This window comes from Pinus tabuliformis, chromosome X (genome assembly GCF_031772625.1).
Source record: "Pinus tabuliformis cultivar Carrire ecotype Pingquan chromosome X, CPIR1, whole genome shotgun sequence".
Classification (NCBI taxonomy): Eukaryota; Viridiplantae; Streptophyta; class Pinopsida; order Pinales; family Pinaceae; genus Pinus; species Pinus tabuliformis.
In genome coordinates, this window is record NC_142308.1 from 658354251 (window position 1) to 658498429 (window position 144179).

Genomic DNA, 144179 nt, shown 5'->3' on the forward strand with positions numbered 1-144179 from the left:
ATGAGTCCATTTGAGGCTTTCTATGGGCAGCGTTGTAATACTCATATCATTTGGAGTGATCTAGTGAACAGGGTATTGGTTGGATTGGATATGTTGGTAGAGATGGAGCAGGAGATGCAAGTTATTAAAATGAATTTAAAGGCAACAAGGGACAAGCAGAAGAGCTATGTGAATCAACATAGACCATTTAAGGAGTTTCAAGTTGGGGAGCATGTGTACTTTCACATCAAGCCCAAGAGGATCTCCTTGAGGATTGGGTCATGTGCCAAGTTGGCACCTCAGTATTGTGGGCATTTTGAGATCCTTAAGAGGATTGGACTATTGGCCTACATAGTTTCTTTGCCACCATTAGTCAAATTCCATAATGTTTTCCATGTTTCATTGCTTAAGAGATATGTATAGGATTTTGATCATATGATTGATTGGTTTGTATTTCAAGTGGAACTAGAGGGAGAGTTCCAATCAAAGCCACAATGTATATTGCAGTGGAAACAGTTCATGCTTTGGAACCGAGAAATAGTGCAAGGAAAAGTGCAGTGGAAGCACTTTGGGCCAGATGAAGCTACATGGGATATGGTTAATTAGATGCGGGCCTTATATCCTTCTTTATTTCTTAATTGAAGCAAATGATTTTTTGGTTATCCTTCTTTATATATACTGAGGATAGTGCTCCCCCAAGGGGGAGGGGTTTGTAACAACCCTGGGTTGATTTTCCATATAATTGGAAAGAAATTATAAATGGAAAAATAATACCAAGATCATGAGACATGTATTCCAAGCTAAATGGAGGGAGAAACATTAAAGTGGGTATAACTTGTAGTTAATTAAAGGATATGGAAATTGGCATTGCATTGGAAAAAGGCAAAAGGCTATAAATGGCAGTTTAATATAATAAATAAAGGAAAATAGGAGAAAAGGAAGATGAAGAGACAAGAATATGCATGAAAGGGAAATTAGAGAGAAAATAAAGGAAAATGAAAGTAAAAAGGAAAAGGAAAGGAAGAGACATCTGACATCAATGATAAAATGGAATTTGAGAAACAATTGACAGCTTTTAATCAGTTTCATAAATCGTACTCCAAGAGAGAGAACAATCAAGGGAGCAAGCAAGAAAAGAAAAAGCAAAGGAAGGCAAGGGAGTGCAAGGAGAAGATTGGAAAAGAAGCTATAGTAGGAAGATTTTGAAATTAACATGTTGCATCTGTGATTTCCTTGTTGGTATTTGAATTCATGGTGCATGCATTTGGTTTACATGATTATTTTGATGTCATTGGCATGGGATTTTCCTAGATTGGAAGTGGTTACGAACTTACCTTACCATTTTGTTACACTAAAAAAATGTCACCATGACTATTTACAGTTAGTATGGCTCAATCAACAGTCATGCTACCCTCTTAGGCAAGTCTTATGCCTCTGCTCTCCATGTCAAACTCCAAAAAAGAGAGAAAGTCTTGTATAAATGTATTTATCTCTGGGGACGCAGGTTCTCTCAACCTTACCTGCGGGGACGCTCTCAATGTTCACAAAAGCTGCGTCCAAAGACGCTCTGTATGTAAAAGGACAGGTGCGTCCCCCTGTAAAGGTTAGAATGCGCAAGTTTCATCTTTAAAAAGTTACTTGTGGTCATTTCTAGAGCATTCTAGAAGGTTGTTCGACGTGTATTGGGCGCCTCCAGATGGTTCATGCACTCCTATCAAAGAGGAACTTATCCCATCAATAAGGGAGCTATCCCACCCAAAGAGGGGATTATCCCATTGATGGTGGACCTGATTAACCTCCTCTTGAGCACTATAAATACAGGCATTGGGCCAGAAGGAGGAGAGGTTGAAGCTATACATTTTCTAAGGGTAAATGCTGCAGGAATTAGGACTCCCATTTAGAAGCTTGTGAGGAGAGATTGCCATCTTTGCTTGTTCTATTTGGAAGTGGGTGTGCTTTGTCAAAGTAAAGGAGAACTCTTGACGGACCCTGGGAAGGACTTGCACAACACCAAGGCTCAGGTTGTATTTGTTCTTTTTGTTACCTATTAATGCAAATGAGTCCATTCTTCTCAATAACTTGTTGTTTATGAGTTATTTCATGTGCTCCTTGGTCTACATGTTGAATATGCTTTGTTTTATGTTATAATCAGGTGCTATTTAATTGTTTGACTGTTGGTGATTACAGGTTTTGGAGAAAAGGAGGAGCTCATCCAGATCAACAAAGCTTGGACTTCTACAACAGCGTTTGGACAAAGGTAAGAACAAAACACTTGATATCTCATATCATAATGCATGTTTAGAGAAGGATAGATCTTGTTTGTCTTGTTTGTCACTAGAGAGTCTTAGGCTCCTAGGGAGGTTGGTTGTGTCCGCACAATCGACTCTTTCCACCTAACAAATTGGCGACTCCACTGGGGAATCCATTAATGTGAAAAGTCTTTTCCTTTGTATGAACTTTGCTCTGCGAAAATTAGTTTATTTTTCTGGTTTTTGGCTCTGTGACTTTGTCTTTGGGTGGGTTAGCTTAGAGTTAGAATCCTTTTAGTTTTTCTTGAGTTTTTCAGTAGGACGCACCCTCTGAGTGCTGCACAGTGCGTCCCTGGACGCACTATTGCTGTATGCACAGAGCGGGCCCGCACCTGTTCTAACGGGTCGCCTGCGTCCCCCTGCTAAAAGTTGAGAAAACTCCATTTTTTGCTTTTTTACTCTTAGATTTTGTTTTTTCTTAGTTTTTACTGCCCAGATTCATTAGTCCCTTGTCAAAGATCTTCACCTGAACTTGTTTCTATAGCATTGAGTGTTTTAGTGGATTTCATAGAAGTTTAAGCCCTAGGGTTTGATTTTTGAGTAGGTCTTGTAGTGACTTTGGCGGTAGAAGTTGTCAAGCCTTAGATCTCTCTGGTTTTGTCAACATTCTTAGAAGTCAGACCTGTCATAAAGTCTACCTGTGTGAGCAACTTACCATTGAGTTGTCTCGTTGGCGAATTTCGAAGTGCTTGTTGATTAAGTCTTGAATTCCATTTTACAAAAAGAACAAAAAGATTTGAGTTTTGTTTTGACTAGTCTTTTGATTCTGCATTAGCTAGTCCTTGATTTGATTTTGATCAAGTAAAACAACCTAGAATCATCTTTGTGAGCTTTTGCCTTGTTAGGTTTGTTTAGAGTAATTTCTCTTTTGATTTGCTTGTGAGTCAAGTTTTCAAAGTTTTTGTAGCTTTTGAGATTGTTTTGTGTTAAGATAGGTTTATATGCTTTATTAAAAAGAGAAAATACAAAAATATCTCCTTTGAAAAGTTTTGTTTCAAGTAGCTTTGAAAGTTTTGAAAGAAAAAGAGTTTTTCGTGCAAGTAAAGAGTAGTCATGTTTGTGTGCTTGAAAAGAAAAAGAGAATTGTTTCTTTGATTGTCTTTTCTAAGGAAGTTGTTTTCTCTAAAATTTGCATTCTCTCAACTCTCTTAGTTAAGAATTTCATTGAAAAAGCAAAGTAGCGTAAATCATCTTAGGTGCATCTTTGTAGTGGTTGGAGTCGAGTCTACACACCATTGGTTTCACTTCCACTACCTTGTGACTTTAAAGAACAACCATAAAAGTAACGCTTAAAGTAAAATCGAAATAGTAACTTTTATTTACTAGGGCTCTGAAGCACCAATTTAGATCAGGCTAGTGTCTTGGAGTAGGTGAGTAATTAACTCTCCAAGACAACAAAACCAAACAAGTAGCTTATCTTGTGATAGATTAAATCCAATTGTCTCATTTGTACTCTGGGAAAGCTCCTCTTAAAGGAGAAGCACGAGCTCGTGTCCGAACCAGTGAGGGGATCATTCCCCCAGACACGCACGTATTACAAACGGTAAACCTCGGATTAACCATTGTCGAGGAGCCAGGGGTCACTTGTCGGTAAACCTTGGATTATTGTCAAGGAGCCGGCAAGGGGATTGAGCTTGCTACTCTGCCCTTGCGTGCTGTCGGAGTTTAGACTGTTCCCCCAGGTGCATTTGTTGCGGTTGGTAACCTTAGTGGCCATTATCTTTAGGATTCTACCGAGGTGACGGTGGAGGGAAGGTCCCACTGTACCTGGAGCAGACGTCGGTTATACTCACTTGGATTTTCTGGGGGGTTCACTTCACTCGAGACGGTTAAAGTGGAGGAACTTGGTCCAGTCTATTCATTAAGCAGGTTGTCGGGGTAACTGTTCCACCCGCCATTTCTGTACTGAATCCAGCGAGGTTGGGCTTCATCACCAACTAGCGCTTTTGGTCCGGAAGACTACTGTTTGTGTTTGGTTTGACGCCCTAGATTCTTTAGGCGTGTGATTCAAATTTGTTTGGTTCTTTAGAGGCTTTAGGTGGTTTGATTTGAAATTTTATTTTGTTTTCGTGTGTAGTAGTTAAAAGTTTTTAGCTGTGGCGGAATTACCGAGACAGTCCCGTAGACTTCGGGGCAAGTCTCCTGAGATTGTTACCGGAATAGATTTGTTAAGAAAACTCCGTAAATCGCGGGGTGAATCTCCTGAAGATATTCCAGGTCAGTACGAAGGGTTAAAGGTCCTTGTAACTCCTCCTAGTGACAGTAGAGTAGGTTCACCTGAAGAAGGAGAATCTTCCTTGGTAGTCCATCCAGATTACCAAAGTTTAGAGACAGGTTATAATCCCGAAGCTGTTTCAGTTTCTGAACTTATTGGTAGTTTTTCGTCTGCTAGTGATACAGGCGAAGAACCTGAAATATCTAAACCTGTTACTCCAACTTCTAGTGTTCCAGATTCACCGAGAATAGAAAGAATTATCACCGAAAATCTTCCTACTGGTTTGATTGCTATAGAAGAACTTGCTCCAGAGGAGGATATAGGTGTCTCTAACCTTGAAGGTCAACTTACTATTGATCTAAGGGAGCGTGAATCCATCTTTTACAGTCCTCCTAGAAGTACTACTTGGTACCTTTCGTTAACCAATTATTTAGACAACTCAGGGGTAGGTTTTTCTACACCTCGTACTCCTTTTCCACCTGGAGGTATTTATACTCCTGTAAATATGTCTGGTCAGTCGTCCGTGTTTACTCAAAGTCCTGAATCTTTCTTACACGGCGGTCCTTCTGTCCCCACTGGGTATCAATCTCTTTCTGGTACCTTTGCGGGAGCATCTCCTCAACCCGTTGATCATGGGTTATTAATTGGAAACAGTGGTAATGTACCATTGGGTGTAGGAGACATTTACATGATGTTAGGTTCAGTTCCCGTTTCTCAACCTCAAGGTGGCCAATTACCACCTGGGGGGCAACCTCAAGGTACACAAATCGTGTCTGGGGGGCAACCTCAAAGTCAGTATGTACCTATGGTGCAATACGTGCCTCAAGGTCAACCCCAGCCTCAATATGTACCCCAGGGTCAACCTCAGTATCAATATCAACCTCAAGGATGGCAACCTCAAGGATGGCAACCTCAAGGGTATCAACCCCAAGGTTATCAACCTCAAGGGTACCAACCTCAAGGTCAAGGTCAACCCCAGTATCAGTATTTACCTCAAGGTTATCAACCTCAAGGTCAATACTCGAGTCAAGGTTATCAACCGCCTCAAGGTCAGTCATATGTTCCAAGTATGGGAACTGCACCTTACAATTATCAATCCTACCCTCAATCCGGTTATGGATCTCAGTATCCTCAACCTGTTACGGGTCAATACCCTGGAATGTTAGTGTGGGATCCATCACAGGGTCAACAGGTGTTGCAGCCAAGTATACAGATGGTTCCTCAAGCTGGACAACCCGTAGTTTCTGGTCCAACCCAGCAACCGCAACCTGTCCAGTCAAATGTTCAAACTTCTGTAACTTCGGTAGTTACTCAGCCGCCAATTGCACCTAGTACTCCATCTCAAACGGCTGCTGCAACTACCGCTACATCTACCATACTTACTTCTGGAGTATCGACGGCCCCAGTTTCTACTGTCCCTGTTACCACACCTCAGACATCTTTACCGTTGTCTGGATCTACGATTCAAACCACGGTCCAGATGCCTGTAGGTCAGCCTGGTATAAGTACGGTTGTCACTACTCAACCTCAATTTGTTCAACCTCCATACCAGGGACAGTACCAACATGGGCAAGCTGTCCAACAACCGGTTTACCAGTATCAACCGTATCCTGGGTACACTTATCAACAACCTCAACAACCCCAGTACGGTCCGGTTAATCCTGGTTTTCCAGGAGGATATAATATCCCAAATGCGACTCCTGTTCCTAGTTATCCTGGATATCCTCCTCCTGGGGCTGGTATTGTGACCCAGAGTTTTAGAGATCCTAACCGGCAGTTACCGTTTATCACAACTTTGGATTTACCAGACTTGACGCGCCTAACGAACGATCCAATTCAATATCTTCAGTTCTGGCCGCCAATGCCAAACAAGTTGCCCAGTGATATACCCAAGTTTGAAGGTAAGTCTGGAGAGGATCTGTCCAATCACGTGATGACTTACCACCTCTGGTGTGCTTCAAATTCTATCTCGGATGATTCGATCCGCTTACGTCTTTTCCAGCGTACACTCATTGGTCTCGCGGCCAAGTGGTACATTGAGTTACCACGGGCCTCTTTTTACAACTTTAGCCAGTTAGCTACCTCGTTCTTAACTCACTTTCAGTTGCCGGTCAGATACGATAACGGCACGGAGTTATTAACTTCACTAAAACAATCGACGTCCACGTATATTTCTGATCACATTCATGAGTGGAGACGTCGAAGAAGGCTAGTGAAAGTTTTTATCCCGGACCAAATCTTAGCTGAATGGTTTGTCAAATCATTATTACCGAAGATTACTGAAGATGTAGCTAAGGCCGGAGTAGTTACTGAGGAGCAAGTCATTGCTCAGGCACAATACCTTGACTTAGTTTACACTCAGTCGGGTACGTTACACGAGAAGATTCTGGATCTTCCAAAGTCGAATCAAATCGCTGCTGCTCCTTCGGGATCTCATGCCGCTGATGGTATGATTGGTATCGTGAATACAAAGAGCAAGAAGAAGTCTTCCAAGGCTTCAACTACTCCAATTATCACTTTGCCTGATTCTCCGACAGGAGAGTCTTCTCCTGAACTTACCGCCGATATTCACGCTGTAGAGTCATCTACGGCCAAATCAAAAAACGGTGGAAAGAAGAAAGGAAAGAAGAAGGCTAAAGCAGACAAGGCTCCGAAGGAGAAAACAGAAAAGTCGGAAACCAATGACGAAAAGCGCAAACCTCGATATCCTTGTCTTATTTGTGAAGAGGATCATTTTACGAGAGATTGCCCTCATCGAGCCGAGGTTGTGAAAATAGTCAAAGGTTCTCCCACTCCTGCTGTGTTAAAAAATCCATTTCCGGAGCAGGAGAATAAGATGATAGGTTCTTCTTCGAATGCCAGTGAAGAACCCATTTTGATGATGTCTCATGTGAGGATTGCGACTCGATCGCAAGATTATGGTAGTAAGAATCCTGTTGATGGTAAGGAAGCAGAATCTTCTCATTCTAATCCATCAACCTCAGCTCCTGGTTCCGATCCACTACAGATCGAAAAACCTAACCCGGACTTAGTAATTAAACCGCCCGCCAAGGGTGTACTTCGAAGGTCTGCTTTCAATCCACATGCGAGAGCGGCCCAGAATTACAACATTGTTGAGGACTTAGCTGTTTCACCCTCAGCAATGTCGGCGTTAGAAGTGCTGCAATCATGCCCAGCACAACGAAAATTGCTTTTGTCGGCTATCAGAGCTGTTGATGTTCAGGATCCGAATCTAATGATCTTCAATCTAGAAAATAGTACACCGCGTCTCCCCCATCAAATGGCTTTCCAAATTCCAGTGATAGTCAAAAACAGGCCTATTCATCGGACTGTGATTGATGAGGGAGCTTCTACGTGTATTATGTCGATTCAATGTTGGAGATCCCTTGGTTCTCCTTCGTTGAACCAATCCCCCACCATCCTTAAGGCCTTTGATGGCCGTGGGTTCCGTCCGTTTGGTATTCTACAAGAATTGCCTATAGGGGTAGAAGGTAAAACCGTTAGTCTGGATGTGGAAGTGGTTGATGCCCCTCTAGACTACAACCTTCTTTTGGGTCGAAGTTGGTCATATGCTATGACAGCGGTCGTTTCATCGGTCTTCAGAATAATCAAGTTTCCACATAACGGTAAGATCGTGACTATTGATCAGCTGACATACTTTTCATCCGACCCAGCCTCTTCAGAGAGTATCCAGCATGTCGGTAAGACGACAATCCCTTATAGGGACGTTGGTGTAGGTTTAGTTAAAGATTCTGGTTTACTGGGAACTTTTCCTCTCCCTCCACTCAACGTAGATCCTTCGTTTGCAACAATTCATATGATTACATCAGAAAACATTATTTATGATGATCCTTGGTTCGTCCCATCTGACTCTGAGGTAGACTCATTCGGTAATGCTATGCCCTTGAGTCCATATGAAATTGCTTATGAAGCTCTCATGTCTTTTACCGACTTTCATTCGACCGAGCTCGACCAAATGAATGTGGTCGGTGAAGAGTCACTTTTCACCTCACCCTTAGAACGGATAGCGTTTCCCGAAGTCGTGTCATCTGACGAACAACTTCGCGAAATCCTAAGTGTAGACGATCTACCATGGGAGGATCTCCATCACAGATCTTCGTTTTTACCTAAGGATGATGCTTTTGAAAATGATTTTTCATCTATCTTTACCGCTGAATATGTCAAAGACGCTCAGGATCCAACGAAACATTCTGATTCAGAGTTGAATTTAGGGAATATTTCTCGTACTATTCCCATTGATATTTCAGTGAAGCCCGGAATTGAGGAAAACATTCATATAGGTGCCGCATGTACAGAAGAAGAAATCCAAACTTACAAGGCCCTATTCCAAGAATTCCGCGATGTGTTTGCCTGGTCTTACGAGGAAATGCCGGGAATCGATCCTGCCATTGTTGTTCATGAAATAAAGACCTACCCGGATGCTAAACCCGTCCGGCAACGGTTGCGTCAGATTCACCCTCGAAAAGCGGCTGCGATTAAAGCAGAAGTCGAAAAGCTGTTGAAAGCAGGTTTCATATATCCGATCCCGTTAACGGATTGGGTATCGAATATTGTTCCGGTCAACAAGAAACAAGGAACAATAAGAATCTGTATCGACTATAGGGATATAAATCGAGCTTGTCCAAAAGACAACTATCCTACGCCTTATATCGATCAAATTATTGATGATTGTGCCGGAAGTGAAATGTTTTCCTTTATGGATGGTTTTTCGGGCTACAATCAAATCAATATTCTACCTGCCGACCAACCAAAAACGGCATTCATTTGTCCATGGGGTACATTTGCTTATTGCAAATTACCTTTTGGGCTTAAGAATGCCGGGGCCACTTTTCAACGGGCAATGTCTTATGCATTTCATGACATCAAGCACATTGTGCAACCGTATCTCGATGATTTGCCTGCTCATTCTTTACATCGAGCTGATCACCTTGTCCACCTACGAGCAATCTTTATGAGGTGTAGGCATTATCGAATTCGGTTGAATCCCCACAAGTGTGTTTTCTGTATAGAAACAGGTCGATTGCTGGGATTTGTTGTTTCAAAAGCCGGCATTCGCGTCGATCCCTCGAAAGTCGAGGCTATCATCAACTTGCCTCCTCCTTCGAGTTTGCGCCAACTCCAAAGTTTGCAAGGGAAAGCGAACTTTTTACGCCGATTCATCCCAAACTACGCCGAGGTCACTAAAGGTTTTACACGGTTGTTGAAACAGAACGCACAATTCTTTTGGGACGAGATTGCTCAACAATCTTTTGATGCACTTAAACACGCGTTGACCCATGCACCGTTGTTGCATCCTCCCAACTACAACCAGGATTACTTCTTATACCTCGCAGCTTCGCATTCCACCATTGGAATGGTGTTAGTTCAAGAAGATGAATTCGGAGCGGAACATGTGATATATTATCTTAGTCGGACCTTAAATCCCACTGAGTTAAAATATTCGCATGTGGAGAAATTGGCCCTGGCAGCCGTTCAAGCTGTCCAGCGTTTCTGTCACTACATTCTTCTCCGTAAAACTACAGTTATTTCGGATTGCAACCCTATGATTTATATTTTGACAAAACAACTGCTAGGGGGCAAGTACTCTAAATGGATTGTTATCCTGCAAGAGTTCGACTTGGAGTTCGAGAAGTCCAAGTCTAAGAAATCCTTAGTTTTTGCGGAATTGATGTGTGATTTCCCGAGTGCTGACACAGAGACTGTGGCAGAAGAGTCCATTCCGGACGAATCTTTGTTTCTTATCAGTACTGTAGATCCTTGGTACGGGGATATAATCATCTATCTCCAGACCCAAACCTTTTGGCCTGAAGCTTCCAAAGCAGAACGTCGAAAAATTCGGTTTCAATCCCAGCAATACAAAATTATTGGAGATACACTTTATCGCCGGGGGGCAGACTTAGTTTTTCGACGTTGTTTAACTCACGAAGAGGCTGAGAAGGTTTTGAATGATTGTCACTCTGGAGCATGTGGCGGTCATATGTCTGGGTATGCCACCGCCCAGAAGGTGTTGCGCGCTGGCTATTTCTGGCCGTCTATGTTTAAAGATTGTATCATTGCCGTCAGGAAGTGCCACAACTGTCAAGTGTTTGATCGCAAGATGCGCGCTCCACCTGCTCCTCTCCACCCTATAATTGCCGTTGGTCCATTCGCCAAATGGGGTATCGACTTTATTACTTGTAACCCTCACTCGGCCGGGGGGCATGCGTATATCATCCTCGCGGTTGATTATTTTACTAAATGGGCCGAGGCGATGCCTACATTCGACGTAAGCGGCAAAACAGCTGCAGTTTTCGTATTCAATCATATCATAACTAGGTTTGGTGTCCCACAAGCAATCATTACTGACCATGGGAGCCATTTTCGAAACATCATGATGACTGAGCTTACAAGCCAGCTTGGTTTGCGCCACGATAGCTCTACTCCTTATTATCCGCAAGCCAACGGTTTGGTTGAGTCTATCAACAAAGTTCTGGTTATCATGATTCGACGAACCATTGGTGTTCATCGGTCAAATTGGCACAACATGTTATTTTCAGCGCTATGGGCATACCGAACTTCAGTGAAAAATTCAACAGGGTTCACTCCTTTCCAGCTAGTTTATGGCTTGGAAGCTGTGTTACCCATTGAATGCGAAATCCCATCACTTCAAATGGCTGTCGAATTACTTCCAGCTACTTCCGAAGAGGAGAAACGTTTATTGTACTTAGCTAAATTAGATGAGACTCGACGTGACGCTACATTGGCAATCGAGACTCACGCGAAACGAATGAAAGCTCAGTATGATAGAAATGTAACCCCTCGAAGTTTTTCGGAGGGAGACCTAGTGCTATTATATGATCAAGCTAACGATAAGCTAGGTGCTGGAAAATTCGTTCCTATGTGGCATGGACCCTACATTGTAAAGCGAAAGCTAGCAAAAGGGGCTTATGAGCTGGTTGATTTTGATGGGGACTCTTTGGGTAAACCCAGAAATGGACTTTACCTAAAGAGGTATTATGCTTAGATGGTGGGTATGGAGAAATTTTTAGATAGGATAGATTTTCTTTCTAGCTAGCGTGTTTGTTAGTTTAGTCAGTGTGCTTAGCTTAGAGAGTGTGTTTTTCGTCGTTATTCTGGCTTATCTTGGTTTTACTCTTGATATTGCAGATGTCGACGCCTCTCCAAACATACATTGGATTTGCTGATGATGCTTGTCGTAGTACACGGAATATCTCTTCCGCAGCTTGGGTTATCTATTCGCCCTCTGACGAGTTAGTTTCTATGCATGGGGTAAGCCTCGGTCAAACAACGAACAACATTGCAGAATACAGTGCAGTGGTTGAATTATTATCCGAATCTATTTCATTTGGAATTCGACGTTTGATAGTGAGGTTAGATTCTGAACTTGTTGTATTACAGCTTAATAGAGTTTATGCCATTAGAAATCCTGTGTTATTAAGGTTGTTTTTGAGAGTGTGTCTCTTGGAACGTGAATTTGATTACATTGAATATCAGCATATTCCAAGGTCTTTAAATACATTAGCAGATGCAATTGCTTCTCGAATGTTGGACAGACATTTACGATAATCATGCAGGTAAATTTAAAAACATTTCATCACATATGTTAAACAAGATAAGCCGGTAATAGTGATATATATATATAGATAGGAGTGTGTCAAAAAATATACATCGTCTTCGATCATAGGTTGAAAAACACCTTATGATCGGCAAAAATGATAAAGTACAAAAAGCCAAAAATGTCATATGTGTCTACAAAAGTGACTAGTCAATCACTGGTGGTGCTCCCTATACGACACCACTGCACGGGCTACCTTACGCAAAAATCTCCTAAACGGTCCAGGGACTGCGACTACAAAGCGCTGAAGCCTGATAGGAATGTCATCCATAGTAGTCTCAGGCATATCTGCCGTCAGACGCTCTAGATCATGCTCCAACTCAGCTAGTACTTCTGCAGCCGCGTCCTGTGGGGCCGGTACCGGTGCAACTGGGTGTCTTTTCTCAAAAGGCCGGAGGTTGGCTGGGCGCTGTGGACCAACATCTGCATTTTGAAAATTTTTACTGTCAGTTTTGAGACGATATATATAAAAACAAAAAAAATACATAATTTAAAAACTTGTGAAAAATAAAGTACCTCTGTCATCCCATTGTTCTCCCTGTGGAAGAACCATGTCCGGATCATGTCGAAAATCTACTCCGGCGTACGGAAAGTCCTGGATCGAGAAAACCTGGTCCTCCAACCAGTGAAAGTAACTATCAGAAAATCGAACAACTGCCGCGCCCTCGTCAGGATGCCGGGCGATCACCGCAACCCATCGTACCAGCTTTGGCTCCCGAGGACCCAAGATATCAATAGTGAGTTGCTGAGGGATCAGCATCGGAACTCTCTCTAAGGCAAAGCTCACGACTAAAGGCCCATATCCAAAAGTTTTCAGTCGTCCGTTCTTTGCCTTAGTCAGTTGGCTCTTCACATTAGCCGACACAGCATCACACCAGTTGAAAATGGTGCCTTGGTAACAGTCAATTGCCATCCGCATTTGGGACCCAGAAGCAATGTGTAAAGCGGTTGCGCCGCAAATTCTGGTAACCGTGAACGCTATAACTTTGAGCTCACGCAGAGAGATGTGTTTGATCTCCACGCCTTTCGAATGGTGTGCACCAATCTTCCCGGAGACTAACAAGGGATTGGCCACCCGGCCTAGTCCCGGCTAGATTGAGTTGCTCGCCTCTGTTTGGCAAGCCAGTGAGAAAGTATACATCCGAGGGCTCTATCTCGAGCTGGTGCCCTCCTATGTAAAAGCATTGCTCTTGAACGTTCCATCTCTCAACCAGCCATTCTAAGAATCTTACCTGAGCCCTCATGCCCGGTATAGCCCAGTATTTGTATAACCCGCATGCTTTTAGGGCATCCAGGGAAGGTTGGTGTTCTATTGCAGCTTCATCAACCTCTTCGTGCTCTCTTTCTCTCCAATCCAACATGGTGAGTGTCCTACACACCAAGAAATAATGATTAGAATTAATTTGGGGAAATTTGAATGGTTATTTGTGAGGATTGGGGTTTCAAATTCCGCGTTCCACGGAGGACGCACCCCGCGTTTGGAACACAGGGCGTCGGGACGCAGCTGGCCTGAAGGTGGGCTGCGTCCCCCGACCATTTTCCTGTATAGGAAAAAGTCGGGGGACGCAGATCACCCGAAGAGCACCTGCGTCCACCGAGGAGCGCATTTTGAAACCTAAACCCTCCCAAAAAACAAAACTAAAACCTAAAAAACAATTTTAATCGGATAGAAATGAAGAGTGGGATGTTGTAAAATACCTGGAAGAGACGGCGTTCGATTCTGACGGTCGGATTTTCCGCAGCGACCACGGGAAGTTTCTTGCCCAAAAGCCCTTTGTTCAACCTCAACAGTAAAATGGTAAAAATGACATGGTAAAAAGTCTTTTTATAGGTTTTTTGGATGAATTTGTTCATTTTTCACCCGGAAAAGATGTTTTTCGATGTATTTTTGCCTATCTTAAACAGGTATGAGTAATGTGTTGCTTTTGTGCAGGACAAAGGGATTTGGAAGGAAAATTGTCATTTTTCACGAACCAAAATATCAGAGTCATCTTTTAAGCCCTTTTCTGACTCCTAAAATATGAAAAGATTGCCGAGCGTTTCTTTTACACTCGTTAAAATGGAATTAAAAGACGGTCCCCTTATAGCTCTTTTCTGACCGTAAAATCAGGAAAAGATTGCCGGGTTTTTGTCGTTTCAAACTCGATACGGAAATAAAACGACGTGTCCTTGATCGCTTTTTACTTTTCAGGTCAGTGGCACTAATTATGAAAGTACTCCTTGGTCGCAAGATCAAGCGGTTCCCCCAGGTATTATTTTATACTTTTTCGGGCTTGAGGGACACAAATCTACGAAAAAGTTCAACTTGGAGTCTTCTTAAGTTTTTCAGACTCTCTAAAATTGAAAAACACCGAGTTTCTCCTATACTGGGTTCGTTAAACATTTCACAGTAAAGGACCTGTTCAATTACAAACAGGAACGAACCACTCCTTCCTAGGGTTCGAATCAAAACTAGGTTGGACTCATCCGAAGGATGAGCTTATAATCAAGCATATGTTATCCTCCTCAAGCTTGTTAAAAATAAAGAGGTACTTGCCAGAAATGGTGGGGGAAAAGAGAGAAGAATGAACCTATTTGTTATCTTTTGTCTCAAAAGAAACTTTATTACCACTCTTGAACACGACACTTTTCATTCACCTGGGTTGGGAAATCTTTTACCTCACAGTTGATCAAACCACTTTGAAAGTCTTTAACCAGGTTCCGGGGATTAACTTTGAGTTATTCGTCACCAAGCCATCTGTCGTGTCGTTATGTGTTCAAGAGGTCTGCAAGCAAAACTTTCATCTGCAAAATACTTGTCATCCATTTGACCATCCCTGAGTCAGTCCTTACAGTAACATTTCTTCAACTTGAACAATGATTTCGTGTTGCGGGCTTGCCTGCAACGGGTCGCTTTCTATCGACATCAGCACATTATCTAGAGAGATGACTTAGAAATCGTCAGTACCTTGAAGTCTGCATGCATCAATGGCAGGTTTCTCGCCTTTGACGTCAGTTTACATCAATGACTTTCGATCGAAGGATTCCGTGAAATGTTCGACATCAACTCATTCATTCACATCTCATGGATTGTACTGGGTACTTTGAGAACCATTGACATTACTGGTGGTCTCTCTCACGCTTGTTAACAGTTTACATCATCGACTGGTAATCAAGTGGTTTCTACCATGTTCGACATCAACTCATTTATTCGCATGGCTAGAATCGTACCAATTCGGGAAGTAGAAATGAAGACCCTGGATCTAGTTTCCACCATCCAGGCTGCGAGGAGTTTTGTATTCATTATCTAAGTAGACTAATCATAAACAGATGGCTGCGTCCATACTGTGTCTACAAAAGTCTATGATTGTGATGTACTGCAAGATCATTCCTGTATCAGAGTAGTTAGTCTGTTAGTTAAAATTTTGATCTGAGTATGGGAATGCCTACCTCAGTGATGATATAATCTTATACATGTATTTTGTGTTGAAAATTGCAGGTTCTGACCAGGCTCTCCACGGGATAATCCTTGAAATGATAAAGCACTTCACCCTTCCTAGATATTACAAACCCTAATCTATTCCAGGCTTCGCACTTTAGGGGGCAATCTGTTACACTAAAAAAATGTCACCATGACTATTTACAGTTAGTATGGCTCAATCAACAGTCATGCTACCCTCTTAGGCAAGTCTTATGCCTCTGCTCTCCATGTCAAACTCCAAAAAAGAGAGAAAGTCTTGTATAAATGTATTTATCTCTGGGGACGCAGGTTCTCTCAACCTTACCTGCGGGGACGCTCTCAATGTTCACAAAAGCTGCGTCCAAAGACGCTCTGTATGTAAAGGGACAGGTGCGTCCCCCTGTAAAGGTTAGAATGCGCAAGTTTCATCTTTAAAAAGTTACTTGTGGTCATTTCTAGAGCATTCTAGAAGGTTGTTCGACGTGTATTGGGTGCCTCCAGATGGTTCATGCACTCCTATCAAAGAGGAACTTATCCCATCAATAAGGGAGCTATCCCACCCAAAGAGGGGATTATCCCATTGATGGTGGACCTGATTAACCTCCTCTTGAGCACTATAAATACAGGCATTGGGCCAGAAGGAGGAGAGGTTGAAGCTATACATTTTCTAAGGGTAAATGCTGCAGGAATTAGGACTCCCATTTAGAAGCTTGTGAGGAGAGATTGCCATCTTTGCTTGTTCTATTTGGAAGTGGGTGTGCTTTGTCAAAGTAAAGGAGAACTCTTGACGGACCCTGGGAAGGACTTGCACAACACCAAGGCTCAGGTTGTATTTGTTCTTTTTGTTACCTATTAATGCAAATGAGTCCATTCTTCTCAATAACTTGTTGTTTATGAGTTATTTCATGTGCTCCTTGGTCTACATGTTGAATATGCTTTGTTTTATGTTATAATCAGGTGCTATTTAATTGTTTGACTGTTGGTGATTACAGGTTTTGGAGAAAAGGAGGAGCTCATCCAGATCAACAAAGCTTGGACTTCTACAACAGCGTTTGGACAAAGGTAAGAACAAAACACTTGATATCTCATATCATAATGCATGTTTAGAGAAGGATAGATCTTGTTTGTCTTGTTTGTCACTAGAGAGTCTTAGGCTCCTAGGGAGGTTGGTTGTGTCCGCACAATCGACTCTTTTCGCCTGACACATTTCCTAGATAGCCATGGTGTGATGGGATTCATTATTGGTTGAGCTTTGGATTGCCAAAATATTTTGGACCTGGGTGATGTGGTATTACGAAAATCCCAAGTGTTGGTGGAGGATATGGTTTTCTTTGAGAAGACCTTAACATGTGGGTGGATGTTGGCTTTTTGGGGCCTGACCCAAGTTCAGAGTTGATTTAGGCAAACAAATCCTGGTACTACTAGCCCTTTCGGCAACAGTCTGTGGAGCGCGGAGTAAGGTCTCACCCGAAGTAGTATGGGAGGGTGCTAGAACCAGGTTTCCGCACCCAAGAGATGTCTGATGAATTCAAGTGGTTCACGGTTTGACCCTACGCGTAAGTTGCTACACGCATCTTCCTGTACCTCGCAGCTTGATATACTGCCTTCATGCATCCCTACAGAGGGGCTAAATTTCATGTTCTACGTTAATTAACTTAGCCTACTTGAGTGCTTTAAGTATACTTAACAATATAAAACATTCATACAGGGGTGTGCAGTAAATAAACAATATATTTGTAAATTATATCAAACATGCATTAACCCAAGAACAGATACACATAATTATAATAAAACTTCTCTTTATTAATTCCTTCCTCGGTTACAGACTCAACTCTGCCTGCGCACTCAGCTGTAGGGGCCCGCGCACTCAGCTGCAGACTACTAGGCCTCTGCGCACTCAGCTGCAGAGCCTTCTCCTACTCTACGACCCAAAGACACACTTTATCCTCATGACTCAACCACTTAGAGTTGTTATTCTTCTCTACTTCTCTCCCCCTTTACACTTAGAGCCTCACTCTATCTGTACAATCCCATGGTCCATGGACCTTGAGTAGGTCTATCCAGCCATTACAAAATTAGGACAGACAACCCTGTGACTCTATCATACTTTTCGCGCTTCGTGCCCGCAATTCACGGAGCTTTACCAAAAAATTCACTCAAGGCATGGGCTTTGAGCCCCACAACATGCCTTGGGGGGATTCCATGCCCAACAGGCCCCCAACACAAACATCGTGACTTGCCCTCGAGTCACTTTGTCGGCGCAGCAATCTTTGAGCAGAGTCCCTCCAACTGTTCTCAAACTGCATAGAGGTCGGCAACGCACTGAACTGTTGCTCCTTGGATTTGCTACATATGTTGTTCTGAGGCCTCTATGTCTGAACTGCTTCTCTGCATCTGTGTCAGTATCCCTTACATTTTTTTATAGTCCTGCACCTTTGTCCGGATCCTTGGAGCGCGAAGACTGTGCTTCCGCTGGTTAGTCAGATAGCCGGGCCACCCATGTAGGGCTTCAAGAAGCTACCATTCACTTTGCCTAGGAAGGGTTCTCCATTTAGTTTGACTAGCTAAACTGCGCCTCCATCTGTGACCTCCTTAACCATGTATGGTCCTAGCCAATGTAATTTGAACTTTCCAAAAATAAATTCAAACTTACTGTCATACAACAACACTAGGTCATTTACCTTAAAGGTGTGCAACTTAATATGGTGATCATGCCAAGCCTTTTCACACTGCTTTTGTACTTGCTAATGAAAACCTGCTAGGAACCGTTCCTCCTCAAGTTCTTCCAATTGCGCGAGCCTTTATTCCATAGTTTCATAGTCCATCATACCTGTGAGCACTGCTATGCGTAGACTAGGTACAATATATTCCATTGGCATGACAGCTTCCACACCATAAACTAACTTGAAAGGTGTTTGTCCCGTCAGTTTCTTGCACGTTTTCCTATAAGCCCATAGTACTGTAGGTATGTGCAAGTCCCAATTGCTTCGTTGCGTGTTGCACACTTTAGTTAGCGCAGTCTCCAGTATTTTGTTGAATGCTTCTACTATCCCATTGGCTTGTGGGTGACATGCTTCTACCTGGAACTCTTCTGTGAGTGTGTTGATGGTTTCATTCAGGAAATGTGTACCGTGATCACTCATTAAGATTTTTGGACAACCAAATTGAGTCAACACTTGTTCAAACAAAAACTTCGCAGTCGTGGCGGTCGTGCAGTCTTTGACCAGCTGTGCTTCCGCCCAGCGCATCAGGTACTCCGTCGCGGTGATCATGTATCACGCACCCATTTTTCCCTAGGGTTTGATAGGTCCCACAAAGTAAATTACCCACTTTTTCAAGGGATGTAGCTTCATTTTTGGATTCAAAGGCATTTCATCCCTTCGCAATGGTGTACTGGTCCTTTGACATATATCACAAGCCTTACAGTGTGCTTTTGAATCCTAATGACGGGTTGGCCACCACAACCCTGCATAGAGAATCTTTTGTGTGGTTTCTCATCCTGCATAGTGTCCTCCTACAATGTCCCCAGGTGCTTCCACGAGGATCTGACTTTGTTAAAATTCAGGTACGTACCTTCGCAATATCTCATCATTTCCCATTTTGTATAGGTGCCCCGCGATGACAGAAAAATCAACCCCATGCACCACCAATTCCTTCTTCTATTGGATAGAGTATTCCTTCGGTGTAGTCCCTATTGTCAAAAAGTGGATTATATCTTCGAAGTTTCCATCTGCGACGCGCACAACAAAGAGTTGTGCGTTAGGTAATCCTTCCTTCAAACTAGTAGGTTCCTCACCCGTCTCAATATGCGACAAGTGATCCAATCCTGTGTTCAAGTGTCCAGGTTTTACCACGACCTCAAAGTCATATTCTTGGAACAATAAGAGCCACTTACAGATGCGCCCCCCCAACACAAGTTTATTGACCAAGTACTTTAGCGCGAAATGGACTGTGTACATCTTGAAATGCCCTCCTAGCAAATAGTGTCGTTATTTTTGGAGTGCATATACCATAGCCAATCCCTCGCGCTCGGTTGTGGAATAGTTCTTTTCGGCTTTGGAAAATCTATGACTTGCAAACACGATAGGGTGATCCAAGCCCTCTCTTCCCTCTTGTGTGAGCACTGCTCCCAGCACAATACACGACACATTAACATGGACATGAAACTCCACATCCCATTTTGGGAAGACGAGGATTGGAGTGGAGGCTAATTTCCCCTTTAGGACATCCAGGCTCTTCATGCAATCATCATTCCAGCAAAATGTGACATCCTTTTTCAATAGTTTCTCCATCGGCACGGTGATTTGGGCATAGCTTTTGATGAACTTACTATACTACCCTGTGTGTCCCAAGGTAATGCACAACTGTTTAACACTTCGTGGTGCTTCCAAATTTAGAATTACTGCAATCTTTGCGGGGTCTACCATTAGTCCCTATTTGTAGACCACATGTCCCAGTAGGTTCCCAACGGGAATGAGGAACGTGCACTTATTAAGTTTCAACGCAATATGGTGTCATTGGCAAGTATCCAGCATCAAGCGTAAGATTCCTACATGGTGCTTAAGCAATCCAAAGAAAGTCCAATCATCCAGATAGACCTCCAGGAGTTTGTGGATATATTCTTTGAAGGTGGCAACAACAATGCTCGAAAAGATGGTTGGCTTGTTTTTTAACCCAAATGGCATGACGGTGTATTGAAAGTAGTCCCAATCAGTAGCGAGTGTGGTCTTGCTCCTGTCTTCCGGCTTTGGTGGTACCCTGAGAACCCATCAGTGAAATAATATGCTTCTTTCCCGCCAACATTTTCTAATACTTCATCTATGAACGGGGTCGGGAATGGATCGTGTACATAGGTGTCATTCAACTTCCTGAGGTCCACGCATATTCTTATCTTGCCCTTCTTCTTTTTCTCCTGTACTACCATAGGGCTCACCCAGTCGGATTCTTCCACCGACTCAATAATTCCGTCTGTGAGCATTTTTTCTAGTTCTACGTGGACCTTTTCCTTGTACTTCAGATTCAAGCAATAAGGCCTCTGCTTAACTGTATTCGCGTCATGTTTTAGGGTGATTTTCATCATCCCTAAATCGCCAAGGATCCCCTTTAAGTCTGTTATCTTGGTCGGGAATAAGTCTTGGTACTTGTGGAGTAAATCAACAACCTTATCCACCGTGGCATCATCCCAATAGTCACCAAGAATTGCATACTTCGGTTCAGACTTCGTCCCAATGTTTACCTGCTTCATTTTTAGCGGCACGGTGATGTCAGGATCTTCAATCAATGGTCCTTGAACCTCGTGATAGCCTTCACTTTCTGGAATGTTAATTTTCCATGGATCCTCATCATCCTCCTCAATATTTACATTGTAACACTCCACCGTGTAGCTCAGCTGGGTCACCCATTCCGGCTGAAGCACTTCCATTGGCTTCCGGGGTATTTTGAAGATAGTTGCTTTTACTGCTTGTAGCGCATCATCAACAGTATCCCACCAACAATCCTCAAATGTGAAGGTTAACAAGAATCCTTCATGCAAGATATCCCATTCGCTCGTGCCATGGCAGAGCTCTATCTCAGTATACCAATTCATGGGTATGATATCCAGGGTATGACAGAACATATGCACCCACTCAGGTTGTGTCTCTTCCCATAGACCTTGGTCCATTTTGCGAGGTGTGCACGTGGATCATCCCATCTGTCATATTTGTCTATTAGCCACATCTGAGGCATCCCAAACCGCATGCGCATCATCCTTCTGCATTCGCGCCAGTTCTCAAAATTTTGTTGGTGCGTACCCCACCACCTTGCAGGCGTAGCGCGCAGTACCCATTTCAAAGCATCGAACCACTATTGTTTCGGTACTTCTCTTTCAAATTTGTTTAGGAAATCATCCACCTTGGTTAATCCATAACACAGAGGTAGATCTCTTACCTCTATTGCCACGCAACGCAATGACCTTGTCATCATGCTGCAATTGAGCATGCTTACCTCGTGTAACCAGTTCTTCCATCGTTCTATCTCCTCGTCTGAATCTGAGGTTCAGGAGCTTTTGGGCTCCCATGAAATCCTGCCATCCATTGTTGGATTCACCCAGTCCTGCTCCTACGTGGTTATCTTGTAGATACAGTCCATATCGTCATCGCTCTCGTAGTCGAGCACCGGCTCCGTGTAGCGCAATCCTTCCATGGGGTCTAAAGGTACCACTACGGGCAATGACTTTTTCTCAAAAATCATCTTACAATTCTTTAGATTTATCACTCCATTCATGTCAGGGGCCCAATCTATTCCCAGTAGTGCGGGATAGGGATTTTTGTCATCAAAAATCTCTATTACTTTGAAATCTGCAAGCACGCTCGCACCTTCGATATCTATCGTTATTCCTTGCAATCTTCCCATAGGTAGGATCTTTTGCTGGTTCGCCATTTGCAGTTGAATAGGGGACCATTGCAACACAGGCCTGCCCATGTGCTCCCATGTCTGTTTTGGCAGGACGTTCGCCTCTAATCCTAGAACTAAAATAACTTGATCCATTTCATATTCCCTGATTTGCACAGTCGATCTCATCTCTCTTCCTATTCATGTTGTGTGCTTTCCGAGCTTCCAGACTACATGTAGTTCTCTTGGCATGGTCCCAGCACATCTAGTTATGTGTTCTTGCAGCCACTTCACAACCTTGCTGTCGCGCAATAGCTTCATGCATGTCTCTAGAAAGCTAGTGAGCATTGATGGGTCCATTTTTGGTTCTAGTTTGTCTTTACTACCTAAAGTGGAGACCTCCGCGAAGCTCTTCTTAGCTTCCATGAATGTCTCCTTAGCGCGCTCCAAATCAAATTTTGGTTCCTTTACTAGAGCCTTGCAAACCTAGGCACTCTCTTCAGGCTGCTTGCCTTTGTCATCTCTTGTCATGATACCACTTTGGAGCATGATATTTACATTCGGGTCTTCCTCGCACGGCTCCAACCTTATCATTTGCAGGTTCTGAGTCGGGGGAGGTTGGAGTGTTCCTTTACACGCAACCTCACTATCAGCGTGGGACAGTCCTGTGTCTCATGATCAAATTGGGTACAATATAATCATGATGGTCTCGTCGGATTTGTACAATTGCGGGCATAATGCCCTGGTCCTTCGCAATTGTAACAGATCAGCTGTCCCCAACCTCTTCCTGGTCCCATTCCACCTCGACCTCATTCGTGCCCCTGAAATCTAGTGCGTGCCATCCCTGCATTTTGATCGAGGGCTCACGTTTCAGTCTGATCTCTATAGGTAGGAGTCTGATCCATCATCAGTTCATAACTTCTATAGGTACGCTCATTGTGGCCTATTGACCTACAAAAATTACAGAACAACTACTGGGAAGTCTATGTATACTTCTGTAATACATGGCAGTTATTTGTAGCATGCTTCCCTCCTATCTGACAAATCGCACACCATAATGCAGGCACAGCACTCGGTCCTACTTGTACCTCTTGTCTGGATGGCATTGGTCCTCCTCCTGCCTGGTAGTTTGTGAAGACTGGACAATGGTCCTTGTCATGTCCCTGGCCCTTGCATTTTATGCACCATACCTCCTCGCGTACTTTCAGGCGAGCTATCTTGTCTTGTTACAAACTTGGCATCTCAAGACACAAGTTTTTCAACTATGCATGGATTTGTTGAACTCCCAGGTTAGGATCTTGTATCAGGGTTTCATGCAATCTCCTAGCAATCTCCAAGGCCTCGGCCTAAGTGGCTAGCTTCTGCTGTGACAACGCATTCCTTAGATGCGGCGTTAGCGATGCTACAAACCATACGCGGTGTTTCCCATCCTTTAAGGTCATGTTGGCTTCACGAATCATGCACTTCAGTCTTTGATCTAGCTCCCAGAGGGTCTCACCTAGAAGCATCGCGATTTCCTTAAATCCAATAATCGACTGTGTCTCTGATTTTGGCCTGCTAAATTCCCTGTTTAGCGCAGCTTTGATATCCGCGATCCTTGCGTTTGGATTGTCATTGGAATGCTTAATGTACCATGTCAATGCACAATCCTGCAAAGTGCTAACCAGTGTTTCTTTCTTTATATTGTCAGCTGTGACTCCCTGGGCTTCCCATACAGCCCTTACCACGAACCAAAACTGGTCTGGATCTTCATTCCCTACTCCTTTGAAAACCAAAAACTTTATTGTGCTCACCATATTGAACTGTGGTGGTGGCTGAGGAGTTGTGGGAGAAGACAAGGGTGAATATGGTGAAACTGGTGGTGGTGTAGGTGGGGGTGGTATGCACGGAATTCGCTGCTTTATCAAACTGATCGTGCTTCTTGGTGAAACCTTCATGAGCTCTTCATCGCTTTCTCATGGAGGTGAGATCAAGGGGCTAGTTTCTAGTTCTGCGCTACCTTTGTTTCTGTAGATCCTCCCAATTCGTGTAGCCCCAAACATCAATTTATTCGCATAACCCACTTTTCACACAGTAGAATTTTAATCCAAGTGTTCAAAGATTTAATGTACTTACCTCGTGGTCCTTTGAGGAAGCGTCGTTTTGCCTCGCTATAGCTTATTGAAGTATCTACCGCGAACTCAGTGATAAATCCTCCTATAATTCTATTGATCCAATGGTCCACAGTGCATGTGATCTTATCTTCTGATGCTTACAGTCTGCACACCAACTCTGGAGTCCACCCAATAGGCTTGTCGAGCCTACACCTTCCTTGACTGTCTACTAGCTTTGCGATCCACTCATACAACTCATAAGGGAAGGATGTAAAGAAAACTTTGTGGATTTCCTTATATAAGTACCAATCTAACCACTCTTCCTTCAATAATCGCGGATTCTTATTTTCCTGCGCCACGAACTCATGAATCTTCCTTTCCAACTACTCTTCAATTCCTTTCTTTGTTGGATTCCAGTGATATGACATCAGACATCTCTTATGCAGATCCCAATCCTGGTAACGGAACCATTTGTTGGCTTGTTGGGGCTTGACCCAGGTTCAGAGTTGATTTAGCCAAACATTCCATGGAGCGTGGACTAAGGTCTCACCCGAAGTAGTCTGGGAGGGTGCTAGAACCAAGCTTCCACACCCTAGAGATGTCTGATGAGTTCAAGTGGTCCGCGGTTTGACCTTGCGAGCAAGTTGCTATGCGCACCTTCCCATACCTTGCAGCCTAATATACTGCCTTTGTGCAGCCCTACCGAGGGGCTGAACATCGCGCTTTGCATTATTACCCAAGACCTCAATGGTATTCCAACGTTAGTTAATTAACTTAGCCTACTTGAGTGCTTTAAGTATACTTAACAATATAAACCATTCATATAGGTGCGCATAGTAAATAAACAGTATATTTGCAAATTATATCAAGCATGCATTAACCCACGAACAAATACATAGAATTATGATAAAACTTCTCTTTATTAATTCCTTCCTCAGTTACAAACTCGACTCTAACCTATGCACTCAGCTGCATGGGTCCGCACACTCAGCTACAGAGCCTTCTCCTACTCTACGACTCAAAGACACACTTTACCCTTGTGACTCAACCACTTAGACTTGTTATTCTTCTCTACTTCTCTCCCCCTTTACACTTAGAGCCTCACCCTATTTATACAATCATATGGTCCGCAGACCATGGGTAGGTCTATCTAGTCGACATTACATTCCAAAACTAGGGTGGAAAACCCTGTGACTCTATCATAATTTTCGCACTTCGTGCCCGTAATTCGCGGAGCTTTACCACAAAATTCGGTCAAAGCTTGGGCTTTGAGCCCCAAAACATGCCTTGGGGGGATTCCATGCCCAATAGTGGAGATAGGAAAATTCCTCTAGGTATGATGAAGAAATTCTGAGGCATCCAAGCTTGTGTTGGTTTGGTGATTTCTGGACCAATTTAGGTGAAATCACTGCGGTTGAGGGTTGAGGTGGTTTACCCTCTGGAAGCCCTAGTTGGTTTTGTTTTGGTTTATCCCATGATATCCCACATTCATGCTTGGAATATGGTACGGGGGTCATTAGCTGAAAGAGAGATTTGGTTTAGCCCAATCTATGGTCAAGTGGTACATGGAAGTCACTGACTTGGTTGGATTTATGTATATGTTATTATATGTTATTTCTTATTGAGATCAATAAGCACAAGCATTGCTTATTGTGTTGATTTTAAGACTGGTTTGTCATGGCTTCATTCTGGTTAAATGTTGGCTATAGGCACTGTTAAATGATGTGCTCTTGTTATGGATCTTGCTCATGGTTGATGATTCATTGAATGGTTATATGAAAGTATCAGCTAACAATTGTTTGATGTAACTAGCTTGAGAGGGCAATGAGCCTTCTTGATGATTCTCTGGTGAAATGAATGAGACAATGATCATATATGCATTCATGACATGTAGCTACTATGTTTACCATATGTTTTTCTAAACGTGTATCATGTGTTTAAATATTTGAGCCTAAGTATAGGTTATGTATACTTGTGTTTGTTACAAACTTGATTCTAGAAAGTTATGGGAAGTTCTAGGCAGTGGCCTTTAGGCTAGCCCTGAAAATGTGGCACTAATTTCATAGTCGCAGTCTCTTAACTGATAAATCTCGGTTGTATCCGCATGGAGGAAGGCTTGTGCGTGCATGTGGGTCCTATTGGCCACATGCATAGCTTGGCATGCATGCAGTTGGGTTGTTAAGTCAAGGAAAAAGATAGTTCCAACTTAGGGTAAGATCATCATTGGATGTCTTCTGACATCTGGGTGGTCTGGTGTCCTTAGGAAGTTGTGGTAAGTTTATGGTTAGTAGACCCCACTTCCATAACTAGATCTTAGATGTTGGGTCATGTCATAGTAACTCTCAGCTCATGTTTACCCTAGAGAGCTTGTAAAAGTAGGTAAATGTGGGGTGGGGTGTTACAAATGGTATTATATTACATGCATACTTTGTACAACTTAATTAGCTCTTTACATAGGTGGTTATAAGAAATTCTATTCAACATGAATACTTCAACCTTTTTTCTCCATTCCTGTAGTCAAAAGAATATCAAAACTCAGTTTAGAATGTTCCAAAATTCAAGTATTTGTGCATTACAAGAGATCATGCCTCAACCTGATTCAACAATAACTCTGTCATTAATCATTCTTCAACATTCTCAAGGGTTACTATATTTTCCAGTAATTACCATAATTCTTGTAACAATCAATTCAAGGTTCATTTTATACTTTGAAATTTGTTTCCAATGACCTATTCAATAATCAACATTCAATGTTTAAATTAGTTCAAACAATTCTATTTAAAATTCCATTCAGATCAGTTTCTATAAGAACACAGGTATTTAGTTCCATATCCAATGACAACAAAAGAATTTTTGTTCCATACTTTTAATGAAAAACATTATTTTCAGTAGAATTATATCCAACATGTACAAGACTTAGAATTGAGGATATAACATCTACATCTTCCTAATCAAAAATCAATAATGTGATGACTGGTGAAATTTGTGACTCCGCTTAAGAATCAAGGTCCAAGTATAGGTAATTGAGGTCAATTATTTTTTAGTCTATTCTTTTTATCAAGCATTTGAGTGTTTGCATTATAGTGTTGGAATTGATGTCAACGAGCACTTAGCATTGTTGTCTTGTGTTTATGTCAACCTGGATTGTATCTCACTCATTTTTATTGGTAGAAAAGTTGTAGGAGGATGCACAAGTACCTAACAAGGTGGAATTTTATGTTGATGGTTTAATGCTTGCAGAAAACATGTTTGGAGGCTTTGTCATGATTATTATAGGCTTGTCATGGGTTCATATAGGTTCTACAGGTTCAGGAGATGCTTGAAGAAGTAGACAGACAAGTTCTAGAAGTCTTAAAGTTGAGAATATGGCAGAAAGAAGGCTTGGAAAGGGTATTGCAGGTAACATGATCATAACCTGTGTTATAACACTGGTTAATAGTGTTATGGGGTGTGTTATAATGCACTTGAAAGGAGAACCTGCATTACACTTTGTAGGTAATTTTTCCCAGATTTTGTGCACACTTAAGTCATTTCCAGGGGAACTTCCTATGGTAATTACACTTGGTAATTGGTTAAAGAGACCAGGAAGTCTTCTAGAAGATGGTTAAAGTTGTATAGATATATCATTTAATGAATATCATGGACGAGAAATGTTCAAGTAGGAGAAATGTTCAAAATATTGAACCAAATCATGAGTGTATGAACAGAGTTGTTTGAGCTCGGTACTCATTGGTAATTATTGCCTTAATCATTCCAGGAAACTATATATTTGATATTTCTATGAGGATTTATGGATATTTGTGTTATTGGTTGAGTGAATGTGAGAGAGGAGAAGTGTGTGCAGGTTGTAAGAGACATTATGTAGAAATTTTGAAGTTGTTTGTAGGAGTTGCATAAGGTAACAGAAGCATGTTTGAGTTAGCATTTTGGGCAGAGAGGAAGGAGATGGAGAAAAGGGAGTTTTAAAGATATATCTTGTGTATTTTGTTGTTGCGGATGTATTTATAAAATTTTCATATGCATCATTTGTCTTGATCAGATTTATCATATTACAGAGGTCCATTGATATGTTGTTGTTCAGTTGTGTAGTTCTCCTTGGAGTCCAGTTTGAAAATGAATGAAAGTGTGGCTCTGAGAGTTTGAGGAGGTTGTGGCCTTCATTCAGTAGTGGTTGAACAAGATAGGGGTGGTGGCTCCTTATTGGTGATGGCCAGTAAAACATTATATTGGGAGTGGTATCTCCATCTAGTGGTGATTGGATAGTCCAGTGATGGTTGGGGGAGGCTTATTGGGAGTGGTGGCTTCTAGTAGGTGGTGTCCTGCAAAGTCATGTGAGTAGATACTTCATAGCTGGTGGTGTCCAGCAATACCATCAAAGGGGTAGTGGATCCTTGCTAGTGGTGGCTAGCTAAAAGATGTAAAATATTTGTTTCATATAATAATAAGAGAACGAGAAGAAATACAACAACAGCGGGTGGTTTTTGTCATTATTGTTTTATGTGTGTGATTATTGTTGTGGTTATGTGTTATATTATGATTCCCTATTCTCTCTTTGTATGTTTTAGATTATAAATGTTTAAAGGTTAATTTATTGGTGAAAATTATATAAGTTCCATCACTACTGATTCACACCCCCCCCCCAATAGTGGTCTACATTTCTAACATCGAGAAACATTCAAGATAACTTTCAATGATCTATTTACATTCGTATTACATTTCTATTATTTCCTCTACTACTTACCTTCTAGATTGCATACCCATACTCAAAATTCCATCTACCGATATCACTTCTTTACATCATGAACATGTATTTAACAATTGATCATCACCTATTATAGCCAATTACATTTCCATTAATATCTTATCACAAATACCTGAAATAATTAATTTATATAAAAGTGAATTATACCCATGGGTGACTCAAAAATAGACCACACTTTCAATATAATCCTCACAGTTATTTTGATTCCTCACATGACTCAAAATAGGTCTCCTAGATTTCCATGTTACCCCATTTCCATAATTGTATTTCATCTTGCAGCTTTATACCCAAATCCCTAACTAACAATGTCAATAGGAAAGAAAAAAGTGCTTAGTAAATCCTCCACACTATTGATATCAAATTATGGGTAAGGCATATATCCAAAAACTTACATCAACAAGAACTTGGTAAATTTTATTTTTTACAGGCATGTTTTTTTTAGGATATTAGACAATTTATGTTCTTTTCAAAATTCCAAGTGTATATCAATATTGTTACAAGAGTATTCACAAAAGGATTTAATGAAACTAGTGTTTAGGTAAGTGACTTGATATTTGAAATTTCGTAGACTTCACGTTCCATTGTCATTGATTTTCTCCAAAACAATTAGAAGTGCTTAAAATAACCAATGAATAAAAGAAATGACTTTGACACAATCCATGTGCCCATCAAATCAAAGCCCTAATTGAGCCAAAGAAGTACCCTAAAGCTCCAATAAGCAGTATGTTTTGTTTTCAATGATTTGTTGGTCATAAGTGTCATAGAACACTAAGGATGTTGTTCCCCCAAGGGGGAGGGGTTTGTAACAGGCCTGGTTTGACTTTCCATATAATTGGAAGGACATTATAAAGGAAAAAATAAGACCAAGATCATGGGACACGTATTCCAATATAAATTGAGGGAGAAACATTAAAGTGGGTATCACTTGTGGTTAATTAATGGGTATGGAAATTGGCATTGGCATTGGCAAAAGGCAATAAATGGAAATTTAATATAAAAATAAAGGAAAATAGGAGAAAAGTAAGATGAAGAGACAAGAATATGCATGCAAGTGAAATCAAAGAGAAAATAAAGGAAAATGAAAGAAAAAATGAAAAGGAAAGCAAGAGACATCAAACATCAATTATAAAATGGAATTTGAGAAACAGTTGACAGCTTTTGATTAGTTTCATAAATCATACTCCAAGAGAGAGAGAAAAAGCAAGGGAGCAAGCAAGAAAAGGAAAGCAAAGGAGTGCAAGGAGAAGATTATAATAGGAGCTACAACAGAAAGATTTTGCAGGTAACAGGTTGCCAATGTGATTTCCTTGTTGGGATTTGAATGCATGGTGCATCAATTTGGTTTACATGATTATTTTGTTGTCATTGACATGGGATTTGCTTGGATTGACAGTGGTTATATCCTTTCCTTGTCATTCCCTGGATAGACATGGTGTTATGGGGTTCATTCTTGGTTAAGCTTTGGATTGTCAAAATATTTCAGATCTAGGTGAGGTGGTCTCAGGAAAATCCCAAGGGTTGTGGGTGGAGATGATTTTCTCCTAGAAACCCTTAACAAGTGGGTGGAGAAAATAAAATTCCTCTGGTTATGGTGATTAAATTCTTAGGCATCCAAGCTTGTGTTGGTTTGGTGATTTATGGATCAATTTATGTGAAATCATTGTGGTTGAGGGTTGAGGTGGTTTAGCTTCTTGAATCCCTGGTTGGTTCTGTTTTGGTTTATCCTATGAGATCCCACATTCATGCTTGGAATATGGCATGGGGTTGATTGGCTAAAAGAGATATTTGGTTCAGCCAAATCTATGGTGAGGTGGTACATGTAAGTCCCTAACTTGGTTTTCTTTATGCATATTTTATTATATGTTATTTCTCATTGAGACCAATGAGCACAAGTATTGGTTATTGTGTTGATTTTATGACCGGTTTGTCATGACTTCATTTTGGTTAAATGTTGGTTATAGGCATGGTTAAATGATGTGCTCTTGTTATGGATCTTTCTCATGCTTGATGATTCATTGAATGGTTATACGAATATATGAGCTAACAAGTGTTTGATGCAGCTAGCTTGAGAGAGTTGTGAGCCTTCTTGATGATTCTCTGGTGAAATGAATGAAACAATGATTAGATATACATTCATGACCTGTATCTATAATGTTTACCATATGTTTTTCTAAATGTTTATCTTGTGTTTTTCAAGTTTGGGCAATGTTTGAGCCTAAGTATAGGTTACGTATGCTTTTTTTTGTTTTAGACTTGATTCTAGAAAGTTCTTGGCAGTGGCATGTAGGATATGTTATAGACATTTTTGGGCACTGCAACCCCAATAATAAATGTCCATAAACCAAGGGCTCTCAAGTCCCTAAAATTGTTGTTCCAACCCCTAAAAGAACAAGGTCAGCTGATTACATCATCTCCCAGAAGTTCTCCATGAAAAACTACTCAGAACTGGGCAAAACTGGACCATCTCACCTGCTCCATGGTCAAAGTGCGCTGCATCCCACCTAAATGCACACGAGAGGTGCGATGCATAACGAAAATCCCTTCTATGGGGTGCGATGGGTGAGAGTGGACAAATGGCAAGGTCAATCTACGAGGTGGATGATCATGGAATCTTCTAGAAACTTCTCCTGTGACACTTGCCTCTCAGAATCGCCCAAGGATGAGTACGAGATCAATGAGATCTCCAAGTGGAATCAAGAACTATCAAAGAGAAGACACTAATCAAAAACCTAGAGCTGACTCACACCTTTGCAAATATCTATATATAGATCTCTCATCCCAGAGATCCAGAGGTTGGAGACTGGAATTTTGTATCTTGTAAGGAAGTGCTGTTGGTTTCTTGGTGTAACATCAAAGTGTTGGGTGATCTAAGCTTTTCATGAGGTGAAGAAGGGCTTTCTTGCTGATAGGATGACACTGGGTCAGAATAATTGGTTGTAATCCTCTTTGCTATTCTTGATTATTAATAAGGCTATTCAAGTTTTCCTCCACATTCTTGTATGATTGATGATATATGCATTTGTGTGGTCAATATATATCTGGTCCTATATTGTTTATGATAGTAGATCTCTGTTCTTGGATAGTGTTATGTTGCTTTGATTCTACAGGTACTCTTTGAAGCTAGGTAAACAAGGAAGCAAGTGGCAAAGGTCTATCAGAAGGGAGAGGAATCAAGCAAGGAACCAAGCGCAAGACAGAGGTTGGTCTCCTTCTTTCCCCTCTTATTTACTTCTCATAAAGGAAAAAGAAAGTGGTTTTAGTTTGTTTGTTTCTAAGGTAGCTACCAGCCTCAGTGGGACTAGCAGCTCTGCATAGACACTAGATTTCCTGATAACAAAATGGTGACTCCACTGAGGAGCAAATAGATTGTTTGTTTGTCTATATTTGTTTGCTTTATAAACTTACAGACGGAGCCTGAAGTCAAGCCAGCTAGCCTTCGAACTGCATTTGCTATGCAAGTGCAAAGTAGATCAATGTTGCTTCAGTCTATCTCCGGGTTTTGTTTATGAATTGAACAATCGATTTACAAGCTCTCTAATTTCCCTTGTGGTGGCTCTATTCACCTCCTTAGATCTACCCCTGTGATTTATTTACTGATTACAACTTGCTCTGCCTAAATCCCTAAACTGAGCTGCTAACTGTGACCCGAAACCTAGTTGAAGTCTCTTCCCTGGACCATCGCACTGTCTCTTTTTTGGAATCTGGATGCATCGCACTTCCCGTGTGTAGTAGGTGCGCTGCATCTCACTTTCCCTATGTTACAGGTGCGCTGATCAGACAAGACCTCTTCTGCTCTTAGATTTTGGTTTCTGTGTTCACTCTTTTCGGCTCTATTCAGGAGTTTTGCTGTCTGTAGTCAGTATACCTCTGTTGGAACCCCCTTCCTTACCATTATTCCACCTCCATTGTGCAAAGAACTATAAATGTTTTTATGTATTTTGAGCCATTTTCAGTTCTCTTTTACAAAGCGGTAGCGTAATTGAACTGTCGTTTCTTGATTTGGAAGTGTTGCAAGTGTCGTTTTCAGTCATAGAAGAGAATCCGATTGTTCTTGATAGTCAATTATACTGTTACTCTTTTATTTGATTTGAATTAGTATTTTTTCAAGTGTCAAAAGCAAGTTTTCAATTCCAAATCGCAAAGTGTTGTCATTGTCTTCATTTTGTCTTGAAAAGAAACTTATTAGTAAAGTCGCTTTGAAAATAATTCAGATTTGCGCTTAGCTTTCTTTTTATCATTCACACATTAAGAAGGCTGAAAACAAATACTTGCATGTGCATTTGCATTTAGACTGTTTTTTGGTTTGATTTAGGACAGTGCATATAGTGTGTGCTCTCTGCTCTATGTTGAAAGAATATCATCTCTCTTTCCTTAGTAGCTAGGATTTGCATTGCAAAAAGAAGATTAAACGATTGTTTATCATCTTAGATTGCATTTTAGGAATTGTATATCTACATCACGCGGTGAACCTGAAAGGCAAATTTCTTAAGAAAGATCAACTGTAAAATAAATTTAATGAATCTAAAAATGCTTTGGAACCTAATGCACAACATTTAGAAGTCTAGGGTAGAGACGTATTCCGGCGTCATAAAGCCTGGTAACTGTTGTTTTCATTGCTGGTTGGGTGATTCCTCCACTTTGAGACGATAAGTGCCAGTATGGACTTGTGCTCCCACGTATCGTCGAGTATATATTGGGAGACCACAATAGGCTTTATCCTTTATCCATAGGAAGTCGTGTCTGCCGCCCTATCGATTGCAATGCACTGAACACAGCATTCGGGAAGATTGACTGCCGTACTGTAAAAAGTATTCTGCAGTTTTGTGATTGGTTTGGTAATCCCTCTGTCTAGATTTCCAGAGCAGTCTCTTTCGTTCCTTTTCAGACTCCTTAAAGGAAAAGGTCCATCTGAGCACTTTTCACTTCAAGCTCATTAAAAATCGAAGGCGACTAGAGTCATCTTTTGTTTTTTCTCAACTCTTAAAAATTGAAAAAGCAAGTTGTGTCAAAGCGTCTAAAATTAATTTAATTCAGAAACATATTTCCCCTTGATTTTTAGTTGATCGAGAAATCCACAATCGTGGAATAAAGTCAATTGAAACCCCGTCGTTCACGGAGACTTACGAGTCAACCATCTTTGTCTCCAGAATCAAAACTGTTACGGATAAAGCGAACTCGTTTAACCGGTTCCAAATCCCCTGGTAAAGTTAGAACAAGTGTTCCAACACCATCGGAAACTCTGGTTACTCCAACCATTTCTGGTATCCCTACCTTTACAGAAGAAGTTCCGCAGCCACCAAAGGACAGTAGAGCTGATCCTAGTGTGAAGGTAAACACTTGTATTACTGAACCAGCTCCATCTACAGCTAATTCAGAAGGTGTTATTCCCCAAACATCTGTCGCTACATATTCTATACCTTCTTCGGCACCAAAAATATTTTATGGACCTGACTGTCTTCCTCTTCCACCTGGTCTAATTGCTATAGAAGAGATTGTGGAGGATCCTCCATCTAGTACTCCATCGCAATTTGGAGTTGGGATCACTCTATAACCTTCTTCATCAAAAATTAGTCTACCGTTATTGGAAGCTCCTGTAGAATCGCTAGGAAATATTTTGGATAGACTATAAATGTTTGAACAACCGTCGACATCTAGGACTATGTCATTCGACACAGCAATGGCAGAACTTCCTGCTGTCACTCCAACAATGTTCGCCAGCATACCATCTATCCCAACTAGCTCTCAAGCGCTAGATGGGGCCCACTCAGGGGCTATTTCGACAGTATGGTCCGTTCCCATTTGTTCATCAGGAATAATATTCGGGAACTCTTATGTTGATTCTCAGCAAATTGATTCCTCACGGTGTCAATTTGGGCAATCCGGGCCTCAAGGACAAACAATTCCTTTGAGTACTGGATTACCGCCATATGGGGGGCAATATACCCTTTCATTGTCTCCTCTGGGAGGACAACCATACGAGATTTCACAAAAAAATTAAGGTTATGCTGGAATTACATCTAGTGGTTGGGTGCCAATACTGCCTCAACAACCAAAAGTTGTATACTCAATGCAACAATGTTTACCTATGTCAAATATACCAACTACACTGGCTATTGTGACAGTGTCGCAGGTACAAGCATTGCCTGTTGTATGCCAACCTCAGGTTTCTCAGGTTTTAATGCAACAGCCCCTTCTCCCTGCAACTCAACCACAATTGCCAACTAGTGGAATGACACAGGCCCAAACGGGTACAATTACCCCTCATCTTGGTCAAACGGCCAGTATTGGACAACAGCACATGGCTTCACAACCATGGCTGGTGCAATATCAACAACCAAAATTCCAACAAGTATACCAAGGATCTGAGCAACAAATCTTTGCAAATAATGGGCAGCCGTATATTCAAAATGGTCAAAATCAACCATTCTACAATGGTTATGCCCATTAACCTTACCAAAGTTACCATCATCAAATGCATTATGCTGGTATGCAAATACCAACTCCTCAGGCAATTCCATCTTATCCTGGGTATGCTTCGCCAAACCTGAATCAAAAGTTACCCTTCATGGTGACTTTAGAGTTTCCAGATCTAAATCGGCTAACGAACGATCCAATTTCTTACGCCCCTTGGTGGCCAGCGATTCCGCATAAACTTCTATCAGATATTCCTAAATTTAATGGGAATCCGGGTGAAGACCCGTCGAATCATGTGATGACATTTCAACTGTGGTGTTCATCAAACACCCTAAATGATGATTCGATTAGGCTTCGCCTTTTTCAAAGGACGTTAATTGGTCCGGTAGCGAAATGGTATATCGAATTACCTAGAGCTTCGTTTGATAACTTCAGTGCCCTAGCCACAACCTTTTTAAGCCATTTTCAGTTACCCATAAGGTACGAAATAGGAACAAAACTTCTTACCAATTTCAAGAAAACAACGCCCACTCACATATCTGATCATATTCATGAGTGGCGACGTCATCGTAGAATGGTAAAAACTTATGTTCCTGATCAGCTTTTAGCTGAATGGTTTATTAAGTCATTATTACCTTCCATTACAGAAGATGTGGCAAAGGGAGGAGTCGTCACTGAAGAGAAAGTTATTGCTCGTGCGCAATATTTAGAATTGATTTATACTCAGTCTGGCACGCTCTACGATAAAATCCCTGACGCTCCCAGGCCAGAATTTTCCGTTCCTCCCCCTCCTAAATCGAACAATGACTCTCATGTCGGCGATGGCATGATTGGTACGACAAACATGAAATCGACAAAGGCTACATCTAAAAAGGCCCGTAAGATTTCTAGTCAAAATGAAAAAGAAGAACTTCTCGCCTCAGAAGTAAATGTCGTCTCAACTAACAAAGGCAAAGAAACCAAGCAACCAGGAGGCAAGAAGAAAAACAAAGGGAAGAAAAAGAAACAGGAGGAATCATCACCTGATAAATCTTCTGCAAACCCTTCTAGAGACAAGAAACCAAATCGTCCATGTCTTATATGTGATGAGGATCATTGGACAAGAGATTGTCCATATAAAGCTGAGCTTAGAAAATTCTTCAAGAATTCGAAAACCTCGGCGGTATTAACTGATCCGTTTCCAAATCCAGGAACAAATCTGGTTGCCAGTGACAATGATTCCCCGTCCCAAGTGCTGATGTTATCGGTTTTGAAACAGCAGAATGATGCTTTGATAACGACAAGGAATAAAGATTACGGGAATCCACAGCTGTCGAGCAACAAGGATAAAGATCAACCTAGTAGTTCAAAAATAACTTCAACAGAAGTTGCGCTGCCCATCATTCCAGAGCTAACAATAAAACCGCCAAAGGGAGTAGTACACAAGTCGACATTTAATCCTCGTGCCAGAGCAGCACAACATTATAATATAGTGGAAGATTTGGCCCAATCGCCATCCGCTATGTCAACACTTGAGGTACTGCAAAATTGCCCCTCCCAAAAGTAGGCTTTATTATCAGCAATAGGTGGGATTGACCCAAAGGATTCTAATCTTGTGTCCTTTAATCACAAAGGATATGATCCTCAGTTACCAGCTCAACTATCTTTCCTCATTCAAGTGAAATCCCTCAACAAAACTGTTCATTGAACAATTATTGATGAGGGGGCATCTACATGTATTATGTCGATGAGTTGCTGGAAAACTTTAGGATCTCCAACCTTGTCGCGATCTTCGACGACATTAAAAGCATTTGATGGATGATCATACACTCCATACGGGATTTTAAGTAACTTGCAAGTTGAACTGGGGGGCAAAAAAGTAGAAATTGATGTTGAAGTAATCGACGGAAACCTAGATTACAACATCCTACTGGGAAGGCCCTGGATTTATGCTATGGCTGCAGTTGTGTCGACATACTTCAGAATTGCATTTCCCTTTCAAGGAGGAATTACAATCGTCGACCAACAAAAATTTCTCCCCAACAGTTCACAAGTTATGGGAAGCATTCCAATGATCCATGGAAGCAATCATTCGCTTCAAAATATCAGAGTAGGCCTCCTAAAAGACCCTGCCTTAATGGGTACTTTTTCCCTACCGCCTCCGAGTAATCTGGCGGAAGTGACCACAGTGGAAACCTGCAATATGAGATCTTCTATATCTAATGGATTCAGAAGATTCCTGAACATTTTGACAGCATGGATCATCGCCATTTTAGAAATATTGTAGCAATCAATTTTCTTGGCCTGGGGGGCAGACCCAAATCAACGCTCATCGAGTGTTTTGATAGATAGGTCTAAGGAATATGGTACCTCTTCAGATCCTTGGTCGCATGTACGTTCTACAGACAAAGGAATCATTCAGTCAATGATGATAGGAGAGGCACCATGGGAAAATCACCACCATCGTTCCCGTCTTCTAAATTACCACAAAGATTATTCCAGCAACCTTAATCATCCTTCAGTTTTTTATTTTCTATCAAATACTGTAAATACGGTGGATATCGAGGATGGTTCTTATCTCGTGTCGACCTCGTTTAAAAATGAAACAAGGAGTCAGGAGGATAGTTATTTTACTTTTTTGGATTTAAGACACCTGTGGTTTAAATCTTCTGACTTAGTTACCGGAGAATCCACAGTAAAAACCATTTTTCGTCAACGTTTCAAATCCCAACTGGGATCCATCATCAGGACTTCATGAATGCTTGATAGAAGAAGAGCTTAATTGAGGGATTAAATAGTAGAGAGGAGATTAGGTTTTGGGTTGAGATGAATGTCGGTCGACATTCATCTCAACCCAAAACCTAATCTCCTCTCTACTATTTAATCCCTCAATTAAGCTCTTCTTCTATCAAGCATTCATGAAGTCCTGATGATGGATCCCAGTTGGGATTTGAAACGTTGACAAAAAATGGTTTTTACTATGGATTCTCCGGTAACTAAGTCAGAAGTTATTTTACTGTGTCAACCTCATTAAAAAATGAAACGACTCCCTTTCCAAATCAAGTCTTTGATTACGATCTCGTAAAATCAAAGTCGAGTCTTTCAAAGATCTCGAAGGTAAACCTTCATTCCAACCACTGAGATGAATACAATGAAGCTTGGGGGGCATGCACCTCGATTTGCATTATTATGTCAGGGGCATGCAAACTTATCATGAGCAGTGTTACCGCAGGGTTAAAGCTCGTTAAAAAATAAACCCGCCTCGAGCAGTTTTAACGTGGAATTCAAGCTCGTTAAAAAATAAACATAAGAAATGAGCAAATGTTCCCCCAGAGTTTAATCTCATTAAAAAATGAACCAATTTCCGGTAAATAACCATCGTGAATGCATTATCATCAGCGTTTTAAGCCTTGGTCGTGTTCTCATCATCACCTCCACTCTGTATTGGCTGATCATTCACCTCCATTTGATTGTTTACCCTTTTTGAGGAACTGCTATGAAGGGTGATCCTGTTAGCCATCCTTATGACACTGCCGTGATTGGAAAATTCCAAACCTTACCTGGAATTAGCGGCTACCCAAATTTATCACTCGTTCCTCAAAAAATGAGTCTCCTTTAAGCTCTTTTCAACTAACTCGTAAAATATGAAAAGATTGCCGAGTAATTGGCCTCTCCAGCTTGTTAAAGTGACTGGAAGTGCTATCCCTCCTTTAGATTTTAATCTTTTTGGACTTGAGGGATTATTACACAGAAAGATCAAGCGCTTGTTTTGTTCGGCTCGTTAAAAGTACCGAAAATTCATCCCTTTTGTATTGTTTTATACTTTTTCGGACTCAAGGGATTATATGACGAAAAAGGATTATTGGAGTTTTCTTTATGTCCCTTTTCAGACTCTCTAAAATTGAAAAGGACCGAGTTATCTTTGTCGTTAAACTTGTTAAAACCGAATAGCAACAAACTTGTCCATACAGACAAGAACGAGTTTCACTATCGCTAGGCTCGTTAAAACATAGCGATGGGTTTTCCCGAAGGGCAAGTTATAGAACAAGCATATGTTATCCTCCTCAAGCTTGAAACAAATAAAGAGGTACTGGTCAGCAATGACTGGGGAAAATTTGGGAAGAAAACTTGAAGAAACTTTATTGGTAGCAAGTCGCTCTTGAACATGACACTTTCACTCCGCATCCGAGTTGGGTTGGGTTGTTCCGTTCACTGGTCATATCACCATGGGTCCATCACACCATCCATATTTGGGGTTAACGCTACCAATCTATCATGTCAGTGTCACCGATATGTTCAAGAGAATTCGCTCAGAGAATTCACCTGTGTCTCATCCACTGCAATACACTTACGCTCCATCCTTTCATGACCGCCACCCTGAACCTTATGTCGTCAGATCGTTTTCACCTCCATTAAAATCATTTGCTCCGTTCCGTGTCATTGATGTGGGATTCACTAAGGCCCTCCTATGACAGATCGCTTCTTGTCGACATCAGCTCATTATCCAGGAAGTCGATCTAGGAACAACCCTTTCAGTACTTTGAAGCTTGCATGCTTCAATGGCAAGTTTCTCACTTTTGGAGACAGGTTTACATCAATGGCCTTTGACCGAAAGATTTTGCGTGGTGTTCGACACCAAGTCCCTTATTCACACCACGTGAATTGTACTGTAGTACCTTGAGGGTCATCATCATTATCGGTGATTCCTCTCATGCCTATTAACAGCTTACATCATTGGCTGGTAATCAGGTGATGTCTTTCCATGTTCGACTCCAAAACATCTCTCACATGGATCGACTTGTACTTTGAGTGAAGATCGAACGAGATTGAAGACCCCGAATCTAGTTTCATCCATCCGGGTTGCGATATATATTCAGGAAAATAAAGACATCAAATGTACATCATTACTGCACAGATAATCATCCAATCCAAGGGATGATGGCTCTACCAGAATCATCAATCTGCACCCAGACGATTGTCTGTCTTATGTACATGAAAATGAATTTATAAAGCTGAGCATGGGAATGCCCGCCTCAGCTAGATCATGAAAATATTATGAAGATAATGTATTGTATTGTATCTTATTACAGGTCGCCTTCGAGCTTGAAAAAACTTCGGATCCTCATGATAAAGCATTTCACCTGACATCAAAAGATTAACGACCTCATGCTTTACGGGGCAACTGTTATAGACATTTTTGGGCACTGCAACCCCAATCATAAATTTCCATAAACCAATGGCTCTTAAGTCCCTAAAAGTGTTGTTCCAACCCCTAAAAGAACAAGGTTAGCTGATTACATCATCTCCCAGAATTTCTCCATGAAAAACTACTCAGAACTGGGCAAAACTAGACCATCTCACCTGCTCCATGGTCAAAGTGCACTGCATCCCACCTAAATGCACACAGGAGGTGCGATGCATACTTAAAATCCCTTCTATGGGGTGCGATGGGCGAGAGTGGACAAATGGCAGGGTCAATCTGCGAGGTGGATGATCATGGAATCTTCCAGAAACTTCTCCTGTGACACTTGCCTCTCAGAATCGCCCAAGGATGAGTAAGAGATCAATGAGATCTCCAAGTGGAATCAAGAACTATCAGAGAGAAGACACTAATCAAAAACCCAAATCTGACTCACACCTCTATAAATATCTATATATAGATCTCTCATCCCAGAGATCCGAAGGTTGGAGGCTGGAATTTTGTATCTTGTAAGGAAGTGTTGTTGGTTTCTTGGTGTAACATCATAGTGTTGGGTGATCTAAGCTTTTCATGAGGTGAAGAAGGGCTTTCTTGCTGAGAGGATGACGCTAGGTCAGAACAATTGGTTGTAATCCTCTTTGTTATTCTTGATTATTAATAAAGCTATTCAAGTTTCCCTCCACATTCTTGTATGATTAATGATATATGCATTTGTGTGGTCAATATATATCTGGTCCTATATTGTTTATGATAGTAGATCTTTGTTCTTGGATAGTGTTATGCTGCTTTGATTCTACAGGTACTCTTTGAAGCTGGGTAAACGAGGAAGCAAGTGGCAAAGGTCTATCAGAAGGGAGAGGAATCAAGCAAGGAACCAAGCGCAAGACGGAGGTTGATCTCCTTCTTTCCCCTCTTATTTACTTCTCATAAAGGAAAACGAAAGTGGTTTTAGTTTGTTTGTTTCTAAGGTAGCTACCAGCCTTAGTGGGACTAGCAGCTCTGCATAGACACTAGATTTCTCGATAACAGGATAGCCCTAAAAATGTGGCATTAATTTCGCAGTCATAGTCTCTTAACTGAGAAATATCAATTGTATCCACATGGAGAAAGGCCTATGCATGTGGTTGGGGCCTTCTAGATGCATGCACATCTTGGCATGTGTGCAACTAAGCTATTAAGTTAAGGAAAAAGATAGTTCCATCTCAGGGTAAGATCATCAGTGTATGTCTTCTGACATCTAGGTGGTCTGGTGTCCCTAGGAAGTTGTAGTAAGTTTCTAATTAGTAGACCCTACTTCCATAATTGTATCTGGGATGTTGGGTCATGTCATAATAACTCTTACCTCATGTTTACCCTGGAGAGCTTATAAAAGCAGTTAAATAGGGGTGGGGTGTTACAAATGGTATCATATTATAGGCATAAGTTCTACAACTTAATTAGCTCTTTACATAGGTGGTTATAAGAAATTATATTCAACATGAATATTTAACCCTTTTTCTTCATTCCTATAGTCAAAAGAAGATCAGAACTCGGTTTATAATGCTCCAAAATTCAAGTATGTGTGCATTACAAGAGATCAAGCCTCAACCTAATTCAACAATAACTCCACCATCGATCATTCTTCAACATTATCAAGAGTTACTATATTTTTCAGTAATTTCCATTATTCTTGTAACAATAAATTCAAGGTTCATTTTATACTTTGAAGTTTGTTTCCAATGACCTATTCAATAATCAACATTCAAGATTTAAATTAGTTCAAAGAATTGTATTTCAAAATGTCATTTAGATCAGTTTCTATAAGGACACAGGTATTTAGTTCCTTATCCAATGACAACAAATTACTTTTGGTTCCATACTTTTGATGCAACAACATTCATTTAAGTAGTATTCTATCCAGCATGTACAAGACTTAGAATTGAGGTTCTAAGCATCTACGTCTTCCTAATAAAAAATCAATAATGTGAGGACTCTAGTAAAATTTGTGACTCCATCCATTCAAGAATCAAGGTCCAAGTACAGATAATTGAAGTAAGCGATTTTTTAGTATATTTTGTTTATCAAGGATTTGAGTTTCGGCATTATAGTGTTGGCATTGATGTCAACGGGAACTTAGCATTGTTGTCTTGTGTTGATGTCAACTTGGATTGTATCTCACTCTTTGTGGTTGGTAAAAATGTTGCAGGAGGATGCACAGGTACTATGACAAGGTGCAATTTTATGTGGATGTTTTGATGCTTGCAAAAAACATTTTTAGAGGCTTTGTCATGATTATCATAGGATTTTCATGGGTTTGCATATTTTCTACAGGTTCAGGAGATGCTTGAATAAGTAGATGGACAAGTTCTGGAAGTCCTAAAGCTGAGTAGATGGAAGAAAGGAGGCTTGGAAAGGGTAATGCAAGTAACATGAGCACAACCTATGTTATAACATTAGCTAATAGTGTGATGGGATGCGTTATAACACACTTCCTGAAATGAGAACCTGCATTACACTCTATAGATGATTTCTATCAGATCCGGTGTGCACTCAAGACATCCAGTGGAATTTCCTATGGTAATTGCACTTATTAATTGGCCAAAGAGTCCAAGGAAGCCTTGTAGAAGAAGATTAAAGTTGTATAGATCTATCATTTAATGAAGATCATGGAGGATCGGTTCAAGGAGGAGAAATGTTCAAAATACTGAACCAATTCATGAGTGTATGAATAAAGTTGTTTGAGCTCAGTACTCCTTGGTAATTATAGCCTTAATCACTTCAAGAAATTATATATTGGAGATAGCTTTGAGGATTTATGGTTGATTGTGTTATTTTTTGAGTGAGTGTGAGAGAAGAGAAGTGTGTGAAGGATGTGACAGACATTATGCAGAAAATTTGAAGTAGTTTGCAAGAGTTGCAGAAGGTAGCATAAGCGTGTTTCAATCAACATTTTGAGCAAATAAAATGGAGATGGAGAAAGGGAAGTTTTAAAGATATACCTTGTGTATTATTTTGTTGCATATCTATTTATTAGATTTTCATATGCATCGTTGTTTTTTATTATATTTATCATATTGCAGAGGACTGATATGTTGTTGTTGAGTTGTGTAGTTCTCCTTGGAGTCCAGTTTGAAAATCAATCAAAGTGTGGATTTGAGAGTTTGAGGAGGATGTGGCCTTCATTCAGTAGTGATTAAACAAGATAGCGGTGGAGGCTCCTTATTGGCGGTGGTCAACTAAAAAATGTAAAATATTTTATTTATATATAATAAGAGAATGAGAAGCAACACAAAAACAATGGATGGTTTTTTTCCCTTCAGGGTTTCCACCAAAAATCATTAGTGTCTTCTATGTGTTATTATTGTTGTGCTTATGTCTTATTTTATGATGCTCTAATCTCTCTTTGTTTGTTTCTTATTGTAAATTTTTAAAGTTTAATTAACTAGCGAAAAAATTATAAGTGTCATCACTACCAATTCACACCCCCTCTTAGTAGCGATCTACATTTCTAACATTGAGAAACATACAAGATAAATTTCACTTTACATCAAAATTATGTTTTGCTAGTATTTCCTCTCCTACTTACCTTATAAATTGCATACCCATACTCAAAATTCCATCTACCCATATCACTGCATTGCATCATGAACATGTATTTAACAATTTATCAACACCTATTATAGACAATTACATTTCCATTAATATCTTATCACCACTGCCTGAAATAATTCATTTATCTAAAAGTGAATTATACCCATGGGTGACTCAAAAATAGACCACCCTTTCAATATAATCCTCACAATTATTTTGATTCCTCACATGATTCAAAATAGGTCTCCCAAATTTCCATATTACCCCATTTCCATAATCATATTTCATATTGCAACTCTATACCCAAATCCCTGACTAACAATGTCAATAGGAAAGAAAAAAGTGCTTAGTAAATCCTCCACACCGTAGCTATTGAATTATGGGTAAGGCATATATCCAAAAACTTACATCAATGGGAAATTATTAACATTGAATTTCTAAAGGCATGTTTTTTTTAGGAGATTAGACAATTTATGTTCTTTTAAAAATTCTAAGGGGATATCAATAATGTTACAAGAGCATTTGTAAAAGGATTTGATGAACTCCCGGATGCGGGTGCCTGCGGTGAGAATTAAACTGACGGGACAGGGGCTGGGCAAGGCAGAATGCCACTTGCCTGACCAGTACAAGGAATGTAAAGAGGATATGACATCTGGCACATGACATAAGTGTATGGATGGATATTTGGGATTGCAAGGCAATCGGTTCAGCTCGCACACCAGGTTTACAGTGATGGAAATCACCTTCGCACGCACCAGCATGCAGCAGAAAGCACGAACCATCAATGTAGCAGTTATGGAAGGAGCCTCCCGAGGCGTGACAAAAAACGATAAGGCCAGGGGAGGACCTGGGGAAATGGAAACTTAATTGGCTTTTCTGCTCTTCCCGCTTGCCTCCGATCTCGCAATGAATTCCAGGGCGCATGAGGGGAAACGGGTTCTTGTGTCGATGGGCTTGGCCATCCTAGCAAAGCTAGATCGTCTCCTACTCGTGTTTCTTTTTGGTGTTTCATACTGTTGTTTTCACTTACATATCTCAGTAACTCATCTCTTTGTCTAGTCATTGGTTTCGTATACAAGCAGGGATTTCTCTGATCCAGGTTTGGCACACTAGGAGGACGGGTTCAAGCTCAGCAAAGGAGGCTCGACTAGAAGGCAAAGCTGCTGCCAATAATTGGTTAGTGCTCTGGTGCTGTAGTCCTGGACCTTGGCTGTCATCACTATCAAGATGCCTCGTCTGAGACCAAGTATGGGCAGCCGTAGAGGGCAGCCGAGGAGGGCTCTAACTGAATCGTCTTCCAGTGAATTGTCAGGGAGGCGACATCCTTAACACGCAGCAGAAGAGGAAGATCTTGCACCACCAGCTCTCGCCCTGGACCCATCCCTACCTCTAGTTCTGCCATCTTTACCTTTGATAGTGCACTGAACAGAACCAGGATCACTGCCTATTTTACAGTGGTTTTTCAAGAAGAAATCCAAGTAAAAGATATAAGGATACAGTCAAGGAATTCAAGGGCAATCCCGGCTCCCTCTTCTTCATTACAGTTGGATGTTGAAAATGCTCCTCAGCAGGAGGCAAATGAACAGGCGGGCAGAGCTCAGGAAGCGATGATGGTTGACCCAGATCCCACTGCTCAGAACGTGACTCAGACAGAGGACTTGCTAGATATGGGTTGGTGTCGCATCATAGAAGATCCCCTTGATGATTAGGAAGTCCACCCATGCTTCTTTTTTTGGCAGAATGCCCCTCACCACTGGGCACAACTATAAGGCGAATAGGTTCTGGGATCTTTGGTGTTTCTTATTTTTTTGGAGTTTTTGCACTGTCATATGTATCACAGATCGATCCCCTGCGAGGGATGTAAAATTAGACAGTTTTCATATATGTTTGTTTTGGATAGTTCTGCCTCTTACAGGAGCAAAGTTCTTGACTTTGGTCATGATGTAAATTTACCATTACCCTATTAATATAATAGAAATAGTCTTATGTAGAAAAAAAAAGTATTTGATGAAACTTGTGCTTAGGAAAGTGACTTGATATTTGAAGTTTCAGAGACTTCACTTTCTATTATAATCGATTTGCTCCAAAACAATGCGAAGTGGTTAAAAGAACCATTGAATAAAAGAAAGGACATGGACACAATCGATGTGCCCATCAAATGAAAACCCTAACTGAGCCATAGAAGCACCTTAATCATGGTTAAAGTCACTCAAAAACACTTAATGATTATGAGACAAGATTTTCATAAACAAAAATGGTGTTGTAGTGTTTTCTTCTCAAAGATGTACAAAAAGAACCCACTGAAAATTGTGGATGACAAACAATATCAACAATATAAATGGTTGTTAAACAGTGTATATCTACAGCAACTAATAGAAACAAAACCTACCAAAATTCTGATCTATGCCACAATCATAGTTAAACAACAAAAAGAAAGAGTAATAACTCCAATTATCCAATGGAAACCAAATATACAAAGAATAATTTTATTATAACACCTATGAAGGGAACAAATAAATGTTACCAGTCCCCCTCTATGGGATGGGTTCTTGGCTATCCTCAAACTTCTTAAGCTTGTGTAGGGTCTCTGTCCTCTATATTTTGTAAATCCAACAAAAATATGGTGTGCGACAATTAAATTAATTAGAGTTACAACAATGAAAATAATCAGAGTTACAATAATGAAAATAATCAAAAGTGAATAATGAATGGAAAACCCTTCTATTTATAACAAAATATTGAGTTATCCTCGAATAATGAGCAATAATAAAATATTATTGATCCCATTCTTGGAATAAACACTTGGAATATTTTATTATATTTGGTTAGGAGGGAAAAAGTATTTAAACTTTTATTTAGAAATAATAAATAAAAAAATGATTTATTTATCATCTCAAGGAATTAGTTAATGAATAATAAACAAATAAAGATTTATTTGATTATTCCTAAGAGATTTAGTCAATTTTGACAAAGAATAATAATTAATCAATGATTAATTAATTATTCTCAGAGAAAAATAAGATAATTAATTATTTATCTATTTATTTTTCGTGATTGGGTCAAATATGACAAGGAATAATAATTGAACAATGGTTTGATTAATTATTCATAGAAGAAAACCAAATAAATAGTGATTTATTTAATTATTCTTCATGGGTTTAACTATAAATTACTTAACAAAGGTGGTTTATTAAGTAATTTCTCACAGTAAAAACAATTTTACTATCATAAAATTGGCTTTACATGGTGTGCTTCGATCCATCTAGTAAATTAGGCTAGATGATCATTTTTTTGGTGATAACAGATTGCCCCCCAACGTATGAGTGTTAGGAGAAAAACGTATGACCGAAGTACGTTGTATAGACACAATCACTAGACAACACAGGGGAGTCAGAGAGAGAGAGAGAGACCAATAAAGCTGAATTGAAATAGGATAGGGACAGAGGGGGCAAGACTAATGCAAGTATCCTTTTATGATGTGGTACCAGACCTCAATGAGGCGAGGGAGGCATACCCATACTTGTTGAGATAACTTAGTACAAGAATAATGGTTTGCCTAGAAACATAAAACTAAGAAATGAAGTACATGTTGAATGGTACATGACATGCTGGTGTAATAGAGCCAACGAATAATACAATGTGTCCCATATACATAATGCATTTAGGAAAACATGAGCCAGGACTGAATACAATAATATCATATTACATGAGATACAGAGGCCCTTCCCTCAAAAAATGGGTGGGAGGGAGGGTAAAACAACCGAAGAAGCCTTGCAGAAGGGGAGGGGAGCTCTGCAAACTGCATGGATCATCTGAAGGAGATGTGCATGCTATGAACACTACGTTCGGTAGGAACCGAACCCATCACTCTGTGGAACTGCATCTGAGGTTGTAGCATAATAGGAATGCATTCGGGCATGTGGGGGCCTACCTAAAGGGCCACCCCCTCATGAGGTCTGAAACATCTCACACACACCCGAGAATCACTGGTACAATCTGCTGCATCACTATACCATCAAGCGTATGGATCACGAACCTGAAACAACCAAGTGAAAGGGTAATGACAAGTCCCTTTGCTTGATCTGAGGCGTCGAACAAGAATTGAGGTTGGAACCAAGATACACCACCCACTAGGCCATTCTTCTGGAATAAATAAGTTGATGTCGACAGAATAGGGCCCATGATAGGTGAGGCAATGAGGCTCCTCAACTAAGGCACAAGGGAAAATAGTAATGTGACTGATGGACTGACACCGGGGATAATGGAAAATGTGAGATGGAGGGACTAATATACGACTTCCCTTGTCAGAGCATCAAGTGCATGGTTGACCTAGCAGCGACTAACTCAACTCTGAAGGGGATGGGGATAGTATGACTGGAGGAAAAAATGGGAAACACAGGATGAATGGTATGCAAATATGGATGGAATACTATGAAATGATATAATGGGACATGAAACAGACTACATGGATGCAAAGGTGACTCATCATAGATTCTCTAAATAAGGGTGACTCGATGACGATGCCACAGAGAATAGGCCTGGTGGGGACCATGAAAACATGAGTAAAAGATGGTTACTCACAAAGAAAAGTGACACGTAGTACAACAAGTATTAAGGGAATGTGTTCCCTAAGGTACAAGTGGCGTGTGTGACGAAATTCAATTTTGAGAAGCGATGAAGTGACCCTTCTTGGAAAAATGACTTCCTGGTGAAGTGTCAAATCATCAAAAACTGAGGAAGACTCATTATAATACTTGGTGAGAGATTTCCATTGGTGCTAATAGTTCATCAAATGGAGCTACGGTCTGGTCGCAATGTGTGACAGAAAAACTGATGGTTTTCCTATAAAATGGTGGTTTCCCTCCAATTTGAAAGGAGGCGAAGGCCCTAAATCTTATGGAGATCATAGTGGAAAAACCAACCATCAGAATAGGGATCTGCAAATTTCAAGAAAGTGGCCTTACTTGTCTAAAGATGGCCTTAATTCTTCTTGGAATGATGGTTCCTCATGAAGAATTAAGGGAAGAAGAAAACAAGAATGAACTACTAGAGGAGGCCTAGAATTATCCTCACCCACGAAGTCAAATATGGGGACTATGTGGACATAGAGTAGAATATTTGAAGATATGGTATCAAACATCTATGATATGTGATGTTCATATGGCTCGCCGGAGAGGCCGGTAGGACAAATTATCTAAGGAATGGGAGGATAATTGACCATACCTAGATCCAGTGGGATCTAGGCTAGGACTACTTATGTTAATCAATTGAGAAGATGACCAGGGGAAAAACCATCATGCCCCCAAGCATGGGATACTGATCTGATATGCAAAGGTGGGAATGATGCCCCCTAGAAGGAGGAGTTTATGGAGCACCATAGTGTTCCGAGTGCTCAAAAAATGGGTTCAAGCCTCTCGGCCCAACTTGGCACGAGATCCTCCAAAGGGTTATAAGGAGATGTAGGGGCCTATGTTCCCCCCTAGTATGCTATGGGTGTACTGGATGTATTTAGAGTGTTGGACTCAAAATATGGAAGGAAGTATGCACGATGGTGCATATCGACCCAAGGATAATCAAGGGTAGTCATGCCTTCCATGATGTCCTCATTAAAATGGAATATGGGGGAACGGGAAGAAGATTGACTACATGATGCGGTGGTGGTATGTGGTGCATCAAACTGAGAAAGAAGGTTCACATACGCATCATCTGTAATGGTAGACGATGAGCTAGCAGATGGAAGATCTCTGGATGTTGAGACCTAAGATTCTGTCGAAAGAGGTTCGATAGAAGCACGTGCAGAAACCTTAAAAAGGTTTGTCTACAAGGAACTCAAGGATGATGATAGGTAAAGGATATGTCCTGTGGTGTCCATCATCTCAATAGCGAAGGGAATGGATCACAATGGTGGGACCAGAGTCCCCCTGTTCTGGTTTACTAGTGGTACCAGAATCCACGGGTAGAGGAGTAGGTGTTCCACTACGAGTGGCCTCATATTCGCAAAGCGCTTCAAGGCAATCGTGAAATTCATCGAGACAAGGGAATAATGGGAATAGTGACCATGATGATCACACGGGGCACAAGGGTGGTTTGTGCGCAATGTTCTAAGTTTCTTGGGTGGACTTGGTAAGTTTACATGGACTTCAGGGATATTTAACTCAAGGAATGTTCCATGAACCAACAGTTTGAGATGAGGAAGCTTGGGACAATTATTGGTGGCGTGCCCAAAAACTTTACACAAAGCACACAGAGGTGATGGCTTTGTGGCCTTAGGGGTTGTAGGCGCTTGGGGATCCTTGTCCTTAGGTTATTTCCTCTTAGCTTTACCCCCTCGTCTAGATTCTTTCGCAACAAGAGCGGGTTTCTATTGAGGTTGTGATGGAGCTGAAGCAATGATAGGGGCCATAGAGATCAGTTGAAATGGGGTCAAAGTGTGGTAAGGTCTTAGCTGACCAGGAAAAATGCTCGTTGGGGGATAAATGTACCATACTGGGATCCCCACAGTCATATTAGGGAGAACCAACGAAACCATGACAGGGACAGAAAGATTCTTGGAGGGGGAAACAAGAAAGGTATCTGTCTTGCAGGGAAATGTCCTGGTGGAATAGCTCCTGGATGGTTAAGACCTCGAGGAATAGTTCCTGGTGGAAACAAAGGAGAGGCACCCATAAATGGAGGAGGTCTTGAAGGCGTGGAAGGATCTACTGTGCCCAAAGCAAGTATTATAGCTTTCTTTTGAGATGGGCACGACTGGAGGACTTCCAGCATCATCATGGCAGTAGGTGATTGTGCCAAGTCATCTATTATAATGTATGTATGGGCAGCTCGGTTGGAAGCCACTTTACAGCTTAGTGGTCCCTTTGGGATTTTGGGAATGGCCTCAAATTTTGGTTGAGGGAACTGTAACGGACCATTTGGTGTCGTAAAAGGCTCAGTAGATGCTTTGGTTTTGGACTTAGTGGCGAACAAAGTTGATGGCTTGTCATATTGACGCAACAAATTTTGTAGGTTGATATCAGAGGGCTTAACCTCATCATAAAGATTTGGTAGTCACCAAGACTAGAAGGTTGGGGGGATGGGCTGCTTGACCTGGCTGAGGTTGAGCAGCTACAAACCCTTGCTGAGGGAAAGGATTTGAAGCATTGTTAGTTGAGATGGAACAGGATTCTGAGGCGATTTTTGACCTCTAGACGCTGCTTGAGCTTCCCACATTTGGCGCATTTGGAGTAAGAGAGTGTTAGAAAATTATATATTATAGATAAATGGAACACATAAAATATATTGCATAAATATAAACATGGAAAACACATAAAACAAGAGAGACACAGATATATTTGGTTCACCCAATTTGGACTACATCCACGAGAAACAGCCAGTCCTTCCTTTTATATTATCCAACAAACTAAAGAGATACAACCTACAGTATATTCGTTGTAATTCCCTCTTCGCTCTCACACAATCTCCTCTCTCTTTCTCATTCAAAATACAGATCTACATAGACATAATACAATTCCCTCATATATAGTGAGGGGTTGCCTTCTAGGGAAAAAAACCTAAATTAAACATAACTTCTACCATCAGATCTCTACCTAATGAATGGCCCAGATTGACTACAAAATTACAACATTTTAAAAGGAAATTTTACATCTATTTTTAGCTTCAGGGGCACTACCCCTAATCCCCCACCAGGGGGGAGGCTCCTAAAGATCATTTTCGCACCCCCCCCCCCTTGGACCCCCCTTGCAACACAAATATTATGGGCGGCATTGCCACCACATTAAAAACTGGGGTCCAATGCGATGATACCTCTAAATCAGGCTCCACACCCAACAATCTCCCACTTGGAGACTGATTATAGCAACTCCATCACTGCTTCATTTACTGGACAATGACCACTTTGGACCTAGCTATTTCTCATCTTCTTCATCATACTTGAAGACCAATTGAAACTGAGAAGAATCTCAGTTTCTCCCTGGTTACAACTTTTGTTAGCATATCTGCAGGATTTTGGCTAGTGTGTATCTTTTCCAGCTTCAACTGTCCATCTTCCAACACTGACCGTATGAAATGGTACTTGAGCTATATATGTTTAGTCTTGGAATGAATGCAGACTTCTTTGCAAGATGTATGGCACTCTAGCTGTCACTATATAACCTACCCAACTCCTACTTTTTACCCAAATCATCTAGAAACCGTTGTAACCAAATCATTTCTTTACTAGCCTCTGTAACAGCAACATACTTTGCTTCCGTTGTTGAGATTGCAACAACACTTTGCAGTTTTGAAACCCAACTGACAGTTGTTCCACCTACAATAAACACATACCCTGTTGTGCTCCTCCTATTATCTCTATCACCCGCCATATCTACATCAACATATCCCTGTAGAGTAATGTTTGAACCACCAAAGCATAATGCTTGATTTGTGGTACCTCTCAAATACCTGAGAATCCACTTCACCACCATCTAATGTTCTTTTCCTAGATTGTTCATGTACCTGCTTACAACTCCCACTGCATGTGCATATTAGGCCTTGTGTAGTCCATTGCATATATTAAGCTTTCAACTACTGATGCATATGGAACTTTAGACATATAAGCCATTTTTTCCTGAGTCTTGGCACACACCTCCTTACCTAGTTTGAAATGGCTAGCCAAAGGTATACTAACTAGTTTTTCATTTTGCATATTAAATCTTTTCAACACATGTTCTATGTTCGCCAATTTTCTTTTGAGCACATTTATTTCCTGCATGTTAGAACCTGCAACAAGCATGTCATCTACATACAATAACAATATAATATAGCTACCATCGTTTTTTCTTTTGAGCTAAACACAATGATCAGTGTGACATCTAGTATAACCTTCTTCAGACATAAACCTGTCAAATTTTAGATACCACTGCCTTGGAGCATGTTTTAAGCCATACAAGCTCTTCTTCAACCTGCACACTAGTTTATCCTTCTCTTTTACCTCATATCCTTGTGGCTGTTGCATATATATCTCTTCCTCCAAATCCCCATGGAGAAAGGTTGTCTTTACATCTAGCTGCTCAAGGTGAAAATCTTCAGTTGCTACTAGACTTAAAATAGTTCTGATTGAAGTCATTTTAACAATAGGAGAAAATATCTCATCAAAGTCTATACCTTTTTATGTGCAAACCCCTTCACCACAAGTCTATCTTTATACCTTTTTCTACCTCCATCTTCTTCCTCACCCGGTAAACCCATTTATTCTACAATGTTGTTTTACCTGCGGGCAACCTGACTAAGTCCCAAGTCTGGTTATGTGCTAAGAAGTCCATCTCTTCTTTCATGGCTTGCTCCCACTTCTTCCTAGTTTCTACCTGCACTGCTTCTTCATAACATTCTGGCTCACCAGAATCAGTCAACAATACGTAATATAATGAAGGAGAGTATCGTTGAGGGGTCTACTTATCCTGGTAGATCTTCTAACACCACTTTCAAGTGTTTGAGGTGCTTGTTGTTGTTGTGGTTGTTGATCATTATGATTTTCAAGCACATCATTTTTCCTGCGATCTCATCAAGCACTGTGTATTCTCTGTTTTCTTTTTCCTGTTTCTTTTTCCTGCAGTTGATCCTTATACAAAACTTTTTAATTGAATATGACATCTCTGCTTCTAATGATTTTGTGTTTTTCATAATCATAAAAGTGATAACCAAAATCATTGACACCATATCCAATAAAGGTACATTTCTTTGATTTTGCCTCAAGCTTTGTTCTATTTTCTTTATTAATGTGGACAAAGGCTTCACAACCAAAAGTCTTTAAAAATGAGTAGTTTACCTTTTTACCTATCCATGCCTCCTCTGGAATACCACCATCTAAGGAACTTGAAGGCCCTCTGTTTATTAGATAAACATTAGTATCTACAGCATCTTCCCAAAATTGTAAAGGAAATCTTGCATGCAATCTCATGCACCTTGCATGCTCCATGATTGTCATGTTCATCCTTTCTGACACACCATTTTCTTGTGGTGTTCCTGAAACTGTCTTCTCTCTACGAATTCCATTCTCTAAACAGTACCTACCAAACTCTTTGCTGCAATATTGTTGGGTCCCTATAATACTAGTGATTACCCCATTACTATTGTAGTTATACCCCTTATTTATATTGTTGTGCCCCTATTACCCCCATATTGTTATTTCTATGCCCCATAGAATCCCTCTATTGTTATTTTTGTGGCTTTATATTATTATTGTTAGGTCAGCTGGATTATATTGTGACTCCTTAGACCCCTATATATAGAAAGGAGGTTTTGTCATTTGTATCATCCAAGAATTGTTCATTTATGTAATGTAAAGGAGGTTTCCCCCTTGAAGAGGCTGAATTCTAAGGCGTTGATCTATCTTTTCTATCTTTTCTTGAGCTGGTTTCATAACATTTGGTATCAGAGCTTTGGATTCTAGGGTTTCGCTGCTCCAAACAGGTCATCGTGGCATTTTCGCTATAACTTTTTTTCTGTGATGTTTCAGAAGTCAAAAAAAAAACCCATTTGAGAAGACATCGCGCTGAACCTTGGAACCAAATTTCAGAGCTTTTCGGGCGATATTTGCGGAGATATGATCTGAGGAAGTTGGTCTTTTTGCAGACTCCTGAATTACATTCAAAACAGGTGACCTGGGAAAAATTGTCATAACTTTCTCTCTGGGGATCGGATTGAAATTTCATAAGAAGGTACAGAAAGAGGACGGATTGTAGTTTCTTGTGTGTGTGTTTCAGATTCAAAGGTTGAAACAGTGAAGGGTGGTACGTCGTACAAGTTCGCTCTACTGAACCAGTCTAAAAGCAAGTCACTGTGGGAGATTTCACATAACTTTTCCTTCGAGAATCCAATTTGGCTCAGACTTGTGGCATTGGAAAGAGGACGCAGAAGGCTACTACAGGTAGCAATTTCAGAACTGGATGATCCGAAATTACAGAGATACATCAGATTCAATATCAGGCTTCTATAAAGTGAAAAAAGGTGTGTATTTTTTTTTAAATTTTTGTGTAAGCTTGGTTTAACGGAATTCAAAGGGCATAGTAAAGCATTATTATCGGTAACTGATGCCCCGAGGAAAGAAAATGCAAACACCTAGTAAGGAACCTGAAAGCTCTAGCATGACTCATGAAGAAGAGGAAGAAATGCTACGTGATATATCAAAATTACAAGAACAAGTGCAACAAATGTCACGCTCACAAAAGCTAACAGAGGCTAAGATAAGTGGCGTGGAATCTAAGATAAATGGCGTGGAATCTAAGGTAAAGGGCATGGAAGCTAAGATGGATGATTTGAAGATAGATTTGAAGACAGACATGGAAGAATTGAAGAAGTTGCTACAAGAAAGGGTCACTAATGGTGAAAAGGTAGTAAAGGAAACTCATGATGAGAACAAAAGAAATGTTAATCATGATTCCATAGACGCTAATGTTGGATCGAAGAATCACCATATTCCAAAAATCGATATGAGGAAGTTTGATGGCAAGGATCCCGCCACATGGATATTACAGATGGAGCAATTCTTCGATCTCAATAATGTGCAAAACGCACAAAAGGTACGTATGGCAACTGTATATTTGGAACCAAATCAGTTTGTATGGTATCAATGGCTTTGCTCTCGTAAAAAATTTATCACTTGGGCAATTTTTATGGAAGAATTGATAGCACATTATGAAGATACAAAAAGCAACACTTTTTTTAGCCAATTGATAAGTCTCAAACAAAAGGGTTCAGTAATGGAGCACATTGAGGAGTTCCAAAAATTGAACATAAGGGTAAAAGATATTCCAGAGGAGCATAGGATTGATGTGTTCATAGGGTCTTTAAAGGATAATATCCAACATGATGTTCGCCTTTGGGAACCTGATTCATTAGAGAAGGCATTCAGGTTAGCAAGAAAAATGGAAAGCAAAATTATGGCAACCAGGAAGCATACCACTCACAACTATAAAGACGGAAGTGTTGTTGCCCCTAGTCTTCCACAACCTATAAGGTTGACACCACAACAATTGGAAGAAAAAAGAGCAAAAGGGCTTTGTTACAGTTGTGATAGAAAATACACTAAAGGTCATAAGTGTGCTGAGAAGAAATTATTCTACATAGATTGTGAAGAGGAAGAAGAAAAGGAGCAAGAAAGGTCAAAAGAAGAAGATATACTCCAAGAACAAAGCCTAGATGAAGAACAAATAAATCCGACCATATCTTGTAATGCATTGGCAGGAATTACCACTCCTCAAACCATCAAGATAGAAGGACAAATCAAGAAGAAAAAGGTAATAGTGTTGATTGATTCAGGAAGCACCCACAATTTTATTCATTGTAGGGTAGCAAAAGAATTGAATTGCTTCCTATATCCAGCACCAGAGTGTCAAGTGATGATTGCAAATGGAGGAACAATAAATTGCTCTGGAAAGTGCCATAATATCAAGCTATCCATGGGAGAATATGTATTGACTAGCCCAATGCTTTCCATTCCAATGGGAGGTGTTGATGTTGTACTAGGAGTCCAATGGCTACAATCCTTGGGTACAATAGCTTTTAATTTTCAAGAAATTTTCATGAAATTTTATGTGGAAGGAAAGGAAGTTGAATTAAGGGGTATTGCAGGGAAACCAGGAAAGATAATCAGCTCTAATGGCATGACAAAGCTTCTAAAAAAGGAGCAAAGAGGTGTAATTGCACAATTATGTTCGCTAGATGTTTCCACATTGGAATCATCTATTTCTCCAGATCTCCAAAAAGTCCTGGACAATCATTCCAAGGTATTTGAGACTCCAAAAGGTCTCCCACCTATGCGTGATCATGATCATGCTATTCATCTGATTCCAGGAAGTGTTCCTCCAAACATCAGGCCGTACAGATATCCCTATGCCCAAAAGAGTGAAATTGAACGTATGGTTGCAGAAATGCTAGAGGCTGGTATAATTCAACCAAGTCAAAGTTCTTTCTCAGCTCCAGTAGTATTGGTGCACAAGAAGGATGGATCATGGCGCATGTGTCCGGATTATAGGGAGCTCAACAAGCTCACTATTAAAGATAAGTTCCCCATTCCTGTTATTGATGAATTACTGGATGAATTGCATGGATCAATTTACTTCACCAAGTTGGATCTTCGTTCGGGATATCATCAAATCAGAATGAAGATTGAAGACATTCCGAAAACGACATTTAGAACTCATGAGGGTCATTATGAATTTTTGGTCATGCCTTTTGGCCTTACCAATGCACCTTCAACATTTCAAGGTTTGATGAATTCAATTTTCAAACCATTCCTTAGAAAATTTGTGTTAGTATTTTTTGATGATATACTAATCTACAGCAAGTCTTGGAAGGATCATGTTGAACATGTTGACAGGGTGCTACAACTATTGGAGGAGAAACAATTATATGCAAAAAGATCCAAATGTTTCTTTGGAGTCCAGGAGGTGGAATATTTGGGTCATATTGTATCTCATGAAGGAGTTAAGGTAGACCCTAGCAAAATTAAAGCCATTAAGGAATGGAAAATCCCCACATCCATAAAGCATCTGCGAGGATTTCTTGGGTTGACAGGGTATTATCGCAAGTTTGTTAAGAATTATGGGAGAATAGCAGCACCTCTAACAACATTATTGAAGAAAGATTCATTTTCATGGACTCCGGAAGCAACAAAGGCCTTTGAACATCTTAAAGAGGCAATGTGCCAAGCACCGGTCTTAGCTACACCAGACTTCACAAAAACCTTTATTGTGGAATGTGATGCTTCAGGAAATGGAATTGGTGTTGTTCTAATGCAAGATGAAAGACCCATTGCTTTTGAAAGTCGTCCAATCAAGGGAAAGTTTTTAAGCAAAGCTATTTATGAGAAGGAAATGTTGGCAATACTCCATGCACTTAAGAAATGGCGACCCTACCTAATGGGAAGACACTTCAAGGTAAAAACAGATCATGATAGCCTTAAATACTTTTTAGAACAAAGATTATCCTCTGAAGAGCAACAAAAGTGGGTCACAAAGATGTTGGGTTATGACTTTGAAATCATCTACAAAAAAGGGAAGCAAAATGTGGTGGCAGATGCACTCTCAAGAAAGGATGAGGATGTGGAAGCATTGTTGTGTGCCATTTCTATTATCCAACCAGATTGGATAAATGAAGCAAGGGAGGAATGGAAGAATGACGAAGAAGTGTGGGCACTTATTCGAAAGCTACAACAAGATTCCAGTACTTCTGATACATTTAGCTGGCAAAATGATTCGTTATGGTACAAAGATCGCTTATACCTCTGTAAGAATTCCCAGCTAAAACAAAAGATTCTTATGGAATTGCACACTTCTCCCTTAGGAGGGCACTCAGGATTTTTAAAAACTTACCACAGGGTTAAGAAGGAATTTTTTTGGGATGGCCTTAAATCAGATATTCAAAAGTTTGTGGCGGAATGTTTGGTTTGCCAGCAAAATAAAGTTGAAACAATTAAGACACCGGGTCTATTACAACCTTTATCCATTCCAAGCCAACGTTGGGAGGAGGTTTCAATGGATTTTATCACAGGTTTACCCAAGTCTGAGGGAAAGAGTGTCATCATGGTGGTAGTTGATAGACTTACCAAGTATGCACACTTTTGTGCATTATCACATCCATTTAAAGCCAGTACAGTTTCTACTGCATTTATGGAAACAGTTCAAAAGCTACATGGAAACCCAAAGATTATTGTAAGTGACAGAGATCCCATTTTCACTGGAAATTTTTGGACAGAATTATTTCTTGTCTTGGTACTCAGTTAGCTCATAGCTCATCTTATCATCCTCAATCTGATGGGCAAACTGAGATAGTAAACAAATGTTTGGAAGGATATCTTCGTTGCTTTGTATCTGATAAACAGACACAATGGGTCAAATGGTTGCCTCTGGCTGAATGGTGGTATAACACTTCCTTCCATACAGTAACAAAAATGACCCCATTTATGGCACTTTATGGGTATCAACCACCATCCATCACATCATATTTAAGAGAAAATTCTAAGGTTCAAGCAGTGGAACATCACATGAACATCAACAACAAGTCCTCCAACTCTTAAAGGATAACCTCGTGTTGGCACAAAATAGAATGAAACAACAGGCAGATCAACATCGCAGTGAAAGAAGTTTTGATGTAGGTGATTGGGTATTCCTACAGCTACAACCATATAAGAAAATGTCCCTAAAGCAAGCTAAGAAGGATAATAAATTATCACCAAAGTATTATGGTCCGTACAAGGTGTTGCAAAAGATTGGTACTATGGCATACAAATTGGAGCTTCCTGCAGCTTCTCGATTGCACCCAGTTTTCCATGTTTCATGTTTAAAGAAGGTTATAGGTGACAAGCTCCCTATTGCCAGAACTTGACGAGGAAGGAAAAATTATATTGGAACCGGAAGTAGTCACAGAAACAAGAACTCAACAGCTACGAAATCGATCAATTTCAGAGTATCTTATCAAGTGGAAGAACTTATCCGCTGAAGATTCCACATGGGAGGATGAGAATTTTATGCAGAAGTATCCAGAAGTACTCAAGCATTGAGGACAACACTTTTTTGAAGGAGAGGGGCATGTTGGGTCCCTATAATACTAGTGATTACCCCATTACTATTGTAGTTATACCCCTTATTTATATTGTTGTGCCCCTATTACCCCCATATTGTTATTTCTGTGCCCCATAGAATCCCTCTATTGTTATTTTTGTGGCTTTATATTATTATTGTTAGGTCGACTGGATTATATTGTGACTCCTTAGACTCCTATATATAGAAAGGAGGTTTTGTCATTTGTATCATCCAAGAATTGTTCATTTATGTAATGTAAAGGAGGTTGCCCCCTCGAAGAGGCTGAATTCTAAGGCGTTGATCTATCTTTTCTATCTTTTCTTGAGGTGGTTTCATAACAAATATTCACCTCCATTGTCTGATATGAGACACTTCAACCTTTTTCATGTCTCATTTTCAACCAAATCTTTCCATTTCTTGAAAGTATCAAATACATTATATTTATTTTGAATACAATGAATCCAGGTTTTTTTGGTTGCATCATCAATAAAGGTAACATAATAACAAGATCCATTGAGAGATGATACCTGAGCAAGTCCCCATACATCTACATGCACAAGTTCTATTTTTTCGCTCTTCTTTTCTTTCCCAACTCTGAGGAATCTGACTCTCTTTTGTTTTCCATAAACACAATTCTCACAGAATTTTAAATCAACATGCTTCAAACCTGGCAACAAATTTCTTGAGTGAAGAATTTGCATCCCCTTCTCACTCATGTGCCCAAGCCTATGATGCCAAAATGTTGTATCTTCACCTTTAGAGGTTAAAGCATTAACAGAATTAGAAATATCATTTCATAAATACAATGTACCAACCTTTTCTCCTTTTTCTATTACCATGGATCCTTTAGTGACCTTCCAAGTTTTATCTATAAAAGTAGTCACATAGCCTTCACCTCCCAGCTGCCCTATTGAAATTAGATTTTTCTTTAGATCTGGAACATGCCTTACCTCCTTCAATAGTCATTGATTTCCATTCCAATGTTTTATGAAAATTGTACCCATTCCAATGATTATACAGGGTTTATCATCACCCAATTGAACCTGTCCAAAATGTCCTTGAACATAATCATGGAAATGTTTCCTATCAGGTGTGGCATGGAATGAGGCCCCTGAATCTACCACCCATGCATCAATAATATTTTCTACTGAAAGAATCAAAGCATCTTGCAACACGTCACCTGTCACATTCGCTTCATGATTGTTTTCTTGTTGCTTATCTCCTTCTTTTCCCTTCTGAGACTTGCAGTATTTCTTCAAGTGTCCTTTCTTCCTACATTTCCAACACACTATCCCCGACCTAGACTTGGATCTGCCTTTCCTTGATTTATGGCGATATCCAGGGCTCTTTCCTCTTTCCATTTTTCTTCCCCTAGTCTCTGCAGTCAAAGCATTACTTGATGTCTCACTGGAGCTTTTTCGTCACATTTCCTCACTAAGTATTGCACCGACAACATCATCAAACTTTAAAGTACTAGATCCAGAGACAGAGTTACTAATGGCCATAAGTAAACCATTCCAACTTTCTGGCAATGAGCACAGAAATAACAGAGCCCTAACTTCATCATCAAAATTTACCCCTACAGAATTTAGCTAACTGGTAACTATATTAAATTCATTTAAATGGTTAGCAACAGATCCAACTTCTCACACCTTCATATTAAATAAGCGCTTCATAAGAAATACCTTATTTGAGGCCGAGGATTTTTCATACAGTTTGGCCAATGCCAACATTAAACCCTCTAGTATTGTTTCCTTTGAAATATTAAGGGCCATCGACGCTGCTAGGCAACACCGTATTGTTCCAAGTGCCTTTATGTCAATAATATCCCATTATGTGTCTGTCATACTCGTCAGCTTCTTTGTCTTTCCGCTCAATGGTTGGTACAGATATTCTGGTACAAATAATCTTCCATCTGCATCTTCCATAGCTCGTATTTTTGGCCATTAAATTTTTTGACCCTAAACCTACCATGTTCTGCCATTGCTCCCACTCGAACCAGGAACCCTTCTCTCCTGCGAGTTTATCAGCCAAATAGACCTTCAGCTCTGATACCAGTTAGAAAATTATATATTACTGAGCAATGGAACACATAAAATATATTGCAGAAATATAAACATATAAAACAAGAGAGACATAGATATACGTGGTTCACCCAATTTGGGCTACGTCCACTGGAAACAGCCAGTCCTTCCTTTTATATTATCCAGCAAACTAAAGAGATACAACCTACAGCAGATCCGTTGTAATTCCCTCTTCACTCCCACACAATATCCTCTCTCTTTCTCATTCAAAATACAGATCTAAATAGACACAATACAATTCCCTCATATATAGCGAGGGGTTGTCTTCTAGGGCAAAAAACCCTAAATTAAACATAAGTTCTACCATCAAATCTCCGCCTAATGAACAGCCCAGATTGACTACGAAATTACAACATTTTACAAGGCAATTTTACATCTATTTTTAGCTTCGGGGGTGCTACCCTCGATCCGTCGCCTAGGGGGTTGGGGGGGGGCTCATAAATATCGTTGTCACCCCCCCCCCCCCCTTGTAGCACAAATATTATGGGCGGCGTTCCACCACATTACGAACTCGGGTCTAATATGGTGATGTTTGTTCATACGAATAGCCTTGTTCTGCTTGAGCTGGTTTCCTTATTGCTGGTTGTTGGTGTTAGGCTAGTTCCCCTAGGGTTCACTAGGTTGATTACCTCGATTACCCTGGTTACCCTTCCCCTTATTCTTTTTCTTCGAATTTTGGGGATTGGTCGCACTCTGCTGCGCAAACACTTAACCCTAAGGGGGCAGTGGCTGCTGGGGTTGAGGATGCATGGGAGCCTATGGCACTAATGCTTGAGGGGCTAGAGCACTCGGTTGTGCCTAAGGAGTAGCAACGGTTTGGTAGACAGGTTGGGGTCTTGAAAACATGTTCCTAGCAGGAGGGGCATAAATGTTAGAGGAACTGGTGCCCCCCTGCAGATATCCATAACTTTGTTGAGTATATGGAGAAGGTTGTGAAAGGGTTCCAATGATACCGTCAGCTGTGTGAGATAACCCCAGTGCATTGGCACTTCCAAGACGAGGGAGGTCTAGAATGACGGTATAGACATAATTGGATTGCGCATAAATCAAGTCATATCTTAGAGCGGTTTGGAGAGCTTCTTCCTCGGTCTGAGGAAAATGGGACGTGACATATTTTCCAATGGGTGATAAAAGCCTCCTAAGAAACCAATCTAGATAAACATGATCTTCGAAAGGCGGGGCACAGCATGTGCCCCTCCTTCGACGCCACTCTTGAACATGGTCGGAAAGGCAAGTGGCAGAGGATTGATGGAATGAGGTCAATAGCTCCATACCAGTGCCATACTAGAGAGGTAACTGGAAATATGAGAGGAATGCTTTAGCAAGAAACGTTAAAATGGAATGAGATGCAGCGGGCTGGTCTACATACCATTTTGTAGCATCTCCAGTGAGCGTGCATTGGAATAACCGAAGACGAATGGAGTCATTGGTAATGGAGTAGGAAAAACACCACATGTGGCAAGATCGGACATGGTTTGTAGGATCCTCTCCAACATTACCCTCAAACTTTGGGATATCTAAGGGAAGCTTAGTCAGCATAGAAGGCCAACCAACATCGTGGTGTATGGGGTCGTTTATCAACTGGCTAAAATATGGTAGACTTAACCCAGCCATAAAGGGGAGCATGGGGGCTATCAGAATGGTTCCTGAGACTGTTCCACTTGATGTGACCACCGAGATAGAACCGGAGCCAACACCAGGTTGGGTTCCTGCACCAGCTGTGGGTCTAGACATGGTGACGATATGCGGTGAAGGAGGCTCGGAATCAGATGAACCAAGAGAAGAGTCAGTATGGGGACTCGGAGGGCTATGAAATTGAACCTAACGGGGAGGGGTAATATGCCCAAGTGGAAACTGGGGGTGAAGGCCTAATAGTCTCCACGACAAATGCCTTGGTGGTGCAATGGTGGCAAGACACACGTGACACGGAAATGGTGAAGGGAGATCAACAATATGTCTTTGTCTTGATGAGGGGAGATAAATTTATTATGTTAAGTCTTGGATTGGCAATGTAAATCAAGCGCCCTTCTCTTAAGGTGTGCTTGTGTGTGCAATTGTATTTATTGATTGATCCCAGATCGTGTTTGTAAAAAAAGAAAAAATCTTGCTGAAAATAAACTGAAATTAACAACAAAAAATGAACAACAAAACAATTGACTAAACCCCTCCCAAACTGGGTTTGCAAACATTGTGCTGGTTGGTGGCTAAATCAATGGAAAATACTAAAATGGTCAAGAGATCTAAATGTCGATGTGACTAGGATCAAGTCACACTAAGTTGTTGGAAAGTGGTGTAGCAACAACAAAAAACCATAGGGGAATATTGTTGCAAAAAGATAGGGAGATGGGTGTGTTAGGGTCCTGTAATTTATAGGAATCTTATATTGTAAAAAATTTTCAATCTGCAAATTATTTCCAAATTAAAGAAAAAATAGAATAAAAAATGAAAATAGGGTATAAATAAGAAAAAAAATGAAAAAAACAAAAATATGAAAAAAAGAATGAAAAATAGAACCCCATCAAAAGAAAAAACAAAAGAAATAATATTGAAAGTGTTGCAAGTCTAAATGCCACTACTGATAGATAGTTTTCTTCATCATTGTTATATAAAATTTGTGTGTAGCTTGTTCAAAATGCCACAATGACTAGTTATTTGTTTAATCATATAGTGTAAACATGGTTAAACAAGTTTAAATTTCTGCAAGTTAGACTAGAGAATAAAGATTTGCCAAATAGTCTAATCTTGGTAAATTAGTAGTTAGGTAGAAAATGACATTGATTCAACTATTTAAACTGAATCAATAGGAGAAACAAGGGATAGGATTTAGATAGTTTTTCATTCTGTATAAAAGAAAATAATGTGGGTTTGCTATTCTAAGTGCACCCTTCAGAAAAATAAAATGTTAGTTTAGTTAAGGGTAGGTAAAATAGTTGGTTTTATAAATATTTTCCTATGCCATTTTATCCTAAGTTAAAGGACATTGTAAAAAAGGAAAAATATGCATCATAGGATAGTGTTTTTTATTGATTTCACCTTCCACCTTTATCCTAAGTCAAAAAGGGCAAAAGCATAAAGCACATATGGACAAATTTGTGATGTCGTATTCGGTTAAATGACATTTATGTTAGAGCATCGGGATCCTCTCCCCCTTACAATCCACAGTCCATATTGTTCTTCGACCCCCCCTCTCCATCCTACCTTTACTATCGGGCGGGGGGGTTCTTCCGTCGAGCCCCATCCTAACATGGAAACATCTCCCGATTTCGCATCCCCCCATTGCAATCCCACTTACCACCCACTACCCCCTCCAAAACCACTTTCCCCTCACCTGCTTTACCGTGTCCCCACCACAATACCTCCGCCTCTCACCTTCCGCCATGCCACCTAGCCGTTAACCATTTGAATTCTCTCCCAGAAAAAATGACCATTCTGCATTAAATTCACACTTCCTGACCATTCAAATTTAATGGTCTCGCACCAGCTCGAATGGATTTCACTTCTCGATATTTAAAATCTTTCAAAGCATCTCCTTTATCCCTTTCATTGCTTATTCTCTGTTGGTGACAGCTTTTACATAGCAACTGTTTTTAGAGCTTTTCCTCGACCTGAAATCAATCTGAATTGTCAGCATAATGTTCTGTTCCCCTGAAAATTTATTCAACTTGAGTTGATTCCTGGTAAGCCATCCTTTCTCTTACTGTTACTTTCAGTTGATACAGTCATGCATCCAAAGAGAAAAAACCCAAGATAAACTTGTTAATCCATTAATCCCTCCCTCCATAGATTTAGATCACGTCCCTTTAGCCGATAGTGATTATCGGATTAGTGAAACCTAATGTGACTGTGACTTTTTAGAGTTGTATTGTTGGATGGAAGACAAGCATGCAGACTACACTAATGAAATTTGGCTCCAGGATTCCAATCTTCCCCATTATATCTTCCCTCTGACCTTCCAAGCCCCTGAATTCACCAAAAAATGTCAGGGATGTTATGTCCCTACCCAAAGAGCTATCATGGCCCCATCTGTTGACATTCTCTTTACCATTACTACCCAGTCTATAAACCAAATAATGCTATCTCCCACTGTGGAACGTAATTCTCCTTTCTTCTTAGAAGCCCTCACCTAACTTTATCAGACGCTAGATTTCACTACCAAAGCCAAAATCTTTGAGATATTCTTGCCTGAAAATGCCCAGTTACCTAAGAAGAATCCTCCATCTTCCCTGATAAATCCAAACAAATTGTATCTATAATTCCCTATATTTTGAGTTATTATTCTGATCAATGGGTAGATGAGCCCATTTTAGGATTCCTCTCCATATTTTCCATAGGCAGTAAACCATCCATTGTATTCAATTTCAGTCAATTCTTGGCTGATAGCATTCATGAGCAATTTCTAAAATTTCCCACAGAACAGGTGTTTAATTACACCTCCATTTTAATCTACATGTTCCTTTATTATCAAGCAGATAAGTTAAATTTCGCAATGCAGAAGCTTGATGATGCAAGAAACTAGCAGCCAATGATTTTTTGGACCTCATTGGTCATGAAAGAGCAGCAAGAATTTTCTTACAAGCAGTTTATTGAGAAGTTTGTTCACCCAGCCATGAACATTCTTAACAGCTCAATACAGCCCAGGATTAGTGAAGATATTAAAAGAAAATTTCATCTAACAGATCAATCCAAGACTAGAGATTGGTATTTATACCAAAACTACACAGAAATCAGAGTATATGGATGCGAATTGGCACCATGCAAACTCCCAAAATACCTCCCCGTGAGGATTTTTGCCCTAGAATACATCAAACAGATGTTAAATTCTGATGATATTCATTTTGTGGTGGCTAAAAGGAATCATAGTTTCGTATAAGGACACAGGTGGGCCCATTTGGATGCAATACTAGGATATTAGGTGAAGAAGAAGACAAAATTCTTAAAGAGATGAAGTTCAGCCTAAGTTTTACATGGTCTTATGACCCTTGTGGTATTATTTCAAAGCTCATAATAGAAAATAAAATTACTCCCTACATCCATACCTCAAGGCCTAAGATAGAAAAGTATGCTAATCAGTTAGAATGGACACCTAACACCTTGCAGGAAGTTGAAGAACAGCTCTTTTCTACTTCTAGTTTGCAAACTCCCACTCCTTAGGAGAAAACAAGTAAGAGAAAAAGAGAGGAGGGATCATCATCCACAATAGGAAGTGAAGCCAAAGAATTCAGGATCAGCTACAGGAAAAGGGAAAAAGTGACTCCTAGGACAGAAATAGACAAAGAGATAGAAGAGCATGTTTCCATAATTACAGACTCACCACCTGCAAGAAGCAAATTTGTAACATCCTCTACTACACCTTCATCCTCACAGGGTCAGAAGGAAACAGAGCTGGATTCTCAAAATGTCCAAGGAGAGAAGGAGAAGACTGTTTTTGATAGGTACAGAGAAATTAAGCTTAGGAATGAGATTCTTAAAAACAGTACTTATAATCAGTTTTGGAAGCAGACCTCTAGCTCACAGAGTATATTATTATCAGTGTTTGACATAGAGCATGGAAAGATGCAGATGGCCTTCCTTGAGGCCCAAATTCCACAGCCAAAAACAACAACAAACTACAAGAGCACTACATTTGAGTTCAACACCAAATACATTCATCCCATTGATCAAATGGAGATGCATAAGAAAATTGGTGAAATGATATCTTCTACATTGACTAATACTGCTATGTCATTGTCCAAGTTACAAGTTTCATTTGCTAATGTTCAGTCTCAGTTAAAAATTGAGAAGGTATCCTCCTTAGCAAAGGATACTAGGATCAAGTCTTTGGAAGATTTGGTGGTAAAGATAGTGATCCTAAATATGTTAATGCTACAAAAGAGATTATCAAGAAGAATAATTTTGATATCGCAATAATAAGAAAGCAACTTAAGCTACTAGCCACAGAGGATCCATTAACCAAGGAAATTGAAGAAAATGAGGCACATAAGGCTGACATGATGAAGTTGATTATAGAGAAGAACATACAGATTAGATAGATGGAGAAGATGATAAAGGAGAAAGAATAGAGTCAGAAGATGGCCATTGTTCCCTTGGATGCAATACCCATTTCTCATCTTCCATTAACAGTTACAGCCACTGCAGCTACTTCTTCCACTCATACTGTAAGTGTTGAACAGGTAACAAATACACTGGAGAACATGCCAATCCAGTCAGAAGAGATGAAAACTTTGCAGGGGCAGCTCAAAGCTCTAGAAGTATAGAAATCCAAAGTTGAAGTTTCTCATCTTGTTGAAGTACATAAATCACAGAGACTATTGGAGAAGTTGCAGAAAGTAGAAAAGGATACCTCCATTGGTCAGGCCTTGGCCCAAGCCAAGGAAACCATTTGGATGGGTATTCTGGACTCTATGAATGAAATTTTTCCATCTATCCAAATTATCTTTGAGCGGGAGGAATTGATAGAAAAAGCTACAGAAACCATTGTTCAGGTAAGGGAAAAGCTTGGAGAGATGCCCATAGAAGCCTCCAACATTATCAGATTCCTAAATTCTAAATCAAAATATGAGCTTGAAGAATTAGGAGTTAGTGACAGGACTGCCACTATTTTAGAAGTCAAAAAAGTCTTGACTAAAAGGAACCTCATTGATCAATTAGAGGAAAGATGTGAAACATTAGAGCTGCAAGTAAACAGGTTTTCTAACAGAATTGAAGCATTAATCCAGAAAGTGTTGCCCATCATTTATGTAATTAATGATAAATTAATCACTCAGGAAGACTATGTCCTAAAAATGAAAGAAATGGCCAAAAGCAGTGTCAAGTTTAGTGGGATAAAGGGCAGCATGACATCAAAAGCTTTTTTAGAAACCATAGAAAATGACTTCTGCATAAAGAATGAGTTAAAACATGTTTTTACAATGACGCCAACTTTTGCCAAATACACAAAGGTCGATGAAATTTACCGGAGGGTAATTAAATTAACCATACCTGATGAAAAGAGATGGGAAGAACTTTCTGATTTACTAGATTAAAAAGGTAATTCGGATGTAGTAAGACAGCGGCCAACACAACAACCAGCACATCAACGCAGCATAGTTTCAGGTTGACTCAACAACCGAATCCATCAAAACAGAGCCACCTTTCCATCCAGATGTCTATGTGGCCTATTTTTCTACCAAAGATAAATCTTATTGTTTGTAATTAGGCTAATAATACATTCTCTGTTGAGACAACGATTTTGTAATGATTTTGTAATTATTAGTATAAATACTTCACTATTTGAAGTATTAAGGGTTGATTTCTAAATGTAATTTCTTCTGCATATTGTAATTTTTCAAAGTACTGGAGCATCAATAATACAGGGACCTTTCACAAGATTCATGTGGTGTACCAAATGGTGATGTGTTTCTACTGTTTATTTGTTTAAACATTGTTTTTCTTTCTTTGTTATTCTAAAAATCTCAATTACTTAACAGAAATTGTGAGGAATAGGATTTGTTATTTAGAGCACCCTATTCTGGTTGTTGGTAATTTTAATGTATTCTGTTGAAGTCAAATTAAGGAATTCTTAATTGCTCCTTAATTTCTACTAAACCTTATATTTTTTGTTATTTCACAATCCATTTAATTTTTGAAAATATCCAAATAGTGCAACCTAGCTTGCCCTATGAAACTCGTCTAAAATTTGATGCCAAATTCAGTTAAATCTTCAGACTCCATAGCCCAATGGAAATATAACACTTAAATTAACCAAACCTTTCAAACAAAATAATCAGTGCAGTCATAACTAGCCTAAAATTTACACTAAAAACATAGCTAAATATTACAGAGAGATTCCTCTCTAAAGCTGGCAGGGCTAGATCCCAGCTTCCAAAGTGGTTTTTTATGTTGTCCTATGTGTTTAATCCCTCAACCTCAAAAATACAAAATGACAATAGGGTGAAACACCTAGGGAAACCAATGGGACCCTAAGGCCAATGACCAAACAAGTTTAAATGTGAAACTATGGATGGTGACAACCTATCTTTACATATCTAAAACAGAAGGGTACATATTTGGAAAATGTGGCTGAAAGCGCTGCAAAAACTCAGACTACTCACTCAACTAAACTCCTCCTATAAAGGTGGAAGCGTACTATAAGCCCTAGGGGGGGTAAATTCGACTTCGACGAGTAAATCAAAGTAGATCAATGCCTAAGTGGGATGAGACAGAGGTCATACAACCCAGCAAAAAACTCTCTGCAAAACCCAAAAACAGATCTGAGAAAAACCCTAAAACCCAGAAATCACAGGTACTGACCTGTTTTCTAATTGGGATCGCACTTTTTGGGTTGATAAGTGCGCTCTAGCCTCCAGATCACACTTTTTGGGCCAAAAAGTGTGATTTCTGCTCCATGGATCCCAGTCGGCAAATCTCAGAAAAAATTGTCGCCTTTGTCGCGGCTGGTTCCTATGACCTACGGAAATGACCAGAAAGCTTGCGGAAGTCAGAAATTTAACAGATCTAGGGTTAAAAAACTAGGAAACATTAAGAGAATTGAAAAAATAAGAAACCCTAAGCTGAAAACCGAAGGTCACCCAGGTTTCTGGATCTGAAGTATAAAACCCAGTGGAGTCACCAATTTTGTTGTAGTGTTTTCTTCTCAAAGATGTACGAAAAGAACCCACTTAAAATTGTGGATGACAAACAATCTCAACAATATAAATGGCTGCTAAACATTGTAGATAGAAACAAAACCTGCCAAAATTTTCATTTCTGCCACAATCATAGTTAAACAGCAAAAAGAAAGAGTAATAAGTCCAATCATCCAATGGAAACCAGATATACAAAGAATAATTTTATTATAACACCTGTGAAGGGAACAAATAAATGTTACCAAACCCCCTCTATGGGATGGGTTCTTGGCTATCCTCAAACATCTTCAGCTTGTGTAGAGTCTCTCTCCTCTATAATGTGTAAACCCGGCAAAAGTATGGTGTATGACAATGAAAATAATCAAAGTTACAAAAGTGAGTGCAACAATGAAAATAATCAAAAGTGAATAATGAATGGAAAACCCCTCTATTTATAACAAAATATTGAGTTATCCTTGAATAATGAGTAATAATAAGATATTATTGATCCCATTCTTGGAATAACCACTTGGAATATTTTATTATATTTGGTTAAGAGGGAAAAAGTATTTAAACTTTTATTTAGAAATAATAAATAAATAAATGATTTATTTATCATCTCAAGGAGTTAGTTAAGGAATAATAAACAAATAAGGATTTATTTAATTATTCCTAAGGGATTTAGTCAAATTTGACAAAGAATAATAATTAATTAGTGATTGATTAATCATTCTTAGAGAAAAATAAGATAATCAATGATTTATCAGTTTATTTTTCATAATTGGGTCAAATATGACAAGGAATAATAATTGAACAATGGTTTAATTAATTATTCCTAGAAGAAAATCAAATAAATAGTGATTTATTTAATTATTCTTCATTGGTTTAACTATAAATTATTTAACAAAGGTGGTTTATTAAGTAATTTCTCACAGTGAAAGAAATTTACTATGGTAAAATTGGCTTTACATGGCGTACGCTGATCCATCTAGTAAATTAGGCTAGATGATCAATTTTTTGGCGATAACAAAAGGAATCAACTAATTCAAGCCCTACACATTCCTTTGTTCCATTGAAGCTAAGCAAGAAAAATAAGAAAATCAAGAAGTTAAAAGAAGAAATTAGGGGGTTAGATTGCAAAGAGAGTGAAAGCCTAGAATCTAAGAACAAATTGTTGATAACACAAGCAAGGAAATGGTACAAAGCGATTCAACAAATTCAGCTGCAAAATTGAAGGTTGAGAATTAAATTCATGATGAAATAGAAGAAGAAGCCAACTTATGCAAACCCAACCTCTAACTTGGATATTTTGATTGATGCAACAACACACATACATGAAACAAATTGAGATTGGATATAGTTTCGTTTAAAATTTGAAAATTTTGGGAACAAATTTGAAGACATGGCAGGCTATCTAGTATGATTGCATGAGGACAGGCAATACCTTAGGTGTGGGGGAGATGTTAGTTCATCCTTTTTATGCATTCTTCACCATTATTCATGCCCTGTTTTACTTCCATTTTTCCCATTTTCACCATCTCATTAGCCTTTTGACACATTACTAATGCCTTTTGTTGTTCCCTAGAGACAGTTCTTGGTTGAAAGAACTAGTGCCTAGGACATCCACTAATTTAATTTAAAAAATAGAAATAATTGCCTAGAGACAAAACATCTTCGTGTGTAATGCCAACTTAATCTTGGAGAATAATAAAAAGTTAACATACTGGCCTCTTCTTGATGGTTAAAGACTTTGAAAAATTAAACTGGTAAGAAGAATTAGGAAGTTGAGCATGACTTTATCACTTAGGCCAAAAGAATCCAATGCTTAAACCCCGAAGGAGAAATAGTGATTGTAACAAAGAAACAAGGAAAATGACGGTGTTGAAAGTAATGGAGCGCATATTAATGTTTCTTAAAAAAAACACAAGTATTGTCTGCCATAAGTTATAACATAAAAAAAATATGCACATATCTTAAAAGAATCTTGTTGCATTGTACATTATTTTCATTTGAAGAAAAAACAAATTTTGAAAAAAAACATGATAAAAAATAAATATTACATATTGTAACACCATAGAAATTGATATCACTCTGCCTTTATATTCATTAATTCCAAAGAAAATAAAACATTATAATCATAGACAAAATTTACAAAATATTTGAATCCTTACTCGGTCTTTTCTCTAATATTTTATTTTTGTTCCAAAAGTAACTATCTTGTTCAATTAGAAAACGGATTCAACTTACAGTTACAAAACTACCCCTTTTTTTGGGTTAATATAAAAATAATTGTAACTTCTTCCCTTTTCTTTTTATCACAAAATTATAACAATTTTAATATTATATATAATATTAGAATCAACCCACTTTATAATTTGAAGTTCCCCTTTTTACAAAATTTACAATATATACACCTCCATGTTTGAAACCGAGAGTTGTGCGGCCCCGACAACAAAACAACGGAAGGTTTTGCGGAAAATCTGGTTTTGAAAAAATGGCATGGGGTCTCGCATTAAATCTGAGCCTTTAATCTGGTGGATGTGCGGTGTTAGTTTCACGTTGGTTTATTCTTTGGTTTTAAGAAAATCTCGCCACTATTCTTCTTCTTGCGTGGGTTTTAATTGCTATTTTTCTTTACCTTCTTCGTAGAAGTTGAATAAATATCAAGGGATCTATAGTCCACCCTTGTTGTTTATTCTTCTTTTTACCCAATAGAATGGTTAAATGGGAACTCCTCAACTTCCTTGTCAAAAGCAGCTTCATTGGGCGTCAAAACTACAACTGCCTCGTTTGGTGATGAATAATAGCCATCAGGAATAGCAACAAGAATTAACTTGGGAATGCTAGTTGTAGGCTATATTTTGTAATAAATTGGGGTTATTGGAAATAATAATGATGCTAATTTTGTCTTTTTCATTGTCTCTAACTAGTTATTTTGGCATAATCGATCTTATTAGTTGTTTTTCACTTGTCATTTGTAAAGCCACCTTGAAAGAACATTGATTGATTTGGATTACCTATCTTACATCGAAACAAACACAATCAACCATTTAAGAGCCATTGAGTTGGTTTCCACTTAGATCCAAAAACACAAGTGATGGCATTTCAAATAGCAAAGAAGGTATTGGACTAGAGTGTTTGTTTGAGGTCAATGCAAGCTTCTCAAGGCACACAAACTTACCAACTTTGGAAGATATAAATCCACTCAGTTAATTTGAATTGAGTTCTAAATTCCTTAGATAAACAAAAACCTCATTGAAGAATTTATGGTGCCTTTCTTGGTGTGTGGCATATATTTTTCCAGAATTAAAAGAATGCTTTGTTAGAATCCAAAAAAATGCCACATCACTCTGTCATAGAATCTGAATTGAACTTGATCACAAGTAATACACGATTCAATTGAATGTGTCGTTCCCTTTGAGTACAAAATGTATTTTTTTTAAAGCATGAGGACAACCTATAACCATAACATATATAACAAACTAAAGTGCAAAGGTAAACTCATCCACAGAAGAAGGGATCTAAGACTTGGGTATGAACCAATCTTGCCTCTGCAACAAGCTATGCCAGCCAGGTAGTAAAGGAAATTATAATAACCAATGAGACAAAGATCTTTGAAATTTTTGCTGCAAACCTCGGCACTAGTGCTTTTTCCATCAACATCGCTTCAACAAGTTGAACTATTTGTGACAGGGCATTCTCTGAGCCAACATGGTTAGCAAGATGCTAGAAGTAGGAGTAGCGAGATTTTGCTACAACAGCTTCTATAGTATATCTACTGCAAAGAGCATCTAAAGGTATTTTATCTTCTATTGTGATAAATTCCTTATTATTGATGAACAAATGGATTTGGAATTCATTTTACTAATGGTCATTACAATAAATTCAGATCATGTAACCAATGCTACCTCAAATCAAATTCTACCACATGGGTGTTGTCCATAGGCCTTACAAAATGGTTCGACATCCATTGCAAGCTAAATTGGGTAAGTGTTAGCTTATGGCCAACCTTAAAGTAAAAACACATATTTAAGGAGAAATTTCATATCAATTCTAGATCACGAAGGATAATTTCATACATGGATATCATGAAATTATTAATTCAACAAGAATATCCTATTGATTCCTTCATGAGATAGTCAAAGCATGAGCTATGATGTTTATGCCATGTTTCTAAATAAATTATTAGTTTGTTGTATTAAATTTGAAAACCCATGACACAAGGGATTGAGTGTGATCCAATGATCACTCCTCCCCTTGATTTGAATCTACTATACACACATGAGGTTTGAGTTAGTTTGGGGTGTTGGGTGTAGTATATGTTAGAAATTAATTAACGGGGCAATGAAGTACACAAAATATTGCGGAAACACAAATACAGAAATGCATAAAATAATAGAGACACAGATATACATGGTTCACCCATTTTAAGCTATGTCCACGAAGAAATAGTCAGACCTTCCTTTTATATTATCCAAAAAAATGAAGAGATACAACCTACAGCAGATCCGCTGTAATTTCCTCTTCGCTCTCACTTAGCCTCCTCTCACTCTCTCACTCAGAATAATCATACACAACCACAATATAATTCCTTCATATAAACTGAGGGTTTCCTTCTAAGGCAAAAGACCCTAAATTAACATAACTTCTACTATCAAATCATCTGCCTAATGAATGACCCGGATTGACTATGAAATTACAATATTTTACAAGGCAAATTTTCATCTACTTTTCGCTTCAAGAGTGCTGCCCCCACACCCTCGCCAAGGGGGGCCTCATAGAAGTCATCATCACCCCACCTGGACCCCCCGAATAGTGATTAAATGGGCGACCTTTTCACCCCATTAGCAATAGGGATCCAATGTGACTGAAACAAAAACCTTTGAACAATCAGGAAGATAATCAGGCTCCACACCTAGTAATCTCCCACTTAGAGACTGATTATAGCAACTCCATCGCTACTTCACTTGCTGTACAATGCTTCCACTTTGGACCTGGTTGCTTTTCATCTTAATCATCATACTTGAAGACCAATTTAAACTTAGCAGAATCTTAGTTTCTCCATGGTTACAATTTTTGTTAACATATCTACAAGATTCTGGCTAGTGTGTATCTTTTCTAACTTCAACATTCCATCTTCCAACACTGACCGTATGAAATGGTATCTGAGTTGTATATGTTTAGTCTTGGAATGAAAATGTTGAGTTATTCGCTAGATGAATGGCACTCTGACTATCATTACGTAACCTTACCATCTCCTGCTTCTTGCCCAACTCTTCCATAAACCATTGTAACCAAATCATTTCTTTACTAGCCTCTATAGCACCAACATACTCTACTTCCATTGTTGAAAGTGAAAAAATGTTTTGCAACTTTGAAACCCAAATAACAGGTATTCCACCTATAGTAAACACATACCCTATGGTGCTCCTCCTATTATCTCTATCACCTACCATATTTGCATCAACATATCCTTGTAGAAAAATGTTTGAACCACCAAAGCATAATGCTTGATTTGTGTTACCTCTCAAATACCTTAGAATCCACTTCACTGCCATCCAATGTTCTTTTCTATGATTGTTCATATACCTGCTTACAACTCCCACTACATGTGCAATATCAGACCTTGTGTAAACCATTGCATACATTAAGCTTCCAACTGTTGATGCATATGGAAGTTTACACATATAATCCATCTCTTCCTAGGTCTTGGGACACATCTCCTTACTTAGTTTGAAATGGATAGCCAAAGGTGTACTAATTGGTTTTGCATTCTGCATATTAAATATTTCCAACACCTTTTCTATGGACTCACTCTTAGACAATGTTAATTTGAGATTTTTCATGTCTCTAGTTATTCTCATACCAAAGATTTGTTTTGCAGCACCCAAATCCTTCATCGCAAATGAATTTGCCAATTTTCTTTTGAGAACATTTATTTCATGCATGTTAGACCTTGTAACAAGCATGTCATCTACATACAATAGCAATATAATATAGCTTCCATCATTTTGCTTTTTAAGATAAACATAATGGTCAGAGTGACGTCTAGTATAACCTTGTTCAGACATAAACCTGTCAAATTTTAGATACCACTACCTTGGAGCCTTTTTTAATCCATACAAGTTCTCTTCAATTTGCACATTAATTACTCCTTTCCTTTTACCTTGTACCCTTGTGGTTGTTGCATATATATTTCTTCCTCCAAATCCCCATGGAGAAAGGTTGGCTTTACATCTAACTGCTTAAGGTGCAAATCGTCTTCTACCACTAGACTTAAAATAGTTTTGATTGAAGTCATTTTAGCAACAGGAGAAAAAATTTCATCAAAGTCTATACCTTTCTTTTGTGCAAACCCTTTCAATACAAGTCTAGCCTTATACCTTTGTTTTCCTCCATATTCTTCCTTCAACCTGTAAACCCATTTATTTTGCAATGTTGTTTTACCTGCAGGCAACTTGACTAAGTCCCAAGTCTAGTTATGCATCAAGGAGTCCATCTCTTCTTCCATAGCTTGCTCCCACTTCTTCCTAGTTTCTATCTACATTGCTTCTTCATGTCTTTCGCATTCACCAGAATTAGTCAACAATACATAATATAATGAAGGAGAGTATCGTTCAGGGGGTCTACTTATCCTGGTAGATATTCTAACAACACTTTCAGGTGTTTAAGGTGCATCCTATTGTTGTGGTTGTTGGTGTTGGTGTGGCTGTTGATCATTATGATTTTCAAGAACCTTTATTTTTTTGTGATCTCATCGAGCACTGCATATTCTTTGTTTTCCTTTTCCTATTTATTTTCCCACATCTGATCCTTATACAAGACCTTTTCATTAAATATTACATCTATGCTCCTAATTATTTTTTTTTTTTCATAATCATATAAACGATAACCAAAACCATTAACACCATATCCAATAAAGGTACATTTCTTTGATTCTGCCTCAAGCTTTGTTCTATTTTCTTTATTAATGTGGACAAAGGTTTCACAACCTAAAGTCTTTAAAAATTAGTAGTTTAACTTTTTATTTGTCCATGCCTCCTCTGGAATACCACCATCCAAGGAACTTGAAGGCCCTCTATTTAATAGATAAACAACAATAACTACAACATCTTCCCAAAATTGTAAGGGCAATCTTGCATGAAATCTCATGCACCTTACACGCTCCATGATTTTTCTGATCATCCTTTCTAACACACCATTTTCTCGTGGCATTCTTGGAATTGTCTTCTCTCTATGAATTCCATGTTCTGAATAGTAGTTATCAAATTCTTTGTTGCAGTATTCACCTCCATTGTCTGATCTAAGACACTTCAACTTCTTTCTTGTCTCATTCTCAACCAAATATTTTCATTTCTTGAAAGTATCAAATACATAAGATTTATTATGAATACAGTAAATCCAGGTTTTTTTAGTTTCATCATCAATAAAAGTGAAATAATAGAGAGAGACACCAAGAGATGATACCTGAGCTGGTCCCCATACATTTGTATGCACAATCTCTATTTTTTCTCTCTTTTTTTCTTTCCCAACTCTGATAAATTTGACTCTCTTATGTTTTCCATAAACACAATTCTCACAGAAATCTAAATCAACATGCTTCAAACCCGGCAAAAAAATTCTTAAGTGAAGAATATGCATCCCTTTCTCACTCATGTGCTCGATCCTGTGATGCCACAATGTCGTATCTTCTCTTGTGGAGGTTAAAGCATTAACAAATTAGAAATACCATTGCATAAATACAACGTACCACCTTCACCACCTAACTGCCTATTGAAATTAGATTTTTCTTCAGTTCTAGAACATGCCTTACCTCTTTCAATAGTCATTGGTTTCCATTATGTTGATTTATAAAAAAACTTAACCATTCCAGTGATTTTACAAGGTTTATCATCACCCAAATAAACGTGTTCAAAATCTCCTTGAACATAGTCATGAAAATGTTTCCTATCAGGTGTAGCATTGAATGAGACCCTGAATCTATGACCCAGACATTAATAATATTCTCCAATGAAATAATCAAAGCATATTGCAACACATCATCTGTCACATTCGCTTCATGATTGTTCTCTTGTTGTCCATCTCCTTCTTTTCATTTCCAAGATTTGTAGTCTTTCTTTAGGTGTCCTTTCTTCTTGCATTTCCAGCACACTATCATTGATCTATATTTGGATCTTCATTTTCTTGACTTACTGTGACTTCGTGGGCTCCTTCCTCTTTCCATTTTTCTTCCCCTAGTCTCTACAGTCAAAGCATTACCTGAAGACTCACCTGAGATTTTCCGTCGCATTTCCTCGCTAAGGATAGCACCAACAACATCATCAAACTTTAAAGTACTAGATCCAAAGACAGAGTTACTGATAGCCATTACTGAGCCCCTACATAACTTAAATCATTGGTAACCATGTTAAATTCATTTAAATGATCAGCAATAAATCCACCTTCTGACATATCCATAGTAAATATACGCTTCATAAGAAATACCATATTTAAGGCCAAGTATTTTTCATATAGTTTGGCCAATGTCATCATTAAACCTTATGTTTTTGTTTCCTTTGAAATGTTAAATTCCACTGATGCTGCCAGACACAACCATATTGTTCCTATTGTCTTTCTGTCGAGAATCATCCATTTTGCGTCTATCATACTCGTCGACTTCTTTGTTTTTTCGCTCAATGGTAGGTACAGATCTTTCTGATACATATAATATTCCATCTACATCTTCCATAATTGGTAGTTTTTGCTATTAAATTTCTCGACCCTAAACCTATCATCTTTTGCCATTTCTCCCATTCGAACCAGGAACCCTTCTCTCCTGCGAGTTTATTAGCCAAATAGACCTTCAACTCTGATACCAGTTGTTTTAAATTAATTAATGAAGCAATGAAATAATAAAAAAAAAAATATTGCAGAAACACAAATACAAAAATGCATAAAACAATAGAGATACAGATATGCGTGGTTCACCCAATTTGGGCTACATCCGTGGATAAATAGTCAATGCTTCCTTTTATATTATCCAACAAAATGAAGAGATATAACCTATAGAAGATCCACTGTAATTTCCTCTTCACTCTCACACAACCTCCTCTCTATCTCTCACTCAGAATAATAATACATAGTCGAAATACAATTCCTTCATATAAACTGAGGGTTTCCTTTTAGGGAAAAAAAACCTAAACTTCTACCGTCATATCGTCCGCCTAATGAATAGCTCAAATTGAATACGAAATTACAATATTTTACAAGGAAAATTTTCATCTATTTTTAGCTTTGGGGGCACTACCCCCGAACCCTTGTGGGGGGGGCTCATAAAAGTTATTATCCCACCCCCCAAACCCCCTTGACAGGGATTAAACGAGCAGCATTATCACCCCATTAGGAATAGGGATCCAATGCAACTGAAACAAAAACCTCTAAATGATCAAGAAGATAATCAGGCTCCACACCCAACAATATATGGTGGAATAATGGACCAACATTTAATTGTCAATCTGGGGCCCATGAACTTCGAGGCGTAGCACTGGAAATGCCAAAGAAAGACTTTGGAAACCTCCAAAACAAAATCTTAATTTGTCTAGAAATTGCTCACACCTTGAGTTCTTACACTAGTCAATCCCTGCTACAATCCCACTAAAAAAAATTCATTAAAAATGAAACAATAAACATTAATCATGCAATCTACCAACAATTGGAAACAAACCCTAAATATTAACAACTAGGAAGCAAGCCCTAATTAAATAGAAAACCCTAACTATTGGTAATTATTAGAAAATGAAGAGCAAACCTTAATTAATAATTGAAAGGATGATAAATCCTAGCTACCGATCAATCTGGAAAACAAATCATAATTGAAGAGAAAACCCTAATTAGTGACAATCAAAGAACAAACCCTATCTATTGACAACTGAGAGGCAAACCTTAATCATTGGGAATTTGGACTCAAGCTCAACCTTCACACAATACAAAATACAAATCCAAGATAAGCACCCAAATTTGTAATTGGTCCTACTTGCTTTGTATAAACTAAAAAAATGTAATAAAGGTTCTAAATCTACTCAAACATCATATGCATAAATCACAATAATTATATTCGGATCTAACAGTACTTTGTTCAAACCTGCATATAAGCTTTAAATTTGCTTTAAATTCACTCTACTAAATAGTTTCCACACTCGTGAAAAGAAAAGAGACTTATTCAAAAGAACACTCTACAACCCTCAAGCATAAATGTATTTTCATTCACTTAAAGGAGTTATAGATTGATAATTTGATATTTGTACTCCTGTCATGGAACAATCTTGAACTCAACCTTTTTGGAAAACTAATGTTCTTTAAAGATCTAGGACAAACTTAATATTCTATTAATTGTCTTTTATATCTAAGATTCAATGAAGGAAGCTTGTCTATGCCAAACCTAAGTTCATTCTGAAAGCAATTTCATTTCTGAAGGATTCACATGCTGACACAGTCCATGACAGAGTTCTGTTAAAGCATATACAACATTAAAACTTACAATTAAAATCCCTTTCAATGCAAATGCTTTTTTGACTTTTAAGGAAATCAGAAAAACTTCACCGTCACAATTCCTTGAGGCGTAGACCCATGCATTACGATGACAAACATTGAGATATATGCACGAAATAGTTTTAAATTAAAGTTTCATAAAATATGGAAGTTTATAATAAAACCTTATTACAACACCTGAATTTGTATAAGACTTCCAATGCTCAACAAATTGATAGTTGAATACTCTATTTCAAAATTCTTTATCAGATCCCAAGTATATGTTTCAAATTTCAACTTGGGAAAACATCAGTTTATTAATGGAATATGACCACTTTGTTCCTTCAACTTTCAAAGTGAAGCTAAAGGGACAAGTCGGATAGACAAGGCAGATAAGAGCAGAGCGGCCGGAGCACGGGAGAGCGAGCGTTCTCAGAGAGAACTTGACAGGCACACACAGGATTTGGACACTCGTCAAAGCTAGACATCCAGCGGGAGATCCTAAGGCATTTTAGTTTATTCACAAGATTACGCCACCATGGGTCTTGATGTAGTATTCTGTAGGCTCTCCCTGGTTTTAGCCACTCGTTAAAGTAGAAGACTAACAATCTTTTCGGGAGACTAAATCCCATGCAGCTATTTGGTTTCTTCTGGTTTTAGGCAAGTGTCATCACACAAGTGCCACCCTCAGACATCTGGCTTTAGTTTCCTACAGTTTTCGCCACCCTGCATTCAGATGTAGGCTTCTGCATGCTCTCTCTTTTTTTCCACTGGACACGTTGTCGGTTCTAGTTTCCATGCAGGGATGCCTGAAGCGGGAATAGGATGGTGTTTCTAGTGATCCCTTGAGCTTATAAATATCCCCACCGAACACTTTGTTTTTTTTTTCCTTCCTCAATCTGGGGCCTTTCGGCCTTGGGTTTCTCTGCAAAATTTTGTTGTGAGGGAGGTCTTTGTTATTCCTTTGAAGCTCAATTGGTTCTTTTTGGGCCTCAGTTCCTTGGGGTTCTCTTCTACTCTGCATGGACGTTCTGGAACGGATTTGGACGCTCTCTCCCGTCGCTCCGGTCAAAGCTCAATAAGGTTAGTATGCTTTTCTCATCATTTGCCATTTGATATCAGGGACTCGAAGATGATGTCTGTTTTCTTAATCAGGGTCTATAGTAAATTGTTTTAACAATTTTATGGAATCGATATAGGCCAATTAGTGGTATTGATATAAAAATGCTGAAATCAATTTTTACTAAGATAAAGCACTCCATAGTTTTTTACAGTCCCTGTACTGATTTCCGCATTAGAATTGGGAAATGGTGGTGTGTTTTCCATCCTATCTGCTATTGTATCGACTGCCAAGATTACCCTTCTGCATAGTGCTTCAATTTCCATCTTGGTTCACTAGCTGTTTTAAAATGGCTGCCGGAATACCAGATAAGTTTTAAGGCCTTTTCTATCTTCCCGGTGACCTGAAATTTTCAAAATTTCCCAGATAAGTCATCAGTCTCACTCCATCAGCATTGGTTGGTACCTCCGTCATGGCACAGTATACCTAATCTTTCTCTTCCATTTATAGTCTTCTGACTGGAGGAATGGTTTTTGTCCTGTTCTGTCTTATCATTAGAAGCATTTTCTAGATTGTCAGTTGATCCGCCTCCATTTTCCCCTTCTGGAGTCTTCTATCTCTAGCTTTCCGAATCCACATCTTGCAGGAGCTCTTAATATGTCCTTATCAAGTTGCGTCCTCTTGTCAGGATCGGATCTACGGACTGGATCTCTCCTGATTTGTTTTATATAATTCCTTATTCTCTAGGTATTACTCCATCTGGGGATTTTGCTCAGAAATATCTACGGGTTGGATTGCTTGTACTAGTGTTGTGGTGATAGTTTCCAAAACGTCTATTTTTGGACTGTTTGTGTCCTATCTTCCATTAAGATGACGGATGAGTCTGACTCATCTGCCACAAGGGCGTTTGTTCAGGCTGCCATACAAGCTGAGGAGGCGCGGGAAAAAGTATCTAACCTTACAGGCTGGCAAGCTACGGTGGAGGACATGATAATTAACCCAGCCTGTAAAGTGTCTCATAGGTCTAAAAAGGAATTATCCAGAAAAGACGGGTCTCCTTCTCTGTTTTTCAACAAATCAAAGAATCCTGTGAAGACAGTCCCTCCCCCTAAAGTTGTTTCTTTGGATGGTGCCACCCTTTCAGATCGTATTGACAGTCTGAAGAATTTAGCTCTGGTTGGGAAATGGCAATTCCCTGAAATGGACGATTTGGACATGAGGAAGTGGCCGTCGGACAAATGATCTCCTCTGTTAGGATATACTCCCATCATCTCTCGACTCATGAAGGAATGGTACTCTTTCCATTTCCTTAAAGTATCTGATTTAGAGATGGTTCTAAATAATCCCTGGGTTCTTGGAAGAAGTTTCCTGACACTTTCTCGTTGGTATATAGGTTTTGACCCATTAAAGAACACCCCATCAAACAGTCTGATATGGGTGAAATTACTGAACTTGCCATTGGAACTATGGTCAGAAGAAACTCTCTCAAAAATTGGCAATTCGATTGGTAAGTTTGTGTATGTAGACCCCTGGTGCAGAGGGGAAAAAGACAAGCGCATTTCTTGGATCCTTATAGAGAAGCCATACAAAGGTGGATATCCCAATCATCTGGAGATTGCTTGGGGCAACTCTAAAATCCATCAAAGACTTGACTTTTGGGGCATACCTTTCAGGTGTTCCTGGTGTCAGAAAACTGGACACTTGATTAAAAATTGCAGTAATCAGCACTCCAGAAGACTCAGAAAATCTAACTTTAAGCTAGATATAAAGTCTGAATCCAAGCACTCGCTGGACTCCTTGAATGTTCGGGAGATCTCTCTCCAGGGGAAACAAAATCCCTTAGTCCATGCTAAAAATAAGGTTCATAATTTCCCTATTCATGATCTACAATCTGAGCCAGACCCATGTTGTTCCCTTCAAGACTCTCTTGGTCAGTTTGAAACAATTTCCTCGCCTCCTATATGTGCTCCAATTCCGGAGCCCTGAGAGGATATCCCGGTCCCTTCTCTCCCTGTTATGAATCAAGGGGATATTGTTGTTGGCTCTCTTCCTATTCAGATATCCTCCTCTTCTCTGACTCCTGTTAAATCTCATCCTGCTGCCTCAAAAGGAAAGGATCCAATCCAAACACAAGGAAAAGATCCATGTCCCTTGCTCTCCCCGGATAATTCGCTTTCAAAATCCCCTGTCAACAATCTTGATAGCGACATTGATTTTCTTCTCAATAGGACATCTCTGGAACTTGAACCATTGACCATTCATAAACCGATCAGTTCGCCCAACCCAAACATAAGTCCAAATTCGGCAAAAAATATAACGGTCAGGAAGAAATCTAAAGGTGGTAGTCGTCATTTTAGAGGAAGATCTGTAGTCACAGCGCATGGTGTGAGGAATTTATCACTAGTGGAAGTTCCTGTTCTCGAATCATTGGAGTTTCAGCCTCTTAGAGCATGTATGGCTGGCGAATCATCAAAATGACCTTTCTTGTTTCTATGAATATCAGGGGCTTAGGCGCAGCCCCAAAGTATAATGCGCTAAAAGATGTTTTCTTCAGGGCTCATCCAAAGGTCATTTTTATTCAAGAAACCATGCATCCTAGCTATGTGTCTATTGCTTATTTCAGGAGAATGTTTCCGAAGTGGTATATGGTCGCCACTGAGGCAAATGGTCAGTCAGGCGGCCTTGTAGTATTGTGGGACCCAGTATGGATAAGGGAAAAAGCTTATAAATGCAGTGCAGGAATTTTAATAACAGCATCTATCAGGGATCAAGCTTTTTTTCTCAATCTACTAAATGTTTATGCTGCATATAAAAATAGACTTTCTTTTTGGGAAAGGCTTTTCGAATCCTGAATTCTTGAGATCGATTCTCTGTTGATGGCTGGTGATTTTAATTTGATTCTCAGTTCTGATGAATGTTGGGGTAATTGCAGGAAAATTGACCCATTGGCTGACAGATTAAGGAAGGAATTACTAAATAGGGATCTGGTGGACATTTCCCCTGACAAAATGAGGCCAACGTGGGACAACAGTAGGATCGGGCAGGCCTACATTGCAAAGAGAATTGATAGAATCATTATGCATGCTAGCATTATCGGGAAAATGGGAATGCCAGTTCTATCCATCGGGAATGAACACTCCTTGGACCACAGACCCATGCTCTTTGAATGGCGAGAAAATGCTATCAGACTTGGTTATCCTTTTAAATTCAACAGGATTCATTTAGCAAACCCATCCTTTAATGAAATTATCTCCAGTAAATGGAAGAGCCTCCTTGAATCCGAACTGGCGCCTTATATGCCTTTCCATGTAAAGATGTAGCATTTGCGGGCCGTGACGAAGGAATGGCAAAATCAAAAGAGGAGATCGAATAAACAAGAGCTGGAAAATACACGAAAGGAACTGGACTCCCTTTTACAGTCAGCTGATCCCAACAGTCTTTCTATAGAACTGAAAAGCATGATAAGGATTTTGGAGAAAAGGAAACAATTGTTCTTGCAAAAGGAGGCTACATGGCGTGTCAAGAGCAGAGCCATTTGGCTTAAGGAGGGAGATAGAAATACGAGATTCTTCCATAAGTTCGCAAATGCAAGGAGAGAAAGGAACTCTATCTGGAGCATAAAAGATGAAAAGGGGAATGTCCTCATATCTCAGCAGGAGATCACGATGGAGGCCGTGAGTTTTTTCCAAAACCAATATAAAAGAAGGGAGGTTCTCTTTCAAGATGCTATGTGGGGCATAGAGCTGGTTCCGAAAATGTTCGATGACGCTGCAAATGAAGAGTTCATTAAGCCAATTTCGGAAGATGAACTCCTTAGTGCTATCAAATCTTTTAAAAAGGATAAAAGTCCAGGGCCGGACGGATGGCCAATCGAATTTTTCTCCCGTTTCTTTGACCTTCTTAAAATAGACTTGCTGCGGATGGTTGACGCATCTTGGATGTCTGGAAGCATACATTCGGCCACCTCTTCTACTTTTATTGCTCTAATTCCAAAAAAGCACAGGTCTGAGTCTTTCCACGACTTTAGGCCTATTTCGCTTTGCAACATCATGTTCAAATTATCCTCAAAAATCATTGCGGAAAGAATGAAACCTATTCTAAATTCCTTTATTTCTGGGGACCAACATGCCTTCTTAAAGGGTCGTTTTATCTTGGATGCGGTTGCCATGACTCAGGAAAGTCTGTTCACAATGCTGTCAAAGAATATGGATGCGGCCATCCTCAAGATTGACTTACAAAAAGCTTATGATTGTGTGGATTGGGGTTTTTTAAGAATCCTGTTGGCAAAAATTGGACTGAAGTCACAAAGTGTCAATTGGGTCATGTGTTGTGTTGAGAATGTCAGATATTCAGTGATTGTTAATGGATCTCCTTCGCCTTTCTTCCAAGCGGAGAGGGGACTCCGACAGGGATGTCCCCTTTCCCCTCTGCTCTTCATTCTGGTAATGAACTCTCTCAGTTTGCAGATAAATAAAGCAGTTGAAGAGAAGAGATGCCGCCCGGTAAAGATTTGTAAGGACGTCTCCCTCTCTCATAATCTCTTTGTGGACGATGTCCTTATCTTTGCTATGCTTTGTAAGGCCTCATGGATATGCATAAATGATATTCTTTCTAAATTTCAGAAAGCTACAGGTCTGGTTATCAATAAGGAAAAATCCTCTTTGTTTCACAATGATTCAAATATGGAAATTGTTCTCTGGATATCTGAACTGATGAGTATTGATCCTTTTTCAATTAAGCAAGGTTTCAAATACCTGGGTTTCACCTTAAATGCAAAAGGAAACTCAAAAAGGGATTGGCAATGGCTTCTGGAGCGGTTTTATAAAAAGATTTCAGGATGGGAGTTTAAATTCCTTTCACTGGCTGGCAGATTCATCCTTGTACAGGTCGTCCTCTCTCAACTTTCAGTCTATTGGGCTCATATTTTTTATCTCCCAGCTAGCACTATAAACCATATGAACAGATTGATTGCAAATTTCCTTTGGGGAGGATATGCATTTCAGAACAAAATTCATCTTGTCAAGTTGGCTTCTATATCAAAACCAAAAAGTGCTAGTGGATGGGGCCTTTTAGATTTGCGCACTTTTGGAAATGCCCTCCTCTGTAAATCTCTCCATCAAGGTATTTTTGGTGATGGACCATGGAGTAAGATTATTAAGGCAAAATATCTAAGAGGCAAGAGTATTGAATATTGGTACAGGAGGCGGTCCATTGGTATCAGGAGTGGATCGTCGATTTGGCGGAGTCTCAGGAAAGTTCATCATTTCTTCATGCAGTATTTTTTGTTGGAATCTTTGCTCGGGTTCCTGCATGATCATCGGTTATGATCATATTTCTTGCGCCCGGGAGTTCTCTTTTCCTTTGCCGTTGGTCCTCTTTTTTCACAGGCGGGGATGCTTCACATGGGATAAGCTGATAAAAGAATGGTCTGGTTCTTCCCCGGTCTGGAAAGAAGGAGAGGATTTGCATATGCCCTATTCGATGTTCTCTCTCTGGAATTCGGTAAAAGCGAGCCTTTGTAGCATGGGAATCGTTCAATTGGGTACAAAAGATCTTTTGTTTTGCGCTCTCAAAATATCCAATCTGTCTATGAGCGTAAAGCTTATTTATGCTGATATGATCTCTGTTATTGGAAGGAGTCCTCAACCGCTGTTTCCTCCCCGTCTCTGGAAGGCTGCATGTCCTCTCAAAATGATTATTTTCACATGGCTGTTATTCTGGAACAAAAACCTTACATGGGAGGTCCTTCAAAGGAAGAAATGGCAGGGCCCGAGCAGATGCGCTATGTGCCTCAATGAAGCGGAATCAAATCTGCACTTGTTCTTTCAATGTGCCTCATCCCTTAATATCTGGTATGATCTATCCTTACATTTTGGTTTTCCTTACATCATCTTTTCTTCTATTCAGGATGCTTTTATATGGTGGAGTAGGCAATCCTCATCTTGGAGGTCGTTGTTTATCATCTCCTGTTGGTTCTTGTGGATCTGGTGAAATGCACAAATTTTCCAGGGTTTAAAGGAACCCCTTCATGCCATTCTTTAGCGAATCCTGGCTTGTCATGAATCTCTTCATCAAAACGACTTTTCGCCAAATGTCCTTGCTATATGATTCTGGGTTTATTTTTTCTACTCCAGCAAGTTGGTACCAGTCCTTTTGGATCTCTGTTTCAAGGCAGAGCAATCTGCTCCTTTTTTTCCTATGTGTTATCTGTTATGTAATCATTGAAGGGTTGTTCCTTCTAGTTTTTGTATAATCTGTGGCATTTATAGGACAAGCGAGCTTTGTAGATGTGATGTATAGGTTTATCCTGTTTTAGATATGGATGATTCGGGCTATCTGTATCTTTTTTTGTAATCATGTGGGGCTTTTCTTCAGCTCAATATACAGCCATATGTATTTGAAGACTTTTATATTTTCTTAATATAAATCTATGTCGGTTTTTTTCTCTAAAAAAAAAAAAGTGAAGCTAAAGGTAAAAATGCATATTTAAGGATCAGAATCCTTTTCAAATATAAAATGCATAAAATAATATCTAAGCTTGTGAGACTAATGTTTATCACGAAGTGTGGATCAATGCAATTAAAACCAGCGATAGTTATAGCCTTTCCAAATAAGAGTATATCTAAAGTTAATGTTACATAAGTCATCGTAAATTTGTTTCCATTCATTAAAAAAAACCAAAAGTGCATAGTATGCAGCCTCTATTTCTATTGGCACGTAATAAATCACTAGATATGAAAGGAAGGATATCAATTAACACACCAAACCAGATGATGAAATCATATCTAAACCTATACAAGTAAATGAAGAAGAGAAAAGGGCAATGAGCTTGGTTTGTGTGACCAACTAACTAGCTTGTGCCTCCTAAAAAAGATTCAGATCACAAAGTAATTAAATATGAAAGAAAACTTGGAATGCCAAACCTGGAATGAATTCATTAAATTGTTATGCAATCTTTTACATCTTGACACAGTCCATGATAGAGTTCTGTTAAAGCATATACAACATTAAAACTTAAAATTAAAATCCCTTTCAATGCAAATGCTTTTCTGACTTTTAAGGAAATCAGAAAAACTTCACCATCACAATTCCTTGAGGCGTAGACCCATGCATTACGATGACAAACATTGAGATATATGCACAAATTGTTTTCAAATCAAAGTTTCATAAAATAGGGAAGTTTATAATAAAACCTTATTACAACTCATGAATTTGTATAAGACTTCCAATGCTCAACAAATTGATAGTTGAATACTCTATTCCAAAATTCTTTATCAAATCCCAAGTATATGTATCAAATTTCAACTTGGAAAACATCAGTTTATTAATGGAATAAACCACTTTGTTCCTTCAACTTTCAAAGTGAAGCCAAAGGGACAAGTCAGATAGACAAGGCAGATAAGAGCAGAGCGGCCGGAGCACGGGAGAGCGAGCGTTCTCAGAGAGAACTTGACAGGCACACACAGGATTTGGACACTCGTCAAAGCTAGACATCCGGCGGGAGATCCTAAGGCATTTTAGTTTATTCACAAGATTACGCCACCATGGGTCTTGATGTAGTATTCTGTAGGCTCTCCCTGGTTTTAGCCACTCGTTAAAGTAGAAGACTAACAATCTTTTCGGGAGACTAAATCCCATGCAGCTATTTGGTTTCTTCTGGTTTTAGGCAGGTGTCATCACACAAGTGCCACCCTCAGACATCTGGCTTTAGTTTCCTACAGGTTTCGCCACCCTGCATTCAGATGTAGGCTTCTGCATGCTCTCTCTTTTTTTCCACTGGACACGTTGTCGGTTCTAGTTTCCATGCAGGGATGCCTGAAGCGGGAATAGGATGGTGTTTCTAGTGATCCCTTGAGCTTATAAATATCCCCACCGAACACTTTGTTTTGTTTTTCCTTCCTCAATCTGGGGCCTTTCGGCCTTGGGTTTCTCTGCAAAATTTTGTTGTGAGGGAGGTCTTTGTTATTCCTTTGAAGCTCAATTGGTTCTTTTTGGGCCTCAGTTCCTTGGGGTTCTCTTCTACTCTGCATGGACGTTCTGGAACGGATTTGGACGCTCTCTCCCGTCGCTCCGGTCAAAGCTCAATAAGGTTAGTATGCTTTCCTCATCATTTGTCATTTGATATCAGGGACTCGAAGATGATGTCTGTTTTCTTAATCAGGGTCTATAGTAAAAATTTTTAACAAATTTTTGGAATCGATATAGGCCAATTAGTGGTATTGATATAAAAATGCTGAAATCAATTTTTACTAAGATAAAGCACTCCATAGTTTTTTACAGTCCCTGTACTGATTTCCGCATTAGAATTGGGAAATGGTGGTGTGTTTTCCATCCTATCTGCTGTTGTATCGACTGCCAAGATTACCCTTCTGCATAGTGTTTCAATTTCCATCTTGGTTCACTAGCTATTTTAAAATGGCTACCGGAATACCAGATAAGTTTTAAGGCCTTTTCTATCTTCCAGGTGACCTGAAATTTTCAAAATTTCTGGGATAAGTCATCAATCTCACTCCATAAGCATTGGTTGGTACCTCCGTCATGGCACAGCATACCTAATCTTTCTCTTCCATTTATAGTCTTCTGACTGAAGGAATGGTTTTTGTCCTATTCTGTCTTATCATTAGAAGCATTTTCTAGATTGTCAGTTGATCCGCCTCCATTTTCCCCTTCTGGAGTCTTCTATCTCTAGCTTTCCGAATCCACATCTTGCAGGAGCTCTTAACATGTCCTTATCAAGTTGCGTCCTCTTGTCAGGATTGGATCTACGGACTGGATCTCTCCTGATTTGTTTTATATAATTCCTTATTCTCTAGGTATTACTCCATCTGGGGATTTTGCTCAGAAATATCTACGGGTTGGATTGCTTGTACTAGTGCTGTGGTGATAGTTTCCAAAACGTCTATTTTTGGACTGTTTGTGTCCTATCTTCCATTAAGATGACGGATGAGTCTAACTCATCTGCCACAAGGGCGTTTGTTCAGGCTGCCATACAAGATGAGGAGGCGCGGGAAAAAGTATCTAACCTTACAGGCTGGCAAGCTACGATGGAGGACATGATAATTAACCCAGCCTGTAAAGTGTCTCATAGGTCTAAAAAGGAATTATCCAGAAAAGACGGGTCTCCTTCTCTGTTTTTTAACAAATCAAAGAATCCTGTGAAGACAGTCCCTCCCCCTAAAGTTGTTTCTTTGGATGGTGCCACCCTTTCAGATCGTATTGACAGTCTGAAGAATTTAGCTCTGGTTGGGAAATGGCAATTCCCTGAAATGGACGATTTGGACATGAGGAAGTGGCTGTCGGACAAATGGTCTCCTCTGTTAGGATATACTCCCATCATCTCTCGACTCATGAAGGAATGGTACTCTTTCCATTTCCTTAAAGTATCTGATTTAGAGATGGTTCTAAATAATCCCTGGGTTCTTGGAAGAAGTTTCCTGGCACTTTCTCGTTGGTATATAGGTTTTGACCCATTAAAGAACACCCCATCAAACAGTCTGATATGGGTGAAATTACCGAACTTTCCATTGGAACTATGGTCAGAAGAAACTCTCTCAAAAATTGGCAATTCGATTGGTAAGTTTGTGTATGTAGACCCCTGGTGCAGAGGAGAAAAAGACAAGCGCATTTCTTGGATCCTTATAGAGAAGCCATACAAAGGTGGATATCCCGATCATTTGGAGATTGCTTGGGGCAACTCTAAAATCCATCAAAGACTTGACTTTTGGGGCATACCTTTCAGGTGTTCCTGGTGTCACAAAACTGGACACTTGATTAAAAATTGCAGTAATCGGCACTCCAGAAGACTCAGAAAATCTAACTTCAAGCTAGATAGAAAGTCTGAATCCGAGCACTCCCTGGACTCCTTGAATGTTCGGGAGATCTCTCTACAGGGGAAACAAAATCCCTTAGTCCATGCTCAAAAGAAGGTTCATAATTTCCCTATTCATGATCTACAATCTGAGCCAGACCCATGTTGTTCCCTTCAAGACTCTCTTGGTCGGTTTGAAACAATTTCCTCGCCTCCTATATGCGCTCCAATTCCGGAGCCCTGAGAGGATATCCCGGTCCCTTCTCCCCCTGTTATGAATCAAGGGGATATTGTTGTTGGCTCTCTTCCTATTCAGATATCCTCCTCTTCTCCGACTCCTGTTAAATCTCGTCCTGCTGCCTCAAAAGGAAAGGATCCAATCCAAACACAAGGAAAAGATCCATGTCCCTTGCTCTCCCCGGATAATTTTCTTTTAAAATCCCCTATCAACAATCTTGATAGCGACATTGATTTTCTTCTCAATAGGACATCTCTGGAACTTGAACCATTGACCATTCATAAACCGATCAGTTCGCCCAACCCAAACATAAGTCCAAATTCAGCAAAAAATATAACGGTCAGGAAGAAATCTAAAGGTGGTAGTCGTCATTTTAGAGGAAGATCTGTAGTCACAGCGCAGGGTGTGAGGAATTTATCACAAGTGGAAGTTCCTGTTCTCGAATCATTGGAGTTTCAGCCTCTTAGAGCATGTATGGCTGGCGAATCATCAAAATGACCTTTCTTGTTTCTATGAATATCAGGGGCTTAGGCGCAGCCCCAAAGTATAATGCGCTAAAAGATGTTTTCTTCAGGGCTCATCCAAAGGTCATTTTTATTCAAGAAACCATGCATCCTAGCTATGTGTCTATTGCTTATTTCAGGAGAATGTTTCCGAAGTGGTATATGGTCGCCACTGAGGCAAATGGTCAGTCAGGCGGCCTTGTAGTATTGTGGGACCCAGTATGGATAAGGGCAAAAGCTTATAAATGCAGTGCAGGAATTTTAATAACAGCATCTATCAGGGGTCAAGCTTTTTTTCTCAATCTGCTAAATGTCTATGCTCCATATAAAAATAGACTTTCTTTTTGGGAAAGGCTTTTCGAATCCCGAATTCTTGAGATCGATTCTCTGTTGATGGCTGGTGATTCTAATTTGATTCTCAGTTCTGATGAATGTTGGGGTAATTGCAGGAAAATTGACCCACTGGCTGACAGATTAAGGAAGGAATTACTAAATAGGGATCTGGTGGACATTTCCCCTGACAAAATGAGGCCAACGTGGGACAACAGTAGGACCGGGCAGGCCTACATTGCAAAGAGAATTGATAGAATCATTATGCATGCTAGCATTATTGGGAAAATGGGAATGCCAGTTCTATCCATCGGGAATGAACACTCCTCGGACCACAGACCCATCCTCTTAGAATGGCGAGAAAATGCTATCAGACTTGGTTATCCTTTTAAATTCAACAGGATTCATTTAGCAGACCCATCCTTTAATGAAATTATCTCCAGTAAATGGAAGAGCCTCCTTGAATCTGAACTGGCGCCTTATATGCCTTTCCGTGTAAAGATGTAGCATTTGCGGGCCGTGACGAAGGAATGGAAAAATCAAAAGAGGAGATCGAATAAACAAGAGCTGGAAAATACACGAAAGGAACTGGACTCCCTTTTACAGTCAGCTGATCCCAACAGTCTTTCTATAGAACTGAAAAGCATGATAAGGATTTTGGAGAAAAGGAAACAATTGTTCTTGCAAAAGGAGGAGGCTACATGGCGTCTCAAGAGCAGAGCCATTTGGCTCAAGGAGGGAGACAGAAATACGAGATTCTTCCATAAGTTCGCAAATGCAAGGAGAGAAAGGAACTCTATCTGGAGCATAAAAGATGAAAAGGGGAATGTCCTCATATCTCAGCAGGAGATCACGATGGAGGCCGTGAGATTTTTCCAAAACCAATATAAAAGAAGGGAGGTTCTCTTTCAAGATGCTATGTGGGGCATAGAGCTGGTTCCGAAAATGTTCGATGACGCTGCAAATGAAGAGTTCATAAAGCCAATTTCGGAAGATGAACTCCTTAGTGCTATCAAATCTTTTAAAAAGGATAAAAGTCCGGGGCCGGACGGATGGCCAATCGAATTTTTCTCCCATTTCTTTGACCTTCTTAAAATAGACTTGTTGCGGATGGTTGACGCATCTCGGATGTCTGGAAGCATACATTCGGCCACCTCTTCTACTTTTATTGCTCTAATTCCAAAAAAGCACAGGTCTGAGTCTTTCCACGACTTTAGGCCTATTTTTCTTTGCAACATCATGTTCAAATTATCCTCAAAAATCATTGCGGAAAGAATGAAACCTATTCCAAATTCCTTTATTTCTGGGGACCAACATGCCTTCTTAAAGGGTCGTTTTATCTTGGATGCGGTTGCCATGACTCAGGAAAGTATGTTCACAATGCTGTCAAAGAATATGGATGCGTCCATCCTCAAGATTGACTTACAAAAAGCTTATGATTGTGTGGATTGGGGTTTTTTAAGAATCTTGTTGGCAAAAATTGGACTGAAGTCACAAAGTGTCAATTGGGTCATGTGTCGTGTTGAGAATGTCAGATATTCAGTGATTATTAATGGATCTCCTTCGCCTTTCTTCCAAGCGGAGAGGGGACTCCGACAAGGATGTCCCCTTTCCCCTCTGCTCTTCATTCTGGTAATGAACTCTCTCAGTTTACAGATAAATAAAGCAGTTGAAGAGAAGAGATGCCGCCCGGTAAAGATTTGTAAGGATGTCTCCCTCTCTCATAATCTCTTTGTGGACGATGTCCTTATCTTTGCTATGCTTTGTAAGGCCTCATGGATATGCATAAATGATATTCTTTCTAAATTTCAGAAAGCTACAGGTCTGGTTATCAATAAGGAAAAATCCTCTTTGTTTCACAATGATTCAAATATGGAAATTGTTCTCTGGATATCTGAACTGATGAGTATTGCTCCTTTTTCAATTAAGCAAGGTTTCAAATACCTGGGTTTCACCTTAAAGGCAAAAGGAAACTCAAAAAGGGATTGGAAATGGCTTCTGGAGCGGTTTTATAAAAAGATTTCAGGATGGGAGTTTAAATTCCTTTCACTGGCTGGCAGATTCATCCTTGTACAGGTCGTCCTCTCTCAACTTTCAGTCTATTGGGCTCATATTTTTTATCTCCCAGCTAGCACTAGAAACCATATGAACAGATTGATTGCAAATTTCCTTTGGGGAGGATATGCATTTCAGAACAAAATTCATCTTGTCAAGTTGGCTTCTATATCAAAACCAAAAAGTGCTGGTGGATGGGGCCTTTTAGATTTGCGCACTTTTGGAAATGCCCTCCTCTGTAAATCTCTCCATCAAGGTATTTTTGGTGATGGACCATGGAGTAAGATTATTAAGGCAAAATATCTAAGAGGCAAGAGTATTGAATATTGGTACAGGAGGCGGTCCATTGGTATCAGGAGTGGATCGTCGATTTGGCGGAGTCTCAGGAAAGTTCATCATTTCTTCATGCAGTATTTTTTGCTGGAATCTTTGCTCGGGTTCCTGCATGCTCATCGGTTATGATCATATTTCTTGCGCCCGGGAGTTCTCTTTTCCTTTGCCATTGGTCCTCTTTTTTCATAGGCGGGGATGCTTCACATGGGATAAGCTGATAAAAGAATGGTCTGGTTCTTCCCCGATCTGGAAAGAAGGAGAGGATTTGCATATGCCCTATTCGATGTTCTCTCTCTGGAATTCGGTAAAAGCGAGCCTTTGTAGCATGGGAATCGTTCAATCGGGTACAAAAGATCTTCTGTTTTGCACTCTCAAAATATCCAATCTGTCTGTGAGCGTAAAGCTTATTTATGCTGATATGATCTCTGTTATTGGAAGGAGTCCTCAACCGTTGTTTCCTCCCCGTCTCTGGAAGGCTGCATGTCCTCTCAAAATGATTATTTTCTCCTGGCTGTTATTCTGGAACAAAAACCTTACATGGGAGGTCCTTCAAAGGAAGAAATGGCAGGGCCCGAGTAGATGCGCTATGTGCCTCAATGAAGTGGAATCAAATCTGCACTTGTTCTTTCAATGTGCCTCATCCCTTAATATCTGGTATGATCTGTCCTTACATTTTGGTTTTCCTTACATCATCTTTTCTTCTATTCAGGATGCTTTTATATGGTGGAGTAGGCAATCCTCATCTTGGAGGTCGTTGTTTATCATCTCCTGTTGGTTCTTGTGGATCTGGCGAAATGCACAAATTTTCCAAGGTTCAAAGGAACCCCTTCATGCCATTCTTCAGCGAATCCTGGCTTGTCATGAATCTCTTCATCAAAATGACTTTTCGCCAAATGTCCCTGCTATATGATTCTGGGTTTATTTTTTCTACTCCGGCAAGTTGGTATCAGTCCTTTTGGATCTCTGTTTCAAGGCAGAGCTGTCTGCTCCTTTTTTCCTATGTGTTATCTATTATGTAATCATTGAAGGGTTGTTCCTTCTAGTTTTTGTATAATCTGTGGCATTTATAGGACAAGCGAGCTTTGTAGATGTGATGTATAGGTTTATCCTGTTTCAGATATGGATGATTCTGACTATCTGTATCTTTTTTTGTAATCATGTGGGGCTTTTCTTCAGCTCAATATACAGCCATATGTATTTGAAGACTTTTATATTTTCTTAATATAAATCTATGTCGGTTTTTTTCTCTAAAAAAAAAAGTGAAGCTAAAGGTAAAAATGCATATTTAAGGATCAGAATCCTTTTCAAATATAAAATGCATAAAATAATATCTAAGCTTGTGAGACTAATGTTTATCACGAAGTGTGGATCAATGCAATTAAAACCAGCGATAGCTATAGCCTTTCCAAATAAGAGTAGATCTAAAGTTAATGTTACATAAGTCATCGTAAATTTGTTTCCATTCATTAAAAAAAACCAAAAGAGCATAGTATGCAGCCTCTATTTCTATTGGCACGTAATAAATCACTAGATATGAAAGGAAGGATATCAATTAACACACCAAACCAGATGATGAAATCATATCTAAACCTATACAAGTAAATGAAGAAGAGAAAAGGGCAATGATCTTGGTTTGTGCGACCAACTAACTAGCTTGTGCCTCCTAAAAAAGATTCAGATCACAAAGTAATTAAATATGAAAGAAAACTTGGAATGCCAAACCTGGAATGAATTCATTAAATTGTTATGCAATCTTTTACATCTTGAGCCAAATGCTTTCAGGGTCGAGCACCCAAAATAGAGATGCCTCAAAGTCTAAACCAAGAATATGAAACTAGAGTAACATCATCATTCCTAGAATGGGCCATGGTTGGTCTTCGTATACATGTCACATTACAAATTTAGGTTGTAACAACCCATTTTCTGCAAATCTATGCATGATTTGGAATTCTGGAAATATGTGCATTTTTAACAAATATGCTTCAAAGAATCATTTGTATCTCTCATAACATGATGAATTTTGGAAAACGGCTCAATTTTTACTCAATTTCCTATATTGGGAGAAAAACCCATGTTTGAGAATTTTTAGATTCGCCTTCATTGGCACGCAAATCGAGGAGTAAGTTGGCAGTTTGAAAACTATTATGAATTTGGGGCGGAATCATTAAATAGCTTCTAGAAATCCACACGTGTGACCTAGGTGCATTTTGACTCTTGTGGAAGGATGAAAACACTCAGTATGAACAAGAACCATATCTTGGTTTTCTCTCAAAAATGTGCCAATATGTCGAACCCCAAATGAGTGCAGGAATTGTACTTAGTGCAAGAACTGGATAAGCTTGTATTACTAACTTATAATACACTCGAAATCGTAAATAAATAAAGGAATTTGATTAAGAACAAAATTTTACCTTCTTATTCTAAGATAAATACGCACTAAGTTCAATCCTTCATTGATGTGTCAAAATGATAAGGTCCGAGGAAGTGCATGATAGAAGAGTCAAAATTGGTGAAACAAGGAGGTAAAATAAGATATCATGGAGGCAAAAAAAAATGTATTAAATACAAAAATTATAAGACCTGACATAGAGATGGAGTAGAGAAAAGGAAACCCAACATGTATATAGATAGTTTTCATAATTCCAGCAAAACCGATATTCCCTACACCAAATCACAAGGGGAATCTTGGAACTTGTGTCCAAGTGGGATTCACGGAGCCTTGAATCAAGACCATAATTATTTTATCTATTCTAGAAAGAGATCCAATTCCTACCCAAGAAGTATGGGATACCATGTTATCATTAAGCCTATTTTCGTAACTTTGATGACTATTAAAGTAATATATAAGCTCAGGTTTGTGATAATATGGAGACAAGGGATGTAATGCAAACCCTTTCCAATTTATTATGTGTTAAGCACTTCGGGTATCTTTTCTTTCTATTGTAGCCTATCTCTGGGAAAGGAAGGGCCCACTCGTCTCATAAGGCTACATTTATTTATTTTTTTGTTTCTATTCTAGGGTTCATGTCTTTTTTGTTTTAGCATTTCTTTAAAATTCCATCATTTTCATCTCAAGTATTTTTGTATGGAGTGTTTTACAGCAAAACATAAATCCATCTTAGAGTACTACCTCAACAAATCAATCCATATAATCTAAGAATGAAGTCACTATGAAAATAAGGTAATGATTGATTACAAGAGAATTTTTGTGACGTGTGTTTACAATTACTAGTTATAAGGATTATTTGATTTGGGAGTCCATCTAGTCTTAAGAGGATTAATACCTCTTAATTATGTTAAGTTTATTTCCATATTTCGTTCCCTTTTTCTTATGATCACCTAGGTATATTTTTCTGGTATTTTGTTGAAGTAGCTTATAGAGTATTGTCACATGATTCATCTCATCATAGAATGAGATGAAACCTTATGACCAACATTTATACTAGTGAAGCTACAATAAACCTTGGTTGGAAGATTAGCCTTGCTTTGCTTTTCATTATAGCATTAAATTAGAATTTTATGTTTTTCAAAGTAGCATTAAATTAGAATGGGTTATTCTTAGAAAAGAAGTATTTTGTAAGCCCCTAGGGTTAGCTCATTTGATCAAGTCCCTGTTGTTAAACCACCTTTGCTATTGAGAGGTCACATGTTCAATTCTCTCAACACTCTCAGGTTTAGGCTCATTGGTTGAGCCGACAGGAAGTGATAATTTTGGGTAGATTTGCTTGGTACAAATATTTTGTGGATGTAGTGATCACCGATCTCTGAGGACTGTGAACCACAGGAAAAAAAATAGTATTTTGCAAGATATGAAATTTTCAACCTACACATACAATGCACAACATATCATGAGCTTATGCCCATGAATTGATAATTAATGTTCAAAATTTATGCAAAAAAATTTCCCAACAAGTAACCCTTGTTAATAGTGAAGATTTCATCAAAGTAAGAAATGGTTTGTAGTGAGAACAACCTAAATACAAATATGAACACTAGATTAATGAAGGTTGTTTATTGCTTTACACTGGCATATCATCTATTCCTCACTTAGTATATCCAAAAGTGCTCACCAGGGATTAAATTCATAAGAAACCAATTAGGACACATAGCTACCAAACGATGATTTATATGGAAAGGAAGCATTATTTTCAACCTATAATGAAAATGGATGTTGCAAAATACATTGCAACGTGCATTGAATGCTAACCAGTTAAAATTGAACACCAACATTTAGTAGCTATATTGCAACCTTTGTCAATTTTCATAGTGAACAATGAAGGTCATAACAATGGATTTTATCATAGTATTGCCTAGGAAAATGAAACAACATGATTCCATCATGTTTTTGGTTGAAAATTTGAGCAAGGATCTTAATTTTATTCCGGTAAAATCTACACATAAAGTAGTCAATATTGCAATAATCTTCAAGACGGAAAATTTGTGTATTGCATAAGATTCTTATCACAATTATATCAAATAGAAACTCAAATTTTACATCAAACTTTTTGAAAGGACTATTTGAATTATTTAATACTCAATTTAAATTTAGTACTACATATCATCTATAAACAAATGGGTAGAGAAAATGAATAATCAAATGTTGGAACACGTGCATCAAATTCAAGTTATAACAAAATAAGTGGGAGGAGTACTTTCACTTGGTTGAAATTGGTTGCAGTAACAGATATCAAGCATCATTGACAATGAGTACATTTAAGGCTATTTATGAAATAAGATGAAATACTCCAATGAGTTAGGATCATATGGTAAACAAAATCATACTTCGACAATGAATGCTTAAGGAGATGGAACAATAGGTTATCAAGATTAAAAATATTAAAAATAGCTCAAAAGAGGAAAAAGAGTTATGGAAACAAGAATGGAATGCATAAAGGTTCTAAAGTCAAGGAACAGATTTATCTCAAAGTTAAACCATGTATAAATTCCATAAAACTTGGTACTTATGCCAAGCTTGCACATAAATTCTATTGCCCATTTGGCATCCTAGAAAGGATGGGGCCAAAAGCATATAAGCTTGCATTACCTACTACTATTAAAGCACATGATGTTTTTCATGTTTTATTGCTTGAGAAATATGTACATGCTTCTAGCCGTGTAATTGATTAGGTTGTGCTATGTGGAACCAATGGAGAGTTCCAACCAAAACCCCCATACATCGTAGATAAGAAAGTAACATTACTCAAGACTATATCCATTGCTCAAGTAAAGGTGTTCATTGTAGCAGCTACAACCACCCTCCAAAATTTCTCCTATTCTTGGAGCCTCCCTTCTAAATCACAACAACTCATCTTGCATTGATCCAAGTACTTGTGCTTTGATTGAGCCTCATCCTTTGCATCTTGGCTTCTGTTTGCTTACTTTATTTACTGTATAACCCTAAAGTCAATCTCTTGACTTGGTTTCCATCTAGTTCCAAGATTTCCTTAGAAAATTGTGTAATCCTTTAGGGCAACCAAGCTTTCTCCCAGGAATTGCGTATTCCAAGATGACATTGAGCCTTGAGCTCAAGAATTGTGCAGTGCTAGTTGACATATAGAGTTTGGCTAGGAAATTACGTAGAGCATGAGAGAGAAATTGTGCAGAATCCTTTCTGCTCAAAAGTTGCTCAGTGCATGAACCCAAGAGTTTCTTGGTTCCTCCCAGAACTGCTCAATCTCTCTGGGCAATGCATGGCATCTTTTCCAAAAGGAGAAAAAAGTGAAAAGGCGTCCCTAAAAAATAAGGATCTATTTTTAGCAACCCGAATGAGGCACTTGAGTTATTTTGGAAACTGCTGCCAAGTCGCTTTTTCTTGGATTTTTGGCCTTCGCGTCATAAACCCTAAATTGGCCAAATCTATTTAATAGACACTATCAGAGGTCATTTTCACATTCGATATTGGATCTCTGGCATTCCCAAGGAGATCAAGGAACCTTCAGTGAGGTCGTCGTTGCTTTTCCGAGTAAGTTTTGCTTTTCTAGTCTTTTTCACTTTTTCTGTCTTTTTTTCTTTTTAAGCTTGTGAAAGTGTTGTTTCACTTGTTTTTTTGAACAATTGTTGGTGTTTTAACTTTTTTTAGCTTATAGAAGTGTCGTTTCAAGTTTTCATTTCCTTTCCCAAGTGTCGCATGTATTTTCCCGTTTTTGCACTAGTGGTCATCATTACAGAGACTCCCTTCACATGCTTTGTTTTCCTTTAGTTTGATTGATTCCTACACTTGTTTCACTAGTATGCATCATCACTTAATTAGATATACACTCAGCATCACACCATCCTTCCGATATGCTCGATTTCATACTCCCCTTGGGCAGATATGGGCTCCCCTTTCCTGGATCTTGTGTTCCCTTGCATGCACTGTGCATTCTGGGATCTCAAGGCCTATGCCTTGGCTTCTGTAATTGTGCAGATGTTGTCCTAGCCTGGCTTCAACTACGCACTACAAAGTTCTAGGAGCCAGCCTCCCAACTTGGCCACTGAGACTTTGCAATGTGTAGTCTCTCCCCGCCCTTGCCCAAGACTGGAATGCACATTGCTTAGTTCCATTCGACAAGCCTCCCTACTAACTATTTGGATTGTGCAATGCATAGTTCCAGCAGGTAGCCAGTGACCTCTGTGAACTAGAATTGCATAGTTTGTCCCATCATGAGCCTGGCTTACTGCTTGGTCTTGTCTTGAAGTTTTTTTTGGTTTTAAGCTAACATTTTTTTGCCCTGAGTGTCCTCTCTATCTCCAGGTACAGCAGTTGTTGAGCATCTCTCTAGAACTTACAGTTAACATGGCCTCCAAGAGAGTTGCATCAAAGGAAACCATCGAGAGAAGTATTAGGGAAGCAGTTGAGTAGACATCAGTTGATCTACCAGTTTATGCAAACACTCATTTGTTCATTGATAAGGGTACAACATTAACATGGTAGAAAATCAAGGATGGTTTTGCAAATGACTTCAACAAATACTTAGAGGATCGACAGGTTTACCTTAGCATCCACCGGTCAGGATTATATAAGGTTGCATGTAGGTACCTCATCTTCCCATGTGCGGAAATTATCAGTTGGATAGTCTCACACACAGATGAAAGGACTATGACATTGAGCAGTTCTAGTGGGATAAAGCTTGTCACTTTCAGGGCAGAGAACTTTCAGTAGATGTATCAATTACCTCAACTGGTGAAGCACATGGAATCATTTTTCTATTCTACCCACAACTTTGTGAACACTAGAGACATCGTCAAGCTCTAGTTAAAAGAGCTAGAAAAGCTCAGATAAACACCCAATCACGTTTACAATACAAAGTCTCTCAAGAAGGTGTGTCATTTCTTGATCATCTTTTCATGCATAATATACAGTCAAGAACACATAAATCTTTCCTGAAGTTTTGTTAGTCATGCTGGACCAGTTGGTGAATGATGGGAAGTCATTCAACTAGTTGGACTTGTTGGCTCATCAGTTGAAGATCCATGTGACTAATGCCCAAAATCTGCCTAAGAATTAGAAAGTGAGAATCTATATGTTTGCATACTTACTTGATGCAATATGTGCCCAGCAGCAGTTTCTTGCCATGAGCTGGACATGGAAACCTAAGGAGACTGTCATCAATGTTTATTGGAAGTTGCTTTCGGACTGTAGCTATCGAGGAGTGATGGAAAAGCTAACTAACCATTTCAACGTCTTGTTTTATAATCTAATCTTTGAGAAAGATCCACCTTGCATGTCCCAAGAAGCAATGGAGGTGATACTGAACATCGCAGATTGTTATGCCTCACCAAGTGGCACTTTCATCAGATTGTATGGTGGAGATAAGCCTCTGCATGTTCTACCAAGGTATGCCACTGATAAGTTGGTCATGCAAGAGGTCTCATATCACCTCTCCACAGGGTTGTCAGTAGGACTTCATAGGAAGAAGAAGGAACCATGGCCTACCCTTCCTTTGCGGACCATATTGTATGAGATTAAGAGCTTGAAGGATGTAGATGTCGAAGCTAAGGAGATAGTAGGATTCGAGTTTGGCACCAAAGACTTCAATCCATATGATCCTCATGGTATTTGCAAGGACCATTGTGTGAGAGTGTACTTTCCATGGATCCACAGGGACATTTCACTGGCACAAGGAGGACCCTTGGAGGTACTGCTACAATGCCTCCAAACCCCATGAGTCGTTTAGTGTAGCAACAGCTTGGAAAGTTTCTCTATAGATAAGAGTAAGGCAAGAAGAAACAACAATAACAGCAATAGACATCAATCCGACGCAAGACAAGGGAAAGAGGAATTTTTCCGAGAACCCTGAGGTAGAGAAAAGCTGCAAGCTAAGGGCAGATCCTATCACGAAGAAAGCAGCTTTGGCAGCAGAGGCAGAAAGGGAGCAGTGAAGTAGAGGCTGCAAGAAGAAGAATTGAAACTACAAGAGAAACAAAAGAAGTTGAAGGAAGAAAAGGAGATGAGGAGGAGAGAAAGAGAAGAGAAACAGGAAGAAGAACAAAGGCAAGGCACAATGATAGTGCAAACAATGCCCATATAGGTTGAGGAGTCCAAACAACTGACAGCGGAAGAAGAGGGTGAACAGATGTAGGATCGGGAGCTTGCTCAGCAGGTTTAGCAATTGATTGAAGTGACAAACATGGAATTGGAGAAGGATCCATAGAACAAAGACATTGACCTTATGCGTGAGCACCAAAGGTCACCTCTTAATCTCCACCACCTTCAGTGTTAGAACCAATCCTGAGAAATCGAGGAGAAGTTGTTCTCCTTGATGATGATCCGATCATGGATGTGTACAATATATAATTTGATGAGTTGCAGAAGAGGATTGCACAAGTGTTGAGGAAGCACTTCCCGGATGATCACGCGTCACCTGCATTCATCAAGGAAACGGTGATAATTCCATGCATCAGAATGCATACAGCTTCCCTTGCTGATGCTACCTTGGCCTATGCAGGAGTAACAAGCTTGAATGTTAATTTCCTGTTTGCCAAGAATGAACAAATGGACAAGAACTTGTAGGCTGTCAAGAAAGAGGCAGAAAAAATTCAAGTGCAGAGTGCAATTTTCGTAATGGAAGAGATGAGGAAATTGATACTCATTGAAGTATCAACACTTGAAACTACCATGCAGAAGTTCTATGATGAATTTTTCAGTGTGCATAAAGTAGTTGTCTATGTGCATGGCTTACAACAGCATAGCAAAGATTTTTTTCAAACCCTCGGGAACATACACGCTGCCATCACCCATGTGCAAGAGTGGACAATGTGATACAAAGGGGCCCCGCTTCACTTGCCACAAAAGATGAAGCCACAGGAAGATTTGGAGAAAGCAAAGGTTCGGATGTTGATCCAGAACTATGAGAAACTCACCCCATTTGTCAGCAGCATACAAGCCTCATATGTGCAGTTGTACAAGAGTTTGGATGTCACGGTGAGAATGCACAGGATCCCATCAATCGGTTCCCTCAACAAGGCTAGACCCAAGAACCAAGTCCAACTAAAGATCGATGCGTACATGGAGCAGTTAAGGCAAGAGGTCACCAGCGATGACTTGGATTTTAGTGCACATAACATGCAAAAGTACATTGGTGGTTTTTTTATGATCAACACCATGTTGCACATGCTTCAGGACGAGTTGGATACAGGTTCTGAGACCATATACCTAGATGTTATGGAGGCAAGAGTCCGCTATCAAAAAGACACCATCGAGCAGTTTGGGGACATCATCACACATTACCATGATTGCCATAAATATGTGACCGAGAAGCACCAAGTGGAGGTTGTTGAGTTGATATTTCCCCAAACTTCAAAGTCATAGTGTTTTGTCTTGTTAGGCTGTCTCTAGCCTATTTTGTCTTACATGGGTACATGTGGAAAATGTAATATTATTTGTAAATGTTGTAAGTGAAATTCCAAGTGTCATTATTGGAATGTGAAAGGTCACCATGTTATGTAATGATTTACTTGTAAATAATTTTAAGAGTCACAAAGGGGAATGTCAAGGATCACCCCACCCTTTGTTATAAATAGAACCTCATAACTTATAGAAAGGGCTTTTGGGAGCCAATATTTTAGCTGGGCTTAGGCTTAGAAAAGGTTTGGGAGTATTATGACAAGCCTTGGCTTCTCCACAACTTAGAGTGAGTATACTTCTTTGGAGGAGCAGGTGTTCTTGACTGTAATGTTCCACTATTGGGGTTGGTGGTTGTTAATGGTGTATGTATGGATGGAACTTTCACTTAGAATAATAAAAGAGCCAACACGCTTTCATGCATATGTTTTGTTATTGTAGTTGGACTATTATGGTTACTTTAGCAATTTATGTTGTTTAACTTATGTATTTTCTTATGAACTACTTTGTATGAAATTGTATGAATCTTGTTGAATGTGTGTTGTTGGATTAACCCGTCACTTTAATTTTTGGACCATTCCGCATTTTAGCTTGTGATAGAATTCTGCTTGTGTGTTCCTTTCAAGCTACAGACTATTACAAGCTTCTAATGGGTGCACTTCCTTTTCCCCTCTGTGTGTCATAATCTTCATGCATCGCACTTGACTCTCTGCAAGGTCACACACTAGCTCTCACCCAAAGTTATCTTACTTATCTCTACGCGCTACCGCGACCAAGCATTACACTACCACCCACTGTTGGGACTCTTACTCCAAACAGTTTGAAGTCTAGTTTGGACTTTGTATCAAGGATATCCCCTGAATATTGGTGGGTCCAGCACCATCAACAAGTGTAATGAAAGCACTTTTGACCAAATGAGGCTACTTGGGAGATGGAGGATTCCAAAAGAGAGGCATATCCATTATTATTTTAATCTTCAATGTTACTGAAATAAAATAACATCAAACATGATGTTATTCCAAGAGGGAGAGGATGTAATGTATCAATTGTAGGTTTTAACCCCGTACAGAAATTACCTGCATGCGAATTCTAAAACATAGAAAATAAACAATGTGAGAGCATAACACATAAAACACAAATATTTTCCCCTGGACCCCAAAACCAAGACTACCAGCTTGATTTTTCATTATGTTCCTTTTAATGTTACAATACATATTTATACATGTCGAAGCATCCAATACCATGGACTGAAAACCATCGCATCCAAAACCATGGATCGAAAACCATCACATCTAAAACCATGTGTGAAAAATCATGCACAAAACCATAGGTAGGTCTGCCCAACCTAATATAGGGTCCAAAAACAAAATTTTCCAGGGCGCTGCCCCTAACCCCATAGACTTGGGTTACCTACACCCCTCAAACCCCCTGTGACTCCCCCCACTACGCTATCAACACAATGAAGAGGGTGCTTCACCCCCCTTCTAACCCCTCGGTTAACTACGTGGGCTAGTCATGGAAAGAATATAACACAACCCAACATTCTCCCACTTTTTGTTTTCTTTCCACAGGGGGCCACAAGAGAGCTTAGTCATTTATCCAGCCCTACAACGCCCATTGTTTCTCTATACCACGAGAACTTCTCAAAGCTCACAGATTTTGTCAATGCATCCACAGTATTCTTCAAAGTGTCCACCTTTACCAGCAACACCTTTTTGTCTTCAATCATATCCCTCACAAAGTGATACTAAACATCAATGTGCTTTGTCTTTGAATGATATGCAGATTTCTTTGCCAAGAAAATTGCATTTTGGCCGTCACAGTCTATCCTTATAGCTCCCTGTACTAACCCCATACTTGAACACAATCTCTGTAACCAAACTGCTTCCTTGCTTACATGAGTGGCTGCCATGTATTCTGCCTCTGTAGTTAATAGTGCCACTACAGATTGTTTCTTACTCATCCAACTGACTGCACCTACAAATAGGTTAAACACATACACACTTGTATATCTTCTCTGATCCAGATCTCCAACCCAATATGCATCAACAAAGCCATGAATATCAAACACTCTGTCCAATCCTGGTCTTCCTTGGTAGCACAAACCATAATCACTAGTGCCACGCAAATACCTAAAAACCCGCTTCACTATTGTCCAGTGCTCCTTCCCTGGTTTTGACATAAACCTTCTCAATACTCCCACTACATGTGCAATGTCTGGTCTAGTACATACCATCGCATACATCAGGCTACTTACTACACTTGCATATGGAACATAGGACATGTCCTCTTCCTCTTCTTGTGTCTTGAGACACTGTTCAGCAGATAAATTTACACCTACAGGAATAGGAACCTTCACCGGTTTACTATCCTGCATATTAAACCTCTGCAATATTATCTCGACATACTTCATCTAGTTTAACCAGAGCTTCCTCTTTGTCCGATCTATTTTAATTTCCATGCCTAAAATATAGTTTGCAGCACCAAGATCTTTCATGTCGAATTTGGAGGACAAAGGGGTCTTCAAATCCTAGATAATTTGTTTGTCATTTCCAACCAACAACATATCATCCACATACAATACCAGATAAATAACATGGTCACCAATTAATTTAAAATACACACAATGATCTGCTTTGCTTCTGGTGAAGCCAAGTCCCCGCATAAATGTATCAAATTTCCGATACCACATCCTTGGTGACTTTTTTAACCCATACAAGACTTCTTTAACTTGCATACCAGTTCTTTCTTACCCTTCAACACAAAGCCTTTAGGTTGCTTCATGTAGATCTCCTCTTCCAGATCCCCGTGAAGAAATGTCGTCTTCACATCCATCTGTTCTACCTCAAAATCAAAAGCAGCAGCAACAGATAAAAGTAATCTAATAGAATTTACCTTGGCAATAGGAGAAAAAATATCACCAAAATCAATTCCCGGCACCTGGGAATAACCTTTTGCTACCAACCGAGCTTTGTATTTCTCCACCTTTCCTTCTGCATTTGTCTTCTTCTTGAACACCCATTTGCTGTGAATGGGTTTCCTTCCAGCTGGTAACTCCACCAGATCCCAAGCCTCATTTTTGTGCAAAGATTCCATTTCATAAACCATGGCCTCTTTCCAGAGTTTTCCATCCTCTGAATCTACTGCTTCCTTCACAGTTCTAAGATCATCATCAGTAATAGATAAAGCAAAATTTGAACAGAAAGCAAATGGATTATACCTTTCTGGCTGCCTTCTTTCTCGAATTGATCTTCTCACACCCAGAGTTTGTGGCTCTTCATCTTCTGATTCCTCCTCTATTGTAGAGTCTGATTCTTCCTCCTTTAGCTCAAACTCTATCTTATCAGGTTCCTTTGGTTGGACTTCATGTTTAATAACATCTTTCACCTCTCTGAACAGCACATCTCAATTGGACACAACCTTCCTTATTACTGGGTTCCAAAGCTTATAACCCTTTAAACCATCCTTGTACCCAATAAAGATGCACTTTTTAGATTTACTATCCAACTTGGTTCATTTCTACTTTGGAACATGTACATATGCATCACATCCAAATACCCTCAGATGTGAAAAAGATGGTTTCTTACCAGTCCATACCTCTTGTGGAGTCTTATCCTCCAACGTTGATTAAGGTGATATGTTGACTAGGTAACATGTTGTCTCTACCGCCTCTGCCCAGAATTCATGTCCTAACTCGGCACCACTAAGCATGCTTCTTGCCTTTTCCATCAACGTCTTGTTCATTCTTTCTATAACTCCATTTTTCTGAGGTGGATATGGAGTAGTCTTCTACCATGCTATACCACAATTCTTACAGAATTATTCAAATTCCTTACTGCAAAACTCTCCACCATTATAGTCCTCAACACCTTTATCTTCTTCTCTGTCTGGTTTTCCACCAGAGCCTTAAATTTTTTAAACCTGTCAAAGACTTCAAATTTCTTCTTAAGGAAATATATCCATGTATTCTTTGAGAAGTCATCTATAAATGATACATAGTACATAGACTTACCCAGTGATGGAACATTCACAAGTCCAAACACATCATTGTGCACAAGCTCTAATATCTGTTTCGCCCTCTTACCACCAGAGGGGAAACTCACTCGATTCTGCTTCCCATATACACAATTTTCATAGAAATCAAAATCCAGAGAGCTATTACTCATACCTTCTACCATACCTTTACCATGAAGTATTCTAAGGCCTTTTTCTCCAATATGTCCAAGCCTTTAATTCCACAACATGGTCTTCTCTCCAAAGACCACTAAATTTTCTTCTCCACTTTCAGGAACCACAGAGCTATTGCACCCATCAGCAACAGTACTACCTTGCAACTTGTACAGAGTTCCAATCCGAACTCCCCACATCAATACCAGTGCTCCCTGAACCATCTTGCAAGTATCCTTCTCGAACATTGTTTTTACACCTGCATCATCCAGCTTGCTTACAGAAATCAGATTTTTGGCCAATGCAGGAATATGCAGAACACCCGGAAGTGTTCTAACCCTTCCACCTTGCAACTTCAACTTTACTTTTTCGCGAACAATTATTCTAGCCTTCCTGTCATCCCCCAAGAAGACATCACCACCATCATATTTCTTATACTCGCAGAACCACTCTCTATGGTGAGTGAAGTGAAAGGATGCACCTGAGTCAATCAACCATGCCTCATGATCCACATGTGTACTTGAAGAAGCCAAGTACACATCCCCACCTTCATCTGAGGTGGTTTTTACCTCTGTAGAAGGAGCATCATCAGATCCCTTTCCTTCATCAAGAGCTTTAGATTTACAGTCCCTTTTGTAGTGCCCTTCCTTTCCGCATTTCCAACACACGAATTTTACAGATTTTCCTGGAGATTTAGATCTCCCTCTAGATTTAGACCTCCCACTCGCTGACTTATTTTTGTTTCTATTTTGGGACCATCCTCGTACAAACAAGGCATCACCATTTTGGCTCTCCATATTTTTCCATCTCATTTCCTTCGTCAGCAAGGATGAGACTATTTCATCAAACTGCAAGGCAATTGCATTGCTATCTATTGCAATAACTAGACTATCCCACGAATCGGGTATAGAACACAACAAATTGATGCACCTATCTTCATCTGAAATTTTAATATCAATAGATAATAACTTACTTACCACAGTATTAAATGCGTTCAGATGCTCTATCACCGAGTCTCCATCTTTCATCCTCAGGTTATACAGCTTTTTTCGTAGGAACAATTTATTCACCAGAGACTTAGATTGGTACAAAGTCCCTAACTTGTCCCACAAATCCTTCGTCGTAGCTTCCCTTGATACATTCAACAATACTGAATATGAGACACACAATCGTATTATGCTCTTTGCCTTCCGATCCAACTTCTTCCATTCTTCATCAGACACTCTTATTGGTTTAGTACTTAGATCTACCATGATCCATTGATCTTTATCCACCAACAGATCCTCCATCTTGAGTTTCCACAACTCAAAACTTTGACCATTAAATTTCTCAATCTCTAACTTTCCACTGCTCACCATCTTCTTTCACCACCAAAATCGATCTCGCAGATCTCCCACTGAACAAGGTCTACCACAAGCCCGAGTGAAACCCCTCAGCAACAAAGGCGTCCCCTTGAAGCCAAAACAGCTCTGATACCAAATGTAGGTTTTAACCCCGTACAGAAGTTACCTGCATACGAATTCTAAAACACATAAAATAAACAATGCGAGAGCATAACACACAAAACACAGAGATTTTCCCCTGGATCCCAAATCCAGGACTACCAGCTTGATTTTTCAGTATGTTACTTTCAATGTTACAATACATATTTATACATGCCAAAGCATCCAATACCATGGACCAAAAACCATCGCGTCCAAAACCATGGACCGAAAACCATTGCGTCCAAAACCATGTGCGAAAAATCATGCACAAAACCATAGGTAGGTCCACCCAACCTAATATAGGGTCCAAAAAACAAAATTTTCCGGGGCGCTACCCCGGACCCCATAAAGTGGGGTTACTTGCACCCCTCAAACCCCCTGTGACTCCCCCCGCTACGCAATCGGTGCAATGAAGGGGGTGCTCCGCCTCCCTTCTAACCCCCCAGTTAACTACGTGGGCTAGTCGTGGAAAGAATATAACACAACCCAACATCAATTTTGACCCTTTGGAATTATCTGAGCTTAATTGTCTATATGTTAAAAGTCTTACAAAATACTTTTATTACTATGCATTATTCACACCATGAGGTACACATGCCATGGTGACTTTAAATATTAGTAAATGTTGGCATTTAAAAATAATGAAACGCTAAAAACAACTGACAATGAGCAACTAAAGGGGCTACAATATTGTGAGAGGGGAAAGGTAAGGTGGCCAAGGAATGTCTATATGCTTATCTATCTATGTCTCTTATGCCCACTTTTCCTATCCATCTTTCCATTACCTTAACCCTTCACTTTTGTATAATATTAATGTTGAACATATCATGTAGTCTAATTTGAGATAGGTAAAGTGGACTTAAGCTAACCATCTCTTAGATTTAAGAAATCATCCTTCGAATTTATCCCCAACACCCTTGGAACTAGCAAAATATAGATTACGAATCTCTTGCCACCTCGTCACTTATCCAAAGAGCATTAATTCAAATTAGAGAGGGAGAGAGTAGGATGCTCAGAGAAAAATTAGAATAATAATTAGAAAAAGGGCGGATTTTTCTTTTCCCATGTAAGAAATCCATGAGAACCTAGTAGAGAATGGAAGGGAAGATGAAGCCATAGAGAGAAGGAGGAAGGAACTAGCGTGTGGCAATAGAGACCAGATTGAGTAGATATACAATTGTAGAATCCCTAAGAAAGGTGATCATAAAATATATAAGAACCAAAAGAAATTCTATTGGAGTTAAATCTGAATTAAACAACAATTTATAATTTCTCCACACACATTGAGCACTCAAGGGAGGAAATTGTGAGGGATTTTTCCATAGATAAGGAAATATATTCCTTGTATTGTGTTGGGTATGTATTGTGAGTGCCAACATCTAGTCTTACTAAAATGACTAATTAATGAACACAAAAATGGGTTTCTTAGTTGAGTTTTTTTGTTTTTTGGGATGGTTGGACTAACTTGGGAGTCCTACATTTGTCTTCTTTATCATGGTGGTATCTTAACCTATATAGGGGGTGGCATCCACAGAGAAATGCTTGTTGTTGGGTGTAAAATTGAATACACTCAGTCAGTTGCTTGGCATTTGGATTTTAGAAAAGATAAGCACCTCTTCGTTGCTTTAAAATTTCTTATCATGTTATGAGTATAATTCTATGTTGTTTATTATTGAATGCATTTAAATTTTATATAGGGTTAGTAAGCAAATCGATTTTCTGATAACTACTATATCTGGAAACTATTATAGAAACAAAATGAGGTAGGCAATACATGCATTTGAATTTCTATATTTTTAGGCATATTTCTGAATACATATGGTTGTATTTTACCATGCACCTCCTCCATTATTGGTGGCATTGAACAAATGGATAGTGCTCTGTCTAAATTTATGAGTAATGCATGGCTTTAACCAATTTATTTATTTTTGGAATAGTTCACTAGAACTAGATATAGATAGATCACCCTCATTTTTTATGTAATCTAATTCTATTAAAGAATACAATACCATTTTTCCTGATAGTGCCAATAACCTCCATTTGCATCACTAATTCCTTTGGCATTTTATGTGTGATTAAAAACTGTATATTTTACTATGCTTTTTAGATGCTAAATTGCATAGATTCAAGTTTTATGTAGTATGGTTGGAAAATTTTATCATCCCATTTGAAGCTAGTTTGAAGAGGCGTCCAATAGATTACTTTTATCTTTTCAAGATGACAAAGCTATAAATCTCAAAAACATGTTTTGAACATAAGCATTAATATCATGGTAGAAAATGAAATGGCCATCTGAAGATTTATCGAAGAATATATGGTGTATGATTCTCCACTTCTAGTTTAGGAGCATGTGATTATTAAAATGAGTATAAGCTAGGGATTCGTATGAAGGTCAATATTTTGACTAACTTCATGTATTTCTTGCCATCAAAACCACTTAGAGCTCATGAAATTATGCTCATCACATAGTTTCTTTGAAAACTGCAAATCATGAGGAGAACAAAGAGAAATTCCATCAATAATGCCAACATCTGTGGCCATCATTTGCCTTGTAGGATAAATGCTTAACTCTCAAGCTTGTGTCTTGAATAGTCAAACATTATATGTGTGAGTTGTCAAATTTTCATAATTGTATGATACCAATGAAACATGTATACTTTCAACCGAACAATAAGACAATAAGATTTCAATTTGAATGATGGAAAAATTAGTGATAAATGGTATTTATCAAGGAAATTTTACCAAAGACCTTATTTTTCTCAATTAGCAGAGGATCCAAATATATGCATAAGAAATCAGAATTCCAATCCTACACATTATCCAATTTTTTTCTTGTTTATATTTTTCATACATCTAAATGAATATCGAGTGTAAATTTAAATAGTATTCCTATTTCTAATGGGAAGGGCAAGATGCAAAGCTTAATTTGGTTTATGTTTTTATTAATATTTTGTTTATTATTGATCTAGGTTTTACAAAGAATGAAATGAAAGGAAAGGAAATGAAACACACACAAATAAATATAACAAAGAGCATAGTAATATCATGAAAACCCAACTTGTATTAATAAATAAAATAGCATAATATTGTAGAATACAAACTGGCTAGAATGGTGGTAGTTATATTTAAAAGAGAGAGATGGTAGTTACATGCATTCACAAAAGCTATTACAAGAGGATAAAAGAATAGGCGTTTAACATAAAGAAATAACCTTAAGGGCCAAAAACCCTAATGCTTGAATATGGAATGCCAAAAGGCTTGTGGGCCCATAGGTGCTTAGTTATGGTACACGATATTTTTATACAATCTCCATTTTCAGTGAAAATGGCTCGTTGGAAAGAACTTTTGAGGATTACAACTTTTGACTGGGTTGAGTGAATTTTTTTATTGCATTTGGCCCTCTAAATTGTCAAAAAACATCATTTGGGGCCTCAAGATAACACCTAAAGTTTGGGACCCAACAAACCATAGAAAAACTACGAATAAGATAGAGAACCATTAAGTCAATGGAAGAGTTCAGTGGCTAGTGATTTCCACTAGAACAGTCTCCCCCCCACCCCCCACCCCCCTCTTGGGAAGAAATGGTCTGCATTGCATCAAGTTGCATCATTAGATGGGAAAACCTCTACTGAATTTGGCTCCTAGTGAGCCATTTTCCTTGGTGAAAAAGTTACCCTGACTTGACCACCTAGTAGAGTTGTATGTGTTATTAAGGGGTATCCTTTGCCTCGGTTTCCATGATCTTATCCACTATATCCTATTATATGAATTCGATATTGATTGTTGTGAGTTCCAATTATCCAACTACCTCCAAGGTGTCCAATAGAGGTGGAAAATATGGTTGAAGCAACTCCACATGAAATATTGGGTGCAAACCAAGGATAAGGAGAATACTTGTTTTAAAATCATTTCCACCCACAGACTTTATGATTGTGTAAGGACCATATTGGAATTGTATGAGCTTCCTATGGGGCTTATGAGGTGCTATTTTTTTCAATGCAACCACACCATAACACCAACCTAAAACTTGTGTGGAACCATGTGATTGTCATGGCATTGCATGTGCTTGGACTTGGATTTCTACAGGATATCATGGACTTGTTGTTGGAATGTTGGATATGTTCAACAAATTTTGTGGTTATATCTTCCTTAACCTCGTCATGGGAGGACTTTTACATTGAATATGCAATGGGAATAGATACATTAATTTGGATGGTTGGACCTCATGGCATACTTGAAAAGTATTATGGCCAACATAGCTATGGAGGGGTCTATTGTACTTATGCTAAACATATGGAAAGATTTTGTCCCATGTGTATGGATTCTTGGAGTTGTACATGTGCAAGATATGCAAAATCATCACGATTACTACTTCTATTTTTCCATCTGTTTGGAGATGAAATTCAATCGATTTGGTCAACTTGGTATCCATTAGAGACCATAGGTTGGACTAGAAGATACTAATGAATGTTTTGTCCCTAACTTTAGTAGAAATCTAGGGTAGCCTAAAATGAACCCAAAAACACTCAAAGAAGAGTTTATTAGTAGCTTCAGTTGTGATACTATTCTTGCATGGTGCCAAAATGGCCATCTTAGAGAAGTAATTGACAACCATAAACACACAATTGTTACCATGCTTGGTGGATGGTAAACTTGACAAGTAATCCATAAAGTATAACTCCCAAGGCATGTATGGGGTTGAAAGAGAATTGTACAAACCCTGCTTCTTGATGGTTGGTTAGTAATGGCACAAGAAGTGCATGATTTGATATATTGTTGACATCCTATCAAAGATTTGGCCAGTATAATATTGATATGGATTGGATCATTATATTTTTTTTCATCCATCTCGATGATTTTGGAGTGGAAAAATTGGAGGAACTATATCACAGGACCATTTTTACTGATATAACATAGTTTTATTCATCTTCTATGCATAGAGACCTTTCCAACATCACAATAAGTTCATCAATCGGAGTCCATATGCAAAAGTTATGCCACTCAGAAGTTGACCTTATTGTTTTCACCACCATAATTCAAGAAGATGCCACATTAGTCCCCACCATTCATGGAAAAGGGGCTAGCCACATGATTATAAAGGAGAAGACTCTATAGTGTTCCACATGATAACTTTGTTTAATAATTGAGGTAGTCAAACCTAACCACCAATAGGCTATTAGGTTGTGCTATAATCGGGCAACTAGGAGGAAAAGAGGTTCCATTCTCTCAAGTGCATTTATTCCATAGATGAGAAAAAATAGTTGAGGGATAGGAGATAAATCACATAGAGAGGATTTGTGTATTGAAGTAGTCCACATGACATAGGACATACTTCTTTGTACTCATGACCATTTTATGTTCAAATAAAGAGAGCGGAGCAACCTCACCTTTGTTAAGGGAAAAGTTCCCCTAGGATCTTGGGCTGATACCCTAGCAGACTGAAAGTTGTCTATACAGAGAAACACACATTCCATACAGCCATAATGCTAATATAAGCAAACTCTACGATAAGGGGCATACCTGAGGTCCTACGTTTGAGAAGGTCCTTCCAGGGTCCAAACCCTTCTTGGAGTTCCTTTGCTCATTTAACCTGCAAAACAATCAATTCAAGAAAGTACAGCAGTATATGGACTAAACATTATAAAGAAACCATCTTCATGTTATAAAGAAATGTAGTTAGTTATGCAATTAAACAACCATTCACATATGAATTCTAACATTAATATCATAAACATGAAGATGATTTATATCAGGAACAAAGACATGTTTTTCTTTTATTATAGACAAATAAAGTACAGAAAGGAATAATTTCACCTGAGTCATCCTTTCGCAGGCTCCAAGCAGAACCATCCTCCGGATTCTTCCAGTCTCAAGCCTTTAATAAACTCCTTCCATGACTTACTCCATGATATCACAAGTAGCAAATGGACATCATCACACAAGGAAACAAGGGTTTCCTGTAAAAATGGGGGAAGTGCAGGAGGCACAAGGATCTTCAGACCTGGTCAGGGAAATCTCAGCATAATAACCTTTCTCTCTCTTCTCTCCTCCCTTAGGCCTTCCCATTGAATCCTTTTTATACTTCTCCCAAAGTAGTTTTTTAGTTAGGAATTCGTTGGGAACAGTTGGGCCATAGGCACTAACAGGTGATCAGCAGGTAAAACCTGCAATCTCCTCCCGAAATTAAGGAGTTTTATATTTTTTTAAGTGTTTTAATACATATACGCGTGTTGGGTATACACCTACCCGCGTATACACGTGTTTAGATCAGGGAAATGTCGCGTATAAGGGATAAAACAATGTTTTTTAAATTTTTAGACCAGGTCTGGAAGGAGGGGTTGCCCTAGGCCATGAGTGCAGCATCACAAACCATAAGAGTGAGATTTGGAGCTATAACAAATGCCCCCTAATATATGAGGTCAGAAGGGGTACATGATGGCTGAAATGTATTAAGCAAGTACATGGAAAGGAAATCTGTCAAAAACCGAGAAGGACTTCACTAGAGTTCAGCCTACCAAGCCACAAAAGGAGATCAGAAAGAAACACCGTTTGAGGCGAGCATACCCATGCTCAGAGAAAATAAAGCATGTCCGCATATCAAATACAAGCGGATCCACTAAGTATACAAGTATAAGGAACTGGAAAAACATAGTGGATCATCTGATCATGATCGAACAAGTACATGTCTGAACCGGATCATTGATATCGAGAACTGATCACAAAAGGTACCAACTGAACATGATGGAATAGGATGGTACTACACTGCAAACTCAAGTGCCAGCATATAGAATGTCGCCATGACTGACTGCAACATATAAGGTGGAATGGCATCAACTAGCAATAACAGGAGCAACTGTCAAGTGAACCAATGAATGCTGATACAACCTGAGGTCTTCACCGACCGCCGTGGTACATTTCTACACCATGGGAATAAATGATCTGAAGTCGACCATGTGAGAAATCATTTGATTACCGGTCATTGATGTATACCATTAACAAACGCGAGACTACCCACCGATAATGATAATGAGCATCAAGGTACCCAGTACAATCCAACAAGTGTGAATAGATGAGCTGGAGTCGAACACCTATAAGAATCTATCGATCAGGAGACAATGATGGTTTCCCACTGTCGATAGTGAAGGATCTGCCACTAATGACTGAAAACCCCAAGGTACTGCCAAATGGACTCCAGATATTTGCCCCAGAGCAATGAGTCGGAGTCGATAGGGAAAGATCCGCTAGAAGGAAGGCATTAAGGCATCCTTCATCAATCTAGCGCGAGTGTAACCCATAGGCCAATAATGTGGAAGGAGTCGGATGAAAGAGATGTAGTAACCCAACCGAAGTACGTTTCCAGTGTACACAAGATGTGGCTAGCGAATGACAAAAACCCTCTGAACCAACCAATAATGGAAGCTGACACAGAGGCGAGGTATCCACCAATAGGGTCAAATGGAAACCAAGGTACTACACAAATCCCAATGTGTGATAATGTAAGCTAATGTCGAACACAAGGGAAACCACTCAGTAAAAGACCCATGATACTGATCGATGTTGAGCACAAGGTGACCTATCAATAATGAAAATAGGGCCAGGGTGCAGCTCTAAGCCTATCCTTAGAGCAAGATGTCATCGTTCATAAGGATGAGACCGCCAGCAAGAAGTCAATGGAGACCTTCTCAAACCGGCACGAGTAAAGGACCAATATAACTGATGTGATGATAGACAAGACACTGACAAACAGGGATGGCCGACTGAAAAATGAGTCAAGAGACACCGCAGAGAGGCCGACTCAGGCTAACTTCCCTTGAACAAAAGCACGACTCAATGTGACTATGTGGCAGCATATTATGACTCTGTATAAGTTCGTCATGCAGGAGGCACGAACAAACCCTCCATATGATTGGAAGAGATAACCAATCGGGGGAGAACTGACTCAATAACAAGGTTAAGGCGTACCTAAGTCAAACTAAATTCCGCCCAAACGGAGGAGACTTTGTTTTGAGTGCTTTGTTCAAGGGCGACACGACTGACTCTAGCTGCCAATAAGAAATGGAAATATTGTCCCGTTCTCGCTCTTTTTGGAATATATAATTTTTTTGTCTTTTTCTGTTAAGCTGGAAAAAGAATAAAAGAATGCTATGGTATATTGGAAAGAATGAGTGTTGGTGAAATAGATGATCTAGTTCCTGGGAATGGAATGTTCCTATGCTCAATGTAGGGAGGTGAAAACTGGTCAGTGACACTCAAAGGTGTGTTCCTTCCACGGGTCAAGGTGTGTCAAGCTACAGAAGTCAAAGGTATGCGAGGTTGATTTTGTAGCCGTCATGGTCAAAAGTTGGCTTAAACATGAGTCCAAGTGAAGCCAGCTCTAGGCCAAAAGGTGCAAGTAGTCAACATGCAATGCAGTAGTACAACTCAACACAAAGGAGCCTCTAGGGTATAAGGCCAGAACGAAGCGAAGAAGCAAAGAGGAATGGGTCTTCATCGCATAAGTCATGGCGGGACTACAGAGGAATCCCGAGCCTACTCAAATCAGAGCAGCATGGGCAACAAATGTCAGTGAGGTGCTAACTACGATGCCCATGTAAAGGATGGCTTCTACCATCATGTCATGATTTAAAGAATCGGCGAGTGAAGATGGCTTACGAACCATAACACAAAGGGATCGACCCTATGGCAGATGTATCGACAAATGGAGGCTAGTATGCATAATGCAACGGAAAAATGCCTTCCCTAACCTATACGCCAGTGAGAAAGCGATACCTGCCATGACGGGTCAGTAGTCATGGAATCATCTCGAAACTGTCGAAAAAACGTCCAAAATGTTCTGAAAATCAAACCATTCTCGACATTCCAAGCTCCCAAGTTAAAAGTCACATGAGGCCAAACAAAATAAAATTTTGAAAAAATATTGCATTTTCAAAACCTATAAAAGAGTTTTTGGACTCACCATTTTCACCATTTGAGTTTGAGAGCAAAGAAGTGGAGCAAAAGGAGCAAACTTACCATACGCCAAATTCAACCGTTCAGATTCTTCAAAAACCTCCAGGTAACTCTTAACTTGTCTTGCAATTGATTGTGACTAGTTTTAGAATTTTTAATTAATGTTTTAGCGCTGAATTTTTTGCCAAAAATTTCACCGCAGCGTATACGCAGGTTGGTAATATGAAACCCGTGTACATGCGGGCCCTATACGCGACTGTGTACACAGGGACCCACGTATACGCCACGAACATGTTTAAACAAAAAAACTAATGGTTGAAAATCATTTTTGCTTCAGGATGCCGGTCACTTGGTGAGAAAGAGAGCATACCATGGTGGACGATGAGTTCATGAACGATCCTGATGCTTTGGATGCCCTACGGGGATGTGGTTTGCTTAAATTCTTCAAACTGGCGAATATGAAAGCAAACACATGTCTACTTGAGATGCTCATTGATTACTGGAATATCGAGGAGGATGCCTTTATGATTGACCAGATGCCACTCAGGATAGAAATGGAAGATATTTGTTTCATCACGGGCCTTTCCCGAAGGGGGGAGGTAGTACATTCCCGGGGCAGGACACGGAGCAGTCTCTCGATCGAGGACTACGTACAGATATATTTCCCGAGACATCCAAAAAAGGTTGGAAGTCAAACCTCCATCATGCATGTGGCGAGTTTACCGCTGAGGATAATCCTGTTCACCATAGCTCGAGTGAACGGATCAGCTTCTCTGCACCAGGCATCACGACTAACCATGAGCGTGGTAGTTGACTATCTCACCACTATATTTGACTGGTGTACTCCTCTTCTGGCCAGCATGAAGAGCCAGCTTACTTCTATCAAGAGGGGGCAGACCAAAAACTTTGGATATGGGACTATTCTGTGTTCTTTATTTTTTGAGAGGGTCCCTGCACTCCGCCCTAGGGTAGCAGTTTCCATCAGCACCCCACAAGATCCACACATGGGCAGGTGGGCTGACCTGATGAAACATCTAGAGGGTGGGGACGTCCCACGGACTACATTTGACAATGACTTCCTTACTTTGTGGGATCAGCATATCATCGCCATAGATGACTACCCTTACGCTGGGTTGGATTTCCGAGGAGATCCCGATCTAGCGTTACCACTGACCGCAGCATGGGGTTACATTGGTAAGTATTTTTGATTTTATGATTTTTTTGGATTTTTCAAATATAATAATGAATTTTGAAAAATATTTTTGATGGGATTCAAATGACTAATATGATGATCATGTTCCAGATATTGGGTCGGTACAACCAGATGGGTTCCCACGGCATGGACGGTGCGACCGAGGAGCCGAGGAGGTAGTTGCGGATACAGAACGACTTCTACATACCGTTCAGTGACACTTGGTGAGGCTAACTCACCGAGTACCGATGGCTGTCGTAGAGGACCTTCCTGAGGATATGCAGCGTCATGTGGTTGGCATGTCACGTGACTGGGTTCGCACTTTTCGGTGTGTGGCCAATGCAGTAGTTGCCTACTTAGCCGCTCATCCTGAGCCGGGGCATTAGATATACCGGACATGATTATGGGCATTTGAGTCCCAATTTTGTATATATTTTTGGACAGACTTATGTACACTCAAGATGTTTTATGATATATATATATATATATATATATATATATATATATATATACAGTTTGACTTTTTGATGCTTGATTTTATTGTGATGAATGATTGATATGCTAGTCTAATGCTTGATTAGCGATAGAATCAGCTAACCAATTATGAGATCTTGGAATGTGCAAATAATTAATATAAGTAAATGATCTTTGCAACAACCTCACCCTTAAATACTGGCGAAATAAACATGGATCCCTTACCTGATAAATGTTGTTCAATTGTGACACTATCAATTGTGAATCAAGATAAACTACTAACGAGTCGATTCCATAAGAAATTGCCTCGGATAGTAAATTAATGACGGAAATATACTTAGCCATGTTTTTTGAAGCGGGACCAATGCATATGCCCCTTGATACCATCAATTGACCAGTTGGATAGTAGAGTACCCAAGTTGCAGAAGCGAGATTCCAAGTGTGCCGACTAGCACCATCGGTGAACCCAAAATAGACCAAGTCATCCATCAACACCTGCCACAGCAGACCAAAAAGTGTTGATATCAAAAACTCTCGATGAGATATGTACAAATATACATAATGTACAAAGAAGCCATTGCCTAACTCCTACTTAAGCAAAGTACTTCTTTAGGTAGAGCCTGTTTCGGGGCTCTGCCAACTTGTTTCACTCAAAATCGATTAACTCATACGACCCTTTTTCTAAAACTCGTTTAATAATGAAGGTACCGTACCACATAGGCTTAAACTTGCCTGCCCCCAAGGTGTCCTTATCTTGGTCATAGACCAAGACAAGGTCACCTTCAGAAAAGACTCGAGGACGAACAGCTTTATCATACTGTGTTTTAACCCTTTTCTTATGAGCCTCATTCATCGTGGCGGCATCTCGATGCTGCTCATCGAGATGTTCCAAGTGAAGGAGGCGCTCTTTGAGACTCAAAGTCTTTGGAAGGAGCTCAACAGCTAACTTAAGAGATGGAATTTCACATTCAATAGGGAAGATAGATTCCATCCCATAAACTAACTACAAAGGTGTAAAACCAGTAGCAATCTTCACGAAGGTCCGGTATGCCCAAAGAGCCAAATACAACATAAGATGCCAATTGGACCGATTTTTGTCGATTGTCCATTGTAGGATTGTCTTAAGAGTTTTTTTAACTGCCTCGACCTGTCCATTGGCCTGAGGATAATAAGGAGACGAATGCTCCTACTAGAAATCCAATTTGAGAGCCAATTCAAACATCAGTTGATTCTGGAAATGACTGCCATGATCAGTGGCAATCTCTCTCGGGATACCGAATCTTGAGATAATCTGATTAAAAGGGAACAATGCTACCGCGTCACTATCGTTTTTATAAGTGGGCATGGCCTCGGCCCACTTTGTAAAGTAGTCTACAGCCATGATAATGTACCTATGGTTCGCCGCTGAAGGCAGATTACAAGTTGTAAAATCGATACCCCACTTAGTAAAGGGATCGACAGTGACAATGGGAAAAAGAGGAGCTGGATGTGCGCGCATCTTCCGAGTATAGATTTGACAGGGGTGACAGCGTTTGACCGCTTCAACACAGTCTTTAAAGAGTGAAGGCCAAAAGTAGCCGGCACGCAAGATGCACTGGGCTGTAGCAAGCCCTGATAGATGACCGCCACAAGCTCCACTGTGGCAGTCATTTTGCTCTGACTTTGCTTCCTCTAAGGTTAAACAACACCGAAGGATTGAATCAACCCCTCGACGATATAATGTATCACCAACGATAACATAATTTTTGGCTAGGTGACGTAATTTCCGACGTTCATCGTTAGAGAAAGTAGAGGGAAACTTCGAAGTCTGGAGATAGAAAATGATATCTCCATACCAAGGATCGAGTGAAGAGATGAGGAATAAATGTTCATCGGGAAAACTTTCCTCATAAATAGTATCCTCTCCACAAGGCAGCTCTGAAATTAGCTCGGCAAAAACCATGGATTTCTTAGACTTGGCAGACAAGAACTCGAGATCAAATTCTTGCAAAATGACTATCCATCGATTATATTTTCCCCCAATCACTCGCCTACTGAGGACAAATTGAAATGGATTGACCGCCGCTAAGACAAAAGTTTTGCATAGCAGGATATAATGACAGAGCCGTTGGACAGCATGAATAGCTGCCAAAGCCAACTTCTCAACCAGAGAATAGCGAAGTTCAGGACCTATTAAGCCTCGGCTCAAATAATAAATCACATGCTCTGTGAGAGCGTCATCTTCCTGAATGAGAACCATACCAATGGTTGATTCTGCTACAACGAGATATAAAAGGAAGTCCCTACCATAATCTGGTGGCCTCAAAAGCGGGGCAGAGACTAATTCCTTTTTCAAAGCATCGAACGACCACTGCGCAAAGTCGTCCCACATAAATGGAACTCCTTTTTGTAGCAAACGCATGAACCCTTTAGTGATCTTTGCATAGTTTGCTATAAACCGTCTTAAGAAATTAGCCTTCCCTTGAAGACTTTGAAGTTGTCGGATTGAGGATGGGGGAGGCAACTGAACTATTGCCTCAACCTTGAAGGGATCGACCCGAATCCCTTAATTTGACACAATGAACCCTAATAACCGACCGGACGTAACCGCGAAAACGCACTTGTTGGGATTCAACCGGATTTTATAAAAATTAAATCGCTCAAAAACCAATCGAAGATGACTAGGGTGATCAGTTCTCTTTCGAGAACGAGCAGCGAGATCATCCAAGTATGCTTCGATGATATGTTTAATGTCATGGAAAGCATATGACATGGCCCATTGGAAAGTGGCTCCAGCATTTTTAAGACCAAAAGGCATTTTTTGTATGCAAAGGTACCCCACGGACATATAAAGGTTGTCTTATGTTGATCTTCAGGACGGATAGAAATTTGATTATAACCGGAAAAACCATCCATGAAGGAAAAAATCTCATTACCTGCACACTCGTCGATAATCTAATCAATGAATGGCGTGGGGTAATTATCTTTCGGACAAGCCTTGTTTAGGTCCCTAAAATCGATGCATACTCGGATTGTTCCTTGCTTTTTATCCACAGGGACTGGATTAGAAACCCAATCCGTAAGGGGAACAGGGTATATAAAACCCGCCTTGAGCAGCTTCTCAACTTCAGCTTTAATTGTTGTTGCTTTCCTAGGATTAACCGGTCAAAGCCTTTAACAGACCGGTTTGGCGTTTTCATACGTCTTGATGTCATGTCGAACTATAGAAGGATCAATGCCAGGCATTTCTTCATAAGACCAAGCAAATACATCTCGAAATTCCTTGAAAAGAGGTTCCATTCTCTCGAGTGCATTTATTCCATAGATGAGAAAAAATAGTTGAGGGATAGGAGATAAATCACATAGAGAGGATTTGTGTATTGAAGTAGCCCACATGACATAGGATATACTTCTTTGTACTCGCAACCATTTTATGTTCAAATAAAGAGAGCAGAGCAACCTGTTGTGGCCAGCAACAACCCCCCCCCCCCCTTTTTTCATTTAAGTGTTGTCCAAAATACTAAATGAATGGGGACCCTTAGTTAAAATTTAGGAAAAGCAAGAGTTTCCTTTCTTCAAAATAAGGTTACCATCGTAAGCTTAGGAAGATCTTTTGAATACTTTAAAACCTAAGTTTATGATAAGGAAAAAATCTTTAAAAAGCCGCATCATAAAATAATAGAAAAACACCTCCATTTGGGTATAACCCCGGTATGTGCAAGATTCTCGTACTAAGCAATATATCGCATCACAATAAAGTAATGCTAATAAGAAAAACTTCAAGATTTTCCAATTTGTGATAACACCGATCGCATATTGCAGGGAATGGGCTAACAAAATTTGGCAAGCATAAAACTTCTGCGATCTGCGATGTTGCGATATCGCGATAAAATGATGGTTGCGATATTAAGCCAAATCAACTCTGCGATGTTATATTTGTGAGTCGGTGCGAGAGCGCGATAGTGCAATAATGCGATGTCGCGATCTGCGACGATTGCGAACCAAATCGCAAAATCACTCCATCACGAATCTTTTGGGCACGCTATTCAAGAAAAGCCACTTACCATAATCTGACTCAAGATCATGCGCTTTTAATGATAATAAAGGAATTAGTTGTCATCTATTAATAAAATGTAGACGTGTGCTTTTGCAAAGAATTACTTCACGTAAGGTGGCATATTTGATATATCTGCTACATTTAAGACCCTCCCATCACCTTTCTTGATCAGTCATTTCCATTTCACTTGTGAGCTGCAGGAACAGATAACGAAGGACGATACAAAGCCATACGCAGGAAGAAATGGGAAAGAAAAATAAAGCTCAGGGCTCTGAGGTGAAGGAAATGGCACCCTTATATACAGACACAGCTTGTAACAGAGACGCAGGGATATTGATGTGGGAAAGCATGTACAAACTGCTTGAAGAAGAAAACCCCAGAATAATGAAGGTTACCGTTGTCTCAGACTCACAGGGCTCTTCCGAAGCATCCTTAGAAGAACTAGCATGCTCATTCCTTCATTGGATAGTAGCAAGGCCCAAAATTCTCCCATATACGGATATGATCAAGTGGATACTTGACGATGCAGAAATGAACAACAGACAGTTCAAGATTCAAGGACATGGGCTCATCAGGTCATTCGCTGCACAAGATTTAAAGCTCATGTATCATCTTCCTAAACCACAGGCGACTTACAATGCACAATTCATTAAAAAATTTGTGGCGGAGAACCCAAACCTATCAGAGACCACCAAAGATTGGTCCAGAAAAGATGAACCGCTCAAGAAAGACAAAAACAGTATGTACAGCACTGGTTCCCTCACCTCTCCGTATTGTTTTGTTGTGGCCATGCTTTATAGATTATTTGGGATGCCAGATATCAATATGTTTTCGTCTGAATAGTTACCATTAATAGATGCTGCCACAAATTCCATCATTATAGATTGGGCCAAGATCTTTTCTGATAACATATTCACGGCTATTGTCAATTACCGGTCTAAAAGATCCATGTCTCAAAGGATCTATCCTCCTTTTTACCTATCTGCATATGTTATGGATTCTATTTGTTATGTGTCTAAATTTCCCATTATGGGTTGGAAATGGACAACTCAGGACCCATTACCCATCCATGTTTATCATAAGATATTATGGGATTCTCAGTTCATTCCACATTTCTACCAGATTTTTCACAGGCTTATCTTACCCTTGTATAGAATGATGTATGATAAAGACCCCCCGAGGTGCTCACCTGAGGCACAGATAGATATCATCCCCATCGCAAGATGTTTCGAAGAAGAATGGTTCACCTATATTAGATTATTTGGAAGCACCGTCCCCCCTCATGTCCTACCTTTGTATATCCCTGACAAACTTCTGGCTCAAGAAATTGCATATCAAACCTGTTCAGAAGGCGGCCTAACTAAAGACCTAAAAGACAAAAAGAAGGCCATATGGCCACAGTTTCCTGTGGCTTGTGGGGCCTTTTCGTTGTTCGATATAGGTCACGTGTTCACCAAAGTACAGAATATGACGTGTCTACAATTATTTAAATTCCCAGCAAGACCATTTGACCCAAAATGAGGTTGCCCAGAATTTCACAACGACAGTCAAGATAAAAGTGTTCGTTGGAAAAAAGGATTTATTTGATGATATATTTCAGATTAAAAGCTCACTTCAGGAAATTTTGCGGGAAGCCCAATCACAATTGTCTCCAGATGACCTCCAAAGATTCATGGTATACAGGGAAAGAAGACTAGCCAGTGTTCCTCTAGAAAAGCTGCGACTATCTGCCAGAGAACCGACTCCAAGCGTTAGCCTCAGTGGGAATTCAAGCACTTCCGGATCTAAATCTAAGACTGGACAAGAGATGCCTGAGCATTCTAAAAGATCTGAAAACAACCAAGATAGGAGCGAAGAGTCAGCTAAAGACACCGCTCAGTCAATGGAATTTCCACAAAAGCAGGTTATCGCCTCCCCGCCAAGAGATGTCTCCCCTCTCATCATTAAAGCATCACCCGTCACAACAGAATTAGATAAGGAATGGGAAACCTTCAACGAACTGATCAATCTTGAAGGACAAGCCCCAAAAACACCTATGAGCAATACACAGGTAGCACAAGAAGTGGGCTCAACCATAATCAGCAATGTCACAGAAACGGAGCATATTCCTATCGCTCCATCTTCTGAGCTTCTACTGAATGTAGAAGAAATTCCCCCACTGGACATATTTTATAGTCCCCAACATAAATTAGTGGTAAGAAGACAGAGAAAAAAGAGGAAGTTAGAAAATACACTTTCTCAGGATGCTGAGCAATTAGACGTCCTATGGAAAGATCCTGCTAGTAATCCGACTGAAAATCTCACCAAACTGTCTCAGATCGCAGGGGCATATGCCTCTGCGACTATTGACAAAGCGTCAGAAGTACAACAATTGTTGAAAGAGCAAGAAAATCAGATACAGGTACTGCAACTACAATTGCAACAAGCCAATACTAATAATGAGGCACACAAACAGCTTGAAAAGTTGCAGGAAGACTTCCAGCAAATGCAAATAGGTTATCAAAGAAGTTTGGACGAAAAGGGAAAACAGTTGCAGGATGTACAAGAGATGCACAGAGACGACCCTAAACTTACAGAGTTTATTTCAGAATCTATTGCCTTGAATGAACAACTACTGCAGCAACAGGAAGTGTTGGGACAAAAGATATCACAGTGGAATTATTATTGCGAAATGAGTGATAAGATCACCAATCAAGTGGTCGACTTACGAAGTGACTATGATCAGATTGAAAAACGAGTGACGGAGTACTTGGCTTGGCAGGATGAAGACGAGGGAAAAAGAGCAGGCGCACCCAGGATAAATGAGAATCATAAAGAGTTGCTCTTCAACAAGTGGGACGATCAAATCAGGGAGGCAAAACAAGCAACAGAAACAGCGGCCACGACAGCAAGCATTCTTATCGACTGTGTAAATGAGAATTTGCACAGAGAAAATTTAATCGCAGAGACCACCCCGGGGTATTTACCAAATAAACTACGACTAGAAGCATAATGGAAGCAGAAGGCGCAAGAAAAGGGAAAAGCGATCCAAGCACTAAACAGGTTAAATTGGGAATGTTACTGGGCATACTTGGTGAAGCCGCATAGTCAGTGGATGACTGTGAAATGTATCATAAATGTGGCCGAAAAAGTGGTGCCAGCTCTCATAGATTCCGTTTTCTCAGCCCAGCTCAAAGCAGAAGTCAGCCAGCCGGCTCTCCTTAAACCAATGATGAATGCATGCAGCTTTAAAGACCAGATACAGAAGTAGCTTAATTTGGAATGTTGTTTTTACTTAAAAAATTAGATTAGAAAAAGGACGGTCATTTGAAAACCGCATCCTAAATTTTGTAAATAAACTATTATTAGAATTAGGAAGTAGTATTTAAACCCTTCTCATGCATTTAGAGAAGGGTCCAGAAATTTGTCAAAAACTTGTCCTCAGAACATGCACTTTTGCACCCTCAGAGGAGGTTTTGGTGAATGAATGGATCAAGGTTTATTGATGTTTGCATTTGATATCTGCTACTGATGTTGCACTTCTGTACTCTTGGTAGATATTAGAACAAGGAGAGATAAATCATTGTTGCTTGAAGCTTATGAGTAGAACCAGTCATAAATGGTACTTTTATCTCTTGGCCATTTCTGCTTATATTCATAAAGTGATATACAGTTTTTAGTTGTTTATATGTTATTGCATGAATGTTTGAGTTACCATTTGGCACTTTTGTATGGTGGAGCCATTTATTTATGTTTGATCTATGAATAACTTATTATGTGATATGCTGTTCACAACTGTTTTGCCTAACTTTTTATGCAAAGTGGTTCATCTTAATTGATTTCCATTCTTATGATAGCTGAATGATCTTTATTACCAGTTATTATTTGAAATCTCTTTAGATCGCATAATAGAAGAAATACATCCCGGGTTAGCATAGATTAGATGTGCTATTTTCATTAGATTACAATAGCATAGAATTAGATTAAAGTAGCTTAGATTAGAACTCTTAGATCAGCATCACCCATCTCTGCACACACACACACCCTTAAATTGGGAAACTGGTCCCATTATCCCCAGTCAGACCCGCTATACCAAACGGATAAGGAGCTTCCAACCAAGGTCCGGACCGGGCAGGTATCCCCCTTGTTGTCGACCCGATTTTCGGGGCTTCAACACAACCTCACCTTCTAGATGGGTTTTCGCCTGAAAGGGTTTCCCGGGTTATATCTTGTGTCAATTGTGATTTGTGAGTTTTTATTTCATTGTTCTCTATTTTCTATATAATTTTAATTTGCATGCATATGCATTTAACCGTAATCTACCAAAAATCTAAAGAAAAATAAACATAATAGTGTAGATTTAAGATTTTTAAATATATCCCTAATGGACGAACGACAAGGTAAGTCATATGCGTGTTCCATAAAGGAGAACATCTGGTGGATGGTAAGGAGAACAATCACCCTGTCCTCCCATAATGTTTGTTGTACAGAGAAGTTATCGAGGTTGCGTGCGATGTTTCATTTTGTCTCTTCGAGATTGTGAGTGGGCGAGGGCAGTAGTTTCATGGCGTCGATTGAGTTTCAGGATTGCCATTATGCAGTGTTAGTTTGGTGGTTGGCGGTTTGAGGTATGAGCTCTGATAGTTTGATAGGTTTCTCTAGCATTTGGCTAGTTTGGGAATGGTGGAGATTATGCCACAGATGTTCCCTACTTCACATTCAGCTCACAAAATCGCTAATATCCCATCCCTTTGCATGGTTTCTCACTTTTTTAGAGTTTTGAGTGAATTATGCATGTTGATTAGGTCGACTTGAGAGCCCTCTTTTGTGCTAATAGTTAACTCTCTTCTTGGTTGTTATTTGAGCTTGAGAGGGCGTCTAAGTCTCCTGTCCATCGGGTGTCATCTAGATTCACCTGTCTGTGGTTTTTTTGTGGATTCCTGAGACCCACTGTTGGGTGAGAAGAAATTTGGTTTGGTGGTGGAATGGTTGTCTGAAGGTGTCTGCGGCAACTAGCTATCATATTGGGTTTGTAATTCATGTGTTTATGCTTGGGTGTCGAGTCTTTATCTCTATGATTTTTCTCCTAGACGCTTATTCAAGAAGAAGTGACGACAAGGTCTTAGCCTAGTTTGCGTGTTTCATATTTGTGGTTTCACTGGTAAATCCCCGAGTTGGTGAAAGAAGGTCAATAATTCCAAGCAGTAGGAGTCTTTTCGAAAACTTGGGGTTGTCTGATGCTCATTGTGGTTCACAGTGCATCAGGAGGTATTGTTGTTTGGTGTTGTTTCAGTTTTAGAGGCGTATCCCTTTGCCCTCACTATGCATCATACCTCGCGTAATATCGACTCCCAATCCCAGCGGAGGGGAGCTTCATCCAGTCAGGGTGGAAGCCGTAATGTCGAAGGTGGCATTGGCGGGCTGGGTGTCTGAGCATTCTCGCAGGATGGTAAAACTTCTGGGAGTATGTTTCAGGAGGCATCGGGGAATGATGGTGGCAAGGGTGGTGCGAGAGCGTCTTAGAGTGGTCGTGCAGCGGAGAATGGAAAGAAGGGTAGTGTGACGCATGGGGTTGAAGCAAGTGGGCAAGGTCGAAACCGTTGATCAAGGCATGTCAGGGTTGTTGGCTGGCAGTGATGCTCCGAGGCCTGTAGTGACCTATTCCATTCTATTATGGATCACTTGGAAGCTTATGATTAGTCTAGGAAGGAAGAACATGAAGCTATTATTTCGACACTCAACCAATTGCATTACTTTAAATGCCATGTCAGAGAAAGGATTGTGGTGGTTTGGCGGGGTCAAATCTATTATCTGAAAAGGTGGAAAAGATGGAAACGTGGATTTCTCACTTTGAGCAACATGTTCAATGTACTTATCATCACCCTTCCCCTACAGGGACTGGGCCTGACAACCCTGCATCTATTATTTTCGATGATTGAGCATGGTCACAAGTGTCATTCTAGTTCTATTTTCCTTTTAGTGTATCTGGTCTGTCAAGTTGTGGATTGTTCCTTTATTTTTGCTACTATTTATTTACCATATTCTGATAGCTTTAGTCAGCAAATCTGGTCGGCGTAAGACTACTTTCTTTTTTATATCTATATACTCAACTTTTGATGAATGAATAGAACCTTAATTTACAAGATATATATATATCTAGATATATATATATATATATATATATATATATATATATATATTGTTTTATCAAATTTGTTGTGAAAAAATGTCGAGTGGAATATCCACGCCAATTTATGGATAATATTGATATCAAAGCAGATTTATTTGGGTATATTGTGGAGATTTGCAATGCATCTAGATCGACTAAGCCAAAAGTCGTAAAACCCTAGTCATGGCCAACAAATTTGTGAATATTCTTCCTGATCCTATAAAGGAGTGATTTTCACAATAGGAAGCAAGAGTTACAAATATAAACCGTATTGTAAATCTCCTCATGTAAGACCTGAGCAATAATATTGAGTTATTCAAATAAGATGGGGGCTCTAATGAAGAAGATAGATTAGATGGGAAATCAGGAGATCGAGAATAAAAAGAGAACCAACTGAAAAAAGGATTGTTGGAGCTTGAATACAACCATTGAAAAACTTAAAGTAAATCAAATGAGAAATTGCATGTGATGGAATTCAAATGGAGGGAAAAGTGGTTAATAGATATTTTAGTGAAAACATTAAAATATTCATCTCGTGATTCTAGGGTTAGGGGTTATGTAGGAGGCATTTGAGAGATTTCGCAGTGGTCTCTCAGGTTGTAGAGGGTTGTCTTTGGAGTGTGGGTGAAGCTTAGAGATGTTGTGTAGCCTCCCTACCACCATGGCAGTGAGGGCTGCATATTTTGATGTAATCCTTGTTTTTGTTAATGTGAATATGGATTTTCAAGTCGGGTATATTTGCAGCAATATTTTTGTGTTTAATTTTTAGTTTTGTTAGTTTATTTGTAGCACTTGTGTTTGTTTGCAGCAGCTAGATGTAACATGTGCATGGTTAATCTCTACAATTGTGTGTTAAAGTTTATTTTGTTTTTTTTTTTATCTTGTTGGACCTCCTCGCCAGAGGGTGAAGAAAAATTTCCCAACAACGGAGAGAATCCCAAGTGAACAAATCTATGGTCATACGGAGGTTGTGGGCCTAGCCAGCCTATAACTTCATGAAGAGTGCACAACCATTACTTCTTGGCTCAAATTTTTTTTGGGTTTTTCTAATCTAGTGGCCCATCATTAGTATTGCTAGTTGCTTTGTGTTTATGGAGGATCTCTTTGGTTGTGGGACTCTTTCATTGTGTTTCTACACTCTATCCAACCCCCTATGAGCATTGTTAGCAGTAATAGAGGCCCTCCTCCATTATGGAAGTCAAACCTACTCTCAAGATATGTCAGGAATGAGTTTCACGTGAGAACCAAGGCTACAATAGGCATAAGATCTAGACATCATGGAAGGGTTTTGAAATCTCTATGTGTGGCAGAGCTCTCTGCTAGGGTATGGTTAGAAGTTGTGCAGCCCACATTCCAAAATGAGGAACCATGTAGGATTGCGCAGTGGGGATAGGTTGTGATGAGCAGGGAGAAAACCCCTGCATTGTGAAAAAATGCACAGAGGCTAAGAATGAGAATGAGGATTGCGTAGTTGTATGGGGTGAAGAAGATGATATTGGGATTAAAATAATTATGTAAGGTGGGGTAGCAGTGCTTCTGTGCCATAAATGGTGGAGGGAAGACTGAACACGTCATTCAAGTGTTGGGTAAGAGAGACCATAACTAAAGTGGAGCCACTTACCATTTAGTGGAAACTCTTGATGAAAGATGTGACCAAGGAACAACCATAGCTAGCATCGGCGGGATCGGTTTGGAATCATATGGGAACTTTGGAGAAAGGGAATTTAAGCACTTAGGTTGGTAGTAGGATAAGGGAACTACTTGTTGATTTAGGTTCCTTTGAATTTTATAGTGGCAAAGCTAATATTTTGGGGACCTTGAGCTATGTAGATGAAGCATCGGCAGTGAGAAGTGGGGAGAGAGGTTCAAGGAAGTTGACTAATGCGTAGTGGATGATGGGCTATGCTAGGGAAAAGAGTGCACGGAGCCTCGATGGTGCTACACATGTGCACTGATAAGGACTAAGACAAGGTTTACATAGTCTCTATGTGGAAGAATTAGACCAAGTCGAGAGAGGCATGATATTTCTCTGAGAATTCAAGTTGCTAGTCGCTACTACCATTTAGTGGAGCCACTTACCATTTAGTGGAAACTCTTGATGAAAGATGTGACCAAGGAACAACCATAGCTAGCATCAGCGGGATCAGTTTGGAATCATATGGGAACTTTGGAGAAAAGGAATTTAAGCACTTAGGTTGGTAGTAGGATAAGGGAACTACTTGTTGATTTAGGTTCCTTTGAATTTTATAGTGGCAAAGCTAATATTTTTGGGACCTTGAGCTATGTAGATGTAGCATCGGCAGTGAGAAGTGAGGAGAGAGGTTCAAGGAAGTTGACTAATGCATAGTGGAAGATGGGCTATGCTAGGGAAAAGAGTGCACGGAGCCTCGATGGTGCTACACATGTGCACTGATAAGGACTAAGACAAGGTTTACATAGTCTCTATGCGGAAGAATTAGACCAAGTCGAGAGAGGCATGATATTTCTCTGAGAATTCAAGTTGCTAGTCGCTACTACATTGGTATTCTAATCTATGTATTAAAAAAAAAAAAGATAAAAAGCAGTTCATGTGCTCTTGCAAGTTTGCATTGGAAAGTGTTTGAATTCCTGCTTCGTAAATTATTCTTATCTATGTTATGGGCTAAGTATCACATCTCATCATCAAGAAAGAGATGTATGGAAGAATCCTTAATTCTCAATTTAGCTTATTAATATATGTGGATAAATAATAATTAACTTAGAATTGTTAAACATTTATGTAACTTTTTAATGAATAATAGAAATTAATTCAAAAATGATTAATAATTAACCAATAAAGATTCATGATAAGGTTTGAAACGCGTCGGCAAATGAATTTTGATGTGATTATCACTGAAAACTTGTCTCAAAAAAAGTTAATTTATTAAAGAAATAAAAATAAGTTTAAATAAAGTCCTAATAATCTATGTAATCTTTATTAATTAAAAATGTAATTAAATAATAAAGATAAATAATAAGGTTAAATAATCAACATAATTGATAGAGAATTAATAATAAGATTAACTTAGTTAATTAATAATAGTATGGTTAATTAATGTAATAATAATTAAAATTATTAATAATTAATTAAAATTATTAATAATTAATTAAAATTGATTAATAGAGTAGTTAATTAATAATGATTAATAATAACGTAGGTCAATAATATTTAATAAGAGGGTTAATTAATGTAATAATAATTAAAATAATGTAATTTATGTAATATTGATTAGGATAATGCAATTTAAATAATGTAATTAAGTAGATAATGTAGTAAAATAAATTTTATTAGTCATAAATGTGGTTAATAATGGGGGACCATGATTTTCTAAGCTTCCACCCATCTTCACAATTTTAATTTCTTAGGGTTTTTTCAATCTCTGAGGCCTCTCTGATTTTTCTTTTTGAATAATGATCAATAGAGGCAATGACTTTAGCATTCTCCAAGCATATGTGGTGATTGGTTATTTTTTAGTGTTCATCTAGAGCAGATTACATAGATCTTTCATGAATGATATCAGCACCATACTCCTTAAGTCTGGCATGGGTTTATCAACCAGTTTCCCCAATGTAAACTTTGCCACATCCACATGGGATTGAATATACACCTTTATTTCTTTTAGGATCGGCTTGGTCCTTAGAATGGTCCAACATTTTTGGTAAGGTGTTAGGAGGAGTGAAGGCAACCCTAATCTAATTTTTGTTGAGGATATTGGCTATCTTGTCAGTAGTTCCCTTGATATATGGAAGTTTGATAGTTTTAATGAAGTCCTTTTTATTTTTATGCTTATTATTATTTAAATAATTTTTTATAACATTCATAATAAGTTTATCATTGTACCCATGACTTTTGAAAACCTGAGTGATATGTTCAAGTTCATTATTTAAATGATCATTGTCACATAATCTCTTGGCTCTAATAGCAAGGGTGTTTATTACACCAATTTTTTGTGAGGGGTGATGGTGAGAGTTTTCTTGAATATATTTATCAGTGTGGGTTTTCTTACAATATACCTTATGAGCTAACCCACCATCTTGCTTTTTGGAGAGAAGGATGTGAAGGAAAGGTGGTTCTCCATTCTCTTCCAATTCCATAGTGAATTTAATTTTGTCTATTTGGTTGTTCTTATGATCCAAGAATTCTTTAAGCTTCTCCTTCCCATGAGGCCAAATTAAATGAGTATCATCCACAAATATTTTTCAATGTAGAGGCTTCAGATAAAATGAGTTTATGGTTTTTTCCTCAAAGGATTCAATGAAAATATTATCCACCGTGGGGGAGAGTGGATAACCCATAGCAATGCCATCTATTTTTTCATAAATGTCTCCTCTATAACTGAAATAAGTGGATTTCAAGCATATTCTTACAAGGTCAGTAGTTTCATCATCAATTAGTTCTCTTATGACTTTAATAGCCTCATCTACTGAAACCCTAGTATATAATTGAGTTACATCAAAGCTTACAAGAAGGTCATAATATTTTATAGTGGTAGATTTTAATTTAGTTATGAAGTGTGCATAATCTTTGATGAAGGATTGGGTTTTTCTAACATGGCATTTGAGCTTTTCAGCTAGAATTTTAGCTAATCCATATGAGGGAGACGCAATTGTATTAACAGTAGTTCCTATAGAACAACCTTCTTTATGAACTTTTCATAGACAATACATGCAAGGTATGATAAGGTAAAGTATGATAAGGTTCTTAAGAATGATTTTATTTTTTATATTTTTTTCCAAAAAAGAGTTTTGTATGGCATTTGTAATATCTTTCAATACTATGTTGCTAATATATGTGCTTATCTTTCTGTAGTTCCCACTTATAGTGAGATGTTCCAACCTTTTTATGGTATTCTTCAATGTCCATGACCACCACAGAATTAAATTTGTCTGCCTTTAGTTTCAAAATTTCTTTGTTTCTTTTGAGTTCCTTGAGAGCTACCAATTCCTCATTGTTTAAATTTTTTCTTGGTGGTTTAGTTTTTCGCAAAATCAATGCCCATTCTTGTCTTATTCCTTCAGCTTTTGATTCTAGGAAAAAGATGATTGCATCCTCCATTGAGCAGATAACATCTTCACGTAGTATTTTTGAAGAAACAACAGCAAAATTCAAATCTTTGTTTAATACATTTAGTGTTGTATTACTTAATTCGATTTTGGATAAATTAATTACATTTGAATTAATATTAAAAGATGATTTATTCTTATTATTCAAAATCATGTTGAACGTCCTTTTATTAATGTTAAAAGTTGAATCATTATTGTTGTACGAAATGAGTTATTTTATTAGTGTTGAGAGTAGATTTACTATTGTAATTCAAATAAATATCGGCAGTTGATTTATTAATGTGAGGATAAGTGTATTATTTTTAGGGATTCAATCTTCTCTTCTCTTTTTTTTTTTTTTTTGTCTTTTTGAGGTTTCATCAAATTGTTTGGAGGCCTTTAGCGAGATGCATGTAAGTATGTTCATCCAAATGTAGGGCCTAACAATGTTGGCTAGATTGATATGTAAATTTAAACATTTAATATAAATTTGATTAAGCTTTTGTCTTGTTGATTGAGTTTTTCACGCAGGATTCCAAACACTTTCCAAAAAGTAGTTCATCGAGGATAGTTGCATCAGCGTTTACTCCCAATCGAGACAAAGGTAAGATTAGAGTATTAGATTCGAAGATTCAAGTGCCATGTCAGAATGCATATGGTCAGTTTCATTTCAAGAACACTTGGTGATAAATGGAGGACAAGCTATTTGATTTTAATACCACAGATCATAATGAAGGTCAAATACTCTATATAAGGCCAAAGAAATACCTCTTGGTTGTGTAGCACTTAATTTATGTTACCTTTGTAAGCTGGTTAGGTAATCATGTGTGTTGGACAGTTTGTAAGAACTCCTTTTTGGAGTGAATTTTCGGAACTTATGCAACAAACAGTGTCTAGGGAATTCTCACTAAAATGTAAAAGAATCCAAAAATTTGTACATTGGTTGTGATGACCTGTTTTTATTTTTATTTTTTTTATTATGTTTTATGTTGTCATTTTATGAAGTCCCATGAAACATAGAAATGAAGCTTGGGACAGAACCTATGGGCAGTCTTTATTAAAACCCCCATTGGTGTTGTAACTGGTCCTGCGCAGACCAGTTGGCACATTGTATTTTTAGCTATCCCGTAGAAGTAGAAGATTACAAAAAAAAACCCCAATAGCAGCAGAGTCTAATAACATTGGCAATGACATAGGACAGAGTATCCAAGTAGATCCAATGGACAAGGACAGTGGAAGAAGGGAGAACATCAAAGGACTAGATGAAGGTTACAACAGATAGAATAGATTAGAGAAGGAGGAAGGACATTGGATCTTACAAGCAGGAGGCTGGGACCCCCAAAGAGGAAAAGTGCGCAAATGGGATATGCATTGTAGAGTAGAGTAGGGGAGAAGTCGACAGTTCAGCATTCAGAGGAGGATTTGAGTTGCGTAGCAATAGTGCAAGTGAACCTAGTGTACGCTTGCCACTGGCTCGAGGACAAGACAATATTTTGTGTCGAGGACCTACTAGAGCTTGAATGCAACCATTGGAAAACTTAATGTAAATCAAATGAAAATTTTCATGTGATGGAATTCGAATGGAGGGGAAATTGGTTGGTAGACATTTTAGAGAAAACATTAAAATATTCCTCTCATGATTCTAGGGTTAGGGGTTATGAAGGATGAATTCCATAGATTTATGAGTGGTTGGGCTATAGAGGGTTGTCTTTGGAGTGTGGGTGAAGTTTGGAGAGGTTTCGCAACCTCCCTATTGTCATGGTAGGGAGGGTTGCATATTTTGATTTAAATCCTTGTTTGTGTTAATGTGAATCTAGATTCTCATGTCAGGTATATTTTCAGCGGTGTTTTCATGTTTAATTTTTAGTTTTATGAGTTTATTTGCAACACTTTTGTTTGTTTGCAACACATAGATTTAATGGGTGCATCATTAATCTACTTAACTATGTGTGAAATTTTATTTTGTTTTTGATTTTCTCTTTTTTTCCCTCCTCACTAGAGGGTGAGAAAAAAATTTCCCAACAAGGACCTAAAAAAAGATGAACCCAACTCGAGTGATGTGAACCATTCATAGTCCCTATTCAAAAATGGAAGAGAAGGTCAATATTAAGTCGTATCAAGGTGATATCGATGCTCTGAAGCTAAATCACCGGTTCCAACAATTAGAAGTGTATTTCAGTGTCCATCATATTGAGGAAGAATAGAATATTTCATTTGCGCAATTGAAATGAGAGGGCCATGCCCTAACTTTATGGGAAATCCACATGGATACCTTGAGGTCGGAGGGAGATCCTCTAGTGACTAAGTGGAATGACTTCAAAACCCTCATAAACTGGTAGTATTACCCTGTTGGATATGTAGAGAACCAGTGGATCCAATGGCACTACTTCAGGCAGAAGCAAAGGCAAAGTGTACAAGAGTAAAACGGAGTTTAGAAAGATGACCATAATGTTAGGTATCTCCCAAAAGAAGTCAGATGTACTCCTCAAGTATTTTTGGAGTCTACACAACCATCTGCAAAAGCAAGAGATGGTGTTCAAGCCTAGATCGGTGAACAAGGCTTGTGTATAGGCACAATACCAAGAGAACATAGGCCTGAAGAAAGGGAATTCAAGTGGATACAAGCATAAGGAGCAATGGGTCACTTCTAAAGAGAGGAAGAAGAAGTGGAAAGGGGAGGAATATCAAATGACGACAACCATGGCACACCAATGCAAAGATTCAGCAAACACTATAACATTGATATCCATACAGAGGAGAAGTTTTGGAAGTGGAACCCAGACCTTAACTCAAATAATAAAAATAAATATAATAAAAACAAGAATCTCATGGCCATTGATTTGAGTAACCAAGTTGAAAACAGCTCGGACATGGATGAGAAGATCATATGTATGTTAGTGCAAAAGTAGGTGAATCTGAGTTTCCTTCAACAATAGGAAGAGAAAGAATGACCAAACTCTTCCATATAAAGATACAGATCAAGAAGATAAAGAATGGTGCTCCATCTGACTCGGGATCGTAGGAGAATCTCTTGTTAGAAATAATGAGAGAGGGGGTGAACCAATATTTCATTCCCAATTCACATTCACTTAACTTATTCTTTCATTTCATAATTATATTGAACCATTACTTCATTAGCAGATTGCAATGTTATAGAGCATATCTTATTCAGTAAATCATGAGCAACATTAAGTATAAGAGAATGTAAACCATAAAACCATAGACACCAAATTTTAGGAGGAAACCCATTGTTGATGTTGTTCTATAATCTTCTTTTATTATAAAGAAAATATTCTTACCTTTTTGTATTGGTGCATACTCTTTCCATCACACAAGTTCCTACGTGCATGAGGATACAACCTCCACAAGTTCTTTAGCTCCTACTTGAAGGGAGATACTACTCCCTATTCAAGTTTATCGACTCCTACTAGAAGGAAGCTCCTACTTCCTTACTAAAGGCTCCAACCCTCAGTAGCTTTATGGACCGCATTTCAAAATTTTCATACTAGATCCACTTGTCTCAAACAATCATCAAAACCTATAGGCCACCACCCACATTGACCATATACCAAGATATCAAACACTAAATAGTTGAATAACTAAACATTGAATCACTAAATACAACCATTGAATACAAATATACGTGTCACTGAATATCAACCACTAAATACCACTACAACCAGATCAAACCAATACACTAAGCCACATAATAATGTCAAGCCAACCCCATCCAAAACTTGTCAAGAGCCATGTCAATCCCTAACTGACCAATTTTGTCAATTTCCAAGCCATCAATATCCTTAGTTCATCATCATTAAGTAGAACTCACATCCAAATACCAAGTTACAACCTTGTCAATAGTCAAGTCAAATCCCATCCACAAATTGTCATTTATCAATCACATATTGTCAAGTACCACACACACAACCAAGCCATCTAATCAAGTCATTCAAGTAATATCATTATCACATCCTTCTCTGCATAATTCCTTATACACCTCTCAAGTGAAGGCACATCAAGTATCAACAAGCCTCTAATGAAATGATCACCCAACAAATACATTACAACATTAGCCATATAAAAAATTTCGATACAATGAAAAAATGACCACAAGATACTTTCAAAGCCAAGCCAAACTATAAAAATCAAGGCACTGTAAACACACTAATCATCAAAAAGAGTCACACAGTCACTATGGTATATGAAAACAAGTAGCACTTTTAAAGTAGCAACTTTTTCATAACAATCTTTATGAATTTTGACCACAGTTCATCATTCTAATTGCGGCAAGATAAGTGTCTTTAACTGACCAAGAGAAGATATACTACCATACAGGAGTTTTTGTCTGCATATGCATTGCCAAATAAGCCATAAAGGACAAGCTACACACATTTATCACTGCACTATCATAAACTTTGCATATTAAAAACCCTTTTGTAGTTAGATACTACAATCTTTGTATCATATTTAAAAAAATCAATCGACACTTCAATATTTTGAATGTCAAGTTCTCTGCACACCCTATCAAGATACCACAGTGATATTTGCAAACATTAGTCAACATAAGCATAGATCTAATTTATTAAGCAATCAAGAGAAAATCCAAAAGGTAGTTCATCGTTACTCCAAAAAAGAAATTCATAGGAAAAAGTAAATTGTCATGTTACTCTCCAATGAGATATTCTTTGTAGGCATAGTCAAATAACATCTACAACCATACCAAATTAGATCCCCGAAAACATTATTAAGATACCATAGCACTCATTGTCCTTCACACACTGTCAAACATATTTATATGTGTCCATGCATTCACTAATGGCAGCCTCATACTATTCTCTACGTAATTTCTCCATTAGATCCTTCTTTGTCTCTGCAAAACCCTTCAATATACACAGAAGATTGATTTCCAACCCCTGCAACATACAGTGAACTCAAAACACATTCATATACTTGTCAAAACATCTCTAGAATTGACCTATGTTGTTGATGGCTAAAGATAGCAATACATACAGGGTAGATCTGATAAGAAAAGCATACAAATATGTTGACGATGTTGGAAATACATCAACAAAGGGGGTCTCCCTGGTATGAAGTCACAATTAGACTGATGGGCCTCCAAATTAAACATAAATTAAGGCCTATCTAACCATCTTTCGACACATTAAACCTCTTTTTTATGCATTATATGACATATTTTTAGCTTTAATATGATAATTAGGAAGGTTTAGAGATAATTGCATATTTGTGCCTGATATTATTTATTTTTGTAGAATATTGTGAGAATATTGGGCAGATTATGAAGATTTGGAGGATGAGATAATTTAGGGACTTGCTCCTTGCTACAGGAGGATCAATATTTGATAATAAATGAACAAAATATCATGAAATTATTGACAATTTTTGGAGCTCCAGTGATTGAGAAAATTTAGGAATGTATTTCGTGTCATTTACTGCAAATTCCTAGTGTTGGGAAGCGGATCCACTATTTGAGGGATTTTGGAAGGGGAAGCTTCCTCCTTTCAAGGATAATTCTTGCCCATCAATTTTTATAACTACCAATTCGAATTTTCCTGTAGGGGTATGTATTTTTTAGTCTTATTGTGGAGAAAAATTGTTATTTAGCAGCTCCACTTTCATTTCTAGCAGGGATGTACTTGGGTTGATTCAAATAATGAAGTTTGATGCCATTTTTAGCTTCTAAAGCTTGGTTTCCTTTATATAAATATGATTTTCCTTGGGTTTGGCCATCCTAGGAGCCTCAGAGCCTTCTTGTATAATTTATTTATGTGATTTGAATGTCTTGTTCACTTTCATCTCCTATTTATGCATTTACTATTCATGCTTCTTTTATTGTAGGTTACATTGGTTAAATGATTGAAGTGAGTTGTTTTGTAGGTTATTTAAAAAGTCATAAGAATAAAACAGCCTTAGAACAACTTTGAAAAGTCATATTCATCATTGAGCTACTTGGATTGGTCTACTAGTTCACAAATCTAAAAATTTTGGAAATCCCTTGTAGCAAAATAGTAGTAATTTTCTGCTATTTTTTAGAACGTGTTAATGAGATTCATTTGAGTTGATTCCACTTGTATTGGATCATAAAAACATTCAAGTTAATAACAAAATTTACCTCATAGCATTTGCATTGGATTAGGTTAGGCATTTGGTAGGTTAACTAGCTCATTAGTTCTTAAATTTCCAGTTTTTATAGTAATATTCAGCTATTTTTTAGCATGTGTTAACATGGGTATTTTCGAGTGATTCCACTTGGAATGGAGTCTTACTACACCCTAATTCATAACAAAAAAAATTCCATCCTATTTTCATTTTATTTACTTGGGCATTCAGCAAGTTATCTCTTGTTGTATAAAAACCGGGCCTCATGTAGCACGTGTAAACTTGACTAGATTTGCTCCAAAAGCTTAGTTTTTGTCTCTTAGGCTTGAATAATGACCGCTAGGCTCTAAATCCATGATTGAGGAAGAATAAACACCACTTAGGACTTTCCTTTTTACAAAGTAGATTAGGCCTACTTCTTTGAATTCATGCTCTTAGGATTTCATTTACAAATTGTTGTTTTTGCATAGGATTAGTTTCTTTTTAAGACAACTTTTCACATTCTATAACTACAATAATGATTCACATTGCTACAAATAGCACATGGTGTACATTATGAAAATAGAAAATACTTTTCATTCTTGCAAATGGCATAACCTTTACCTTCTTGCAATTAGGATACATTTGAGCAAGTAGCATTTCCATTTCTACAATTAGTTTAGGCTTTGATTTCATGACTTTCACTCCATTAGATCAGATAAATAAAATAAGGATACATTGTATGTTGCACATATAGTGTCGACACCTCCAATCTTTGTACGAACCTCGGGTTGATAATTTAAGTTGGTAGCCTTGGGAGTTGCAACATTCTTTTTGCAATATTGGGGCTCATCATAGACCTCTCACCATTTAGAGTAGGAGCCCCATCTGGAGTATCAGTCCGGCCACCATTACTCAAAGCTTTGCCTTGAATACAATGAATGACATAAGAGAGTATGCACATAACCTTTAAAATCAGCAAGTAAGTTGACACTGTGAAACACTAATTGCAATGTGTAAAAGGAGGCTTTCACGATAGGGGAATAAAGGGTGACTCTCTAGAAGGAAAGTAATAGTACTATCCTAAGGGAGGCACACAAGAGCAAGGAAATATCCATTAATTTTCTAGTGAAGTAGTTCACATAGACACAACAATCATTAAAGCAAATACAACAAACATTCAACAAGATAAGCACCAAATCCAATGAAGTAGTTCAATTTATTTATTACATATGAACACACCATATACTGCAAACATCTAAATAATATTCTAACAATATTCATGATACATGCATGAAAATGTGTTGGTTCAATGAGCTCTTGATAATTAAGTGAAATATCCAACTACACAGTTACAATGGTGAGACACTAGCTCCAACAGTGGAACATTAAGTCACTTCTTGCTTCTCCAAAGAATGGTATTCTCTCCTATGCCAAGCTAGAGAAGCCTAGGCTAGCTCTCCAAAGTCTCATTCTCCAAAATCCCTTTGCTTGAGTTATAAGGGTATATTTATAACAAGAGGAATGACCTTTCATATCCCCATGGCTCTTGAGGTTCCATCATGACTATTGGACTTCCTAAGTGACCTCTGAACTTCTATTAACTCTCTAGTCCACATGTGACTTTTCATATTCCCCATGTGACTCTTGGAATTCAACACGTTTGAATTTTTTCATCTTTTGAAAATACATAATTACATTCCA